This window comes from Staurois parvus, unplaced genomic scaffold (genome assembly GCF_062004578.1).
Source record: "Staurois parvus isolate SC_StPar_1 unplaced genomic scaffold, SC_StPar_1.0 ptg000118l, whole genome shotgun sequence".
Lineage (NCBI taxonomy): Eukaryota > Metazoa > Chordata > Amphibia > Anura > Ranidae > Staurois > Staurois parvus.
Window position 1 is genome coordinate 6,339,335 of NW_028317914.1, and position 119,833 is coordinate 6,459,167.

At 46.6% G+C, this 119,833-nt stretch overlaps 1 protein-coding gene and 1 long non-coding RNA gene across 2 annotated transcripts; both read right to left on the reverse strand.

Moving 5' to 3' along the window:
* Nucleotides 1-21,902: 21,902 nt before the first annotated feature.
* Nucleotides 21,903-29,301, reverse strand: LOC149467237 (uncharacterized). Its single transcript, XR_016311991.1, has 5 exons — nucleotides 28,387-29,301; nucleotides 26,744-26,840; nucleotides 26,576-26,647; nucleotides 23,016-23,090; nucleotides 21,903-22,089 (listed from the first exon to the last, which is right to left on the reverse strand). It is a non-coding gene; the product is annotated as an uncharacterized LOC149467237 (long non-coding RNA).
* A 19,445-nt stretch (nucleotides 29,302-48,746) lies between these two features.
* LOC149467238 (ornithine decarboxylase 1-like) lies at nucleotides 48,747-102,328 on the reverse strand. The gene is made up of 10 exons (XM_089672041.1): nucleotides 102,160-102,328; nucleotides 95,864-96,181; nucleotides 95,600-95,773; nucleotides 95,335-95,507; nucleotides 94,431-94,565; nucleotides 93,975-94,140; nucleotides 89,827-89,989; nucleotides 53,454-53,566; nucleotides 50,071-50,285; nucleotides 48,747-49,993 (listed from the first exon to the last, which is right to left on the reverse strand). The coding sequence occupies exons 2-10, from the start codon at nucleotides 95,963-95,965 to the stop codon at nucleotides 49,840-49,842; spliced, it is 1,395 nt and encodes a 464-aa protein (XP_089528167.1). The 5' UTR covers nucleotides 95,966-96,181; nucleotides 102,160-102,328; the 3' UTR covers nucleotides 48,747-49,839.
* Between the last annotated feature and the right edge of the window lie 17,505 nt (nucleotides 102,329-119,833).

Sequence of the window (119,833 nt, forward strand, 5' to 3'; positions counted from 1 at the left end):
GGCCCATGGCAGATTAGGGGCCTGGCAGCAGCTATGTGAGGCCCGTAATCTGCCTGCACCCTATGTCAAAAAATTTAACACACCAGCAGTGTGAAGAGACCTGAAAGTGGCACATGGCAGCAGAGTGTGGCGATGGAGACAGCAGCAATGGGAGGCCGTACAGGGACCATGACAGACTCTGGACTTGGCAGCAGCATGAGGAGGCGGTATATAGGGGCCCATGGCAGATTAGGGGCCTGGCAGCAGCTATGTGAGGCCCGTTATCTTGCAGCACCCTATGTCAAAAAATTTAACACACCAGCAGTGTGAAGAGACCTGAAAGTGGCACATGGCAGCAGAGTGTGGCGATGGAGACAGCAGCAATGGGAGGCCGTACAGGGACCCATGAGAGACTCTGGACCTGGCAGCAGCATGAGGAGGCGGTATATTGGGGCCCATGGCAGATTAGGGGCCTGGCAGCAGCTATGTGAGGCCCGTTATCTTGCAGCACCCTATGTCAAAAAATTTTACACACCAGCAGTGTGAAGAGACCTGAAAGTGGCACATGGCAGCAGAGTGTGGCGATGGAGACAGCAGCAATGGGAGGCCGTACAGGGACCCATGAGAGACTCTGGACCTGGCAGCAGCAGGAGGAGGTGGTATATAGGGGCCCATGGCAGATTAGGGGCCTGGCAGCAGCTATGTGAGGCCCGTTATCTTGCAGCACCCTATGTCAAAAAATTTAACACACCAGCAGTGTGAAGAGACCTGAAAGTGGCACATGGCAGCAGAGTGTGGCGATGGAGACAGCAGCAATGGGAGGCCGTACAGGGACCATGACAGACTCTGGACTTGGCAGCAGCATGAGGAGGCGGTATATAGGGGCCCATGGCAGATTAGGGGCCTGGCAGCAGCTATGTGAGGCCCGTTATCTTGCAGCACCCTATGTCAAAAAATTTAACACACCAGCAGTGTGAAGAGACCTGAAAGTGGCACATGGCAGCAGAGTGTGGCGATGGAGACAGCAGCAATGGGAGGCCGTACAGGGACCCATGAGAGACTCTGGACCTGGCAGCAGCAGGAGGAGGCGGTATATAGGGGCCCATGGCAGATTAGGGGCCTGGCAGCAGCTATGTGAGGCCCGTAATCTGCCTGCACCCTATGTCAAAAAATTTAACACACCAGCAGTGTGAAGAGACCTGAAAGTGGCACATGGCAGCAGAGTGTGGCGATGGAGACAGCAGCAATGGGAGGCCGTACAGGGACCATGACAGACTCTGGACTTGGCAGCAGCATGAGGAGGCGGTATATAGGGGCCCATGGCAGATTAGGGGCCTGGCAGCAGCTATGTGAGGCCCGTTATCTTGCAGCACCCTATGTCAAAAAATTTAACACACCAGCAGTGTGAAGAGACCTGAAAGTGGCACATGGCAGCAGAGTGTGGCGATGGAGACAGCAGCAATGGGAGGCCGTACAGGGACCCATGAGAGACTCTGGACCTGGCAGCAGCAGGAGGAGGCGGTATATAGGGGCCCATGGCAGATTAGGGGCCTGGCAGCAGCTATGTGAGGCCCGTAATCTGCCTGCACCCTATGTCAAAAAATTTAACACACCAGCAGTGTGAAGAGACCTGAAAGTGGCACATGGCAGCAGAGTGTGGCGATGGAGACAGCAGCAATGGGAGGCCGTACAGGGACCCATGACAGACTCTGAACTTGGCAGCAGCATGAGGAGGCGGTATATAGGGGCCCATGGCAGATTAGGGGCCTGGCAGCAGCTATAGGAGGCCCGTAATCTGCCAGCACCCTATGTCAAAAAATTTAACACACCAGCAGTGTGAAGAGACCTGAAAGTGGCACATGGCAGCAGAGTGTGGCGATGGAGACAGCAGCAATGGGAGGCCGTACAGGGACCATGACAGACTCTGGACTTGGCAGCAGCATGAGGAGGCGGTATATAGGGGCCCATGGCAGATTAGGGGCCTGGCAGCAGCTATGTGAGGCCCGTTATCTTGCAGCACCCTATGTCAAAAAATTTTACACACCAGCAGTGTGAAGAGACCTGAAAGTGGCACATGGCAGCAGAGTGTGGCGATGGAGACAGCAGCAATGGGAGGCCGTACAGGGACCCATGAGAGACTCTGGACCTGGCAGCAGCAGGAGGAGGTGGTATATAGGGGCCCATGGCAGATTAGGGGCCTGGCAGCAGCTATGTGAGGCCCGTAATCTGCCTGCACCCTATGTCAAAAAATTTAACACACCAGCAGTGTGAAGAGACCTGAAAGTGGCACATGGCAGCAGAGTGTGGCGATGGAGACAGCAGCAATGGGAGGCCGTACAGGGACCCATGAGAGACTCTGGACCTGGCAGCAGCAGGAGGAGGTGGTATATAGGGGCCCATGGCAGATTAGGGGCCTGGCAGCAGCTATGTGAGGCCCGTAATCTGCCTGCACCCTATGTCAAAAAATTTAACACACCAGCAGTGTGAAGAGACCTGAAAGTGGCACATGGCAGCAGAGTGTGGCGATGGAGACAGCAGCAATGGGAGGCCGTACAGGGACCATGACAGACTCTGGACTTGGCAGCAGCATGAGGAGGCGGTATATAGGGGCCCATGGCAGATTAGGGGCCTGGCAGCAGCTATGTGAGGCCCGTTATCTTGCAGCACCCTATGTCAAAAAATTTAACACACCAGCAGTGTGAAGAGACCTGAAAGTGGCACATGGCAGCAGAGTGTGGCGATGGAGACAGCAGCAATGGGAGGCCGTACAGGGACCCATGAGAGACTCTGGACCAGGCAGCAGCATGAGGAGGCGGTATATTGGGGCCCATGGCAGATTAGGGGCCTGGCAGCAGCTATGTGAGGCCCGTTATCTTGCAGCACCCTATGTCAAAAAATTTTACACACCAGCAGTGTGAAGAGACCTGAAAGTGGCACATGGCAGCAGAGTGTGGCGATGGAGACAGCAGCAATGGGAGGCCGTACAGGGACCCATGAGAGACTCTGGACCTGGCAGCAGCAGGAGGAGGTGGTATATAGGGGCCCATGGCAGATTAGGGGCCTGGCAGCAGCTATGTGAGGCCCGTTATCTTGCAGCACCCTATGTCAAAAAATTTAACACACCAGCAGTGTGAAGAGACCTGAAAGTGGCACATGGCAGCAGAGTGTGGCGATGGAGACAGCAGCAATGGGAGGCCGTACAGGGACCCATGAGAGACTCTGGACCTGGCAGCAGCATGAGGAGGCGGTATATTGGGGCCCATGGCAGATTAGGGGCCTGGCAGCAGCTATGTGAGGCCCGTTATCTTGCAGCACCCTATGTCAAAAAATTTTACACACCAGCAGTGTGAAGAGACCTGAAAGTGGCACATGGCAGCAGAGTGTGGCGATGGAGACAGCAGCAATGGGAGGCCGTACAGGGACCCATGAGAGACTCTGGACCTGGCAGCAGCAGGAGGAGGTGGTATATAGGGGCCCATGGCAGATTAGGGGCCTGGCAGCAGCTATGTGAGGCCCGTAATCTGCCTGCACCCTATGTCAAAAAATTTAACACACCAGCAGTGTGAAGAGACCTGAAAGTGGCACATGGCAGCAGAGTGTGGCGATGGAGACAGCAGCAATGGGAGGCCGTACAGGGACCCATGAGAGACTCTGGACCTGGCAGCAGCAGGAGGAGGCGGTATATAGGGGCCTATGGCAGATTAGGGGCCTGGCAGCAGCTATAGGAGGCCCGTAATCTGCCAGCACCCTATGTCAAAAAATTCAACACACCAGCAGTGTGAGGAGACCTGAAAGTGGCACATGTTTGAGGCATGATTCATGGCGGATTTAGTCAGTTGTGTCAGGAACTGGTGGTTTGAAATCCAGACTAATCCACGCCTGATTCATTTTCACAAACGTGAGTCTCTCCACACTTTGGGTGGACAGTCGTGTCCTCCGCGGAGTTACAATACCTCCTGCCGCACTAAACACGCGCTCCGATGCCACGCTACTGGCCGGGCATGACAGCCTTTCAAGGGCAAATTCAGCTAGTTGGGGCCAAAGGTCAAGTTTCGTTGCCCAGTAGTCAAGGGGATTGTCTACCTCGGTTGGCAGGGTGCTGTCCAAGTAGGCCCAAGCCTGTTGTTTGAGCTCCTGCTCCAGGTCCACCTGATGCTGCTGCTGCTGCTGCGGCTGGTTAGTAGTTTCCTCACTGCGCTGGTGAAGAAAGCTACTCATCATCGACTGCAGACTGAGGCAGCCGCTGCTGGTGGAGCTGCCACTGCTCCTACCACCCCACCCCTCCCCTGCTGCCATGCCAGCGGAACGCGAGCGCACAGGGCCCACAGTGTCTGAGGATGGACGTTGGCGCACAAAGGCAGAGACCAACTGACTACATAGGTGGTTTTTATAGTACGTAATTTTGGCCTCCCTCTCAGCAGGTGTGAAAAAGGCCACCATTTTGGACCGGTAGCGAGGGTCCAACAAGGTGGACAGCCAAAAGTCATCCCTCTGTCTGATGGTTATTATTCGGCTGTCGCTACGCAAGCAACCGAGCATGCTATGGGCCATTTGTGCCAAGGAATGCGAGGGACTCCCTGCCTCCATCTCCACAGCATACTGCCACGGTGCGTCTGGGTCCTCTGTCTCCTCCTCCTCCTCCTCTACCAGATGCTCCTGCTCCTCCACTCCTGTCCGCTGAGTGGAAAAACCACCCATTTCACTCAATAATTCCTGAGCACAAATGTCCTCCTCTACCTCCTCCTCTTCTTCCTGTCCTGCCCCCACAGGGGTCATGTGGCGTTGAGATCTGTGCGCCACGTCTACCGCACCCTGACCAGCCATTGTTAACAGCATTTGTTCCAGGACGTGCAACAGAGGAATGACGTCGTTCATCCCATAGTCCTGCCGACTCACGAATAGCGTGGCCTCCTCAAAGGGCCTGAGCAAGCGGCAGGTGTCACGCATGAGCTGCCAATGGCTGACATCTAAGTTACACAGGGGAGTACCTTTATCCGCTTGTAACATCAGGAAATCGGTGATGGCCTTTCGCTGCTCGTAAAGGCGGTCTAACATGTGTAGGGTTGAATTCCACCTTGTTGCAACGTCGCAGATCAGGCGATGCTGTGGAATTCCGTTCTGCCGCTGCAGCTCAATGAGGGTGTTCTTTGCGGTGTAGGAATGGCTGAAATGCATGCACAGTTTACGTGACATTTTAAGGATGTCTTGCAGTGGGATGGTGGATTTTAGGAACCGCTTGACAACCAGATTGAACACGTGAGCCATGCATGGCGCATGGCACAACCTTCCTTGACGCAGAGCAGACACCATGTTCTTTCCGTTGTCAGTCAACATGGTTCCGATTTTTAGTTTGCGCGGAGACAGCCATCTGTCGATTTCTCTGTTCATTACACTCAGCAGTTCCTCCCCTGTGTGACTACGTTCGCCAAGGCATACCAGGTGCAGCACAGCGTGACACCGTTGCGCCCTGCACATGTGATATGCCGGTCGGGTAATGGGACTTGGCACGGGGGTGGCGGCTGAGGACACGGCGGAAAAAGAGGTGGTAGAGGCGGACATGCTTGCTGGACCAAGGACGTGCAAACGTGGAGGCAAAAGCGTCGTGACCTGTCCAAGTTGCTGGTGCGGCTGTGCCGGCACCACGTTCACCCAGTGGGCCGTAAATGACATGTACTGTCCCTGACCGTAGTTACAGCTCCACACGTCGGCGCTGCCGTGCACTTTGGCAGAGACCGACATGCTCAAAGACTGGCCCACCATCTCTTCTACATGTGAATGCAGGGCTGGCACTGCCTTTTGGGCAAAGAAATGACGGCTTGGCACTCTCCACCGCGGCGCGGCACAAGCCATCATTTCTCGGAAAGGTGCTGAGTCCACCAGTTGGAAAGGGAGGGACTGCAGCACCAGCAACTTGGACAGGAGGACGTTCAGCTTTTGCACCGTCGGGTGCGTGCTCGCAAACTGTTGTCTCTTGGATACGGATTCCAAGAAAGACTGTTGACGGAATCCGAGAAGAGGAGTAGCAGGAGAAGGAGCATCTGAACGAGCGGAAGATGCCAATGAGCGACAACTCCCCTCAGCAGAGGTGTTGGAGCCTTGACTGGCTGATAGAGGGCGATTGACGACGTCGGGTGACGGAGCAAGTAACGGAGCGGGTGATGGAGCGGGGGCTGGGGCAGGCAGAACCGCCGTATGTTTATCACGGTTTTCCCAGGCCACCGAATGGTGACGCTGCATATGCTGACGCAACGCTGTAGTCCCAACATGGGCCCCCTGGCCACGCTTGCATTTCTGGCCACATAGTCGACATACGGCTACGTTTACTTCCTCGGGCGGCTTGAGGAAAAATTGCCACACCACCGAGTAGGAAACTTTGCCCCCGCTACTCTTCACTGGCTGACTGCTACTTCCTCCGTGCGCACCGGCACCACTACTGGCCGTGGTGGTAGGCTGCAGTGGAGCTGGTGCTCTACTCCGTGGACGTTTGGCTCCACTGACACTGATGCGACCCTGCTGCTGTCTCCTGGGCAACCCACCGACTGTTTTGCTCGCTGCCAAGCTGCCACCCTCTTCTCCTGATGATGCGGAAGAAATTGCCTGATGACGACGAGGCTGCCAAGTGCGATCAACCTCCTCATCATCAAGTAGGGTCTCCGCCTCACTACTAGCCCCCTCGGCTGCGTCTGGGTCAGGAGACAGACCTGTCTCTAGACCGGCTACCGAGCCACTCTCCTCGCCAGTACTTGTTCGCTTGGCTGCTGAAAAGGCCGATGTCTCCCCCCGTTCCTGACCGCCCTCTGTTAGCTCTTCCTCACTGTACAGTGGGGCTGAGCCCACAGCATGCGATACTTCGCTTGGTGAGGGAACAGCAAAGGACAGGGGCAGGTAGAGGACACGTGATTTCAGTGGGCTTGGTCCCGGGCCATGCCAACTAACGGTTGTGTCTGACGTACCCACCGACCGTTGGCTGTAGGTGTCAGAGGTGACCTGGGAAGAGGAAGACGACCGAGCCAACCAATCAATGACGGCAGGGTTGTCGGTGGAGACACGACCGCTGGATGACACCGGGAGCACTGGCCTCTGGCTGCGAATACTGCTGCCTCGACCCCTTCCTCTGCTGCCACGTCTGCTCGCTCCTAAAACATTGCCTCCTCTGCCACTCCTCTGCATGTTGTCTGACATACTATTTAATTCAACGATTAGGTGTCCCTGAGTAACAATTCTCTGGCACTCAGTAACAATTCTGTCTGTCCCTGAGTATGAATTCTGTGGCCCTGAGTAACAATTGTGTGTCTGTGCAAGTAACAATTCTGTGTCTGTGCAAGTAACAATTTTGTGTCTGTGAGAGTAACAATTCTCTGGCACTCAGTAACAATTCTGTCTGTCCCTGAGTAACAATTCTCTGGCACTCAGTAACAATTCTGTCTGTCCCTGAGTAACAATTCTGTCTGTCCCTGAGTATGAATTCTGTGGCCCTGAGTAAGAATTCTCTGGCACTCAGTAACAATTCTGTCTGTCCCTGAGTATGAATTCTGTGGCCCTGAGTAACAATTGTGTGTCTGTGCAAGTAACAATTCTGTGTCTGTGCAAGTAACAATTTTGTGTCTGTGAGAGTAACAATTCTCTGGCACTCAGTAACAATTCTGTCTGTCCCTGAGTAACAATTCTCTGGCACTCAGTAACAATTCTGTCTGTCCCTGAGTATGAATTCTGTGGCCCTGAGTAACAATTCTGTCTCTGTGCGAGTAACAATTCTGTGTCTGTGCAAGTAACAATTTTGTGTCTGTGAGAGTAACAATTCTCTGGCACTCAGTAACAATTCTGTCTGTCCCTGAGTAACAATTCTCTGGCACTCAGTAACAATTCTGTCTGTCCCTGAGTAACAATTCTCTGGCACTCAGTAACAATTCTGTCTGTCCCTGAGTAACAATTCTCTGGCACTCAGTAACAATTGTGTGTCTGTGCAAGTAACAATTCTGTGTCTGTGCAAGTAACAATTTTGTGTCTGTGAGAGTAACAATTCTCTGGCACTCAGTAACAATTCTGTCTGTCCCTGAGTAACAATTCTCTGGCACTCAGTAACAATTCTGTCTGTCCCTGAGTATGAATTCTGTGGCCCTGAGTAACAATTCTGTCTCTGTGCGAGTAACAATTCTGTGTCTGTGCAAGTAACAATTTTGTGTCTGTGAGAGTAACAATTCTCTGGCACTCAGTAACAATTCTGTCTGTCCCTGAGTAACAATTCTCTGGCACTCAGTAACAATTCTGTCTGTCCCTGAGTAACAATTCTCTGGCACTCAGTAACAATTCTGTCTGTCCCTGAGTAACAATTCTCTGGCACTCAGTAACAATTGTGTGTCTGTGCAAGTAACAATTCTGTGTCTGTGCAAGTAACAATTTTGTGTCTGTGAGAGTAACAATTCTCTGGCACTCAGTAACAATTCTGTCTGTCCCTGAGTAACAATTCTCTGGCACTCAGTAACAATTCTGTCTGTCCCTGAGTATGAATTCTGTGGCCCTGAGTAACAATTCTGTCTCTGTGCGAGTAACAATTCTGTGTCTGTGCAAGTAACAATTTTGTGTCTGTGAGAGTAACAATTCTCTGGCACTCAGTAACAATTCTGTCTGTCCCTGAGTAACAATTCTCTGGCACTCAGTAACAATTCTGTCTGTCCCTGAGTAACAATTCTCTGGCACTCAGTAACAATTCTGTCTGTCCCTGAGTAACAATTCTCTGGCACTCAGTAACAATTGTGTGTCTGTGCAAGTAACAATTCTGTGTCTGTGCAAGTAACAATTTTGTGTCTGTGAGAGTAACAATTCTCTGGCACTCAGTAACAATTCTGTCTGTCCCTGAGTAACAATTCTCTGGCACTCAGTAACAATTCTGTCTGTCCCTGAGTATGAATTCTGTGGCCCTGAGTAACAATTCTGTCTCTGTGCGAGTAACAATTCTGTGTCTGTGCAAGTAACAATTTTGTGTCTGTGAGAGTAACAATTCTCTGGCACTCAGTAACAATTCTGTCTGTCCCTGAGTAACAATTCTATGGCACTCAGTAACAATTCTGTCTTCCCTGAGTAACAATTCTCTGGCACTCAGTAACAATTCTGTCTGTCCCTGAGTATGAATTCTGTGGCCCTGAGTAACAATTCTGTCTCTGTGCGAGTAACAATTCTGTGTCTGTGCAAGTAACAATTTTGTGTCTGTGAGAGTAACAATTCTCTGGCACTCAGTAACAATTCTGTCTGTCCCTGAGTAACAATTCTCTGGCACTCAGTAACAATTCTGTCTGTCCCTGAGTAACAATTCTCTGGCACTCAGTAACAATTGTGTGTCTGTGCAAGTAACAATTCTGTGTCTGTGCAAGTAACAATTTTGTGTCTGTGAGAGTAACAATTCTCTGGCACTCAGTAACAATTCTGTCTGTCCCTGAGTAACAATTCTCTGGCACTCAGTAACAATTCTGTCTGTCCCTGAGTATGAATTCTGTGGCCCTGAGTAACAATTCTGTCTCTGTGCGAGTAACAATTCTGTGTCTGTGCAAGTAACAATTTTGTGTCTGTGAGAGTAACAATTCTCTGGCACTCAGTAACAATTCTGTCTGTCCCTGAGTAACAATTCTCTGGCACTCAGTAACAATTCTGTCTGTCCCTGAGTAACAATTCTCTGGCACTCAGTAACAATTCTGTCTGTCCCTGAGTAACAATTCTCTGGCACTCAGTAACAATTGTGTGTCTGTGCAAGTAACAATTCTGTGTCTGTGCAAGTAACAATTTTGTGTCTGTGAGAGTAACAATTCTCTGGCACTCAGTAACAATTCTGTCTGTCCCTGAGTAACAATTCTCTGGCACTCAGTAACAATTCTGTCTGTCCCTGAGTATGAATTCTGTGGCCCTGAGTAACAATTGTGTGTCTGTGCAAGTAACAATTCTGTGTCTGTGCAAGTAACAATTTTGTGTCTGTGAGAGTAACAATTCTCTGGCACTCAGTAACAATTCTGTCTGTCCCTGAGTAACAATTCTCTGGCACTCAGTAACAATTCTGTCTGTCCCTGAGTAACAATTCTGTCTGTCCCTGAGTATGAATTCTGTGGACCTGAGTAAGAATTCTCTGGCACTCAGTAACAATTCTGTCTGTCCCTGAGTATGAATTCTGTGGCCCTGAGTAACAATTGTGTGTCTGTGCAAGTAACAATTCTGTGTCTGTGCAAGTAACAATTTTGTGTCTGTGAGAGTAACAATTCTCTGGCACTCAGTAACAATTCTGTCTGTCCCTGAGTAACAATTCTCTGGCACTCAGTAACAATTCTGTCTGTCCCTGAGTAACAATTCTCTGGCACTCAGTAACAATTCTGTCTGTCCCTGAGTAACAATTCTGTCTGTCCCTGAGAATGAATTCTGTGGCCCTGAGTAAGAATTCTCTGGCACTCAGTAACAATTCTGTCTGTCCCTGAGTAACAATTCTCTGGCACTCAGTAACAATTCTGTCTGTCCCTGAGTAAAAATTCTGTGGCCCTAATAACGTTTCTGTGGCCCTAAGTAACAATTCTCTGGCACTGAGTAACAATTCTGTCTGTCCCTGAGTATGAATTCTGTGGCCCTAACTAGCGTTTCTTTGTCCCTAAAGAACGATTCTGTGGCCCTCATTAACAAGTCTGTGTCCCTGAGTAATGGTTCTCTGTCCCTAAGTAACTTCTCTCTGTCCCCAAGTATTGTTTCTGTGGCCCTAACTCTGTCCCTGTCCCTAGTACAGAGCGGTCTGCCTCTGTTCAATGACTGCAGGCAAATGAAGATTTCCAAAATGGCCGCTATATATACCTCGACCATTACACAGTGCTGGCTGGCTGGCTGCTGATTGGCTGATGCGATCACATGTCGTTGAGGAATGCATTATGGGGCAGCGCGCCTTGTCTGCGCGCCTTCCCCGACATCCCCGCTCCGTCGCCGCACATGTCAGCCGCCATTTTCGGAAAAATTTCGATTCGCGCGTCCGAATTAGGCTGTTTTTCGGATTCGGCACGAATCGAAATTTTTCCGAAATTCGACTCGAATTCCACTTCGGATACTTCGATTCGCTCATCTCTAGCTTTGATCATACCTGTATCGTTTTCATCATCTAGGCCCAAGACCATTTTGTATGCCTTTGTGAATTTAATGTTAAATTCATAAGGGTCCTCTCTAACTGAAGTTTGTAATGAGTCTAGTACTTCTAAAGAAGGTACTTCCTCACCTGTGGTACATAACAACAATTGTCGTAATCTGTCTGATGCGTCACTATGTATCTCCTGTCCGTCATCGTCAATAACAGGTGATTGCACAAGTTGTCTAGCAAAATGTGCAGGTATCCATAAATAATAGATACGGTTACGCTGTTCGTCAGTCAAGTGATAATGATCTGTATAAGACTCGAAGATGTCCGCATTATAAAAGGCATCGGTCTTTGAGTCATACGCTGGAATATCTTTTAAAATTTTAATTAATTGATCATGAATTTGTAATTTTAATTTAGCTGCACGGTCTAGTAGTTTTTTCTTTCTGACTTCGGTTTCGTCATCTGCGTCATCTTCCCCCATTTCAGGAATGCAGGAAGCTTGAGGCTTTGACTTTTTAGAATCAATCTTTTTACCACCTCTTGTTAATACAGCAACCTCTTTTCTGTCATTCTGTATTTTTAACAAAAGATTTGTTTTAGAATCAATTTGCTCCTCAAGATTTTCTATGTAGTTACAAAGAATGTCACAATTTGGACAATTAAGAGGATCTTGAGACAAATTTTCATGCATTTTTGTGTTCTGCACAGTGCTACATTCTGTCTGCTTTAGTGTAGAAACACTTTTAGCAGGTAAGTCAATATTCAAAATCATTTTGTTGAATATTCTTACCAACTTTAAGATATTAGATATCTTCTTATGCTGTTTGTTTACAGTAAATCTAGATTTATCTATCTGAACGTTGGCCTGTAAACATTCCTTGTACATGTACTGCCATAATTTACCATCATCAGGATATAAAGAAACATCCTTAAACTCTAATTTGCTTTCTATAGCTAGTTTATCAATAAATTCCATGACTTGTACTCACCGTAATCAGATGATTTTCTTTTTTGCAGTCGGTGGCTCAGTCACTGGACCTCTCGTCCACGTCTGACGAAACACAAACGCCTTCACTTCTAGGTTCTTTTCACCGTGTTTTTCCCAAGACTTGATCAGTCTGTGCTTTCTCCCCCTTGTCAAGGAATGGAAACCGGAGAAAACTGTGGCGGAGGCTGGCTTAGCCAAATGTTAAATATCGTGACACTTATATTATTTAAGTGTCTGTTTTAGGCGTTTGAGGTAAAGTGTTCTAGTGCCAGGCTGATTTAAAACAGTGTGACTTTTATTTAATTCACACTTGGCATCAACATAAAATGAATACAAAAGATAAAATAAAATACAGAGTAAAATATAACAAAAGTTGTAGATTATGGAAAAAGAAATAAGCTTTGGAGAAATGTCTAATCTCTTGCCTGTTCTATGACAAGTGTTTCGGTCTTGGCAAGGAAGACAACAGGTGTATCAAGGCTTTGTAGGCCTTAAGAAAACAAAAATGTCAGTGCGTGTCAGCTGTATAATGTATTCATGTGTGTCTGTATGTGTATGTAACCCTCTATCTCTAAGGCACCTCTTATATATATTTTACCAGACCAACCCACTAAACAGTTTTTTCCTAATTCAGTGTGAGCTAAATAAGTAAAAGCCTTTTTTGTACTTCTTCTATACTTATAACTCTTAGTGTCCATATTTGTAAACCTTCTAAACTTATACTCTTAGTGTGACGTTATCTTCAAACCTCTTAGACGACGGAAATACATGATACTGTTACATGATATAAAATGGCTTCACATATCTTTAGAAAGGGACAATTGATCACATAAATGCATATAACCAACAATAATTGATACTAAACTTATCACACACTATTCCTAACTAATAAATTAATTATATGAAATAATTATCCAACTAACTATATTATAGATTAGACATGATTTTCTTTATGAAAGACATATACTTTCTTTGCTCTACTGCATACCAATATCTTTTTACATTCCAATTTGCTATTCTTAAAAGAAGCTTATGACCTGCTGACCTCTTAGACATGAATATACCATGGTTCATCTTTAACACCTGTTTTCCAAAGCTTTCATACACACGCAAAGTTAAAAATTACTTTACTTGTCATTTTAGAGGAGACACTGATATGAAAAGATACAGACGTCTGTTTTATGCTGAATTAATTTCTTACACTCTGCCTACTCCTTTGTGTCTTGTCTGCCCGATGATTCCTGACCCGGCCCGCCTGACCACTCCACCTCACCAGCCCTGACTGCTCTTTACTGTGTACATTCCGTTATCAGTTGGAGGTTTGGTTTTGTTATATTGTGCATTATATTTGTGTATAACCCTTAATAAATTATATTGTTACACCATACTTGAGCCTGCGTTTCCCTGTGTCAGTTCAAGCATATCTGGTCTTACCAGGAGCCCTGACATTACACCAAGGCCATTCCTGACCAGAAGTGGCTGCACAGAGAAGCCATCTTGGCTTGTTGTCGGGAAGGATGCATCCTGGGGAGGTGGTATACTTGTATTTGCTTGTCTTAGATGACAGAGAATATGCCTATCAGACTCTGCAGGAGTATACCAGGGATCAGCTGCTAGAGTGCATACGGGTCGCTCATTCCCTAGTAGATCAGGGCACAGAGTTCTCTGAGGTGCAACCATTGATTCAGGCTTGTGTTGAGTTGGCTTCATCTAGTACCCCTGAAAGCTGGAAAGACTTTCTTCCACCATTCAGTGTGGATCAAATAGAATCACTGGTATGGTTGTTGGAGGATGATCCAGATTGCTTCTGGGAGAATTATTCAGCATGTTCACCACATGTGCTAGTGGAGTGTATAAACGCAGTGCAGTCTTTGGTCAGACAGGCTATGTGTAAGCTGAGTTTTGTTCAACCCATACTGCAGACATGGTCAGACTTGTTACACCCAGGCTCAGGCAGCTTGCAACAAACCCGTCCTGTTTCTAATTATTCCTCTGCTCAAAGCTCTATTCCTGCATTCCCGACAGCACCCCCAGTTACAGCCCAATATACCTTGCTATCTACCACATGTCAGTACCCTGTTCCCACTCGCTGCACCTATCCTGCCTTTAACCCTGTAAAAAAGGCCGCTGTAACAACTATTCCCTCCTCTGTTCCACCCTCCAGCTCTTCTCTGTCCCCAGCTACTCCATCCAATTACAGACCTGCATTTACTTGCAGTGCCCCAGTAACTAAACCCAAGAAGAAGCGAAAATTCTTTCCAACCAGTACCATCCTACCAGTATCCAAACCGGTCAGCCTGCCGCCTTCCGTTGTTCAGCCTGATGCCCTGATGCCTAATGACCCAGTGTACGCTATCCAGCCTGATGACCCGATCCAGCCTGATGACCCGGTGTTCGTGATCCAGCCTGATGACCCGATCCAGCCTGATGACCCAGTGTTCGTGATCCAACCTGATGACCCGATCCAGCCTGATGACCCGATCCAGCCTGATGACCCGGTGTTCGTGATCCAGCCTGATGGCCCGATCCAGCCTGGTGGCCCGATCCAGCCTGATGACCCAATCCAGCCTGATGACCCGGTGTTCGTGATCCAGCCTGATGACCCGATCCGGCCTGATGACCCAATCCAGCCTGATGACCCGGTGTTCGTGATCCAGCCTGATGACCCGATCCAGCCTGATGACCCGGTCCGGCCTGGTGCCTCGGTGCCCGTGATCCTGCCTGGTGCCTTGGTGCCCCTGGTCCGGCCTGGTGCCTCAGTGCCCATGGCCCAACCCCGTGCCTCAGTGCCCATGGCCCGGCCCCGTGCCTCGGTGCCTGTGGCCCTGCCCGGTGCCTCGGTGCCTGTGGCTCATGAATGAGTCTTCTTGGGCTCACACCAGAACAAGGTGCTTGTTCTGGGGGCAATGGACAAGAGAGAGGGGCCAAGGAATGCTGGCGTGGGAGCAACAAAATGATCTTGGCTGCTCTGTGGCAAACTACTGTTCAGAGCAGGTAAGTCTTACATGTTTATTATTGTATTTTGGAGCAATTGTTATGATGACTTTTCCAAACCCACCTGTGACGCCAGACAGCTAATCCCAACAAGCTTCCCAGGGTCTCCATCTGCCTTGTACTCAGGGGCAGACTGAAAATTCGAGCACTCAAGCAGTGCCCGAGGGCCCGGGGTCAGTAGGGGGCCCAATGAAATGACCCTGATACCTTTTTATAGGCTTTTTTGGGTGTGCTTTGAGTGTGGGCAAGGACACAGGGGCCCCATGATCCCCTAATGCCCAGGGGCCCCATGAGTTGTCAGTCCACCCCTGCTTGTACTCCAGCAGTTAATCAGCTGAAAGAAAAATAAAAACAATTAGATACATAGCATAGGTTTTTTTCTTCATAAATCTACAGGTGGCATAGACAATAGGCCAAACTGGCCAGCTGTTCTATTTCCTCTTCACTCTCTTGCCCAAAGCCACAGCATTTATTCATGTAATGTTTGAGTGGCCAGGACAACTTGGCACCCACCCTCTACCCAATTTCCTGATACAGGGTGGCATGGGTACGCCCACCTTGGCCGTGTTGCCTTTTTTGCCCCGGCTTTCAATCCCTGGGTCCTTGCTGCCGATTACTCGCCGGCACCCGTTGATTCACGAGCATCTCTGATGGGGAGAATAACTGCATGTAAACAAGACAGTTCTCCTTCCTGTCAGCTTATGCATACTGCTTTGGATGGATGTGCCCAGCAGAGCCATCCAAAGCAGTGTCCTTACAGTGAAGCACACAGACACAGCACAGAATAAAACAGCACACAGGTAACCCTTGCCTCGCCCCACATGTTAACCCCTTCCTGCCCAGTGCCATTTGTACAGTGCCAGTGCTTTTTTGGGAGCAGTGATCGCTGTATTGGTGTCACTGGGGATGTCAGGGACACCAAGGTAATTCCCCCCAGTGGCAAGAATGTCCGCCGCAGTCCCGCTATAAGTTGCTGTTCGCAACCATTACTAATAAAAATAAAACAATTAAAACAGGATATATTCTGCCATTTGTAGACTCTCGAACTTTCACATCAACAAATTAATTTACACATATTGGGTTTTTTGGGAGCAAAGACATGGAGCAGAATACATTTTGCACTACAGAAATGGACATGTTTAATAGCAAAAAGGGAGAAATATTGCTTGGGTCACAAAAGTGAATGACTTTGTGGATCTAGCGCAAGTAATTAAAAAACACACAGGCGATAAAATAACTCCAAAAGAAAGCTCAAATTCTGGGATACAAAGGATGTACATTTCATTTGGGGGCAGCGTTGCATGACTGTGCAATTGTCAGTTAAAGTAACGCATCGCTTTAATGCTATAAATGGCCTGGTCAGGAAGGGGTGAAATCCTCAGGAGGGCATGTGGTTAACATCTGTGTCCATGTGAGGGAGAGCCCGAAAACTTGCCATTTAGTGCTGTTGCAAGGCAACAAGCAAATCAGTTGATACAACAGGGTGTTTCCTACAAGGGGTCAGTATTGGTAAGTCATCTCACAAAGGATGTTCTCGCATAGGTCACCCCTGTGATTTATAGAGGTCAAAGAGCAGAAGCCCAGACCTCTGAGTGGTGTGAATGTGCAAAATGGCTGATTTCCTGACAGCAAAAGGGTGGCCCATGTGGGCTGTGATTCCTGCCAATAGAGTGGCCCCCCTGGTGGAGCCAATGACCTACTTCCTGGAGGGTTCAGGGTATCACAGTACTTCCTGGGGTTTGGAAGTGATGCCCCCTTCTAATTTCCAAATTGAAACTCCTTGGCCAGAGAACAATATGGGCCGATTCACGAGCATTGAATGGGTGTTGGTTTTAGAGTCGTATAAATCTCATTGGCAGCTTTGGCCCCTTTTACCATTTTCTAGCCATAGACCAAACAGATACTTCAAGCTGAGCTCCACCGAAAAGGGGAATTTCCACTTTAATGCATGTCCCCCACTCCCAGTTAAGGATTGTCACCTTTGTGGATCGAGTCTCTGAATGTGACAGGTACCTGCTGCCACTTGCGCTGTGATTAGTGTTGGCGATTGGAAATTGCCCTCCCCCCTGCCCTGTAGTCTTCTTGGACATGTGACAGGTCCCTGAAGACTACGGGACCATTCCCAAAGCGCAGCGCTACTCAAGAATGTGTAGTGGGCACCTTGCTGGGAAGGCACAAGCTTTCACAGCCAGGGGCACACACTGAAGATGCTGGCACCAGGGAGAGAAGATGGCTGCTAAAACCAGTCATGGTGAGGACCCTGCTGGATGGAGGGATCGGTGAGTGTCTGTATTTGACAAGTCAGCAGCTACAGTTTTTGTATCTGCTGAGTTTGATTGTTTAACAAATCAAATGGAAATCCTCTTTAACTTTGAGGATGAACTTACATTAGGTCTAATCTTTGCTCTCGGATTTCTATATACTCTGTCAAACTCTGTTACTTTCTTGTTCAATAACTAAGACCTGGATTTGGGGATCCTTGTGTGGATTATTCTTGGAAATATTGTAGTCTGTTACTAACATTAATATTGTCAGAGCTCAGATATATTAGCCAATTATATGGATCGACAAGATATAACTTTATTTAAGATAATGATTGGTCAAAACCAAAACAAGAATTGATTTCAACTGCAACAAATTTCATCTTTACCTATGGTAGAATACGTACATGTGAAGTAGCGGGCGATAAGGCCATCCCATCCGCGGTATTCCGCCTTCGGGAGACCCGCAGCTGACGGACTTCAGGCTCCCTCTCAGTCATCTCCCAGGAATCATTCCTCACCTGGCAGATGTGTAGAAGGCAACAGGCGAGGATGATCCTGGAAGACTTCTGAGGAGAGTATAGTAACTCACCCCCAGGCCTGGCCAAACACAAAAAGCGGGACTTAAGAAGTCCTATAGTCTGCTCCACAATAGCTCGGTTTTTTGAATGAGCCTTGTTATAGTTACTTTCGGCCATGCTCTGGGGGTACCTGACTGGAGCCATCAGCCACGTCAGCTACAGATAGCAGGCATCTCCTGTGAAAAAAAGAACAAATGTGGTCAAGTAATTGCATTAGTATGGTTATATACTATATAGAAGTTAAAACCATCCATTATTTATAAAGTTGGTTTCTACCTAGACACAATTGATAGCCTTTCTCCATTTTACACTGACCAGGTTTTGTACAATGTGAATGTCAAAGCACTTTAGGGCATTAAGTCAGTGTCGGAATACATGGACCTTACTTATCTAATTTCCACATTATCTGCTGATTGGTGCATAAATGCATCCTCTTGTTTTTGTTTTACAGCCTAGAGTCCACATCTATGTGGCATTAGGTGAACATTTTGCTGGGCTGAGAGGGTGTTCTCAGTGTGGCCAAAGAAATGGCTGGATGTATGCGTCTGCGATTGGCAGGCACAGTGGCCTCATAACTGCAGGGCCTGGCCCTATGTCAACTTTGGTAACATGTATGCAATATTATAGTTCATGTGGAGCCACAAACACATACTTTACCAAGAAGCCAGCCGTCTGGCATTTGGCCACTCTCGAACTTCCGATACACATCCGACTGATGGAGTATAAAGGCATCATGGCACGACCCTGGAAAACCTGTCCAGACACTCATGATACGCTGTCTGGTGTCACAGACAACTTGGATGTTGAGGGAGTGGTACTGCTTGCGGTTCTGATAGTCTACTTCATCTCTCCTGGGGGGCTCGGATTGCTACATGGGTGCAATCGATTGCCCCTAGGATTTGTGGCATTTGGGCACGCAGGTAAAAACCCACCTTCACGCCATTCCACTCATCTTCATTTTGTGGCCAGTGAATAAATTGGGGAACCAGGTCAAGAACGGCATCTATGATCTGCATAAAAACCCTGGACACAGTTGGTTGACTTATCCCAACAATAAGTCCAGAGGTGGTTTGGAAGCTACCGTGACCCAAAATTTAGAGGGTCGTCAGCAACTTGACCATCCCAGGTAGAGCATGACTGCGCCGTGTGGTGGGCACAATCTTTTCCTCTATGAGCTGATAGAGGTGCACAATTGCATCTAGTCCTAAATGAAATCGACACCAGATATCAGTCCCGGGCTCACTTTCCCCAGCCCAAGAAAAGCAGATAACCCCACCAAACCAAATGGGGGAACTACTGTAACTGATGAGAGCAATAAAGTTCCAAACATCACTAACATCCCATGAGTGTTCCAAATCAGACTCGCCCTCGCAACTTCAGAACTTCTTCCAGACACAAAAACATTTCACGCATGTAAACACATACACATAATCTGACCACCATCAAAATGCTCAACTCTGACAGTCCAAGAATATCCAATGTGTTTGGTGTTTAGTGACATGCATATGCATGTCACTAAACACCAACATATCATGCACCTATATATCATGCATGCTTGATATACAAGAAATGATGTGCTCCACTACAGTGACCCATCACCTCCCAATTGTGCCGCTCAGCTTCAGGTTGGAGCCACACAAAGGGAAGGTCAAACACACTTTGGTCAACACTATGGGTGGCAGAATTGGCAACATTCCTCCACTTCACTTGGCATCAGTATCAGTGCTGCAGGATATCCGGGCCTTATGTCAAGCAGGGGCTGAAAAAAATGCACCTTCACCCAGAGGCTCACAACCCCTGTGCAGTAGTTGTTTGGAGCCCATGCCAAGGGTGCCACACAGTTTCCCTGCTGAAAGTGCCAGGGAATCAGCAGGGGAACAAGTTTTGGAGGTGCCAATTCTGGAACGACCCACTCTGGAGCAGCCCCCTCAAGAAACCCCACCTCAAGTCCAGTATGCCTCCTTCCCCATGGATCCTACGTCTGCACCTTCCTCACACTCCACTTTGCCCCTTGATCACACCCCCACTTTCACACCCCCTCGCCTTCTTTCTATACACCCCTCCTCTCAATCCCATTTCCACCCTTACCTTCCACATCCTGCCCACTTACATCAGCCCTCAAATGCCCCTCCGAACATTCTCCCTCCCCACATACCTGTGTTATGTTACCGCCTTTCCTTCACCACATGTTCAACCCCTTCTCCAGCACTCCCTCCCTATCACTCTTTCCCAGCCCCGACCCACATCCACCCTGCCTTCTGTCTCCACCTTTCCTTCACCTCTTCACCAGCCCTCTATCCCCCACACTCTTCCCCAACCCTCACCCTGCCCCCCCCTGCAGCAGCTGCTGCCTCCTCATCCTCATCCCCCCCCCCCATTAATTATTTGCTTTTACAATGTTTGTTTTTTAAATTTTTTATGTTCATAAATATTATTTGTAGAGTGGCTGAACGTGTCTTGCAGATTGTCAAATGTGTTTGGGGTAATGATGGTGAGTTGGTCATGTAGGGAATCCAACACAGGTTTTCTTTTTTGAGTGTTGCTACCAGTAATTCAAAATAGTGAACACTAAAAAAGCAGTACTGCCTAAATAAAATGTAAAGTTGTCACTTCCCAAGGCATTGGTGGTTATAATCTTTGGCCTTTTGCTGTTTTCACCTGGTGGTCGGTTCTTCAAATAGTTCTAGCTGATCCACATCAAACAAGTTCTCTTAAACATATAGCAGTTGTCCATTATCTGCTATCATTTTGGCTGTCCCAATGGAGCTTAGAATTATCAGTGGACTCTGTGGGCAAGGGAAATATTTCCCAAATATGGGAAAACACAATATTGCAGCTTGTTTTCAAATTGTTGGCTAGCTTGGGTCTTTTTGGGATGCTGATTTTGAACAAGACATGTGCATTGAACACTTGCCTCCCCAGAGACTGACACTGCTGTCCAAATATATCCCTGTGCTACTTCATTGACACACACTCTAAAAGAAGTGTGTAAATAGCCAGGACACCAGGTGTGACACCAGGCCACAACTCACAAACAGTAAGCCAGCCAAGGAGTGCTAGAGACACATAAAAGTTGTGAGAATAAGAAAAAGGACTTCTGTTGTTTGGACTATTATGCTTCACTAACTGGACCCAGGCTAAGTTTGCTTTACACACCGTGTAACATCTTGCCCCAAGATTGGTTGGGGAGCATAGGATCTTTAGCTGCCTGATTCTAGACATGTGTGCCTATGGAATTTATGTGCCCAGTGGACATTTGTTCCTCACTTCATTCCTTCCCAACCTCCTGTTGACAAAACAATGATATGTGAATGAGCAACAAGTTGGATACAAGTGGTATGTGGGGAGCAGATAGTCAATTTGCCATTAGGGACCCTCCCTTTCTGTGGGACATTGCATGTAAGTGGTCTCTTCCATAACTGATAGTCCTTCCAAGAGCAGCTTTCAAGTCATGTGGCTTCTGTGTAATAATTAGAAATGAGGTGATAAGAAACATCTGGACAGAGTTGGGCTACAGGATCCACCCACACATTAGCTACTTGGTTGCACCCCCCCCCCTTTTTTGCCAGTCTGCACAACTACACTCCACCAAGCTATGTAGAAATCCCTGGATGGAATGAAGAGCTACTCCAAACAAACAATCTAATGTGAATGGAGTGTTCTGTGTAAGCTATTGTGGCATTTCAAAAGAGGAAGCAAACCAAGATTGGGAGTAGCTGCAGACAGCAAGCAGACAACTTCAATCTTTATGTATCCTAGTTTAGGATTGAAGTAGCTGGTTTACCTCTTGTAAACATGCAATCCTATCTGCAACAGTCCTAAAGCTGGACTTGTCAGAAAAGACTTTGTTTGGACATTACCAAAAATTCAAGGTAAGCAAGATTGGCCACTGCAGCTGGAGCTAGCAGAGTACTGCAATGCTTTAGGGACATGCAGATCAGCTCAAACTGCAATGAAGAAGATTGCCTACCTGCAAAGGCTAAAGAAGGCCACAACACAGTGCACTGTCAAATATAAATAACATTTATTTATAAAAGTATAAAACAAAATTAAAACACAACTAAAATTGCCTATTAAAATATAAGACTATGGCAGGCTGGTCATCTGCTGGCCCCACCCCCATTGCATCTTCGAAGGTTCGGATGCGCCTGCACACCCAGCTCATGAGGCCTCTAATGGCTGGGTGGTTGAACACTGTAGAAAAGGTAAAAAAAACATTATTAGCTGCAATTAAAAAAAGGAGACACACTTGTTTCCAAAACAAACAACAGCATGCAATACTTATCTAACTTCGTCCATTATCCTGAAAGCATTCTATGCTGTTGTCAACTCATAATTGGAACACAGAGCTTACATTTCTTGCCTGGGTGGATTTCATGGGCCAGGGAGTGAGCTTGGAATCCTTAGGCCTAGATTAAAATGTTTGCTTACTGACTACAAATATATCTGTGGGCAACAGTGAAAAGGGAAATTTCATCAGTAAAGACAACAGATGACTTTGGCACACCTATCTCATCCACAGAGTTCTCAAAGACATTATCCTAGCTTTCTATTAGCTGCAGGGGGGGATCCCTACACACATTATACACAGCCAGAGCACAGAGCTGAGCAAACTGAGCCTATTGGAGGCTAGTGGCCCAACTCCCTCCAAACAGGTACAGAGATTCCTATAGAGCTGGCAGTGTGATTAACCAGGTGTGTCCTTGAAGGGAGGTGGTCCATCTCCCAGGAAGCTGAGGTGTCAGCTGCATCTATTTGTAGTGATTCTTTAAGACGGTGGCGAGACCAGAGTGGAACAAACACTTGTTACTTGGGAAGCAGGTTATTGCTCACTCGAGTGTCAGGTTAGTGCTTGACTATTGTGTCATATTCTTTGTTTATTGTCCTTTCTTAATTAGAAAAACACTTTAATGTATGCCTATGTAGACAAACTCAGCTGTCAGGTCTAAGTGTAAAGATTAAGCCCCTATCTGACTGATGTCCTGTTTAGTGTGAATGTTTTATTTTTGGGGGGTGGGGCATCCTAAACACAGGATGAAGCCAATTAATTTAGACAAGGGGGAGCTGAAACCTTCTACATACCTTACATGTGCATATGTGTAAACAGTTTAGAAACTGACCTGGAGGGATTCTGGCCTCTGCATCCAGAGGGGGCTGGAGCTCCCCCATAGCAGCCCGGGCATCCTGAGGTACAACTACATGAAGAGTAAAAAAAAAAGGACAGTAAAGATGCGAGCCCTGACATTTGACAAACACATGGATGTTAAACAGTCACATAGTACAGGCCCCAGGTAGTTAGCCCTTGCCCTAGCCAACATAGCAAAGTCCTCTTTTGGGTTGGGTTACTAAACTAGATGACCAGAACCAGAAGAGCTTAAGGCCAAATTCATTTGGCCACTTGTTGGCATCCACTGTCAGGAATGGACTCACCACTGGTGGTGCTGTGGCTCACTTGCTCTGTGGGCTGCAGTACCAGCTCCTACCAGAGGGTGCTTTCAGCAGCCAGGGTCTCACTCCTGCAATCAAGCCATCACCTGAGGTTGATTGCAGGAGGTCTATTTAAGCAGGACCAGGCCTGCAATCAGTGCCTTGGTGTTTGTTCCCATGAGCTCCTGTACCTGCATCCTGTCTGATATTCCTGCCTGATCTGGACTCTGCTATAACTCTGTCTGCACCGACCTCGGCTACTCCTGACCATTCTCCTGCCTGCTCCTGTTGTGCCTTGTCTGCCCGATTGTTCCTAACCCGGCCTGCCTGACTACTCCACCTCTCCAGCCCTGATGACACTTGTTCTTATTTATATTAGTTTAAGGTTTGGTTTTGTTTGCACTGCGTTTGTTTATTTTGTTACGGCTCTTAATAAATTCTATTATTTCATTTCTGAAGCCTGCGTTTTCCTGTCAGTCCACACATTTCTGGTCATACCTGGATCCCTAACATCCACACTCCAGCAAGCTGCTCATATCCTACAATGCTAACATACTCTCTGGTTGTCCATTGACAATGTTTCAGATCACCTTAGGACATAACCCAAATGTCACAGCTGACAGCCATGATAAGGAACAGTCTCCCTTGCCAGTGGTGTGGTGCCAGCATTCCAGTGTTGGAGAGGCTTGCTCTTGACAAGAGGAATTGGCTCACACACATCAGCTTAGCTACGCTTACACTACAGTAAGAGTGGAAACACTAATTGGCCAGCCCTTGCAGCCATTCCCACTTTCCTTCCTGGGGTCTACAGTATAGTGACTTTAAGCATCCCAAAGCAGAGGCCACAGGTCGGCAGCAGATCTGAGGCTTCACAGGAAGATGTTTCAAGGTATAAGTCTTTGACAGTCTAGCAGCAAAAGGGCTCAGTCCATACAATATTCCCCTCCCCTACGCAAAAACACAAATGCCCCCTCGAGTGTTAACAAATGCACACTGCACTTCCCCCTCCTACAAGGAGTCCTTGTCCATTCAGTGTCTCCTGGGGGCTCTGGACAACATCCACTCAATTTTCAAGTGCCATGAAACTTGAAAAAAACACAAGCAAAAGAGCTCCAGATGTCAGTATAATTCTAGGCTTTGTAAATTTAAGAGTTTACTACTAACACACACAATGTTGAACCCAAGCCTTATATTCTCTCAGACTTGAAGCACAAGGTGCAGACTAACTCCAGATAAGTTTGGATAGTGTATGACACTAGGGAGCCATGGAATTCAAAGAAAGTCAAACATGTGAAATTCTGGCTCCTGAACATCCAAATAGAAGAGGTTGCGCTCAGGAAAATGAACAAAGTCCAATCTTTATGTTGGATATTGTAAGGGGTTGTGGTGCTAACAGCCAGTATACCCTTAGCTGTAACCTTTTCAAAGGTTCACACAAGAGAAAGGCCTTAACCAACTAAAAGACACACAACTCGGAACACTTGCCAAACACTATGAGCTGAGAAACTCCTCAGAGATAGGCTTTCCCACCCCTCTGCTAGTGTATTTTGGGGGCACATATCCTGTGTTGGTAGGTCATTGGAAATTTGGCCCAAAGGCAGAAGTTTCTTGAGTTCATGCATTCGCAGCACGAAGGCCCCACTGCTTGGCATCCTCCTCAGGCCCCAAAAATACTGACCTGCTGCCAATTATCAGCCCATGCTGTGTTAGAGAGCAGAACATGGTCTCAGAAAGTTATGGATGTGTACAGGCCTACACATATTGAGCTAATAACTGCCTAGCCACTACACTAGGATCCACATTGGAAGCTGTATTCCCAAAACTGCTTGAGCATGTGTGATGAGGAAGCAAGCAATAGTACTTAAACTACTACTAAACCCACAACAGTCAAAGCAGTATATGCAGTAAATCATCCTGGTTATACTAGCTGTGTAACCTAAGGGGTTAATACTCTGTCTTGTGTAAAAAGGCTGTTTGGTCCTCTCTTCTCTGCCCCTCCTCTTGTTGAAATGACCACCTGCTACAGACTGAATCCGTAGTCACATGCACATGCTCAGTTTGCTGTGCATTGCTATACTTTTTGGGTGTTGGTTTTGGGAGGGTGCATGTGATCAGCACAGGGCCAATCAGCACTGTTCAGACAGAGGGCCAGAATATTCACATCCTCCTAGAGCAGAAAGCAAAATACTCATAATTTAAGCACTGCTCTGCTGAAGTCACAAGACTGTTCTAACTGCTGATGATAAAAGGTATTTAGCTGTTTTTATGGCCTTAAATACTTGCATTGCCATGTTCTGTTTACTGTGGGAGACCAGATAGAGTGAGTTCTGGGTCCAGGGAGACCAGATAGAGTGAATGTGGGTTTAGTAACACTTTAAGCCTGACATACATAGATTAACAGGGAAGTCCAGCCAAAGATTTTTTGCCTGTACCTCTCCTGTGGATTACAGAAGTGTAGTTCATTTGGCACTCCTGCGACACATTTTCAGGGGACAGCTGCATGAAGTCCACTAAAGTCACACAGCATGGCAAGACTGGGTCAAGATCCCGACTTTACAGTCATGATATACTGCAGACTCTGGAGCAACAACTGGCTCAGCCTAGCCACGAATAACAGAGTCTGAGCCTGCAGCTTCCTCCCCCTCCGTAGCCCAGTGAGTGCTAGGGGGGGGGGGGGGTTGAGCTGACAGCAAACATGTGATTGCAGAGTTAGCACCCTTACAACCTAAGGGGGACAGATGAAGTATTGGACCAATGCTTCAACCACCTAGGTAAGTCACAGTAGTGGAAACAAAATCAAGGCCGACTTAGATAAGAAACTACGGTCCGGCCAATATTAATCAGCCAAATTATACTACAGCTATGGTCAGCATGATTGTACAGAAGGCAAATGAGGATTTGTCTGGTGTACAACCAGCATGTCTGCTTTTGCCAAATACAGTTACTTGCAGCTGAGATAGCCATGAGGACTAAAACAGGGTATTGCACCAGCCCTAAATGCTGCCCACACCACCAACTGACAGAATCTAGGAACACAAAGGCAATCACACAGCAGCAATGACTCTGTTGAAATGTAAAGAAAGTGACTTTTGACTCTTCCACATAAGGCGGAAGGAAAGAAAAGCATAGCAGCAATGGAAAGTCTAACATTGTCCATGATGGGAGCAGCTCTGCCTCAGTCCCCAAATCCTACACCTCAACCTTGATATCACCTACAGAGACCAATATCCCCAAACACATTGAAGGTACTTACAGTGGGCGTGAGCGGGAGAAACATCATCCCTCTCCTCTTCTTGCAGCTCACCCTCTTCCAATATGGCTGGAGCTACACAAACAACAAGAAAGAATGCAACAAACACATTGCAGACATCCAAGTTACATAATACACGCAGAGAACAGGCAACACATCCAAGGCACTTACAGTGAGCTGAAGGTGAGGGGGGCCTCCTGGTGGGGTGGAGAGTGGTGAGGATGTTGAGGCTCCTCCTACTTGTCCCCCTCAGACAACATGGCTGGTACTACACAAATAAGAAAGAACAACAACCCCTTTGAGAGAGCCAAGGACAACAAGGAACACAGAGAACAGACAAGCACATCCAATGTAGACTTCACCTCCGCAACATCTCTAAGATACGACCGTTCCTAACCCCGGAAACCACTAAGCAACTTATTCACTCCCTTGTCATATCACGCCTCGACTACTGTAACTCCATCCTCATTGGCCTACCTCATCGTAGACTATCCCCCCTCCAGTCTATCATGAACGCTGCTGCCAGACTCATCCACCTCACTAACCGCTCTGTATCTGCCACCCCTCTCTGCCAATCTCTCCACTGGCTCCCAGTTGCCCAACGGATAAAATTCAAAACTCTAACAATGACATATAAAGCCATCCACAACACTGCCCCAACTTACATAACCGATCTTATCTCTAAATATCACCCAAACCGTACACCCCGCTCCTCGCAAGACCTCTTACTCTCTAGCTCCCTCATCTCCTCCTCCCATGCTCGTCTCCAAGACTTCTCCATCCCCTGGAACTCCCTACCCCAATCTCAGATTATCACCTACTCTACTTGCCTTTTTCACAGTGACTACCTACTGTACCATTCACCCCACCCTCCTAGATTGTAAGCTCCAAGGAGCAGGGCCCTCAAATCCCTCTTGTATCGAACTGTATTGTTACTGTATTGTCTCCCACTACAGCAGATAGCAACTCATGGTAGTAGGATGATTTCTTAAGCTTGTTGATCATGTATTTGCAATGCAATGACATGATCACAATGTCAATTTAGATATTAGGAACTCTTGGAAGTCCTAATGGGATTGGACCACACTTATCACGTGGTATTTGGATCAATCACAGCACCCTAGTCAATATGATTGGCTGTAGACTATACCAGATCACCTAAAAGGCCACATGGCAGTAATGTAAGCAACTCAGGACAATGTTAAACATATCTGTTACAATGATTCTCAATGTAAGGACAAGCCAAAATTATGACATTTCCACCCCCCAAAAAACTAACCAAAAAACCTCCATATTTCCCCTCTCTTTAATACTGTATTCATGTGTTAATGTGTTAATACTAACATACTATGCATTGTAGAATGTTTCTAATGTTCTGTCATTTTATGGGGCCTCCCGAAATGTGATTGTCTGTCAGTACATCATGGAGTTGCATTTTAGTCAGAAATATCCCATAATTTGTATACTCTGCAACTTACAAACAGCATACATAATATACACTTATTGTAATTTAATGGGTCAAAATAAGTCCAACTCTGTCAATTGTTAAAACAAAATATGATGACTGAGATTTTGATGGGATAAGTTTGTGAACATCTATGCCATAATGTTTGTAAGCCAAAATTGCTTATCACAAACAAACAGCCATTGGGGATCAAATGACACCAAAGACAGCTCTATTAATGATTCAGAAATGGTTATGTCATTTACAAACAATGTGGCATTAATGTACAATTGACAATCACTGGAGATCAGTGGGGAGATGCCAACAATGGCAAGGTCATGAGGTCCAAGCTTCAAGAGCTTGTGCTTACCTTCCACAATCCTTAGCCTGCGCGGGGGATGCCCCCCCCTGTGGCAGGCAATATTCGATGGTGACTGTCCTCCAGTGTGCCTTCTTCACCAAGCAGACCATTGCCTGGCGCCCTGTGGTTAGAACAAGACAACAAAGACAACATTATTGCCTAACAAATTAAGAATAAATGTGGCAAACATTTTTCACAATACTAAAAACTGTACTTGGATTTTTTTAACAACTTGACTTACCAGGGATTCGGCGGGCCATTTTTAAAAAAAAAAGCGGGGTTGCGCCGCTTCACATAGCTCCAACTGTGCTGGATCTTTAACACAGTGGAGTGATGCTGGAATCTCTGCCACAGCCAATGCTTAATGTGGTGGAGGATGGTCTGCTTGGTGAAGTTGGACAAGCCACCATCGTACTTGCGGATGAGGAGGATTTGCAAGTTGCTGGCCATGCAAATCGCATGACATGTCGCATTCAGGGTGTGCAATTTCAGGTGTGATTTGTAAATTGACATCATACCTGATATCGGATCTAATGAATGTGAATGTGAGTGTATTAACATACGCGATTTGCTGCAGCACTATTTCAAAAATAGTTCTTGTCTAACTTTTTTGGCGTTTTGTAGTATTTCACATCTAGACTACAATAGAAATCGCAATGCAAAACACAATTGAAAACACAATAACTCATTGGAAAATCTACAGAAAACACGGTGAAATTGGCAACTGAAAGCACAATTTTCAATTGCATCTAGTGTGAACCAAGCAGGCAATTCAACAAAGGAACTAAATCTTTGAAGGCAAGCGGTATCTGCATGCTCGGATAAGGGTCTGCTATGGATTTGGGGGTAGAATCCACGGCAGTATTTGTAACAATTTTGGCGTGTGGGTTCCCCTCACAAGCCTTTTCTCTCTCACTCGCTCGCTCGCTCTTCTCTCTCTCTCAGCTCTTGGCTTGATAAACCCTTCGCAAAAGGGGGTGGATTGCAAACCAGCATTATCAAATCTATTATTAGTCCAGACCCTTATCTCACCCCATCGTTTGACATTCACATTAGGTGCAGCTTTGAAGGTGTTTCAACAGGCAAGGCCTCATTCTAATTCATATTCTCGGGATCATTTAGACAGAAAGCAAAGATGCTGCCAGAACATCTATTTGAAGACAGCCACCCAGGGAGAACATGCAACTTTATTGCTGTGGTTGGGATTCAAACTGACGACCCTAGCGCTTTGAGGCAGCAGTGCTAAACACTAATCCATGGAGCTGTGACACTAATCCAGCCAGTATTTCTGTGGTGTGAATCCACCCTAAGTCCCTGGGCAAAATCAGTGTAACTAGCCAGATATCTCAAATGTGACACAAATGTTGTGCTATATTGCCAATTCAGATGCATGTTGAATCTATATACCCCAATACAAAGGATTGCAGTACTAATACAGGCGTACCTCGAGTTACCAACGCCGGGTAACGTAATTTTCGGTGTACGAATGCAAATCCATTAAAATTAATGCCTCGGTTTACAAATGTTGGAGGAATTTTATTCACAATACGAAGTGTATTTCGGTGCTGCTTTTTAAATGCAATAGCGTCACTTTCCCCGGAGTTACAGAAAACTTTGTTCATTTTAATTAACTAAAAGTAAACCTTGTTACCTTTAAGGAAATAAACTCCAAGCAAACTTTCTCTTTTAGCTGGGGAAAATGACAGCTAAATTTCTGAGCTATAGTGAAGAAAAAAAAAGCCAGAATTACATTTAAAAACCAGCACCATAATAAATAAAAAAAATTTGGGGTCCCCCCTCCCATCCATACCAAGCTCTTTCGGTCTAGTATGGATCTTAAGGGGTAACTCCATGCCAAAATTAAAAGAAAAACAGCATGGGGTTCCCCCCAAAACCATACCAGAACCTTATCTGAGCATGCAGCCCTGCAGGTCAGGAAAGGGGGGGGACAAGCGAGCGTCCCCCCCCTCCTGAACCATACCAGTCCACATGCCCTCAACATGGGGAGAAGCTTTGGGGCAGGGGGGCCCCCCCCTAAAGCACCTTATCCCCATGTTGATGGGGACAAGGGCCTCTTCCCCTCTTATCAGAATCTGGAAGCCCCCTTTAACAAGGGGCCCCCAGATCCCAGCCCCCCCTAACGTGAATAAGTATGTGTCACGTACCTGATGGGAGACTGAAATGACGAGGTCGGCCTCACTTGTGTCACCAGCCCTGACCCCACTGGAGTTGGAACAGAGGGAGTCTAGGACCCAGGGGAACAAGAGCGCCAGTAGTTGTTGTTTGCAGTTCTTGCAGAGGATGACTCTGGAAGACCGATGATCTTCTGATTCAGGCACAGTAGTAACAAGCAGAGCAGGTCTTGTAGATTGCCAGGCGTACACCAGACCAAGGCAGTTAGTGAGAGGAAGAGACAGGAGCAGTGTAATGGAATAGCCAGGGTCATCAACAGGTGCTCAGCACAGTACAGAATCAGAAGGAAAAGCCAAGGTCAGAAGCAGAGCCGAAGTCAGGAACCAGTATCTATCAGGAGAGCAATCAGAGTCAGGTGAGGAACGAGCCGGGTCAGCAACAAAGGAATCACACAGGAACAAGCAGGACATGGGGAAGCTGAAGACCAGTCAGCACTGAACATGAGCAGAGACACTCCTTAAATAGGCCGCCTGGTGCCAATCTTTGCCGTGCATGTGCGTTTGCGTATTTCTGATCACGATTCATCTTGCCGGAAATCCCTTACAGTATGGGGTACATGGTACCTACTCATTCACCAAAAAAAAAAGTGTAGCGTGAAAAAAGACAGGACACGGTCTTTGACAGGTCTTTTATTAAAAGAAAAATCTAAAAGAATGTCTCCGGAAGCAGATCCAATGTCAATCACGATGCAAGCCTCCAGCTACCCGAAAAAAGAAAAAAAAAAAAAGGTTCCGTTCCCTACGATGGCATCCAGCCCTCTTCTGTTGGCTGGGTTGACAGTTCTTAAAAATGTAAGGGGCGGAGCCACCCACAGACATCATCTGAGTGACCCCTGCATGATGTCCACGGGTGGCCCCGGCCCTTACATATTTAAGAGCTGTCAACCAAGCTCAAAGCAGAGGGCTGGGCAGCCATCATCGGAAAGGGAACCTTCTTTTTTTTTTTTCGGGTCACCGGCGGCTTACACCATGATTGACATTGGATCTACTTCGGGGGATATTCTTTTAGATTTTTCTTTTATTAAAGGACTTGTCAAACACTGTGTCCTGTCTTTTTTCACACTACACTTTTTTTGGTGAATGAGTAGGTACCATGTACCCATACTTATTCACGCAGCCCCTTGCCCCAAAGCACCTCCCTCATGTTGAGGGCATGTGGCATGGTGTGGTTCAGGAGGGGGGTGCTCGCTCATCCCCCCCCCCTTTCCTGACCTGCCGGGCTGCATGCTCAGATAAGGGTCTGGTATGGATTTGGGGGGAACCCCACGCCGTTTCTTTTTAAATGTTGGCGTAGAGTTACCCCCTAAGATCCATAACAGACCCGAAGGGCTTGGTATGGATGGGAGGGGGGACCTTTTTTTTTAGATTCAGCTGTCAAAATATATATTATCTAGACCTTCGAAATATGTAAAATCATTACAGAAATAATTATAAAGGATAAGAAACAAAAACAGAATCAACAGAACTAAGGAAATCAAATTAGAATACATAAAAATATGCCTAGCTACAAATAGTGCTGTTTGTTAAACACAGTAGACGCGATCGATTACCTACTTGCAGAGGACTCCACACAGAGATTTACTATTAACCATTAGCCGCCCGGCCTATAGCCATTTGGCGTCCTCCCACACATGCGCAGTTCGCGCGGTTGCACCTGCGGTTTGTCACCTGCCGTGTACCTCGGACACGGCCGATGACAGATCTGAGTACTGGCCCCCGTTGCCGGTACCATGTGACCTGCTGTGACCAATCACAGCAGGTCACATGACAGCTGTATACAATGGATGACTTCATTCATGCCATCCATTGTATATTAGTGCCTAGCTGTGAATGGTCACAGCAGGTCACATGCACATGTCATGTGATTAGCTGTGGCCAAATCACAGCTAAGCACACAAAAAAAAACCTGAATGAATCGATGTCATTCAGGTAAATGCTTGCTTATAGCAAAGTAATTCTTTGCTATAAGCAAATTGTGTAAAAAAAAAAAATACTGATCACTTCCCCAAAGTAGTACAATGTTACTATGGTAACATTGTACTACTTTGGTCATAGTAAAATATGAAAAAAAATCTTAAAAATGTAATAAAAAAATTAAAAATAATAAAAAAAATTTAAAAAAATAAAAAATATATATTTTTTTTTTCATACTGTCACCGGTCAGTGCCCCTGATCACCGCCATGCCAGTTATATGATGACGCTGTACTGCACTGGTGACAGTATGTAAAAAACAAAATAGTTAAAATAATTTTTTTTTTTCATTTTCCGAAAAATTATGACAAAAAAAATACAACTTCAAAAAACTCGCCATGCCTCTTATGAAGTACGTCGGACTGTCTACTCTGCAAAAAGGGGTCATTTGGGGGATATCTGTACTATTCTGACATTCTTGGACCTCAAGAAATTAGATTGACTGTCAGTACTTCAGGATTGATCAATATTCAGATCTATACCATAGTTTGTGAACTCTATAACTTTCCTACAAACTAAATAATACATCGTAATTTGGGTTATTTTCACCAAAGACATGTAGCAGAATACATCTTGGCCTAAATTTATGAAGAACAATTATTTATTTGTAAACTTTTATAACAGAAACAAAGAAAAATGTGTTTTTTTTTCAAAATTTTTGGTCTTTTTTTGTTAATTTAGCAAAAAATAAAAACCCCAGCGGTGATTAAATACCACCAAAAGAAAGCTCTAGTTGTGTGAAGAAAATGATACAATTTTAGTTTGGGTACAATGTTGTATAACCGTGCAATTGTCATTCAAAGTGTGAGAGCGCTGAAACGTGAAAAATGGTCTGGGCAGGAAGGGGGTAAAAGTGCCCGGTATTGAAAGGGTTAAACAGCATCTAAAAATAAAGCAAATTTCAATGTGAATATGTCTTTGCAGTGATTTTTTGTGGCGTTAGATGTGCTTCTTAGCACATCTGCTTTCTTAGACTGATTCCTGGATTGTGCCTGGTTAGTAAATTTGCTTTCGCGTCTACTTGTTGACGCTTTCTTTAGTAAATGTCTTTGCCGTCTAAAAGCAGACGGTCGCTATTGAAAAGTAGACGTTAGCCCACGGAAATGCGCCTAGGCACATTAGTAAATTAGGGCCAGTGTTTCTGCCCTCTGTAGTCTACTGTGCGTTGAGAGGGGTGTGACTACGGGCGTTATTGGAGTACGTGGCAAATAGTTCCCTCTCCTTTCCCGTCACCTACTTGGGGGGCAGAGAATTGCACAGGAGTTCCTTGAATCCTCATTAATATGTTGTATACATTAGACTGTTTAATATATACTGTACGTTTATAGTTGGCAAGATCCCCATAGGTTTACTGGGTCTCTCCATGACTTTCACTGTACCCCCCCAAATAGGCCTTGCTCCCTCATCTATGGAACAGTGGGGTCGAGTAAATATAAGTTATAGTGTAAAAAATCCTCCTGCGCTCGATGGAATGATTAATATTATACAGCTGCTGTCACTTAACTAATACCAACAAGTCCAAACAAAACGAAAAAAAAGTGAAGCGCTTATATCACATGAATAAATAAATTCAGAAAAGGATTATAATAAATCTGATATTCTTTTGTGACAAATCTATAAAATAAACACTAATACCTCCCTCTAGTGGGAGAAAAAAATAGTGCAACCAAATGTAATTAGGCTTTAGTGATTCAACACACACTATAAAGAAACCTATTATACCGTGCATATAATTAAAAATTTCAATACATCACCAAATGTGAATAAATTAGTGAATATAAAATTAATTATCCACATAAAATAGTGCCTAATTCATACACATTTCATATGCATCATAAGTGAAAAAAAAGAAAAATGTCCATGCATGTGACTCTGTGCTTTTTGAAAAAAATCTCCACTTCTAGGTGCAAATAATCTCCTCCAAATGGCAGCAATGCCTGCTCACCTCCCCTCCTTGACCCACACAGGGCCCCAAAGCAGTTTCCACCTCAGTGGTGTATCTCCTCTGGCAGACTCCTTATTCCTCCTCCTCTCTTATTCAGACTCATAGAAAGACATAAAACTTTCCATAGTGTAGTATATTTATTAAGAAAGGGTAAAACCGTGGCGTTCGGACATGCGTCACCTGGAATGACGAACCGACGCGTTGCGTCACATGCGTCGTGACTGAACCCTGATGAATGATTACATTCGGTTGCACTATTTTTTTCTCCCACTAGAGGGAGGTATTAGTGTTTATTTTATAGATTTGTCACAAAAGAATATCAGATTTATTATAAATATAAGTTATGTTGTGGTAAATACTTTGACTTTTTGTTGGGACCCTCTGGTCTCACACCTCTTGCTCTCTGCTTGCGACCTTCTTGGCAGAGGGCACCCTCTAAATCTGTTTTGCTAGTCTTTTCTATCACTCATTTTTCTGGACTTCTTAAACCCCCCCCCCTTTTTTTTTCTCTTTCTCTCTCTCAGCTGGGACTCCTGGCATCGCAATGCTGACATAATGCGGAGGGTGACCCTATTATCTTTGAATACTCATGGTCTGAACCTATCGGAAAAGAGGACTCAGGTGATGGATGAGGTGTGGAGGAATTGTGCCCAAGTGGTGTTTCTTCAAGAGACGCACTTCAAACAATCCAAACTCCCACGGCTTGGAACTTCCTGGTACCCATCCATTTATTTCAGCTGTTCCCCTGAGTCTAAATCCAGAGGAGTTAGCATTCTGATATTGAAACATGTAGCATGGTACCTCTCTGACGTCCTAAGGGATGATATGGGTAGATTCCTGTTTGTAAAGGGTTCCATATTTGATCATCGCGTTACGCTAGCAAATGCATTGCTAAAAAAATTAAAGGAACACTTTTTAATCAGAGTATAGCATCAAGTCAATTACACTGCTGTCTTAGTAATCTGGTCAGTTAAGTATCAGAGGGGGTTGTTAATCAGTTTCAGCTGCTTTGGTGTTAATTAAATTAACAACAGGTGCACTAGATGGGCAACAATGAGATGACCCCCAAAACAGGAATGCTTTTACATGTGGAGGCCACTGACATTTTTTTCCCTACTCATCTTTTCTGACTGCTTTTTGCCAGTTTTGCATTTGGCTACTGGTAGTATGAGGCGATACCTGGACCCTACAGAGGTTGCACAGGCAGTCCAACTCCTCCAGGATGGTACATCAATATATGCCATTACCAGAAGGTTTGCTGTGTCTCTCAGCAGTCTCAAGAGCATGGAGGATAATCCAGGATACAGGCAATTACTCTAGGAGAGCTGATAGGGCCGTAGAAGGCCCATAACCCATCAGCAGGACCAGTATCTGCACCTTTGTGCAAGGAGGAACAGGATGAGCACTGCCAGAGCCCTACAAAATGACCTCCAGCAGACAACTGGTGTGAATGTCTCTGACCAAACAATCAGAAACAGACTTCATGAGGGTGGTCTGAGGGCCCGACGTCCTCTAGTGGGCCCTGTGCGCACTGCCCAGCATCATAGAACTTTATCGTCATTTGCCATTGAACACCAGGATTGGCAGGTCCGCCACTGGTGCCCTGTGCTTTTCACAGATGAGAGCAGGTTCACCCTAAACACATGTGTCAGACGTGAAAGGGTCTGGGGAAGCTGTGGAGAATGCTATGCTGCCTGTAACATCGTTCAGCATGACCGTTTTGGTGGTGGGTCAGTAATGGTCTGGGGAGGCATATCCATGGAGGGACGTGCTGACCTCTACCAGCTAGGCAATGGCACCCTGACTGCCATTAGGTATTGGGATGAAATCCTTGGACCCACTGTCAGACCCTACGCTGGTGCAATGGGTCCTGGGTTCCTCCTGGTGCATGACAATGCCCGGCCTCATGTGGCGAGAGTATGCAGTCAGTTCCTGGAGAATGAAGGAATTGATACCATTGAATGGCCCCCACACTCACCAGACCTAAATCCAGTAGAACACCTCTGGGTTATCATCTTTCGGTCTACCTGATGCTGCCAAGTTGCACCTCAGACTCTCCAGGAGCTAAGTGATGCCCTGGTCCAGATTTGGGAGGAAATACCCCAGGACACCATCCATCGTCTCATTAGGAGCTTGCCCAGACATTGTCAGGCATGCATACAAGCACGTGGGGGCCATAAAAACTACTGAGTACCATTTTGATTTGTTGCAATGAAATTTCAGCAAAATAGACTAGCCTGCTGCATCATTTTTTCTTTGAATTCAGTCTTTTATAGGATGATCATTTTAATTTCCATCAAACGATTGGACATCCTTACGTTCCTAACACATTACCCAGTCCATATCAGTATTGATATCCAGCATGATATTTTTCCCAATTGCAATCTGACGTGTTTTCAAAGTGTTCCTTTAACTTTTTTGAGCAATGTATATATGCTCCCAATACCGGTCAAATTGCTTTCATAGAACAAACTTTGGAGAAGCTCTCTGATTTTCAAGAAGGTACTTGCATTGTAAGGGGTGATCTCAATGTAGCACTGGATCCTATGCTGGATATCTCTTGTGGTGCCTCTCACCATTCATATGCTGTATTATGCAGACTTAAGAAAACTTTGGCGGGTGAATGATTGGAAGATGTGTGGAGAATTATGCACAGTGATGACAGAGATTATATGTTCTTTTCAGCCCTTCATAACTTCTACTCTACACTGGATTATTTCTTGGTAGAGCAATCCATTCTTCCACTGGTACTCTCTAGCAGTATAGGCACTCGTATAATCTCAGCCCATGCACCTATCTCGCTCTCCCTACTTTTAGGGGACACATCTCACCCAACTGGCAAATGGAGAATCAATGAAAGCCTATTCCAACAGCCTCAACACGCAACTGCCATTCCAAAGGCCATTAGGGAAAATGTTGATGCTAACACGACCAAAAATTCTTCCCCATGCATTATTTGGGAAGCTCATAAGTGTGTTACGGGGCCTGCTTATCCGTTTGGGAGCTTAGGTTAAAAAGGAAAAGCTGCAGGAAACATCATCCTTACTTGACCGTATTCGTGCCCTAGAAATAGCCCACAGTCCCTTGCAAGGGACGTTGCTATAGAACTAAAGAATCTTTGTGACTCCTTTAACTGCATTCTGCTTACTAAAGTGTAACATAAATGTGAGATTCGAGTAGCTGAGATGTGAGGTGATCAGTGGAAATATGTAATTGTAGATCTCGTCTCATGTTATTACAGATATTTGTATTATTATTATACAGGATTTATGTAGCGCCAAGTTTGCGCAGCATTTTACAATATAATAAAATAAGTGTTCAGTATTCAGTCAGAGACATATGTTCACCAATTAGCACCTAAAAGGACAGAACAGCTTCTAGGCTGGAGGTGACACCTAGATGCCAATAAAACGTTGTCACCTATGTAGCCAGAGTTTGCCACCTTCTTGAAATCTAAAAGAAGAGCTCTAGCCATTTTGGCTTTGGGAAGCAGCATGAGACCAGGAGAGGGCTCCAAAAGGTCTGCCAGCTATGGTTTATATCCAGATATCAGAGGAATCTATTTCATCTCTGATAAAAGCTAAAATTTTGGTTGCAGAGAGTTGAAAATACTTCCTTCTGATTGGACACACCTGTAGGCTCCATCTATATGTAAAAGTGTATTTGTAGCCTATGTAGAATCCTAGAGAAATGCACAAAAGGGTTATATGACGCCTGATTGCGACAGCTGAACAATGATTGGTACTGTCACGATCAGACTGATGCGCTGGTGTTGGAGATTCTATCCCTGACTTGGTGATTCAAACTGTTCCTGGTCCAAATGACGCGGGGTTGATTGGCCAAAGGCTAATGTCCAGCCCATGTCCATATTTCAATAAATTGAGGACCCTGAGATATAGACAGTGTGATTCGTATAGAGCCGGTTCTATTTGACTGGCGAATCGCGGACTTTCTCTAACTTACTCCAGTCGCAGGATAACTCTTGGTAAAAGTTTTATTTCTGTTTTTATTACCTTTTATTTTATAGTGAATAGCCAATTGTGTATTTTTGTATTTTTTGTATTTTCTGTAACTCTTTATACTTTGTACGTATTTTATGCACTGCCCACTTTCGGGATATTAAATCATAAAATTAATAAGTGATTTCTGGGTACCTGGGTACGTAAGCTCGGGCTCATATCTCCGGAGAGATTGTTGTATTGCATTGTCTATATATGCTCGATCAAGTTCATTGCCAATCTGAATGCAATTACATTGTGTGTTGGCAGATTGCATGCAGATTGTAAAATAGCAGATCTGCCAGATGGAGATCTGTGTGTGTGTGGTGGCCCAGCAGACCAGTCTGCAGACAAACTGTTGGGTGGTGACAAGCTACCGTTTGTTGTGTGTCTGGGATGGGGGTGTGTGGACAGTGGAAGAGTGACTAACACCGGGGTCCTAGCTTGTAGGATAGCTGGAGGAATCCTAGAAAGGTGTGCCAATTGGTAGACTGCTCCCCAACCCTTAGAGTGCACCAGATTGTATATAAGATTCATATCTGCGTGTGTGGACAGCCAGCTGGATTGGAGTTTAGTCTCCCTCTAGTGGTGGCCAGAGGTAGTGCGGGCTGTGAAAGTGTATCATGACCAGTCTTATATGTTCAAAGTAAGTCCCCCTCATTCCCTCTTTACCCCAAGTCACGTCCGGACGTGCACGCCTTGGCTAGCTAGTCGCTGTGGGCATGCATGTGCAGGGATCTGTGACATACAGCAAAGATGAAATTAATGTATTCTATATGACACTTCTATGAAGCCCATCCATAACTACCTCTCAGAGTAACAAACTTTTTAGGTCTCAGGAGATTCTAGCTTTACATCTAATATTAGTCATTCCAGTGTTGATTCATTGTGACCAAGTGGGCTTTACACCTAACAGAGAGGCCAGGGACGACACATGCCTTGCCCTAAACCTGATCCACAGAGCCCAGTCGGAAGCCATGCCCTTGATGCTGATTTTGGCAGACGTGGAAAAAGCTTTTGATCGGGTCAACTTGCTCTTTATGAGACAGACTCTCCGACATGTAGGTTTGTGCCCCAAAATATGTAAGTGGATTGACGCTATTTACTCTCAGCCGACTGCAGGAGTGAGGGCCAACTAAGTGATTTCCTCAACCTTTAACATGGATGTCCCCTCTTGCCCCTGAACTTTGTGTTGGTTTTGAAACCCCTTCTTTGTCATATCAGAGCCAACCTGGACAATTGGGGGCATGCAAAGTGGGAATACCCATCACAAAGTTGTGGCCTATGCTAATGATTTATTGTTTTTTTTGTAACCAACCCCAAAATTACTATCCCTAATCTGCTAAACTCCCTAAAGATGTATGCTGCTTTGTCCAACTACAAGATAAACATGCAAAAGTCAGAGGCAATGAATGTGAATTCATCCCCTGAAAGGTTAAATATTAGGCAAAACTTCTCATTTATATGGGCCAACCACAGACTAAAATATCTAGGTATCTATCTTACCCCATCTTACCCCATCATTATCCAATGTATTCAAAGAAAACTTTCTTCCATGGTTGACTAAGACCAAGGCTGACCTTCAACGATGGCACCAACTGTCATTTAGCTGGTTTGGGAGAAATAGTATCTTAAAGATGACTGTTATTCCGAGACTACTCTTCCTGCTTCAGACGCTCCCAGTACAGCTACCATGCACCTTTCTTAGAGCTTTAGGGAGGAATTTCTACACTTTCTTTGGGGCAATAAAAACAAAATGATCACTCATCATCTCTTAACCCTACCAAAGAAACATGGTGGCATTGGCTTCCCAGACCCCACTAAAATACAACTATGCAGTAAATATGGTGTGGATGCTTGATTGGATCAAACATTCCCGAGAGAAGGGGTGGGTAAGATTGGAACAGGACTCATCCCCAGTGCCATTACAGACCCAGGCAAAAGGTTCCGCTACATGGGTCAAATCTCACCCTTTGATCAGAACTATGCTCCTGATCCTCAATACAGCTGTATGTCTGTCTAGAATGCTCTCCTCCGTTTTTACATCTCTATGCCCAGTTGTTGGGGTGTTAGACTTTCCACTGGGTCTGGATGATCCTAATTTCAAAATTTTCCTTCAGTTTAACCAAATTAGGGCTTGCCATTTATCTGGGGAACACAATGGAGTTCCATAGGGAACATCAGGAATATGGTGTCACCCCCCCGTAGACCAATGGAAGGCTATGCAGATCCGACATTACTTGTTGTCCTCCTCGTGAGAGGGACCCCGAAGAAGCCTAACTATTGCCTTTGAGGAATATTGCCTGGACCCAACCCTCTATGCCATGCTCTCTCTAAAACCTATGCTATTTTGTCTACTCCACCTGAAAACTACACTATGTGCTTTCATACATAAGCAAAATGGGAACAGGACCTAGACCTGACATTTACGAAAAAGCAGTGAGAACATATCCTTTGCCTGCCACTCCTCTTTAGCCAGTAGACTACAGGAATCAGGGTATAAAGTATTGACACGTTGGTATAGGGCAGTGGTGGGCAACCTTTTTTTTCAACTGAGCCAAATCTCGCCAAAACCACGATTGAAATTTATTTTGAGAGCCACATTTTTAAAACTGAAAATACATAGGATGGTACACTGTTTTTAGTTTCAATAAGTTTTTATAGTAATTCATCCCCCATAGTAATTCATCCCCCATATAGTAATTCATCCCCCATATAGTAATTCATCCCCCATAGTAATTAATCCCCCATATAGTAATTAATCCCCCATAGTAATTCATCCCCCATATAGTAATTCATCCCCCATAGTAATTCATCCCCCATATAGTAATTCATCCCCCATATAGTAATTCATCCCCCATAGTAATTCATCCCCCATATAGTAATTCATCCCCCATAGTAATTCATCCCCCATATAGTAATTCATCCCCCATAGTAATTCATCCCCCATATAGTAATTCATCCCCCATATAGTAATTCATCCCCCATAGTAATTCATCCCCCATATAGTAATTCATCCCCCATATAGTAATTCATCCCATATAGTAATTCATCCCCCATATAGTAATTCATCCCCCATAGTAATTCATCCCCCATAGTAATTCATCCCCCATATAGTAATTCATCCCCCATATAGTAATTCATCCCCCATAGTAATTCATCCCCCATAGTAATTCATCCCCCATATAGTAATTCATCCCCCATAGTAATTCATCCCCCATATAGTAATTCATCCCCCCTATAGTAATTCATCCCCCATAGTAATTCATCCCCCCTATAGTAATTCATCCCCCATAGTAATTCATCCCCCCTATAGTAATTCATCCCCCATAGTAATTCATCCCCCCTATAGTAATTCATCCCCCATATAGTAATTCATCCCCCATATTAATTCATCCCGCATATAGTAGTAGTAAGTAAGTAGCAAGTAGTAAGCCAAGTCCCCCCGTGTCAATTCACTTACCTTTGCTCCACGCGTTCCTCTCGCCCTGTTCCCGCGCCGTTCCGGTCTTCAGGGCGGACTGTGAGAGGAGCCTAGCTCCTCTCACGTTCGTCATGCTGCCCCGCCTACACACATCCTGACAGCCAATCACTGGCTATCAGGATGTGAGTGGCAGCGAGACTGGCCAATCATTGCATTTGAGCGCGCTGCCCTGGCTGTTTTTTTTTTGGATCACGCTGCAGAGTCCCTGCCGCCCGAGAGGAGGGAGGGGAGCGGGCGCCCGGCACACAAGAGCTGCATTAAAGTGTGCAAAGAGCCACATGTGGCTCGCGAGCCGCGGCTTGCCGACCACTGGTATAGGGTACCTTCCGTTTTGTACAGGATCTACCCCACACTTATACTGCTTCTGTGTCCACATTTTCTGGACTTGTCCAAGTATTGGCTCTTTTTGGGACTTGATTCAAGAAGTGATCTATAAGTTGACTGATATATGCTTGGACTACAAGCCAGAAACATATCTACTCCATCTAACCCCTCTCTCTCTATGTAGATATAAGAAAATCGCTTTTGATACATTTACTGAACGCAGCAAAAATCTGCATCTCACAAAAAAGGAAATGCACAGACCTCCCCCCCCCCCCCCCCTTCCCCGATGGTGGGCCAGTGGATTGCTGTGGTGAACGAGATTGCTGATATGGAAGGTCTAAGGGCTACTGTGAGGAAGGAAGGAGGAACACCATCGCAAAACATGGTACTATTGTCACGACTTCCAATACTCAAGTGACTACAACACCTATATGTACTCTTCTGTCCCTTAGAGAAATCCAATAAAGATGGATTATAAGTAGCGTTACCAGAGAAATTATATTGATACGGCTCTCAGAGTCCCAGCTGAAATATTATGTTCATTTACTCCACTACCCCCAACCCCCATATGCTCTGGACAGGGGTACTCCCTGCAACCCCATTTCCACCCCCCTTCTTTTTTTTTTCTCCTCCTCCCTCTTTTTCTCATCCTAATCTCATCCATAGCGAACTCTGATCTAGTTACTACTACTCTTTTACATGCTATATACGTTATCTTTATTTACAGTTCTATACAAATGGTAATATCCTGGAATGTTGTTGTGTCTGACTAGTGAAATTGGTTGTTCTTTCTTGTTTGGATATATTGAAACTTTGTTTTCCCCTTTATCTGTTTCTGTGTGATCTCTTGTCTTGCTGAAGTAAAAATTACTACAAAAAAAAAGGGCCTAAATGTTTACAACAGATTGGAGTTAGCTAAATTAAAAGGTTACAAAAAGGTGTATAGCACTGTGATTGGAATTTAAGTCTGTTCTGACATCTTAAAAAAGCAGTAGTGAAGCATCTGATAAATCCCATATACAGTGTTCAGCATAATTGAGTACACCCCAACAGATTTGTCAAAAAAACTGTTTTTTTCCCTTTCAGAATCAACAATTTCTATGAGACACTATACTACAAAATACTCCCACAAATGAAGGTGATTGACTGAAAACAAGATTTGTTAATTTGCACTCACAAAGAAGTATTTTTCCCACAAAAAAGTGTTTTTCCTAACAAATTCATTCAAGACCATGCTCCAATGAAAGTCTTTAGGAGCAAAGCGAAATTTTAGACAACAAAATCCTAATTAACAAGAATTCAAGTATAGGTGAGTCTAATTATTTATTAAACAGGTGTCCAGCAGACAGTTGATTATAAAAGGGCGTTACTTAAAGAAAACCCCTTCCCGTTTCATACTGTCACCAATAGCACCAAATGGAAGAGAAATGTCACAAGGCCTGAGAAAAATTAAATTTCTTTACACAAGAAAGATGAAGGCTACAAGGAGATCAACAAAGCTTTACTTATTAATCAGAATACTGTAGCAAAAGTGATACAAAATTTAAGCTGGAACTGCAACCATCTCACAGAGACGTCCATGCCATCCAATGCAGTTAACACCTTGACAGGACAATCTTCTGATGAGAAGGGTTGAAGAAAAGCACCACTGGGGTGATTGTTTCCAGTGACACAATACGGCGTACACTGCAGAAGAATGGCATGCATGGATGTCATCCACAAAGGAAGCCTCTTCTAAAGCCCATGCTAACCCACCTAAAATTTGCCAGGGCCCATGCCGAAGAAGAAGACTACTTGGACTCTGTGCTCTGGAGTGATGGGACCAAGACAAATGTTTTTTTTAACTGATGGCTTCAAAAACTGTATGGCGGTGCAAAGGTGAGGAGTACAAACTAAAATGCATGGTGCCTACAGTGAAACTTGGTGGTTGCAGTGTCCTTCTGTGGAGCTGCGTGAGTGCTGCTGGTGTCGGGGAGCTGCATTTCATTGATGGTATCATAAATTCAGAGATGTACTGCTTTATATTGAAAGAGAAAATGCTACTATCATTCCGTGGCCTTGGTCCTCATGCACTTTTCCAACATGACAATGATCCAAACACACATCTAAGGCCACTATTGCATTTCTGAAGAACAGGATGAAAGCAATTCAGTGGCCAAATATGTCTCCTGATCTGAACCCAATTGCACACCTATGGGGAATGCTGAAGAGACAAGTTGAGCATCACTCTCCATCCAGCATGCAGCCTCTAAAAGAGGTAATTCTTGAAGAATGGAAAAAGAAAGATGTTGCGATATGTCACCAACTTGCTCATTCCACGCCTTGAAGACTTGGTGCTGTCCTTACACATCATGGAGGTCATACAAAATACTGGATGTAGTAGTTTTTGTTGTGGGGTGTATTCATTTTTGCATCAACTAATTTGAGTAAAACTGAAATCCAAGTTATATGATTAACCTTACATTTATGTAATGAGCTAAACAAATGTTTTATAAAACTCAGTTTTGTCAAAATTTTGTTAATTGTTTTCGAGTCACTGACCCAAGAAAAGCAGGTAAAAGTGCCTAAACCAGAGACCACCAGGCTGCTAGCATTTTCAGTATGATGTAAGCAAGTCCATTTACATACGTTAATGCTGCAAACATTTTAAAGTGGAACTAAACACTGCAATACTTACCTTTCTTTCAACAGTCCAACTTCCCTTGCTGGCATCTTCTACCTGGCTTCCTCCAGATGCCAGACTGTGGCCGTATTTGAACAGTGTGGGATGTCACTCCTTCACATGTGCAACAGTGCAGTCATCACAGCATACAGGTGTTTGCTCGCAGTTTTTAAAAGCGGGATTTTAGTGCCACCTTAAATTCCCACACATTTTAACAGTTTAATGTGACAGAAGCCAAGCACCAAGCAGAGGCATCCCTAGGGTTGGTGACACCCCCTCTGACAATCCCCGCAGAATGGATCGGATCTGCGGATTGAACATAATGGGTCGGACTCCTATCCATTATGCTCAATCTGCAGATCCGATCCATCCCTGCGGGGGATCGCCGGCTTTCTTTACAACTTACCTTTTTTTGGAGCAGGTCTGGTGTAGCGGCAAGATGTGTCTCCCATGTAGATATGTCCCCCCTGAAGCAACTGCACATGTCCCGGTTTCAGGCACAATCAATCAATGATAGAACTACTGTATCCAACCATGTACCTCTGGTGAAGTAATCCCTTCCAGGCCAATTTGCTTCAGGGGGGACATATCTACATGGGGGACATATCTTGCCGCTACAACGGCCCCCCCATGTCACTGTCCTCCCCATCTCACTCACCCCCCCCCCCCATGTCACTGTCTTCCCCACATGTGTCTGTACTCCCCATGTCACTCCCCCCATGTAACTGTCCTCTCTCCAATCCCTTATGCTCCCAATTAGCGGTGCAGCCTAAAAGGGGTTAACTGTGGCAGCTCTGTACTACAGTTGGTGATCGGCTTCTTATGCCTGAAACCAGGACATATGCAGTTGCTTCAAAGGGGGCATATCTACATGGGGGAGACATCTTGCAGCTACACCGGTGTCCCCCCGTATAGGTTGCATGCCGACGATCCCCGCAGGATTGCCAGCATGCAACCTATACGGGGGTGACACCGGACCCGCTCCAAGAAAAAGTAGGTTGTAAAGAAAGCAGACGATCCCCGCAGGATGGATTGGATCTATCCTGCTGGGATCGTCGGCTTGCTTTACAACTTACCTTTTTGTGGAGTGGGTCCAGTGTCACCCCGTGCGGTCGGTGTCACCCTGTGCAGACCGCACCCACCTCGGGACACCACTGCCACCAAGCATGATTTCAGTATCAGAAGAGTGAAGATGTAGCTTAATGCTCCAATCGTCTGTGCTGTTTGCTTGCAGTAAGTTACTACAGCAGTTTAGCCGAGGAGTCAGTAGGAAATGGCATATGTTGCACATTCACAAGTAAAATTGTAGCAAAAGTACATAACTGATTTTACCAAAATGAAACCCTGTGTGTATAATACCTTATTAACCACTTCCATACCGGGCACTTTTACCCCCTTCCTGCCCAGGCCATTTTTCAGCGCTCTCACACTTTGAATGACAATTGCGCAGTCATACAACATTGTACCCAAACTAAAATTTTATCATTTTCTTCACACAATTAGAGTTTTCTTTTGCTGGTATTTAAATCACCACTGGGGTTTTTATTTTTTGCTAAATTAACAAAAAAAAGACCGAAAATTTTGAAAGAAAAAAACATTTTCTTGGTTTCTGTTATAAAAGTTTGCAAATAAATAATTGTGCATGTGAACGCTGTGACCATTCACATGAATGAAGCCATCCATTGTATACAACTGTTATGTGACCTGCTGTGATTGGTCACAGTAGGTCACATGGTACCGGCAACGGGGTCGGTACTTAGATCTGTCATCAGCCGCGTTCGAGATACACGGCCGGTGACAGGGTGCGTGGCTCTGCAGGCGCACAAACCCGAAAGGATGCAATATGGTGTCCACCCAAAAAGGTGGGGGTTTTTGCCGGCCACCATTCGGCCATATGCCAGGCAGCAAGTAGTTAAACACATTAAAGAAGTAGGGCCAAAGCTCTTTTGGCCCTACTTCTCCCGTGGGCCACAGGAGTGCACTTCGTTCTGCACTCCTGTCACCGGTTCTCACCTTCTCACCTGACAGCGGGTTAAATCCTGCTGGCTGACATCACTGAGCTGGTCCAGACTCTGGAAAGATCACAACTTTTTTTTTTTTTTAAATAACTTTGTGTACAAAATTTAAGAATACAAATAAAAAGGCAAACATTACTCACATACAGATAAGGTATAATACAGATGTAACTCCCTTTAGTGCAGTGTTTCTCAGTTCCAGTCCTCATGGACCCCCAACAGGTCATGTTTTCAGGATTTCCATTATTTTGCACAGGTGATTTGATCAGTTTCACTGCCTTAGTAATTACCACAGCTGTTTCATCTGAGGGAAATCCTGAAAACATGACCTGTTGGGGGTCCATGAGGACTGGAGTTGAGAAACACTGCTTTAGTGCATGTTTTTGTTTTTATCTGGGTGCATAGTTAGCAGCTTGCTAGAAGCCTGGGTATGAGTCGGCCTGGGAGTGAGTCAGAGAGGCTACTTTAGGTTAAGGCTGAAGGGCTCTGCAGGTCAGTTCTGATCCCACCCCCTTCTCTAGAAACTTGGAGAACAAGTTTCTAGAAGCAGTGGGTGAGGAGGAGCTGATCTGCATACTTAATTTAGCCAATCCCTAGGCAGAAGGCCTGGCATGGTGGCTAGGTCAGCCCTTAACTTGGAGACAGCATGGTCAGCAAGGGAGTCAGGTGGAAGATCAAATGTGGAGGTGCTGCTGGTGTGGAGCCTGGGGAGGGGGGCCCAGCCTACAGGCTGGAAGCTGGAAAGAATTACCTTCACTGTCCCACAGTCTACTAGGGAAAGACAGCCTGTCAGCAGGGAAGGTGCCAGCCCAGCATAAGGCCTGAAAGCAGCTTCAACCTTTAAAGCTACAGGACCAGGAAAGTGCGAGTACTTCTACACCCCCACGGCCAAAGAAGGGAGAGGGTTGTCAGGTGCAATACCCAACTAGCTCTCCCTGGGACTACATTCTTTGTGTGTGTCGAATTCTCTGCCCTGGTATACTCTCAAAACATCAAGGCGGATGAGGAGATTTTCATCTGGGGTCTGAGGAGGTTCATTTAAGGGCATCAAGTGCTCCTTGCAAAGACTGTGTGCCAATCTGTCAGAAAGGAAGTACCACTTCTGAAGGAGTAGAGAGCCTAAGATCCATTTTGTGCCGTTTTCTGGATTCTTGCCACTTTGCCTAAGAAGTTGGTCCTCCAAGTTGTTCAGTTACATTGGGCATCCCATATACCCCTAGACCCCATTCAAGTTGTTAACCCCTAATAAAACAACAAAAACCAGGCTCATGAACTGTTTAGTAACTTTCAAAGAAAGTGTGCAAAATGTGTCTTGCCTGGCTGCACAGAGCATAGAGGCACCCAAAACTCAGAGGCCCTCTAGATGGTAGTGCTACACAGAAAAAAAAAACAATGTCCATTCAGTACTGTATATAGGATTCCAACACTAATGAGCACAAAATATGCAGAATACCAGGAATCCTTAATGAAAAAGAAAAAAAAAAAAAAAGAAAAAAAAAGAAATGCAGGATGATTTTTGGGCTGTAATCTTACATTGTAACAAAGATAAGTGGGTCCTGGTCCTAAACAATGCTCAAAGTATCAGGTGGTACAGTACACTCAGAGCTCACCCATGAGTCCCAAATCCTATAAGAAGCAAGGAGTTTTAGTTTGTATAGTGGGATTGCTTGGTTGACTAAATTGAGACAAGAGGTCACAGTAGGGGGAGCTTGTGATTACCAGTGAACAGCTATGGATTTATTGGCATAAAATCAAACTAAAATCAAGAACAGCTTGGTACAGTTAGGGAGAGTATCAACTTTAATATAGCTGAATAGGCAACATAATGGATTACAATATGTTGGGCAAACTAATAAAAGCAGCGACCTTGGACCAAAATGTTCTAATAGGTAGGCATTCCATACCTGACCATAATGGTAGAACGTGCCATCCAAAGAGGAGCATGTAGAACAAACTGCAAACGAAAAAAGGAGCAGGGAGTAGAATATGACAAATAAAAGAAATTTGGTTTGGACAACCTTATTCCTAAAAGATAGCTATGGGAACTTGTAGGGGAAGGATTTCCTGTCAGGCCTCCTCCATAAGTTCTGGGATATGATATCCTGACTAATCTTGGGATCCACCCAGGTGCCTGGACTGGCAGCTTGCTTAGCCTCTCAGTGAGCTGCTGAGAGCCTGAGTCCAACCGCTCCTGCTTCCTCCACAGCCAGGCATTCCAGTGAGCACTGGAGGTGCAGAGCACTGAGCCCCTGACCAACAGTCACTGGCTCCCTGCTCATGGAAGACCTAGAACTGAGCTAACAGCAGTCTTTGATTGTTCAGTTCTCGGTCTTAGAAGCTGTTGGGGACAGATGCAGCTTTGGACCAATACTGCATCCACCTAGGCAAGTATAGATTTTTTTTTTTTATTTCTGAACTTCTCAGAGCACTTTTAACCAAGGCCAATAATGGTAACTCATTTGTGTACTTGTTGCAGACCAAAACCCTGTAACCCATCATGTTTTTTGGAAGGCATGTAACCCACAGCCTTGAGCCAGCACTTGTTTTAACATACAGTACTTTACTATGTAAAAACAGGTCCAATTACTGTCTCCTAGTGCATAGGTTAAAAATGCTTGAGAAACAGCTGCACATCTTATACCATCAATATTGCAATTAAAAAAGGGAATAAAAACTATATAATACAGTTTCCAGAGGAATACATATAAATGTGACCCCCATCTCTTAATCATACATATTGTTGCAATAATCCTTAACTCTAAAAGTGAAAAACAGTCCCAAAATGTAATCCAAATACAGGAACTGCTAATAACTGCTTTTAAAATATACCTAACATTAGTTACTACCACAAATACACTACACAATGGCAACTACAGAGTACAAGCAATGGAAATCAGCTCCATTTGATTCTTCCAGGCACAGGAAACATGGACACCATTCAGCTCTGGCAACTCGGGAACAATACCGTTCAGCTCTGGCAACTCAGGAACAATACCATGTTCTCGGATAGTATGTATTAATTGCCTTTGAGGAAAGAAAATACATTTTCAGATATACACTCCCCACATCTAATAACTTCTTTAGATCATGACTTTTCTTACCAGTGTGCTCTTGACATGACATAATAGAGAGTAGGTCTTTGAAATCCATTGAATGTAGAAGATGCAGACACAGTGTAGGCACCCATGTTCTCAAACAGTATCCAGTCCCCCACCTGCAGCTCTGGTAAGTCACATTGTTCAACAATGCGATCCAGTCCATCACAAGTTGGTCCCCAAATGCTGCTAGAGTAGAGTCTCTTATCTGATTTGGATCTCTGCAATGAAAAAAAAAAAAATGGGAGAGGTCCCTGGGCTTATGCAGTAATCTTATTTCCTCTCCCATGTTTAGCTTTACATGTAACTGGACTTCAGGTTAAGTCATGGGTCAGAGGTTGCCAGAAGACCACAAACATTCATACCATACAGTGGGGAAAATTATTTGATCCCCTGCATATTTTGCCCACTTACAAAGAAATGATGGGTCTATAATTTTTATCATAGGTGTGTTTTAAATGATAGAGACAGAATATGAACCAAAAATCCAGAAAAAAAAAAAAGCCACACACACACGTTATTTTACTCACCGAACTGCAACTCAATTTATAAGTATTTGATCCCCAAGCAAAACATGACTTAGTACTTCATAGAGAAACCTTATTGACAAGCACAGAGGTATGACATTTCCTGTAGATGGTTACCAGGTTTGCACACATCTCGGGGGCGGATGTTGGTCAATTCTTCTTTACAGATCTTCTCTACTGTAAATCCTTAAGGTTTCTTGGCTGTTGCGTGGAAACTCGAAGTTTCAGCTCTCTCCAGAAATTTGCTATAGGATGAAGTTCTGGAGACTGGCTAGACCATTCCATGACCTTAATGTGCTTCTTCTTGAGCCACTTGATTGTTGCCTTGGTGGTATGTTTTGGGTCATTGTCATGCTGGAAGACCCATCCACAACCCATCTTCAGTATTCTGGCTGAGGGAAGAAGGTTCTCATCCAAGATTTTACAATACATGGCCCTGTCCATTGGCCCCTCAATGCGGGAAAGTCGGCCTGTACTTTTAGCAGAGGAATAGTCCCAAAGCATAAGGTTTCCACCTCTGTTCTTGACTGTAGGGATGGCGTTCTTAGAATCAAAGTCAGCATTATTCTTCCTCCAAACACAGCGTGTCGAGTTAATGCCAAAGAGCTCAATTTTGGTCTCATTTAACCACAACACTTTCTCCCAGACCTTCTCTGAATCATTTAGATGTTAAAATGGCAAACTTCAGACAGGCCTGTACAGGTGCCTTCTTGACCAGGAGGACCTTGTGGGGCACTGCAAGATTTCAATCCATGGCGGTGTATTGTGTTACCAATGGTTTGTTTGATAACTGTGGTCCAAACTGCCTTGCAATCATTCACAAGTTCCTCCCGTGTTGTTCTTGGCTAATCCCTCACTTTTCTCATGATCATCCTTACCCCATAAGGCAAAATCTTGCATAAAGCTCCAGACCGAGGGTGATTGATGGTTATTTTGTATTTCTTCCATTTGCGAATAACCATTCCAACAGTTGTCTCCTTCTCACCCAGCTTCTTGCTGGTGGTCTTGTAGCCCATTCCAGCCTTGTGCAGGTCTACAATTTTGTTACCGATGCCCTTTGACAGCGCTTTGGTCTTGCCCATGATGGTGAATGGAAGAAAGATACTTTGGACAGGTGTCTTTTATACACATAACGAGGAGTTGTTAGGAGCACCTTCTTAACTTGACAGGACATACCACATAGCCAATCTGTGGGAGCCAGAATTGTTGGTTGGTAGGGGATCAAATATTTATTTTACATTTGTATCAGGTTTTTTTTTTCTGGATTTTTTGGTTGATATTCTGTCTCCATCATATAAAAATACACCTATGATAAAAGTTATAGACCCTTCATTTCTTTGTAAGTGGGCAAACAAAATCCGCAGGGGATCAAATAAATATTTTTCCCCACTGTAGGAGACCATGAGGTAAGACAACTGCTGCCAAGTAAAGGTGAGCTCAGACCCCATATTTATAGTCTGACAGGTTGCTTTTAAGGAGTCATGCACACAGGACAATTTAAAAATGCTCCTCCTGTTGGCAGCAGCATTTTGGCAGAAAAACGCATGACGCATGTCAAAGTGTCTACCGCTTTTACAAGCATTTGGGTGTGTGTACAAGGGTCAAGCGCTTGGGCATTATTTAATTTCATTGGCCAGAATAAGAATTTATTTTGGCCATTGAAATGAACGAACGCTCAAGCACTAAACGCCCCTAGCATTAAATACAGTTACAGTTAGTCTGGCTGAAAAAAAAGACAAAGTCCATCCAGTTCAACAAAAAAACAAACACACAAACGTTATAATCCTACACCCTGCAAAGCATGATCCAATTTGCTCCTATAGGGGAAAAAAAAAATCCTTCCGGATTCTCCCGTGGGTATATGCAATCCAGTCCGGGTACTTTATTCACCTTTATTCTGTCTAAATATTTTTGGATCATATCAGTTGTGAGCCAATGTGGAACATCTGGGGCTGTGTCAATACCATGCCCATTATGGACAAGAGCTCCCCCATGCTCCTTTGTATACACATAGCTGAAGGAAGGTATTTGGGTACATGGGAATATATTTTGCAGTATGTTCACATACAGTCTTTTTAAAGAACTCCCATTTCTGTGTTTTGTTCATTGATGCCAATTTTCCCTCCTAGTCTAAGTCTTGGAGAGTAGCTCTCAGCCTTGAAAAATTAGCTGTCATTTTTTGAGCATTTTTATTTTTCCTATATGTGCTTGCGGTTTACAGCTAACAAATGAAATTATGTTATGGTCACTGCTACCCAGATGTTCTTTTATATGGACATTTGTAATAAGCTCGCATGGTTTGAGATTACCAGGTCCAGCAGAGCATCATTCCCAGTTGGGGCCTCTATGAACTGTACCATAAAATGGTCCTGTAGTAGGTTTAAAATTTTTGTCCTTTAAACTGTTCCTGCGGTAACATTACTCCAGGCAATTTCCCGGTAGTTAAAATCCCCCATTATCATTGTCCCAGCCCTTTCGATCTGTGCAAGGAGCAGAGTCTGCCTCCTCATTAACACTGGAACACGTGTCAAGCTTTTTTTCTGCAAAAACGCTGCTGGTCCTGGACGCCCTGGCCCTTTTTCATGCTGTAAACACTGCTGCTACTAGAAGCTTTTAAAGTCTGTATGTGAATGGACACATAGTATAAAATGGAGGGTCATTTGGAAACAGTAAAGAACCCCCCCAAAAAAAACACCTGATGCCCCTAAAAGTGGCTGCAATAACACCCTGTGTGCTTGAGGTCTAAAGAGAATGTTTCGTGGTTCTGCACATAACATGACCAGGAAAAAATATTTTAAAACCGTAGAATAAAATGTCTAGATCTCCCTTTTGAACAATGGGTCTTCCTTCTATAAACCGTACCTTTTTTTTTCTGACGCCCATGTCAAACTTATACCTCGAGATCAAGCTGAAGGAGCCATGGATTCCATCATTTACATAGTACATTAATATTTTTTTTGAAGCATGATTTTCATCTAAGAAGAAAAATAATCTGTTAACAAGTTCTTGGGAGACAGCAAGTAAGACTTAAATCAACAAAAGAAAAAAAAAAAAAAAAAAATTGTGGGGTTTTGGCCACAGTTTTTTTTTTTTTATATATATATACTCAGTGAATTCAGAATGTATTTACCACCTTCACAAAAAGTTGTGCAAACAATGTTGCTGCCTCCCTGTTGTATTAAATTAACCTATTCTAAATAAATTCTCAAGGGTAGCTCTGCACATACAATTGCAGTAAAATTAATTCATCTAATAAAATCCCATGAACTGACTTATTTTTTCTGTGAAAAATAAATACCATTATATAAAAGTCAAATCAATTTTTCACAAAGTGCAGTGAACAAAAATGTTTCGACATTAAAAAAAAAAAAAAAAAAAAAGGGACACTCTAGTAAACTTGAAAATTATTATTATGCCAAATAATCTTTTCAATAGCTAGGGACTCCCTTTTAGGATGGGATAAGAAGAAAGGGTACTAAAAAAGCTGAGAGATATCGTGTGGATTTAATCACAGATTATATGCTCAAAATGCTCAATAAAAAAAACAAAAAAACCAAAAAACCCTGAAAAAGTTACTGAAAAATATTGGCCAATTTTTTTTTTTTTTTTTTAAAGATGAGGCATTAAATAAGATCCTTCCAAAGAAGCCACAAACAAACATACATATATACACACACATATATATATATATTATATATATATATACAGTGGAACCTCAACCTACGAGCGAACTAACCTGCGAGTTTTCCGAGATACGAGCAGTCGCTCGGACGATTTTTTGCTTCGGCACGCGAGCAGAATTTTAAGATACGAGTTCGAGGCGCGCGCAGCTCTAAGTGTATATTTTCAAGGCGCGCACAGCTCAGAGGGTATGAGTCACAGCATCCCATCTCCGATCCTTTCTCTCTCTCTCGCTGTCTACACGTGATTGAAATCCCAATTTCTAACTTTGTTGTAACCATGGCACCAAAGAAAGCAAGTGGTAGTGCGAGTACCGAGAAGCGGAGGATGATGTCCCTCGAAATAAAGCTTGAAATCGTCGAGAAGCATGAGCAAGGCATGCGAGTAAAGGAACTGGCCAAGCACTACGACCGTACAACGTCAACGATCTGCACCATCTTAAAACAGAAGGAGTCCCTAAAGAAAATTAAGCCAGCCAAAGGTGTCAAGATTATTTCAAAGCGCCGTACAGATGTGCATGAGAAGATGGAGAATCTGCTGTTGGTGTGGCTGACGGAAAAACAACTTGCCGGAGATACCGTCACCGAGGGAATAATCTGCGAGAAGGCGCGCAGTATTTTTTCAGATTTACAACAGCAAACCCCAGGCACTTCAACGGAGGAGGAATCCTTTAAAGCCAGTCGGGGCTGGTTTGATCATTTTAAGAAAAGGACGGGGATTCACTCCGTTGTTAGGCATGGTGAGGCAGCAAGTGCTGATGTAAAGGCAGCAGAGGAGTTTGTGAAAACTTTCGCAGAATTCGTCGAGGAAGAAGGATACATCCCCCAGCAAATCTTCAACTGTGACGAGACAGGGCTGTTCTGGAAGAAGATGCCGAGGAGAACATACATCACCGAAGAGGAGAAGAGGATGCCAGGACACAAACCTATGAAGGATAGGTTGACCCTCGCCCTGTGTGCCAATGCGAGTGGCGACTGCAAAATAAAGCCGCTACTCGTATACCATTCGGAGAACCCCAGAGCCTTTAAAGCACACAAGATAATAAAGGAGAAACTCCATGTTATGTGGAGGGCAAACCCTAAGGCGTGGGTCACCAGGCAGTTCTTTATCGACTGGGTAAACCTTGTGTTTGGTCCTTCGGTGAAGAAATATTTGAAGAACAACAACCTGCCCCTGCGAGCCCTTCTCGTCCTCGACAATGCTCCTGCACATCCACCACAGATCGAGGAAGAAATACTTGATGAGTATAATTTTGTGAAGGTTCTCTACCTTCCTCCAAACACCACCCCTATCCTCCAGCCAATGGACCAACAGGTAATATCAAATTTCAAGAAACTCTACACCAAGCACCTGTTTCGCCGTTGCTTTGAGGTGACGGAGAACACAAACTTCACCCTTCGAGAGTTTTGGAAGGAGCATTTTAACATAGCAATAGGCCTCAAAATCATCGATATTGCCTGGCAGGGGGTTACGAAAAGGACCTTGACCTCTGCTTGGAAGAAGCTGTGGCCTGAAAATGTGGCTGAAAGAGATTTTGAAGGGTTTGAGATTGAGGAAGAAGAGGAGCCAGTGGAGGAAGAGATCGTGTCCATTGGCAAGACTATAGGTCTGGAGGTGGATGAAAGAGACATCGAGGAACTCGTTGAGGAGCACTCCGAGGAACTTACGACTGACGAGTTAAAGGAGTTACAAGAGCAACGGCACACAGAAGCATTAACTGAAGCTACTTCGGAGGGAGAGGAGACAGAGCCAGAGATAATCAGTACAAAAGACCTCAAGGATATTTTGGCAATGTGGGAGAGGGTGGCAGGTTTTGTTGAAAAGAACCATCCTGAAAAAATTGCAACGAGTCGTGCGACAGAGCTTTTCAACGACACGTGCCTACGTCGTTTCAGAAACATTCTCAAAGGGAGAATGAAACAGACTTCCTTAGACATGTTTCTTAAGAAAAGGCCTTCAGCTCGAAGTGAGCAAAGTGTGGCAAAAAGGCCAAGAACTAGTGAAAGTGAAGAGAGTGATGAGAATTAAGCGAAAACAAAAATCATCTCCAAGGTAAGTAAATTGTATACAACCTTATTATGTATATTCATATTTTCTTTCTATTTTGTTTTTATATAATATTAGTTATGTAAAAAGCTTTTTTCCTTATGAAATAACAAGAAAAATGAAAAATATGAGGTGCCATTTTGAGGGTTGGAACGGATTACGGCCGTTTCCATTATTTCTTATGGGGAAAATTGATTTAACGAGCGAGCATTTTGAGTTACGAGCTCGGCCACGGAACAAATTAAACTCGTAAGTTGAGGTTTCACTGTATACACACATACACACACACATACATACATACACACACATAAAAGATCTTTGCATAATAAAAAATAGTACATAATGTGGTAGAACCTCCAAAACACAAAATAAAAAATGTTTTCTGAAATAGGGGGGATTTCATAACTGCAATAGATGTAAAGCTTGTCAAGCAAGCAAACAAAATAATGAGAAAATAGACCAAATTTACTGCACTACAAAACAGGAAGAGGAGGATGATATCAAACTTGTGATTCTTCTCATGTCATTTATCTCTTGGAGTGCCCCGGTCGGCTCCAATGCATGGCCAGAAGCACAAGGGAATGAACAAGAATAGGGGAGCATATAAACAACATAAAGGGAGTGGACAATCAGTGTTTCAAAACACTTTAAGCTGAAGCACAATAAAAGGTTGGTAGGGGATCAAATACTTATTTTACTCACTGAACTGCAACTCCATTTATAACATTTGCATCATGTGTTTTTTCTGGATTTTTGGTTGATATGCGGCTATCATTTAAAATACACCTATGATAAAACAATTATACCCTTCATTTTTTTGTAAGTGGGCAAACTTACAAAATCTGCAGGGGATCAAATAATTTTCTCCACTGTATATAATTTCAGAGAGAATTCTTAAAGGTTCCTATGTGTTTGGATAAAGAAGTACTAAAAACAATGGATGTTTTGCGGATTATGTAGAGGACAAAATACCTGCGGAACATAGTGTTGGAGATGTTAGTAAGAAAAACATTTTTAACTGATTAGGATATTATTGGAGAACGAGAAAATTTTGAAGGAGAAAAATTTTTTATAGATTCAGAAAGTGCAATGCCCATATACATACATGAAAATATTTCTAATGTTTTAGGTGGATACAAAGAAAATTGTTAATTTTATGAGACAGTGTCCCCTTAAGTTTAATAACATAGCATCCTTGGAATTTGGTCGGTTGAGGAAGGAATTGGGATACCCCTATACAAGCTTTTTAGGCCAATAAAAATATTTATATTTCACCCAGAATATTTTGTATTTCAATGGTTTTTATTAACTTTTGTAAACAATTTAACAAGAAGGAAGGATTAAAGCAAAAAGACACGCCCACGCAGGGACTATCAATGGTACATAAAAAATAAAGAGAACAGTACTGTAACTCCAACAATGCAAGGGGTGAGCCCACGTAGGGGCCATCAATTGCACATAAAATACAGAAACAGTGATATAACACCAACAAAAATTTCCAGCCAAAAGGCTATCACCTCACATAATCAAAACAGAAAAGGAGGGGAGAAAAAAAAAAAAAAAAGGGAGGAAGAAAACCAAAAAGGGCAGAAGTAGGGATCTGGGAATTCTAATACCATACAGCATCATAAACCCAGACTAGCCGGGGGGGAACACTGGAAAAGCATGTGTCAACCACGGCTCCCGTATTTTCAAAAATTTTTGTTGGGAGTCATTAGGGATACTCGACATCTGTTCTTCGAGCATCAGAGTGGTTATACGGTCCCGCACACCCTGAAGAGGGACAAACGGGCTCTTCCATGCCCTGGCAATTGTTCTATTGGCTGACAAACATATGGGAAGCCAACTTCTGCTGATGAGCCAACAGTTCCCAGTATGGGACAATGAAGCAAAGCACACCGAGCCTCTCGGCATATGGAGAGAAGGAACAAGGTGTAAAGAAAGCCAAAGACACGAGACCAAAAACGAATCAGTCTCGGGCATGACCACCATACAGTGAGGAACAGAAGTACTTGAACACCCTGCGATTTTGCAAGTTCTCCCACTTAGAAATCATGGAGGGGTCTAAAATTCACATTGTAGGTGCATTCCCACTCTGAGACGGAATTTAAAAAAAATAAATAAAAATCATACAATGATTTCCTGAATTTTTTTTAAGAATTTATTTGTCTTGCACTGTGGAACATAACTATTTGAACACCGAAGAAACAGCAAGAATTCTGGCTCTCAAAGACCTGTTACTGTGCCTTTAAAAAGTCCACCTCTACTCCACTCATTAATCTAACTTAGTAGCACCTGTCTGAGCTCTTTAAAGACACCTGTCCACCCCACAGTCAGTCAGACATCAACTACTACCATGGACAAGACCAAAGAGCTGTCAAAAGACACCAGAGACAAAATTGTGGACCCCCCCCAAGGCTGGAAAGGGCTACGGGGCAATTGCCAAGCAGCTTGGTGAAAACAGATCAACTGTTGGAGCAATTGTTAGAAAATGGAAGAGGCTAAAGACGACTGTCAGTCTCCCTTGGACTGGGGCTCCATGCAAGATCTCACCTCGTGGGGTATCACTGATAAGAAAAAAGGTGAGAAATCAGCCCAGAACTACAAGGGAGGAGCTGGTCAATGACACAAAGAGAGCTGGGACCACAGTTTCAAAGGTCACTGTCGGTAGAACACTACGCCGTTATGGTTTCAAATCATGCATTGCACGGAAGGTTCTCCTGCTCAAGTCATCACATGTCGAGGCCCGTCTGAAGTTTGCCAATGACCATCTGGATGATCCAGAGGAGGCATGGGAGAAAGTCATGTGGTCAGATGAGACCAAAGTAGAACTTTTTGGTCTAAACTTCACTCGTCGTGTTTGGAGAAAAAAGGATGAGTTGCATCCCAAGAACACTATCCCTATTGTGAAGCATGGGGGTGGTAACATCATGCTTTGGGGGTGCTTTTCTGTGAAGGGGACAGGACAACTGCACTGTATTAAGGAGAGGATGAATGGGGCCATTTATTGTGAGATTTTGAGCAACAACCTCCTTCCCTGAGTCAGAGCATTGAAGATGGGTCGTGGCTGGGTCTTCCAACATGACAACGACCCGAAGCACACAGCCAGGATAACCAAGGAGTGGCTCCGTAAGAAGTATATCAAGGTTCTGGAGTGGCCTAGCCAGTCTCCAGACCTAAATCCAATAGAACATCTTTGGAGGGAGTTGAAACTCTGTGTTGCTCAGCGACAGCCCCGAAGCCCGACAGATCTAGAGGAGATCTGTGTGGAGGAGTGGGCCAAAATCCCTGTTGCAGTGTGTGCAAACCTGGTCAAGGACTACAGGAAACGTTTGACCTCTGTAATTGCAAACAAAGGCTTCTGTAGCAAATATTAACACTGATTTTCTCAGGTTCAAATACTTATGTTCAGCAGTGCAAGACAAATAAATTCTTTAAAAAATCATACCATGTGATTAGAGATGAGCGAATCGAAGTATCCGAAGTGGAATTCGAGTCGAATATCGGAAAAATTTCGATTCGTGCCGAATCCGAAAAACAGCCTAATTCGGACGCGCGAATCGAAATTTTTCCGAAAATGGCGGCTGACATGTGCGGCGACGGAGCGGGGATGTCGGGGAAGGCGCGCAGACAAGGCGCGCTGCCCCATAATGCATTCCTCAACGACATGTGATCGCATCAGCCAATCAGCAGCCAGCCAGCCAGCACTGTGTAATGGTCGAGGTATATATAGCGGCCATTTTGGAAATCTTCATTTGCCTGCAGTCATTGAACAGAGGCAGACCGCTCTGTACTAGGGACAGGGACAGAGTTAGGGCCACAGAAACGAGAATTGGGGACAGAGAGAAGTTACTTAGGGACAGAGAACCATTACTCAGGGACACAGACTTGTTAATGAGGGCCACAGAATCGTTATTTAGGGACAAAGAAACGCTAGTTAGGGCCACAGAATTCATACTCAGGGACAGACAGAATTGTTACTCAGTGCCAGAGAATTGTTACTTAGGGCCACAGAAACGTTATTAGGGCCACAGAATTTTTACTCAGGGACAGACAGAATTGTTACTGAGTGCCAGAGAATTGTTACTCAGGGACAGACAGAATTGTTACTGAGTGCCAGAGAATTCTTACTCAGGGCCACAGAATTCATTCTCAGGGACAGACAGAATTGTTACTCAGGGACAGACAGAATTGTTACTGAGTGCCAGAGAATTGTTACTCAGGGACAGACAGAATTGTTACTGAGTGCCAGAGAATTGTTACTCAGGGACAGACAGAATTGTTACTGAGTGCCAGAGAATTGTTACTCAGGGACAGACAGAATTGTTACTGAGTGCCAGAGAATTGTTACTCTCACAGACACAAAATTGTTACTTGCACAGACACAGAATTGTTACTTGCACAGACACACAATTGTTACTCAGGGCCACTGAATTCATACTCAGGGACAGACAGAATTGTTACTGAGTGCCAGAGAATTCTTACTCAGGGCCACAGAATTCATACTCAGGGACAGACAGAATTGTTACTCAGGGACAGACAGAATTGTTACTGAGTGCCAGAGAATTGTTACTCAGGGACAGACAGAATTGTTACTGAGTGCCAGAGAATTCTTACTCAGGGACAGACAGAATTGTTACTGAGTGCCAGAGAATTGTTACTCTCACAGACACAAAATTGTTACTTGCACAGACACAGAATTGTTACTCGCACAGAGACAGAATTGTTACTCAGGGCCACAGAATTCATACTCAGGGACAGACAGAATTGTTACTGAGTGCCAGAGAATTGTTACTCAGGGACAGACAGAATTGTTACTGAGTGCCAGAGAATTGTTACTCTCACAGACACAAAATTGTTACTTGCACAGACACAGAATTGTTACTTGCACAGACACACAATTGTTACTCAGGGCCACAGAATTCATACTCAGGGACAGACAGAATTGTTACTGAGTGCCAGAGAATTCTTACTCAGGGCCACAGAATTCATACTCAGGGACAGACAGAATTGTTACTCAGGGACAGACAGAATTGTTACTGAGTGCCAGAGAATTGTTACTCAGGGACAGACAGAATTGTTACTGAGTGCCAGAGAATTGTTACTCTCACAGACACAAAATTGTTACTTGCACAGACACAGAATTGTTACTTGCACAGACACACAATTGTTACTCAGGGCCACAGAATTCATACTCAGGGACAGACAGAATTGTTACTGAGTGCCAGAGAATTGTTACTCAGGGACAGACAGAATTGTTACTGAGTGCCAGAGAATTCTTACTCAGGGCCACAGAATTCATTCTCAGGGACAGACAGAATTGTTACTCAGGGACAGACAGAATTGTTACTGAGTGCCAGAGAATTGTTACTCAGGGACAGACAGAATTGTTACTGAGTGCCAGAGAATTGTTACTCAGGGACAGACAGAATTGTTACTGAGTGCCAGAGAATTGTTACTCAGGGACAGACAGAATTGTTACTGAGTGCCAGAGAATTGTTACTCTCACAGACACAAAATTGTTACTTGCACAGACACAGAATTGTTACTTGCACAGACACACAATTGTTACTCAGGGCCACAGAATTCATACTCAGGGACAGACAGAATTGTTACTGAGTGCCAGAGAATTCTTACTCAGGGCCACAGAATTCATACTCAGGGACAGACAGAATTGTTACTCAGGGACAGACAGAATTGTTACTGAGTGCCAGAGAATTGTTACTCAGGGACAGACAGAATTGTTACTGAGTGCCAGAGAATTCTTACTCAGGGACAGACAGAATTGTTACTGAGTGCCAGAGAATTGTTACTCTCACAGACACAAAATTGTTACTTGCACAGACACAGAATTGTTACTCGCACAGAGACAGAATTGTTACTCAGGGCCACAGAATTCATACTCAGGGACAGACAGAATTGTTACTGAGTGCCAGAGAATTGTTACTCAGGGACAGACAGAATTGTTACTGAGTGCCAGAGAATTGTTACTCTCACAGACACAAAATTGTTACTTGCACAGACACAGAATTGTTACTTGCACAGACACACAATTGTTACTCAGGGCCACAGAATTCATACTCAGGGACAGACAGAATTGTTACTGAGTGCCAGAGAATTCTTACTCAGGGCCACAGAATTCATACTCAGGGACAGACAGAATTGTTACTCAGGGACAGACAGAATTGTTACTGAGTGCCAGAGAATTGTTACTCAGGGACAGACAGAATTGTTACTGAGTGCCAGAGAATTGTTACTCTCACAGACACAAAATTGTTACTTGCACAGACACAGAATTGTTACTTGCACAGACACACAATTGTTACTCAGGGCCACAGAATTCATACTCAGGGACAGACAGAATTGTTACTGAGTGCCAGAGAATTGTTACTCAGGGACAGACAGAATTGTTACTGAGTGCCAGAGAATTGTTACTCTCACAGACACAAAATTGTTACTTGCACAGACACAGAATTGTTACTCGCACAGAGACAGAATTGTTACTCAGGGCCACAGAATTCATACTCAGGGACAGACAGAATTGTTACTGAGTGCCAGAGAATTGTTACTCAGGGAAGACAGAATTGTTACTGAGTGCCAGAGAATTGTTACTCAGGGACAGACAGAATTGTTACTGAGTGCCAGAGAATTGTTACTCTCACAGACACAAAATTGTTACTTGCACAGACACAGAATTGTTACTCGCACAGAGACAGAATTGTTACTCAGGGCCACAGAATTCATACTCAGGGACAGACAGAATTGTTACTGAGTGCCAGAGAATTGTTACTCAGGGACAGACAGAATTGTTACTGAGTGCCAGAGAATTGTTACTCTCACAGACACAAAATTGTTACTTGCACAGACACAGAATTGTTACTTGCACAGACACACAATTGTTACTGAGTGCCAGAGAATTGTTACTCAGGGACAGACAGAATTGTTACTGAGTGCCAGAGAATTGTTACTCAGGGACAGACAGAATTGTTACTGAGTGCCAGAGAATTGTTACTCAGGGACAGACAGAATTGTTACTGAGTGCCAGAGAATTGTTACTCGCACAGACACAAAATTGTTACTTGCACAGACACAAAATTGTTACTTGCACAGACACAGAATTGTTACTCGCGCAGACACAGAATTGTTACTCAGGGCCACAGAATTCATACTCAGGGACAGACAGAATTGTTACTGAGTGCCAGAGAATTGTTACTCAGGGACAGACAGAATTGTTACTGAGTGCCAGAGAATTGTTACTCAGGGACAGACAGAATTGTTACTGAGTGCCAGAGAATTGTTACTCAGGGACAGACAGAATTGTTACTGAGTGCCAGAGAATTGTTACTCGCACAGACACAAAATTGTTACTTGCACAGACACAGAATTGTTACTCGCACAGACACAGAATTGTTACTCGCACAGACACAGAATTGTTACTCAGGGCCACAGAATTCATACTCAGGGACAGACAGAATTGTTACTGAGTGCCAGAGAATTGTTACTCAGGGACACCTAATCGTTGAATTAAATAGTATGTCAGACAACATGCAGAGGAGTGGCAGAGGAGGCAATGTTTTAGGAGCGAGCAGACGTGGCAGCAGAGGAAGGGGTCGAGGCAGCAGTATTCGCAGCCAGAGGCCAGTGCTCCCGGTGTCATCCAGCGGTCGTGTCTCCACCGACAACCCTGCCGTCATTGATTGGTTGGCTCGGTCGTCTTCCTCTTCCCAGGTCACCTCTGACACCTACAGCCAACGGTCGGTGGGTACGTCAGACACAACCGTTAGTTGGCATGGCCCGGGACCAAGCCCACTGAAATCACGTGTCCTCTACCTGCCCCTGTCCTTTGCTGTTCCCTCACCAAGCGAAGTATCGCATGCTGTGGGCTCAGCCCCACTGTACAGTGAGGAAGAGCTAACAGAGGGCGGTCAGGAACGGGGGGAGACATCGGCCTTTTCAGCAGCCAAGCGAACAAGTACTGGCGAGGAGAGTGGCTCGGTAGCCGGTCTAGAGACAGGTCTGTCTCCTGACCCAGACGCAGCCGAGGGGGCTAGTAGTGAGGCGGAGACCCTACTTGATGATGAGGAGGTTGATCGCACTTGGCAGCCTCGTCGTCATCAGGCAATTTCTTCCGCATCATCAGGAGAAGAGGGTGGCAGCTTGGCAGCGAGCAAAACAGTCGGTGGGTTGCCCAGGAGACAGCAGCAGGGTCGCATCAGTGTCAGTGGAGCCAAACGTCCACGGAGTAGAGCACCAGCTCCACTGCAGCCTACCACCACGGCCAGTAGTGGTGCCGGTGCGCACGGAGGAAGTAGCAGTCAGCCAGTGAAGAGTAGCGGGGGCAAAGTTTCCTACTCGGTGGTGTGGCAATTTTTCCTCAAGCCGCCCGAGGAAGTAAATGTAGCCGTATGTCGACTATGTGGCCAGAAATGCAAGCGTGGCCAGGGGGCCCATGTTGGGACTACAGCGTTGCGTCAGCATATGCAGCGTCACCATTCGGTGGCCTGGGAAAACCGTGATAAACATACGGCGGTTCTGCCTGCCCCAGCCCCCGCTCCATCACCCGCTCCGTTACTTGCTCCGTCACCCGACGTCGTCAATCGCCCTCTATCAGCCAGTCAAGGCTCCAACACCTCTGCTGAGGGGAGTTGTCGCTCATTGGCATCTTCCGCTCGTTCAGATGCTCCTTCTCCTGCTACTCCTCTTCTCGGATTCCGTCAACAGTCTTTCTTGGAATCCGTATCCAAGAGACAACAGTTTGCGAGCACGCACCCGACGGTGCAAAAGCTGAACGTCCTCCTGTCCAAGTTGCTGGTGCTGCAGTCCCTCCCTTTCCAACTGGTGGACTCAGCACCTTTCCGAGAAATGATGGCTTGTGCCGCGCCGCGGTGGAGAGTGCCAAGCCGTCATTTCTTTGCCCAAAAGGCAGTGCCAGCCCTGCATTCACATGTAGAAGAGATGGTGGGCCAGTCTTTGAGCATGTCGGTCTCTGCCAAAGTGCACGGCAGCGCCGACGTGTGGAGCTGTAACTACGGTCAGGGACAGTACATGTCATTTACGGCCCACTGGGTGAACGTGGTGCCGGCACAGCCGCACCAGCAACTTGGACAGGTCACGACGCTTTTGCCTCCACGTTTGCACGTCCTTGGTCCAGCAAGCATGTCCGCCTCTACCACCTCTTTTTCCGCCGTGTCCTCAGCCGCCACCCCCGTGCCAAGTCCCATTACCCGACCGGCATATCACATGTGCAGGGCGCAACGGTGTCACGCTGTGCTGCACCTGGTATGCCTTGGCGAACGTAGTCACACAGGGGAGGAACTGCTGAGTGTAATGAACAGAGAAATCGACAGATGGCTGTCTCCGCGCAAACTAAAAATCGGAACCATGTTGACTGACAACGGAAAGAACATGGTGTCTGCTCTGCGTCAAGGAAGGTTGTGCCATGCGCCATGCATGGCTCACGTGTTCAATCTGGTTGTCAAGCGGTTCCTAAAATCCACCATCCCACTGCAAGACATCCTTAAAATGTCACGTAAACTGTGCATGCATTTCAGCCATTCCTACACCGCAAAGAACACCCTCATTGAGCTGCAGCGGCAGAACGGAATTCCACAGCATCGCCTGATCTGCGACGTTGCAACAAGGTGGAATTCAACCCTACACATGTTAGACCGCCTTTACGAGCAGCGAAAGGCCATCACCGATTTCCTGATGTTACAAGCGGATAAAGGTACTCCCCTGTGTAACTTAGATGTCAGCCATTGGCAGCTCATGCGTGACACCTGCCGCTTGCTCAGGCCCTTTGAGGAGGCCACGCTATTCGTGAGTCGGCAGGACTATGGGATGAACGACGTCATTCCTCTGTTGCACGTCCTGGAACAAATGCTGTTAACAATGGCTGGTCAGGGTGCGGTAGACGTGGCGCACAGATCTCAACGCCACATGACCCCTGTGGGGGCAGGACAGGAAGAAGAGGAGGAGGTAGAGGAGGACATTTGTGCTCAGGAATTATTGAGTGAAATGGGTGGTTTTTCCACTCAGCGGACAGGAGTGGAGGAGCAGGAGCATCTGGTAGAGGAGGAGGAGGAGGAGACAGAGGACCCAGACGCACCGTGGCAGTATGCTGTGGAGATGGAGGCAGGGAGTCCCTCGCATTCCTTGGCACAAATGGCCCATAGCATGCTCGGTTGCTTGCGTAGCGACAGCCGAATAATAACCATCAGACAGAGGGATGACTTTTGGCTGTCCACCTTGTTGGACCCTCGCTACCGGTCCAAAATGGTGGCCTTTTTCACACCTGCTGAGAGGGAGGCCAAAATTACGTACTATAAAAACCACCTATGTAGTCAGTTGGTCTCTGCCTTTGTGCGCCATCGTCCATCCTCAGACACTGTGGGCCCTGTGCGCTCGCGTTCCGCTGGCATGGCAGCAGGGGAGGGGTGGGGTGGTAGGAGCAGTGGCAGCTCCACCAGCAGCGGCTGCCTCAGTCTGCAGTCGATGATGAGTAGCTTTCTTCACCAGCGCAGTGAGGAAACTACTAACCAGCCGCAGCAGCAGCAGCAGCATCAGGTGGACCTGGAGCAGGAGCTCAAACAACAGGCTTGGGCCTACTTGGACAGCACCCTGCCAACCGAGGTAGACAATCCCCTTGACTACTGGGCAACGAAACTTGACCTTTGGCCCCAACTAGCTGAATTTGCCCTTGAAAGGCTGTCATGCCCGGCCAGTAGCGTGGCATCGGAGCGCGTGTTTAGTGCGGCAGGAGGTATTGTAACTCCGCGGAGGACACGACTGTCCACCCAAAGTGTGGAGAGACTCACGTTTGTGAAAATGAATCAGGCGTGGATTAGTCTGGATTTCAAACCACCAGTTCCTGACACAACTGACTAAATCCGCCATGAATCATGCCTCAAACATGTGCCACTTTCAGGTCTCCTCACACTGCTGGTGTGTTGAATTTTTTGACATAGGGTGCTGGCAGATTACGGGCCTCCTATAGCTGCTGCCAGGCCCCTAATCTGCCATAGGCCCCTATATACCACCTCCTCCTGCTGCTGCCAGGTCCAGAGTCTCTCATGGGTCCCTGTACGGCCTCCCATTGCTGCTGTCTCCATCGCCACACTCTGCTGCCATGTGCCACTTTCAGGTCTCTTCACACTGCTGGTGTGTTAAATTTTTTGACATAGGGTGCAGGCAGATTACGGGCCTCACATAGCTGCTGCCAGGCCCCTAATCTGCCATGGGCCCCTATATACCACCTCCTCCTGCTGCTGCCAGGTCCAGAGTCTCTCATGGGTCCCTGTACGGCCTCCCATTGCTGCTGTCTCCATCGCCACACTCTGCTGCCATGTGCCACTTTCAGGTCTCTTCACACTGCTGGTGTGTTAAATTTTTTGACATAGGGTGCTGCAAGATAACGGGCCTCACATAGCTGCTGCCAGGCCCCTAATCAGCCATGGGCCCCTATACCGCCTCCTCCTGCTGCTGCCAGGTCCAGAGTCTCTCATGCCATGTGCCACTTTCAGGTCTCTTCACACTGCTGGTGTGTTAAATTTTTTGACATAGGGTGCAGGCAGATTACGGGCCTCACATAGCTGCTGCCAGGCCCCTAATCTGCCATAGGCCCCTATATACCGCCTCCTCATGCTGCTGCCAGGTCCAGAGTCTCTCATGGGTCCCTGTACGGCCTCCCATTGCTGCTTTCTCCATCGCCACACTCTGCTGCCATGTGCCACTTTCAGGTCTCTTCACACTGCTGGTGTGTTAAATTTTTTGACATAGGGTGCAGGCAGATTACGGGCCTCACATAGCTGCTGCCAGGCCCCTAATCTGCCATGGGCCCCTATATACCGCCTCCTCATGCTGCTGCCAAGTCCAGAGTCTGTCATGGTCCCTGTACGGCCTCCCATTGCTGCTGTCTCCATCGCCACACTCTGCTGCCATGTGCCACTTTCAGGTCTCTTCACACTGCTGGTGTGTTAAATTTTTTGACATAGGGTGCAGGCAGATTACGGGCCTCACATAGCTGCTGCCAGGCCCCTAATCTGCCATGGGCCCCTATATACCGCCTCCTCATGCTGCTGCCAAGTCCAGAGTCTGTCATGGTCCCTGTACGGCCTCCCATTGCTGCTGTCTCCATCGCCACACTCTGCTGCCATGTGCCACTTTCAGGTCTCTTCACACTGCTGGTGTGTTTAATTTTTTGACATAGGGTGCAGGCAGATTACGGGCCTCACATAGCTGCTGCCAGGCCCCTAATCTGCCATGGGCCCCTATATACCGCCTCCTCATGCTGCTGCCAAGTCCAGAGTCTGTCATGGTCCCTGTACGGCCTCCCATTGCTGCTGTCTCCATCGCCACACTCTGCTGCCATGTGCCACTTTCAGGTCTCTTCACACTGCTGGTGTGTTAAATTTTTTGACATAGGGTGCAGGCAGATTACGGGCCTCACATAGCTGCTGCCAGGCCCCTAATCTGCCATGGGCCCCTATATACCGCCTCCTCATGCTGCTGCCAAGTCCAGAGTCTGTCATGGTCCCTGTACGGCCTCCCATTGCTGCTGTCTCCATCGCCACACTCTGCTGCCATGTGCCACTTTCAGGTCTCTTCACACTGCTGGTGTGTTAAATTTTTTGACATAGGGTGCAGGCAGATTACGGGCCTCACATAGCTGCTGCCAGGCCCCTAATCTGCCATGGGCCCCTATATACCGCCTCCTCATGCTGCTGCCAAGTCCAGAGTCTGTCATGGTCCCTGTACGGCCTCCCATTGCTGCTGTCTCCATCGCCACACTCTGCTGCCATGTGCCACTTTCAGGTCTCTTCACACTGCTGGTGTGTTTAATTTTTTGACATAGGGTGCAGGCAGATTACGGGCCTCACATAGCTGCTGCCAGGCCCCTAATCTGCCATGGGCCCCTATATACCGCCTCCTCATGCTGCTGCCAAGTCCAGAGTCTGTCATGGTCCCTGTACGGCCTCCCATTGCTGCTGTCTCCATCGCCACACTCTGCTGCCATGTGCCACTTTCAGGTCTCTTCACACTGCTGGTGTGTTAAATTTTTTGACATAGGGTGCAGGCAGATTACGGGCCTCACATAGCTGCTGCCAGGCCCCTAATCTGCCATGGGCCCCTATATACCGCCTCCTCATGCTGCTGCCAAGTCCAGAGTCTGTCATGGTCCCTGTACGGCCTCCCATTGCTGCTGTCTCCATCGCCACACTCTGCTGCCATGTGCCACTTTCAGGTCTCTTCACACTGCTGGTGTGTTAAATTTTTTGACATAGGGTGCAGGCAGATTACGGGCCTCACATAGCTGCTGCCAGGCCCCTAATCTGCCATGGGCCCCTATATACCGCCTCCTCATGCTGCTGCCAAGTCCAGAGTCTGTCATGGTCCCTGTACGGCCTCCCATTGCTGCTGTCTCCATCGCCACACTCTGCTGCCATGTGCCACTTTCAGGTCTCTTCACACTGCTGGTGTGTTTAATTTTTTGACATAGGGTGCAGGCAGATTACGGGCCTCACATAGCTGCTGCCAGGCCCCTAATCTGCCATGGGCCCCTATATACCGCCTCCTCATGCTGCTGCCAAGTCCAGAGTCTGTCATGGTCCCTGTACGGCCTCCCATTGCTGCTGTCTCCATCGCCACACTCTGCTGCCATGTGCCACTTTCAGGTCTCTTCACACTGCTGGTGTGTTAAATTTTTTGACATAGGGTGCAGGCAGATTACGGGCCTCACATAGCTGCTGCCAGGCCCCTAATCTGCCATGGGCCCCTATATACCGCCTCCTCATGCTGCTGCCAAGTCCAGAGTCTGTCATGGTCCCTGTACGGCCTCCCATTGCTGCTGTCTCCATCGCCACACTCTGCTGCCATGTGCCACTTTCAGGTCTCTTCACACTGCTGGTGTGTTAAATTTTTTGACATAGGGTGCAGGCAGATTACGGGCCTCACATAGCTGCTGCCAGGCCCCTAATCTGCCATGGGCCCCTATATACCGCCTCCTCATGCTGCTGCCAAGTCCAGAGTCTGTCATGGTCCCTGTACGGCCTCCCATTGCTGCTGTCTCCATCGCCACACTCTGCTGCCATGTGCCACTTTCAGGTCTCTTCACACTGCTGGTGTGTTAAATTTTTTGACATAGGGTGCAGGCAGATTACGGGCCTCACATAGCTGCTGCCAGGCCCCTAATCTGCCATGGGCCCCTATATACCGCCTCCTCATGCTGCTGCCAAGTCCAGAGTCTGTCATGGTCCCTGTACGGCCTCCCATTGCTGCTGTCTCCATCGCCACACTCTGCCATGTGCCACTTTCAGGTCTCTTCACACTGCTGGTGTGTTTAATTTTTTGACATAGGGTGCAGGCAGATTACGGGCCTCACATAGCTGCTGCCAGGCCCCTAATCTGCCATGGGCCCCTATATACCGCCTCCTCATGCTGCTGCCAAGTCCAGAGTCTGTCATGGTCCCTGTACGGCCTCCCATTGCTGCTGTCTCCATCGCCACACTCTGCTGCCATGTGCCACTTTCAGGTCTCTTCACACTGCTGGTGTGTTAAATTTTTTGACATAGGGTGCAGGCAGATTACGGGCCTCACATAGCTGCTGCCAGGCCCCTAATCTGCCATGGGCCCCTATATACCGCCTCCTCATGCTGCTGCCAAGTCCAGAGTCTGTCATGGTCCCTGTACGGCCTCCCATTGCTGCTGTCTCCATCGCCACACTCTGCTGCCATGTGCCACTTTCAGGTCTCTTCACACTGCTGGTGTGTTAAATTTTTTGACATAGGGTGCAGGCAGATTACGGGCCTCACATAGCTGCTGCCAGGCCCCTAATCTGCCATAGGCCCCTATATACCGCCTCCTCATGCTGCTGCCAAGTCCAGAGTCTGTCATGGTCCCTGTACGGCCTCCCATTGCTGCTGTCTCCATCGCCACACTCTGCTGCCATGTGCCACTTTCAGGTCTCTTCACACTGCTGGTGTGTTAAATTTTTTGACATAGGGTGCAGGCAGATTACGGGCCTCACATAGCTGCTGCCAGGCCCCTAATCTGCCATGGGCCCCTATATACCACCTCCTCCTGCTGCTGCCAGGTCCAGAGTCTCTCATGGGTCCCTGTACGGCCTCCCATTGCTGCTGTCTCCATCGCCACACTCTGCTGCCATGTGCCACTTTCAGGTCTCTTCACACTGCTGGTGTGTTAAATTTTTTGACATAGGGTGCTGCAAGATAACGGGCCTCACATAGCTGCTGCCAGGCCCCTAATCAGCCATGGGCCCCTATACCGCCTCCTCCTGCTGCTGCCAGGTCCAGAGTCTCTCATGCCATGTGCCACTTTCAGGTCTCTTCACACTGCTGGTGTGTTTAATTTTTTGACATAGGGTGCAGGCAGATTACGGGCCTCACATAGCTGCTGCCAGGCCCCTAATCTGCCATGGGCCCCTATATACCGCCTCCTCATGCTGCTGCCAAGTCCAGAGTCTGTCATGGTCCCTGTACGGCCTCCCATTGCTGCTGTCTCCATCGCCACACTCTGCTGCCATGTGCCACTTTCAGGTCTCTTCACACTGCTGGTGTGTTAAATTTTTTGACATAGGGTGCAGGCAGATTACGGGCCTCACATAGCTGCTGCCAGGCCCCTAATCTGCCATGGGCCCCTATATACCGCCTCCTCATGCTGCTGCCAAGTCCAGAGTCTGTCATGGTCCCTGTACGGCCTCCCATTGCTGCTGTCTCCATCGCCACACTCTGCTGCCATGTGCCACTTTCAGGTCTCTTCACACTGCTGGTGTGTTAAATTTTTTGACATAGGGTGCAGGCAGATTACGGGCCTCACATAGCTGCTGCCAGGCCCCTAATCTGCCATAGGCCCCTATATACCGCCTCCTCATGCTGCTGCCAAGTCCAGAGTCTGTCATGGTCCCTGTACGGCCTCCCATTGCTGCTGTCTCCATCGCCACACTCTGCTGCCATGTGCCACTTTCAGGTCTCTTCACACTGCTGGTGTGTTAAATTTTTTGACATAGGGTGCAGGCAGATTACGGGCCTCACATAGCTGCTGCCAGGCCCCTAATCTGCCATGGGCCCCTATATACCACCTCCTCCTGCTGCTGCCAGGTCCAGAGTCTCTCATGGGTCCCTGTACGGCCTCCCATTGCTGCTGTCTCCATCGCCACACTCTGCTGCCATGTGCCACTTTCAGGTCTCTTCACACTGCTGGTGTGTTAAATTTTTTGACATAGGGTGCTGCAAGATAACGGGCCTCACATAGCTGCTGCCAGGCCCCTAATCAGCCATGGGCCCCTATACCGCCTCCTCCTGCTGCTGCCAGGTCCAGAGTCTCTCATGCCATGTGCCACTTTCAGGTCTCTTCACACTGCTGGTGTGTTTAATTTTTTGACATAGGGTGCAGGCAGATTACGGGCCTCACATAGCTGCTGCCAGGCCCCTAATCTGCCATGGGCCCCTATATACCGCCTCCTCATGCTGCTGCCAAGTCCAGAGTCTGTCATGGTCCCTGTACGGCCTCCCATTGCTGCTGTCTCCATCGCCACACTCTGCTGCCATGTGCCACTTTCAGGTCTCTTCACACTGCTGGTGTGTTAAATTTTTTGACATAGGGTGCAGGCAGATTACGGGCCTCACATAGCTGCTGCCAGGCCCCTAATCTGCCATGGGCCCCTATATACCGCCTCCTCATGCTGCTGCCAAGTCCAGAGTCTGTCATGGTCCCTGTACGGCCTCCCATTGCTGCTGTCTCCATCGCCACACTCTGCTGCCATGTGCCACTTTCAGGTCTCTTCACACTGCTGGTGTGTTAAATTTTTTGACATAGGGTGCAGGCAGATTACGGGCCTCACATAGCTGCTGCCAGGCCCCTAATCTGCCATAGGCCCCTATATACCGCCTCCTCATGCTGCTGCCAAGTCCAGAGTCTGTCATGGTCCCTGTACGGCCTCCCATTGCTGCTGTCTCCATCGCCACACTCTGCTGCCATGTGCCACTTTCAGGTCTCTTCACACTGCTGGTGTGTTAAATTTTTTGACATAGGGTGCAGGCAGATTACGGGCCTCACATAGCTGCTGCCAGGCCCCTAATCTGCCATGGGCCCCTATATACCACCTCCTCCTGCTGCTGCCAGGTCCAGAGTCTCTCATGGGTCCCTGTACGGCCTCCCATTGCTGCTGTCTCCATCGCCACACTCTGCTGCCATGTGCCACTTTCAGGTCTCTTCACACTGCTGGTGTGTTAAATTTTTTGACATAGGGTGCTGCAAGATAACGGGCCTCACATAGCTGCTGCCAGGCCCCTAATCAGCCATGGGCCCCTATACCGCCTCCTCCTGCTGCTGCCAGGTCCAGAGTCTCTCATGCCATGTGCCACTTTCAGGTCTCTTCACACTGCTGGTGTGTTTAATTTTTTGACATAGGGTGCAGGCAGATTACGGGCCTCACATAGCTGCTGCCAGGCCCCTAATCTGCCATGGGCCCCTATATACCGCCTCCTCATGCTGCTGCCAAGTCCAGAGTCTGTCATGGTCCCTGTACGGCCTCCCATTGCTGCTGTCTCCATCGCCACACTCTGCTGCCATGTGCCACTTTCAGGTCTCTTCACACTGCTGGTGTGTTAAATTTTTTGACATAGGGTGCAGGCAGATTACGGGCCTCACATAGCTGCTGCCAGGCCCCTAATCTGCCATGGGCCCCTATATACCGCCTCCTCATGCTGCTGCCAAGTCCAGAGTCTGTCATGGTCCCTGTACGGCCTCCCATTGCTGCTGTCTCCATCGCCACACTCTGCCATGTGCCACTTTCAGGTCTCTTCACACTGCTGGTGTGTTTAATTTTTTGACATAGGGTGCAGGCAGATTACGGGCCTCACATAGCTGCTGCCAGGCCCCTAATCTGCCATAGGCCCCTATATACCGCCTCCTCATGCTGCTGCCAGGTCCAGAGTCTCTCATGGGTCCCTGTACGGCCTCCCATTGCTGCTTTCTCCATCGCCACACTCTGCCATGTGCCACTTTCAGGTCTCCTCACACACTGCTGGTGTGTTGAATTTTTTGACATAGGGTGCTGGCAGATTACGGGCCTCCCATAGCTGCTGCCAGGCCCCTAATCTGCCATGGGCCCCTATATACCGCCTCCTCATGCTGCTGCCAAGTCCAGAGTCTGTCATGGGTCCCTGTACGGCCTCCCATTGCTGCTGTCTCCATCGCCACACTCTGCCATGTGCCACTTTCAGGTCTCCTCACACACTGCTGGTGTGTAGAATTTTTTGACATAGGGTGCTGGCAGATTACGGGCCTCCCATAGCTGCTGCCAGGCCCCTAATCTGCCATGGGCCCCTATATACCGCCTCCTCATGCTGCTGCCAAGTCCAGAGTCTGTCATGGGTCCCTGTACGGCCTCCCATTGCTGCTGTCTCCATCGCCACACTCTGCCATGTGCCACTTTCAGGTCTCCTCACACTGCTGGTGTGTTGAATTTTTTGACATAGGGTGCTGGCAGATTACGGGCCTCCTATAGCTGCTGCCAGGCCCCTAATCTGCCATGGGCCCCTATATACCGCCTCCTCATGCTGCTGCCAAGTTCAGAGTCTGTCATGGGTCCCTGTACGGCCTCCCATTGCTGCTGTCTCCATCGCCACACTCTGCCATGTGCCACTTTCAGGTCTCCTCACACTGCTGGTGTGTTGAATTTTTTGACATAGGGTGCTGGCAGATTACGGGCCTCCTATAGCTGCTGCCAGGCCCCTAATCTGCCATAAGCCCCTATATACCGCCTCCTCATGCTGCTGCCAAGTCCAGAGTCTGTCATGGGTCCCTGTACGGCCTCCCATTGCTGCTGTCTCCATCGCCACACTCTGCCATGTGCCACTTTCAGGTCTCCTCACACACTGCTGGTGTGTTGAATTTTTTGACATAGGGTGCTGGCAGATTACGGGCCTCCTATAGCTGCTGCCAGGCCCCTAATCTGCCGTAGGCCCCTATATACCGCCTCCTCATGCTGCTGCCAGGTCCAGAGTCTCTCATGGGTCCCTGTACGGCCTCCCATTGCTGCTGTCTCCATCGCCACACTCTGCCATGTGCCACTTTCAGGTCTCCTCACACTGCTGGTGTGTTCCATTTTTTGTCATAGGGTGCTGGCAGATTATGGGCCTCCCATAACTGCTGCCAGGCCCCTAATCTGCCATGGGCCCCTATACCGACTCCTCATGCTGTGACGTTGCAACAAGGTGGAATTCAACCCTACATATGTTAGACCGCCTTTACGAACAGCAAAAGGCCATCACAGATTTCCTGATGTTAAAAGCAGATAAAGGTACTCCCTGTGTAACTTAGATGTCAGCCATTGGCAGCTCATGCGTGACACCTGCGCTTGCTCAGGCCCTTTGAGGAGGCCACGCTATTCGTGAGTCGGCAGGACTATGGGATGAACGACGTCATTCCTCTGTTGCACGTCCTGGAACAAATGCTGTTAACAATGGCTGGTCAGGGTGCGGTAGACGTGGCGCACAGATCTCAACGCCACATGGCCCCTGTGGGGGCAGGACTGGAAGAAGAGGAGGAGGTAGAGGAGGACATTGGTGCTCAGGAATTATTGAGTGAAATGGGTGGTTTTTCCACTCAGCGGACAGGAGTGGAGGAGCAGGAGCATCTGGTAGAGGAGGAGGAAGAGGAGACAGAGGACCTAGACGCACCGTGGCAGTATGCTGTGGAGATGGAGGCAGGGAGTCCCTCGCATTCCTTGGCACAAATGGCCCATAGCATGCTCGGTTGCTTGCGTAGCGACAGCCGAATAATAACCATCAGACAGAGGGATGACTTTTGGCTGTCCACCTTGTTGGACCCTCGCTACCGTTCAAAAATGGTGGCCTTTTTCACACCTGCTGAGAGGGAGGCCAAAATAACGTACTATAAAAAACACCTATGTAGTCAGCTGGTCTCTGCCTGTCTGCGCCAACGTCCATCCTCAGACACTGTGGGCCCTGTGCGCTCGTGTTCCGCTGCCATGGCAGCAGGGGAGGGGTGGGGTGGTAGGAGCAGTGGCAGCTCCACCAGCAGCGGCTGCCTCAGTCTGCAGTCGATGATGAGTAGCTTTCTTCACCAGCGCAGTGAGGAAACTACTAACCAGCCGCAGCAGCAGCAGCAGCATCAGGTGGACCTGGAGCAGGACCTCAAACAACAGGCTTAGGCCTACTTGGACAGCACCCTGCCAACCGAGGTAGACAATCCCCTTGACTACTGGGCAACGAAACTTGACCTTTGGCCCCAACTAGCTGAATTTGCCCTTGAAAGGCTGTCATGCCCGGCCAGTAGCGTGGCATCGGAGCGCGTGTTTAGTGCGGCAGGAGGTATTGCAACTCCGCGGAGGACACGACTGTCCACCCAAAGTGTGGAGAGACTCACGTTTGTGAAAATGAATCAGGCGTGGATTAGTCTGGATTTCAAACCACCAGTTCCTGACACAACTGACTAAATCCGCCATGAATCATGCCCCAAACATGTGCCACTTTCAGGTCTCCTCACACTGCTGGTGTGTTCCATTTTTTGTCATAGGGTGCTGGCAGATTACGGGCCTCCCATAGCTGCTGCCAGGCCCCTAATCTGCCATGGGCCCCTATACCGCCTCCTCATGCTGCTGCCAAGTCCAGAGTCTCTCATGGGTCCCTGTACGGCCTCCCATTGCTGCTGCCTCCATCGCCACACTCTGCCATGTGCCACTTTCAGGTCTCCTCACACTGCTGGTGTGTTCCATTTTTTGTCATAGGGTGCTGGCAGATTACGGGCCTCCCATAGCTGCTGCCAGGCCCCTAATCTGCCATGGGCCCCTATACCGCCTCCTCATGCTGCTGCCAGGTCCAGAGTCTCTCATGGGTCCCTGTACGGCCTCCCATTGCTGCTGTCTCCATCGCCACACTCTGCCATGTGCCACTTTCAGGTCTCCTCACACTGCTGGTGGGTTCCATTTTTTGTCATAGGGTGCTGGCAGATTACGGGCCTCCCATAGCTGCTGCCAGGCCCGTAATCTGCCATGGGCCCCCGTACCGACTCCTCATGCTGCTGCCAGGCCCGTAATCTGTCATGGGCCACTGTTGTCGCTTGTTGGCATATTCCGCTCGTTCAGATGCTCCTTCTCCTGCTACTCCTCTTCACGGATTCCGTCAGCAGTCTTTCTTGGAATCCGTTTCCAAGAGACAACAGTTTGCGAGCACGCACCCGACGGTGCAGAAGCTGAACGTCCTCCTGTCCAAGTTGCTGCTGCCAGGCTCGTAATCTGTCATGCGCCCCTGTACCGCCTCCTCATGCTGCTGCCAGGTCCAGAGTGTGTCATGGGCCCCCGTACCGACTCCTCATGCTGCTGCCAGGCCCGTAATCTGTCATGGGCCCCTGTACCGCCTCCCCATGCTGCTGCCAGGTCCAGAGTGTGTCATGGGTCCCTGTACGGCCTCCCATTGCTGCTGCCAGGCCCGTAATCTGCCATGGGCCCCTGTACCGACTCCTCATGCTGCTGCCAGGCCCGTAATCTGTCATGGGCCCCTGTACCGCCTCCTCATGCTGCTGCCAGGTCCAGAGTGTGTCATGGGTCCCTGTACGGCCTCCCATTGCTGCTGTCTCCATCGCCACACTCTGCCATGTGCCACTTTCAGGTCTCCTCACACTGCTGGTGGTTTCCATTTTTGTCATAGGGTGCTGTATGGCCTCCCATTGCTGCTGCCTCCACCGCCACACTGTGGCTCCACACTCTGGTTTTGGCCCCGTGACTGCCCAAATGAGTGAAGTGTGCGGTGATTCTAAGATCGACGGCACTCATCTGCATGTCATACTGACTGACAGTATTATTTCTCTTCCCCAGCAGACTCCAAGGGCATTTAAATTAAAGGTACAGTGTTCTGCACTAATATTAAGTCTCTCTGAAGCCTAGAAACACCCTTTTTTAAGTTAAATTCACAGCGAATTTATTCGACTCGAATCGAATATTGTCCACGAATTCGCCGAATCAGTCGAATCGAATTTTTCATTTCTTCGCTCATCTCTACATGTGATTCCCTGAATTTTTTTTTTTAATTCTTCTCAGAGTGGGAATGCACCTACAATGTGAATTTCAGACCCCTCCATGATTTCTAAGTGGGAGAACTTGCAAAATCGCAGGGTGTTCAAATACTTCTGTTCCTCACTGTATATGCAACACATCTCCACAATGGCCGCAACCCGGAAAGCAGCGATCACTATATGCAGGGTTCGACTCAGCTATATGAGCCGGGACCCAATACCAACGAAACAGGACTTTGCATACTGCCTCCAGCATGGCTGTATTAAATGAACATTTAGCTAAAAAAAGGACCAGACCTTATTCCAGTCCTCCAGATCCACGACCGTCCCCAAGTCACACTCCCACTGGACAACATGATAGAAAATTACACATTGAGTGCCTATTCAGGGATGCATTACACATTGAGTGCCTATTCAAGGATGCATAGAGTAGGGAAACAAGACCCGGGGCACCCGGACGATGTTCAAAGGCTGATTTCTGATATGGAAAGGCGGAAGTGCCACACAGTGAGGTCAACTGGTGCTGCTATTGAAGGTAAAATGGAGAAATTCTGCCTGAGGGATATCCTGTGATTCCTAAAGAGAGTTCCAGATGGGGAAGGATTGAGAGATCAGAAAGTGTCGCACCTGCGAAAAACCATTGGCCACCCACCAAGGGAACGCCCCTGGCTGACCTAAACCTAGGGGAAAAAGAGAATTATTGATAATTGGAAGCAAGGGCAGAAAGGGTGATATCATGTTACTAGAGTAGCGTACCGAGTCCCGCACTCGTAGGCCATGAAGCAAAATGGGACTCCATGTCCTCAGGCGTTGGGCCGGGGGGAGCCAAAAAGCATCAATGTTGCAATGGGGGCACAGTTAGGTAGTTCCAAAAAAGGACCCAGAGAGGGACATCAGAAGAAGCCTGCAACATAAACAGGGGGGCAATCTGGCTCGCCTGGTAATACTTAGCTACATTAGGCACCCCAAGACCTCCCTGCAGTCTATTGGTGAAAAGCGTGTTTCTGGAGACTCTGGGGCATCTGTCAGCCAAGATAAATTGCATAAGCCTCGCCTGAAGTAACCGGACAAAATGAGGAGAAACCCGCACTGGGGAGGGTAAGAAAATACAATAATTTAGGCAGGATAATCATTTTCACCAAATTAACCCATCCAATCCAGGACAGGTGCAGGAATTGCCAAGACTGCATAAGGGAGGACAGAGCGAAGCAATGGATAATAATTTGCAGTAAACAAAGAGCCATAGGTGGGGGTCAGGTGAATGCCCAAGTATTCCAGGGAAGAGGAAGCCCATTTGTAAGGGAAGTGGGATTGCAGGCATGAAACCAAATCTAAGGCCAAAGTGATATTGAGAGCGACAGTCTTATCCAAATACAGAGACCCGAAATCAACCCATTGTAAGTTGAGAGCATCAAAGGATTAGTGAGAGAGTCAAGAGGGCATCGTCCACAAAAAAGGTTCAACTTAAATTCCTGTTCCGCGTAAGGAACACAATATATTACCATCCGCCCGGAATGCCAAAGCCAGCAGCTCAAGTGCCAGGACAAAGAGCGCCGGAGATAAGGGGCATCCCTGTCTCGTACCTCGCCAAATGGGAAAGTGATCTGAGAAATATCCTGCATGCTTAACCAAAGCTGAAAGGGGAAGAATACAAGGCCTGGATCCAAAAAAAAAAAAGAAAAAGAAGAAGGACAGAATTCCCAAAGGGACAGCACAAACCGCAGATATTCAAAGGGTAGGGAATCAAAAGCTTTGTATATATCTAAAGACAATAGAAATCCCGGAATTTTGTACTGTTGTAGAAGGTGTATAAGGTGAACAACTTTAAAGAACATTAATCACCCGCCTGCCACCCTGGGACGAATCCCACTTGGTCCCTGTGAACCAGACTCCGCAAATATTATAATATATTATTGATACGAAGACTGAGAATCTTGCCCACTATCTTCAGATCCTCATTAACCTCCTTAGCGGTTATCCCGAGTGTAGCTCGGGGTAGAATTTCTATACCACAAGCGGTAACCCCGAGCTACACTCGGGCTTACCATGCGGCGTTCTCTGGGGGTCCCTGCAGCACTTACCTTGTCCTTCGTTCCCACGATGTGTCCCCTGCAGCGTCCCCGTCCATCTCCTCCGGCGGATGCCGGCATCCGGCTTCCGTGTTCCGGTCCCCGTGACGTCGGGACGTACGGGCGCCGGCGGGAAATTTAAAAAATGTCATTTTTTTTTTTTCAATTTTAAATAGTAAAACATTGCTGTTTCATCCCATTTCACATACATATTGTCCCTAGTGCTTTGCCCTGTGCCCTGCCTGCATTTTGTCTGTTCTTTCTGCCTGGAAACTTAGAAAAGTCCATGGCGTCCAAAAAGCGTCCCTTTACGTCAAAAGCGGTTTTAGACCGGCTAGAGAACAGCGATAGTAAATCAGAACCACTTGCAGAATTGAGTGATAATGATTTGTGGGGAAATTTTCCTAAAAATTACAGCCTACAATAAAAAACTATTTCCATGCAAAAAATGGTACCGCTTTCAGCACAAAAAACCAGAAGGAATCATACCGCCAAGAAGGTTAAGAAGAGAAATGGGCCAAAAGGCTTGCAGTTCCTGGATGTCTTCCGTTGTCTTAAGAATTATTGAGATATGAGCTCTAAGCACGTCTGGAGAAGGCAAAGAACCCTGTCAAAATTCATTAAAATAACTAAAAAGGGCGCCAAGAGGGTTGCAAATTTTTTGTAATAGAGACCTGAAAAGCCGCCAGGACCCAGGGCCGCAGTAGACCGTAAAGATTTGATAGCTTGAAACATTTCTGATACAGTTACACCTGTATTGAGGGCCACCCCCGCTGCTTCGGACAATCCAGGGAGTCGTAGATCTTGAAAGAACGATTCCACCTGAGCTACAGGAAAGGGATCTGGTTTGGTGTATAAGTGTGAAAGGAAGTCCGCAAAACGACCTGCTGGGGATTGGAGGTGTACCCCCCCCCACCGCAAATAGCCGCAACTGGTCCATTTTATGGGGTTTCCCCATGGATTTGAGTTTCCTAGCCAGCATCGGACATTAGCTCAGGTATAAAATTTATGTTTGATCCAACGCAGGGCCCGTTCAGCCTCCGAAGAAGCAAGTCCATTTCTGGCGCCAGGGCGTCCCATGTTTGCCTATGGGCCACGGACGGGTGTGACGTCCAACGAGCGCAAAGGCTAGCAGAGAGTGAAGGTCCGAAAGATGACGTTCCCGAACCACAGCCAGCTGTATAATGTGACCCCACACCGTAGCTTTTTGCGCCTCCCACAGGGGCACTGCCGAAGAAACTGAGCCCGAGTTCTCCATAAAGTATGTTTGTATGGAAGATTCAATTTGCTAGCAAGTGGCCTGGGTGGTCAATAAGGACTTGTTGATGATTAGGAATCCTCCTGCACTTCTATGGACTCTCCCCCTCCTAGTTTATAAGCAGCTGACACTCAAACCAATACCCTAATTAGTGTGAATAATCTATATAAATTAGTGTAGCGCTTAATCATAAATGAAACCATACCATAATATAATAAGACTATAAGAATAATAATAATAAATGTGATCCGTGCTGTGATCTTCTCAGTGCTCTTATAACAATACTAGCACTTAAGCATAAACAAAACCATCAATAATAAGATATATAATAATAACAAATGTGACAAGTGCTGTGATCTTCTCAGTGCTCTAGTACCACTGAGTTGAAAATGAGACCATAAATCAGAAATAAATATTATTTAGTGGTAGTGACACTTCAAACAATAAATAAATCAATAAATAACAAGTGACGGTGCCACTTCAACTTCATTCAATGTCCAATATTCCTATTGACATCCATCTATTTAAAGTGTTCTTTATAGCCATGCATAGTGTGTGTAGATAGTGACTTCTTCTGGGTCCCAGAAGAAGTCACGAGGTACGTGACGTAACGCGTAGGCAATACGTAGACGCTACTTCCGGTATCCGGAGTGTCGCACTTCCGGTGTGGGACGCCATTTTCCTGGTTATCAGGAAGTTACTACCAGAGGGTGCAGTTTACCCATAGAGGGACGCACTGAGACTGTACAACCGAATGTAAGTCACCTGTTGTTGTTATTGATGAATAAACCCTATTTGTTTGGAAATACTACACAATGGAGGATCTGTTTTTTCACTCACTATTTTTGTGAGAGAGAGCTTGCAGACAACCGTTGGTGAGGAACCTGGGAGGCATAGCAGTGAAGGAGTGGAGGAGGCCTGATAGGAGGAATATCAGGAAGGTGCCATAACCAGGAATCTTTAGGATCCAGGGTGATCCTAAAGGCTTGTGGGCCCCTTGGGGTCGCAGGAAGGAGGTGAGCAGGCATTGCAGCCGAAGTGGATAAGGAGTGTGTTGGTTCACGAGTGGCACTATCTACACACACTATGCATGGCTATAAAGAACACTTTAAATAGATGGATGTCAATAGGAATATTGGACATTGAATGAAGTTGAAGTGGCACCGTCACTTGTTATTTATTGATTTATTTATTGTTTGAAGTGTCACTACCACTAAATAATATTTATTTCTGATTTATGGTCTCATTTTCAACTCAGTGGTACTAGAGCACTGAGAAGATCACAGCACTTGTCACATTTGTTATTATTATATATCTTATTATTGATGGTTTTGTTTATGCTTAAGTGCTAGTATTGTTATAAGAGCACTGAGAAGATCACAGCACGGATCACATTTATTATTATTATTCTTATAGTCTTATTATATTATGGTATGGTTTCATTTATGATTAAGCGCTACACTAATTTATATAGAATAAGGACTTGTTAATGCGCCAGTGAAAAGGGCGCCGTGTCAACCCCAAAAATGTAAGAAGTAGAACCAGGGGATCATGGTCTGACCAGGGAGAGGAAGGGATAGATATCCACCTGACTAAAAGGGAGCTGTTGGATATGCATAAATATGTAGTCAATTCTGCAAAAATTATTAGGAGGATTCAAGCAGAATGTGAAGTCGCACTCAGTCAGGTGAACTTCCCTCCAAAAGTCTGCCATCCCCACAGACTGCAGGAGAGCGCAAATGCATTCCTCCTGCACCAAGTTGTGAACCCCTCGAGCATAGCACCTATCGAGAGCAAAATCTAAGGTAACATTCAAATCCTCCCAAAAGAAGAAGGCGGCCCTTGGAGTGTTTGGGAAATGATAGTACAAATATGTGAGAAGAATTTGTGCTGAAAGCAATTGGGAGTGTAATAAGAAACAAAAAAAAAAAAAGGTGACCTCCTCATCCCAGTGGGTGCCTTGCAGGAGCAAGTACCTGCCCGTGGGGTCTGCTACATTCCGAGCACAGGTAAAAGGGAGATTGCGTTTGAAGGCTATTAGAACACCCAGTAATTTCTCAGGAGCCGAGGCCGTGTAGAAAGTGGGATAATGAGGTGAAAGATACCGTATATATAACAATTTATTTTGCACTTATACTGTATATATTGTGTTACAGTTGAGGACCATGAGTCATTTTTACTCAGCTAGTTTGTCATCATAACCATCATCCATTCACTGTTTTTCTTGTCATTCCACTTTACATGCACTATTGTGGTTTTTGCAAGTTTCTATTATTGATTTACGCTTTCGTCATAATTTTTACCATCATCTTATACTATGAGCGCTGCATATTCGCTTTATTATACTCCTTGATTAGGAGGTTTTATCCTTTATGCCAGCAGCTTTTCCCATTTTAATGTGCTCACTCTAACCTGGTGTTGTTGATATTCTGAGGCAAATTAAAGCCTTGGATATTCTGAGGCAAATTAAAGCCTTGGATATTTTGTGAATATACTTTCAAAGGGGGTGAAGCCATGGTGAGATCGGCGTAATCCGCTCAGCAGAAAAGGCATAGGTCGGCCAACAATTTCAACTCCCAAGGATGGTCAGGCCATGGCGCCTCGAAATCTTGCAGAATCCAAGAACAGAAAAACTAGAGAAAATGAGAAGGCAGGAAAAAAAGAGAAAGGAAACAGAGTATGTACAATGGCATACCCATATCACACCTATGATGAAATGCATCCTACACTCAAATAGATACCAGTTGGGGGTGGCTTTACCACCGAACACATGGCTGCAACTGAATGCATCAAAAACATAGGCCCCCAGGGGGCAAGGAGGCAACATTCATAAGGTACCTGCATTAGAACATGAGTCCCCAGGAACTGAGTCCTACCGATGGAAACCCCCTCCTGGAAGCTCAGTCAAGCTAGGGGGCCCAGCCCCCTCCAGGGAGATGACTACAGGCCACTATGGAACCCAACACCACAGCCCAGATGGTCTCCCACCCCAGCATGGCCATCACCCTAGCACCAAACAAGGGCCCACTCGAGCCAACTGCCTCCCCCAGAGCCCGAGGGAGTCATCAGCCTGTTTCACCAACATGAACCCAGCCACTCGCCGAGCCCCATGGCATTTGACAGTGGCAAAAAGTCACAGACTGCAAGTTCAGGCAGGACCCCCCACCCACAGACAGAACCCCAAGGGGGCCGGGCGGGCAGGGCTCAATCACATATCAGTATTGGCCAAACTCACGGTTCCGTCAAAAGGATGCAGCGGTGAAGCACAAACTGAGGATGTCCTGGATACAATTTCATCCCGATGAAGAACAGATTGGACTCGATCGTAGAGGGGTCCGAGGAAGGGCCCTCTTCCGGTTGGGTGCCTTCTCCCAGAGGCGGCCCAGATGAGGCGGCCTCGCTTCAGATCTAGATGAATGTACTGGACTCTGTGCAGCACCTCCCAACGGGATAAGATGCAAGGATTCTAGGAGAGAGTGGGCTTCCTCCGGCATGGCAATGGAGTGGCTACAACCTTGGTAGTTGAAGGTGAGGCAGAATGGAAAGCCCCATGCGTACTTCAGTCTGCGATTTACCAGGACCGATATGAAGGGATTCAACTGGCAGTGCTTCTGCAGCGTGATCTGGGAGAAGTCCAAAAAGAGCTGATAATGATGTCCCTGGAAACTGAAGTCTGGATTGTTCCTGGCCACCAAGAGAATGGTTTCCTTAGTGCGGTAATAGGTGAATTTGATGAGGTCTCTTGGAGGCCCCTCCGGCTGTTTGGGACCCAATGCACGGTGTATGCGGTCAAATTCGAGACAGTCAATGGGAATGGCGGGGGGTCAGCTCCTGAAAGAGCAGCAGTGGTTGAGGTGAGATCGGTGACAGATTCTGGAATATACCGTAAGTGCAAGTTGCTGCGGCGGGAGTGGTTCTCAAAATATTTAAGCCGTAGCAGCATTCTTTAAGGTTGCATAGATCCTGCTCATGGCTTTCAATAACCACGGCAGCAGCGTCCATTTTATCCTCGAGATCGTTTGTCCGGTTGCCCAGGTCCCTAATTTCTCGTGAGAGGCGCTCTGCCAGTTTGGAAGTAGAGGACGACAACTCTGCAGCATCAACTTGAAGCGATCCAGGAGCTCAGAACCCATCTCATATGTGGGATCCGGAGTAGCCGCAGGCAAGCCTGAAATTGACGCCGAGGATCCAACGATCCGGGGAGGGTCAGTGGGCAGCTGGTTGACCCCCCCCGGAGAGCTGACAAATTGGCCAATGTGCTCGGTGGGTAAGGAGCGTGCCTACCGAGCGGCCATCATGGTTGCTGCTCACAAGCAACCCCCCCCCCCAGAATATTTTGAATTAGAATGCCTCCGAGAATTTTTACCAACCTAATATTTATTCTATTTTACTTTTGATAATGTTTGTTGGTAAAATGAGATGGATTGAAGATAAATATGTATAGAAATATGGATAATGCCAGCTCCATGAGTAGACAAATAAGGTTTTTGCAATTTATGTGCATAAATACAGCATGGTTGGTGATGTGCGCCCTTCCACCCTTGGGGGACGTCGCATGACGCAAATGTGCGTAGGGTGGGGCTTCAGGCATCTGAGCTCTTAACACATGCTGGACTGAGCTAGCAGCTAGGAATTGCGGCCAGCTCTGTATAACAATATAGCTATTAGACTTGTGTCAGCAGACACGCCATCATGTTTCAAAAAAGCAATTGATTTTAAGTATTTTTATGCTGTGCAAGTTCCTTCTCTTTCCTCCCCGCTATTGACGATGGGGATCATATGGGTATGCAAGATTGGAGGAGAGACATTTGAGTCTGCAGATTATTGCTCCCTGAGGTGAATGCGCTGTTAGCTGGTTAAAGTAGTGGCGTTACCCATTAATTGGACTTTTGAGCACAGAGCAGACTTTGTCAGTTTGATCTAATCAGCGTGTTGTTTGCACTATATTTGCACGTTTCGTCACATATGTTTTATTTTTGATGTATTTATATTGCACTCATGTGATGTTCATATATTAGATATCCATTTTTGACATATATTTATTGTTTTTTGGTATATTATTGTGGCACTAGTGTATGGTTTGTTTCTTATTTCAATACACTAGTCCTATGCACTTTTATTTTATATCCTATTTATAGTGGCAACACAGTGGCTAAATGGTTAGCACTTCCGCCTGGCAGTACTAGGGTCGCTGGTTCGAATCCCAACCACAGCACCACCTGCCTGGAGTTTGTATGTACTCCCTGTGCTTGCATGGGTTTCCTCCCACACTCCAAAGACATGCTAGTAGGTGAATTAACTCCTGTCTAAAATTGGCCCTAGTATGTGTATGTATGACTGTGAGTTAGGGACCTTAGATTGTGCGCCCCTTGAGGGTTAGGGACCGATGTGAATGTACAATATATATGTAAAGCGCTGCGTAAATTGACAGCGCTATAAAAGTACCTGAAATAAATATAGTGGTATTGAAGTATCCCTTTTGTCACTTGATTATTATTCACTTTTACAGCAGACTTATTTTATGTACTATATCCACGTGTCACACTGCATGGTTATATGTATATTTATTATCTTATAGAGATATTTTGTGGCACTTTAGTTTTTTATTAATATTTCACATAACATGTTTATTGATTATTTATTTTATGAGTAGCGCCACATTTATTGATTTTGTCACAGATCACGGGTATATGATTTAATGTTGGCAGCTTCTCCTATCCAGTTTTTTTACATTAGACTAGTAGCGCAGGAGGTTCACACCACTATTTTTAAAATACCAGGTAACAATCCGTGCCCATTCCTGGTGCATTTCCTAAATTATCATGATAGAGATATCCTTTTTGGGGCCAGGAAACGCCCTGCTTTACAATTTGAAAATGCTTCCATTATGTTATTCCCGGATTTCTCTGCTGAATTACAGAAGCAAAGAAAAATGTTTACGGATATTCACAGACGCCTTCGTGACAAAATTATTAACTACAGCATGTTATATCCCAGTCGCCTTCGAGTGCAGTAGGAAAGGATCCTCCCGTTTTTTTTTTACTCCCCTGTGGATGCAGATGGATGGCTTTCTACTCTGCGATAACTACTAGTTTTCTGAAGAAGTCATGCTTGTTGGTTTGCACTACTTTATATTGGCCTTGGATTTCCTCCATGGGGCCCCACTTCCTGTTCTTGGGCTTTTTTTCTTTTTGGTCTATTACATTGGTTTCTACTATTGTTTATGAGTAGTATGTTTAAGTTTGTATATGACAACCGTACGCTTCTTAGACTTCTGTTGTGGCGGGATTTGGAGTATTTGTGGTCGGTGGGGGGTTATGGAGGCCCGCTTTTTGGGTTGATGGCCTTCTCCCCCCACTGGCCCTCTCCTTCACTTCTCTTTTTTCCCCACTGGCATGGTATATGGCCCTCCTTCCATTATTTCATATCTTGGGTAATGGAACTTAGAGTGATCTCATGGAATTTCTGAGGTTTGAACCATAAATTTAAGAGGTCCCCAATGTTTAAATTTCTGCAATCTCACAAGCCACATATTCTTTTTTTGCAAAAAACTCATCTCCTGAGTAGTAAAATTTTAGCCCTCCGAAAGGCCTGGGTGCAACAGGCTTTTCATGCTACATATTCTAGTTATGCGAGAGGCGTTGCCATACTCTTGAACAAATCCTTACAGTGTACTGTAGTGAAGGTATGTTTAGAACCTGGGGGCAGACTATTTTAATCCTAGAAATTGGTACTGTGAAATATGCTTTTTTCAATGTTTATTTGCCACCGTCTTTCTCTGCTGAGATATTATATAAGATACAGGAATGGCTGGCGTGACGTCACGACGCATTCAGGAGTAAACGGCAAGTACAGGAAGTTTGCAGAGCACACACAGAGGATCAATTTTTTTTTTTAAAGCGATTTTATTACTATTAAAATGTGTGAGTGGAATGTATTGGATGCAATAATAAAGTGGTAAAAAAGGATAAGGCACTATGTTCTGTTCTCTTTTATTGCACCATTAAATATGAGAATTAAAGAGTGGAGGAAAAGGAAGTATTAGACCCCTGGAGGACAGAGGGAGAAATCCATCCATCCTGATCTAATACAGGGATCAGCAAGCCTAAGAGACCCCAGGTGGGAAAATTGAATCACTACAACTTGCAACTCATCGGTCTTGGAAGGAAAACTACTACTGGAAACCACCTCATCTGTCCACTTAAGGACAAAAAGCTGTTTTAGCCTAATCTTTAGTTAGGCTACAATTAAGGTGAGCGCATAAGAAAATCATATCCTTTTTTTTTTTTTTAATTATTTTTACGGAGTGGACACATTATTGGATTTTTTTTATGTAAAAGTTTTTGGACATTTCTTAGATTATATTTCAATTACCTATAATATATTTATTTATTTATTATAGATTTATCACATTCACTGGATATATATTTAATATAGATTATTGTATATTCCATCATATATAATTTTTTTTGTTTGTGGAGTGTGGATCATATGGTATATGGATATATAGAGCACATATTGCACTTTATATATGTAATTAATTTATATGGGATTTTATGCTGAATTCTTGACACATTAAATTCACTTATTTATTAAGAGCCCAGTCATATCGGGTGCAACTTTCCATGCGAGTTTCAAATCGCATGTCAAGTCGTACCCTATTGTCCGCAAATAAAGCGGTCATATCAGTGTGATTCCAACTTAGTCAGAGCCACACCAATTTCTTAAGTATTCTCATCCGACTTTGAAATCGTGTGACTTCACTGGATCAGTGTGATTGGGGACGAGCGCGAGAGAGAGCGAGAGCGCGCGAGGGAGCACGAGCGAGCGAGAGAGCGATTCATTTTGGATCTTGTTTCATATTTATGCAGATGACATATGGGATTTTATGACATTAATTTGTGTTATAGTGATTTAGAGAATTTGTTTACTGCACTTTGAGAGAAATTTGATTTTTTATTTGATTTTTATTAAATTTTCACAGGAAAAATAAGTAAATTCAGGGGATTATATATTAGATTAATTTATTGCAATTGCATGTGCAGCGCTACCCTTGAGAATTTATTAAGTAAGGCTTAAAGCATGCTCAGGATGACCCCAGAAAGTCGTATCCATGCTCAGTACATACCATCAGAGCCCATCTGTTCAGGCAGCATGACTTTCTTAGTGGTAATATTGACAGCCAGTGTGAATGCTGATGCCACATAGTATCTCCCAGGCTCTGCAATAATTTGCACACCCGAGTTAGCAGGGAAATGTTTATCCAATGCTAGATTTATCACCGATGTTGCCTAAAAGAGAATTAAAAGAAAAGGAGTACTAGCTTTTACACATTTAAGCAAAATGTAGTTAAAAGTGGTTCTAAACAAAAAAAGGTATTATAAAAATGTCCCAGTAGTTGCCACCCCCCATATACATACCTATCTTGATCCAACATTGTGCCTGTTTTCAGTGGTGCTGGTCTCTGTTCCTCTCTTCACAGGACACAGAGGTAGCAGCAGGAGCCATTGGCTGCTGCTGCTGTCAACCAAATCCTGTGAGGAGTGAGCAGGGGGTGGGGCCAAGCCTTGCTATGGGTGTCTAGGGATGCACACAGTCAAACTCTGGAGCAGTTCCACAGAGGAAGAAAAGGAGGGTTCAAGATCGCTGGTCGGGAACCCCATAAGGGGAGGTTTGTGGAGCTCTGTTGTGCAATACCATTGGCAAGTATAACATGTTTATTATTTTAATAAAATTAATGTGTCCTTTACAACCGCTTTAAGTTGCTTAGGAGGCAATGTAAAGTGTTACTAAACCCACAACAGTAAAATCAGTCTGTATATATGTGAAGCATGCTTGTTATACTCACTGTGGAACCTAAGGGGTTAATGCTCTGCATTGTGTAAAAAGGCCGTTTGATCCAGTCTTCGCTGCCTTTCCTCTTGTTCAAAATGTCCACGTCTTATCTACTGAGAAGACAGACTGAACCCATAGCCCTTCTGCACATGCTCAGTTTAGTGTGTATTGCTTTTTTTTTTTTCTTGGGCGAGTGCATGGAATCAGCACAGGGCCAATCAGCACTGTCCAGACAGAGGTCAGTGGTTTTGCATCCTCCTAGAGCAGAAAGAAAGCTCCTACAAGCTTTAACCAGTGCTCTGCTAAAGTCACAAGACTGCTCATGAGAAAAGATATTTAGCAGTTTATATTTACTAAATTAATTGCACTTCCATGTTGTGTGTACTGTGGGAGACCAGATATCGTGAATGCAGGGTCCTGGGTTTTGTAGCACTTTAAAGTGAGTATAATACTAACTGATATGGAAGCATTTTCTTCAACATAATAAAAACGACTCCAGACGAAATACAAAAGACCCCTTTTATACACGCTCTCCAAAAAAACATTTATTTTAAAATTTACACAAGGATTTGCTACATGCAAATTAGACACACTGGGAAAGTTTATATCCTAATCCTATTGGCAGGAGGAAGAGCACTCTAGGAAGGCTAATGGAATACAGTAGGTATAGGATGGTGCCATCCACATCAAAAGAGCAACCATTGTGCCTACCCAAATGGCTTTATCATGATATTCCATCTTTTACCAGGTTGCAAATTTAAGGTCCATCAAGACAAAATATCCCATGCTCATTACCTACCTAAGTTAACCAGGAAGGTAGGAAGCAGTCAACCTGATGGCAAAATAGGCTGCTCACTCCCGCTCACTTGCTTTCCTAATACTGGAGAGAATGTGCATTTTATCTCCAATTATTATGAATTCATGGCCTTAATCCCAAATCACAACCATAAAAGATGGAATCCTGTGGTTTATCGGATTGTGTGTCCAGCTTTTGCACTTGAGGTGTTCCCTATGTGTTTCATATTTGAGTTTAAAATATAGGCACTAAAATCAGTCCTCATGGTTTCAGGCTGAATGAGTGTATAGTTTTCCTTCTTGCACTACGAGGTTAGGTAGTAGTGTGGACCACAGAATTACAACATATATGGAACAAAAGGAACAGATGGTTTATATATATGTAAAACTTTAATGTGATATTAAAGGGTTAGTAAACCCACAACAGTAAAATCAGTCTGTATATGCAGTAAAGCATGCTTGTTATACTCACTGTGGGACCTAAGGTGTAAATCCTCTGCATTGTGTAAAAAGGCTGCTTAAACCTTTCTTCTCTGTTCCTCCCCTTTATGAAGCGATCACCTCTGTCTCCAGACTGAACCATAGACATGCACATGATCAGTTTGGTGTGTATTGCTAGAGGTTTTTTTTCTTGGTAGAGTGCATGTGATTAGCACAGGGCCAATCAGCACTGGTCAGACAGAGGTCAGGAGATATGCATCCTCCTAGAGCAGAAAGAAAAACTCCTGCTCCAAGATTTAGCTAGTACTGGGCTGTACACAGATAGAGGTCACAAGACTGCTCTAACTGCTGATGAGAAAAAGGGATTTTGCAGTTTATATTTACTAAAATAATTGCATTCCCATGCTCTGTGCACTGTGGGAGACCAGATAAAAGTAAATGCAGGGTCCTGGGTTTAGTAACACTTTAACCACTTGCCCTCCAGTGGTTTTAACCCCCCTTCCTGGCCAGGCCATTTTTTGTGATCCGGGCCAGGCCATTTTTTGCGATATTGTGCTGCATTACTTTAACAATTGCGCGGTCATGCAACGCTGCAATCAAAATTAAACATGTCTGTGTTCCCCACGAACAGAGCTTTCTTTTGGTGGTATTTGATTGCCTATGTGTTTATTTTGAGAAAAAAAAATTTTTTTTACTTTTTGCTGCTATTAAACATGTACAGTAAAAAAAAAAAAAAAAATCAAAAATCTAAATTTAGTCACAAATTTTAAGCCAAAATGTATTTTGAAACACGTCTTTTATAAAAAAAAAAATAAAAAATAAAAATCCCAATACGTATAAACTAATTGGTTTACATCAAAGTTATAGCTTTTACAAATGGCAGTATATATAAACTTTTTTTTTTTTTTTTTTTTTTCTTTTACTAGTAATGGTGGCGATCAGTGACTTATAGCGGGACTGTGGCGGGTTTCTGACACTGGGGGGAAACTGACTTTGTGTCACTGACATCCCCAGTGACACCAATACAGTGATCAGTGCGAATAAAAAGCACTGACACTACTAATGGCAGTGGGCAGGAAGGGGTTAACATATGGGGTGATCAAAGGGTTAACTGTGTGCTGTTTTACTATGTGGGCTGGGTGTGATTTACACTGTAGGCACACTGCTTTCGATGGCTCTGCTATACAAAGCAGTGTGCTGGAGCTGACAGGGGAGAGAACTGTATTGCTTACATACAGTTCTCTCCCCCCCGTTGATATTACTCGGTGATCACTAGATGGGATCCGGTGATTGACAGCCAAGGACGCGAATGACAGCGTGGGTAGGGAGTGCTCATTTTTGGCGCATGCCCCCTACCCGGAACTGCACAATTACGTATATATACACACACGAACTAGTGCCTCCCTGTAGCAGTATTTCTTCTATAGGGCGGACAGCAAGCGGTTAAAGGCACATTTGTGTTTGTTTAAAAATAACAAACATGTTATACTTACCTGCTCTGTGCAGTGGTTCTGCACAGAGCAGCCCAAATCCTCCTCTTCTTGGGTCCCCTACTGGCACTCCTGCCCTCCGCCCTCCCCATACCTAGTGACCCCATAGCAAACAGCTTGCCATGTGGGCACCAAAGCAGGCTCACTCCAAGACTCTGCTCTGTGTGTCCATTCACAGATGGAGTATGGTTTGTCCTCGCCCCTGCGGTCTCCTCACTGGCTGAGACTGACAGTAGTGGGAGCCAATAGCTACCGCTGCTGTCTCAGCCAATGAGGAGGGAGAGACCCAAGACTCTCGTGCCCATCGCTGGACCGAGATGATGCTCAGGAAAGTTCTAGGGGAGCTGCTGCATACAGAAGGTATTTTTTAACCTTCATACATAGAATGCATGAATGTGAAAAACCTTCAGCCTTTACAACCACTTTAATTACTTTAGCAAACCATGTAATCCATGGGTGTCCAAACTATGGCCCTCCAGGTGTTGAGGAACTGCAAGTCCCATGAGGCCTTGCAAGGCTCTGACATCCACAGGCAAGACACCCAGAGGCAGAGGTATGATGGGACTTGTAGTACTTCAACAGCTGGAGGGCCATAGTTTGGACACCCCTGATCTGTTTCTAAGTTCTATACATATACTTTACTTAGCCATTTAGCTGTCAATAATATCAATTCCTTTTACCCTTAGCTAAGAATCACAATGCAGAGAATTTTTACCTCTTCAAACTTCACCCAGGCATTCTCGGATCCAGGGAAGCCGCCACCAATGTCAAGTAAGTGCATGTTGAAGCCAAGTTCAGCTCCCATATTAAAGACATAGCGAGCGTCAGATACAGCCTGCACGAAGGTTTGTGGGTCTTTGCATCCACTGCCAACATGGAAGCTAAATAAAGAAAAACGATATCATAAGACTTTGACCTATACCCATCTGTACAATGATTCGTTAAAACTGTCCTATGTATTGGAACAGATTGATTCAGACTGCATGTAAATAATTAGGGACCATCACTTTAGAGAGCTTTTAACCACTACACCATGGGCAAATACATATCTATTTGTTCTCCATAGCCAAAAAAATGTATTATTCCAACTTTACAGTTTTATATTTAAAGCTTTTTATTTAAGTTTTTGTGTTTGGTTAATTTTAAGAGGCACTTTCTACAATATCCATACCTGACGCCAATGATATCAACATTCAATTCTTTAGCACGCTCCAGAAGCAACCTGCTTGTTTTAAGAGGGGCACCAAACTTCATACTTAGCTGAATTACCGCCCTGGAATCATCTGTGGCTATACGCAGAACAAGTCTGAAATACAGAGGCAGAGAACTTGAGTCCTTCCATTATACCCACATAAACTGTTAGACATCCTACTTTTAGGCTTTTGATCTGCATAAAATAAAATTGACTGATTTTGGTACAACATCAATTCTTTAGGCATTTATTTGTATTTCTCTAAACAAAACAGCTCTAGCATACCACAGGAAATCCCAGCTGTGCCAAATAAGTTTATACATCCCTAAAGCAACTGCTGCCATTTTATTTTAGGTAAAATATAAAAGATGATGTTACGCTGAGTAGATGGATACCCAACATGTCATGCTTTAAAATTGCACACACTCGTGGAAGGTTACCAAAATTACAGTACTTAAGAAAATCTCCATAGGCGACGCGTTCAAATTTTTACAGGTTACCAGTTTAGAATTTCAGGGAGGTCTGGCACTCCCCAGACAATAAGTAGTGGCAGCAGGGGCGGACTGACCATTTGGAAATTCGGGTACTGCCCGAGGGCCCGGGGTCAGTAGGGGGCCCCATGAGATGCCCCTGGTACCTTTCGCATAGGTACCAGGGGCATCTCATGGGTTTTTGAGCAAGAACACAGGGGCCCCATGATCCCCTATTGCCCAGGGGCCCCATGAGTTGTCAGTCCACCCCTGAGTGGCAGGGATTTTATATATTTCATACACTAAAGCCAAAACTTTACATTTTGGATATATTAAGACATTTTATTTTTATTACATCATACAGGTATATTCAGGTTTTTTTTTAAAGCGTTGTATATGGTTTAGTTTCTTACTTGGCATTGGGGTGATTCTTGACCACTTTCATTAGTTCCCCCTCGCTATCAAATGTCATCATCTCAACACCACAGCTAGCTGCATATTTTATCTGTGAAATTTGTTTACATGGATTCGCATAAATGATTTTTTCTGACTTGACACCAATGCTCTGGACAAGCTGTATTTCAGCCTGAGGAAAAATGGAAATATTAGAAAACATATTGCATTATTAAAAGAAAACTGTAGATAGAACACAAGTCAACAGAAACATCTATTACACACCTTGCTGGCACAATCAAATCCTACCCCCAAAAAGGCTATTGTCTTCACAACGGCTGTGCTGTCATTACATTTAACAGCATAAAATGGAGTTACGCGTGGAAGCGCTTTAAGCCACCGGATATGTTTTACTACAATGTCACCAAGATCAGCTACATAAAAGGCATCTTTGTCATCCTGGAAAAATCAGATTTACTAAGTTTAGACATTTCAACAGTCATTACATCTGCAACCAGACTTCTGTATGACATTACTTGAGATACTTACAGACAAGGAAGCTTCATTAATTTTCTGCTCCAGGATATCCCGGGCAATGAATCCTTCCTCAAGGAAGCTAAAGTCAAAGACTTTGTCAATAAAGTTGTTCATTCTTTCGATGTTACAAGCCCAATTAATGAAGAATGCAACAAACTGTATGAGTAAAAAGACAACCAAGAAATGATGTTTATTGCAAAGAGGTCTTCAGCTCTACTCCCAGGGAGGTTCTCCGGTGAAATAGAAGCCCTGCTGATGGCACAAGTTGTAGTTCCAACAAAGGATCTGATTGCTGATATGCTATTGGTTTTCTGCAAGCTAAACTGGATCCTGTAAAAAACAAGAGTGACCAGATATACAGTTCGTTCCATATATATTTGGACACAGGCACAATTTTAGTTTTTTTTCCAGGCATTTACCAAAACATATTCAAGCTATATTTATATAATGGATATGGGCTGAAAGTGTACACTCAGGTTTAATTTGAGGGTATGTACATCCAAATTGGAGGAAGGGTTTAGGAATTACAGCTCTTAACAGTAGCCATCCCCCTTTTTCAAAGTAATTGGACAATTAAATATAATCATAAATAAAATGTTCATTTGTAATATTTTGTTGAGAATCCTTTACTGGCAATGACTGCCTGAAGTCTGGAACCCATGAACATGTCCATATACTGGGTTTCCTTCTGATGCTTTGCCAGGCTCTAACTGCAGCTGTCTTCAGTTCTTTGTTTGTGGGTCATTCTGCCTTTAGTTTTGCATTCAGCAAGATATTCAATTGGGTGATTGACACAGCCATTGGAGAATATTCCACTTATTTTCCTTCAAAAGCTCCTGGGTTACTTTTGCAGTGTGTTTTAGATCATTGTCCATCTGTACTGTAAAGCTCTGTCCAATCAACTTTGCTGCATTTGGCTGAATCTGGGCTGACAGTACATCTCTAAACACTGCAGAATTCATCCGGCTGCTTCTGTCACATCAATAAACACCAATGACCCAGTGCCACTGGAAGCCATGCATGCCACTGCCATCACACTGCCTTCACCATGTTTTACAGATGACGTTGTGCGCTTTGGATCATGAGCTGTTCCAAGCTTTCTCCACATTTTTTTTCTTCCTGTCATTCTGGTACAGATTAATCTTACTTTTATCCGTCCAAAAAAAATGCTTTTCCCAGGACTGGTCTGGCTTTTTTAGATTTTTTTTTGCAAAGTCTAAAGAGAGTTGTACTTACGTGAGGATACGCAAGGAAAGTTACGGTAAGTATGAGACAACAATCTTCTGTATTCTTGGCTCACCTCACATCAACACACCATGGGAATTAACTAGCAATAAGGAAAAATGGTTGAGAAAACAAAAAAAAAAAAAAGCCAGTCAAGGTGTGCTGCATAATAAGGAAAACAAAAAAATTTTATCTTTATTGTAAGGCTGCCTAGACCACCGCTGTCTTGAATTCTGAGGATGCTTTAGTCTGAATATCAAGGCTATAGTGGCACGCAATGGTAGTGCAGGAACTCCAACAGATGTAATCTAGCAGAACTTTAGTGTATGCTGCCCAGGAGACTGCCATGCCTCTTGTCGATATAGCAAGTATAACTTTGGGAGGAGCCTGACCTTGGTTCTTGTAGGCTAGGGTGAGGACCCTTGATACCCAGGAAGAGATCATTCTTTAAGTCACAGCCTCACCCCTTTCGGCACCCACTGGAAGGATAAAAAGGTTATCCACCTTCCTGATAGGAGCAGATCTCTTCAAAATGTATGGATAGTAAGCTCACCAGAGATTCCAGGAAGGTATAAAGCATCTCGTTGGTGGTTTAATGCAAAATTGCCACCTGCAGAAAACCCAGCGAATCGAAAAGGCATTCTGTGCTAGGGCCCGTGCGCATCTGTATCTGGCCACAGAGGAAGCTGAGCATTTGAGAAGTTGCCATTAAGTCAACTTATTAGAGGAAAAAGAGAACAGGAGATGGAGACCCACAATAAAAGGTCTGCCCCCCCTTGCTAGTAGGATTTATTGGTGCCACGCGCCTTAATAAGACACTGAAAAATACATAATCCGAACTAGAAAAACTAATGGGGATTTATAGGCACCATACCACAAAATTAAATACTCAAAAGGATATAACAACTACAGCTTTCATAAAAATCAAACCACAGTTGTGGTAATGAAAAGTTGAGCAGATAGCACATTCATCTTAAAAAGCATGTATTGCTTAACAGACAAAGTCAATGTTTAACATTGCAGAATATGGCCTTTGATAGCATGAATATCATAGTTGGCATAATCGTTCCAAGTTGATACTTTGTTTCACCGACGCGTTTCACAGGACGCAGCCCACTTCTTCAGGGAGACAAAGTATATATTCTAAAATTGTACAAAAATAGTCCAAAAGAAATAGAGATAAATGAGAGAGAGACCACAGGAAGAACATTTTTTTTTTTTTAAATGTGTCCCCTTTAAGCAGCTTACAGAGAGGGAAGGCAGCAGAAAACAAAAGGGCAGCTTGCCAAATTTTCAGGCAGATCTCCAACCAGTCAGGACTAAAAGAAAAGAAGTATTATGTATTATTCAAGCTACAGGCTCTGCTGATAAGAAGGAAGGCAGAGAGAGAGACTGGCGTACCTGGACCTGACATGGCGAGGCAGGAAGCATGGCCATCCCAGCTCTCTGCCTTTGTTTACTTGGTTGCCAGGTGGGATCCCCATCCTCAGAAGAGGATAAGGAAGGGAGAGAAAGCACAGCATGCTCCTAAGGAGACAGCATGGGAGAAACCAAGGAGTGCAGCCACAGCATCCAGGAGAAGCACCGCATAGGCCAGTAAAATATGTGCTATTTAAGCAACAGATGCCTGCAACCAAGGCACAAGGGTAACCCTGGCTTTAGGGGGGATTTACCACCCACACACATGGTCTTCCAAACCAAGAGTGGCAAAGAACCTGGGGGGAGGTGTGGTAGGGGGGGATACTGCTCACCAACATCCATCCGATCTGGAAACCGTTGGCAGGTGGCCTGGAGTGACCAAAAAAATAACACCAGGGATCAGGAGGGCGTGTCTTTTATTCTAGATATTGGAGGTGGTCCTGTGGATTACCTATGGAGGATTAACCCATGGTGTGCTGACCTGAGGTGAGCCAAGAAAAATGGATAGGAGTAGGATCAGGCTGAGAAGCAAGGAAAAAGTCAAAATAGGGAGCAGGTACAAGCAGGTGGGGGTGGGAGCAAGATCAGGAACAGAATTATGTCTCATAAGGAGCAGAGTACATTAGGTGTACAGGTAATATGGAATACTAGAGACGGGACTAAATACCCTTCCAGAAGCCAGAACCAGGTGAAGACCAATTGCTGGCATATACTGGCTGCTGAATGACACTCACCCTTTAGATCCATGGACACAATGCCACCAGCATATAATTCAATTCCTGACAGCCCGCCTTCCCTAAGGAGTGGCCTCCGGATGCTTCAACCACCATAGTCATACAAGTCCATATGAGAGACCCTCATGCCAAAATACGTACAAAGGGAAGACCTCCCACCATCACAGTTTGAAGACATGCCAGATGCTCTACCTCCAAAAAGTTGGTAACCGGTACGATTCCCCAATGCTGAGGTCAAGTAACAGGTTAATTTCTCTACCACCAGGATCTGACAAATGGCTGGGTGCCCTGTTGACTGGATTCTCAGAGATATATTAAACTTGACATCTCAAGTCCCTTAAAACAGCAGGCATCTCAATGCTAGTATAATACGGATCATCCGAAGACTTAACACTGGGGTCATTTGACAGTATCAGTACCCGGACACCAGGGTGTTTCATTATAACCAAACAGCTCACCCGATTCCCAGGAAATGGGCTGCACATCTTCCCAGCCACTGATTGGTTTATTAGGAAAACACTCCAAATGACATGTACCAAAATACAAGCATACAATACAACAAGGAATACCAACCCAATGAACTTACAATATGTACAAGTAAATCTATCAGTGGAAGTGAACATGACTAAGCAAACCTACCTAAACTAACTAACCATGTACAGATGGTGGGATAAATAGGGCAAGGCAGGATTAGGCTGAGGAGAAAGGAAAGAGCCAAAATAGGCAGGTACAAGTAGACAGGAGCAGGATCAAGGAGGCATTATAGAATAATATGGAAGGGACTAAAAACCCTCTAAGAAGCCAGCATCAGGTGAACACTAAATACTGAGATCTGCTGGGAGACACCCACTGGTGAACTCTGGTACGACACCTTTCAGATCTGGGAACCACAGTACCACCAGTAGGTGATCTAATTCCTGAAACATTATCTGTCAACTATATATTGTTTGAGATAATTTATTCTGGTATATTCTCAAGCTCCTTAAAATTGTTATTCCATGAGATGACAACTATATGTTTATTCCAAAATGCCACAAGTGATATTGCAATCCTAAAAACTTTTGAACAGTCTGTTGGTTACCCTGCACATTGTATTTCAGCAAGACAGAACTAGCAAAAATAAACAGTTTCTTAACTGCTGCAAATTCAGATGGTCTTTTTAAAAAGGACCTCCAGAGGAACATTTGAAAGGTTCAGGGGGATACAGTTTGGAGTTTAACCGAAACAGCTAATCCAGGTTCTTGACTTTCAAAATGGTATAGCAAGTTTAATTTCTGTTATTTGCAAAATCCTATAGGTATTGCTTGGATGGCAGTAGTATCTAATAACATAGTGTAGTGGATTGTGATAAACAGTCCACGTTTTATTAGATGATCAGTAAAATGACAATTTTATAGTCTTGCTTCTGTCTGTTTCTTGCTCTTTAAATTCCTTACTCTCTTAAGTAAACAATCAGATATAGGTTGACAGAACAATGATGATAATTAAGATGGCGCCTTCATCCGGAGTCTCACCCTTGGTGACTCATTAGGAGAAAAGTATTTTTTTAATGTAAACAACCCCCATAAAAGGGAATGAGTCTCTTTGGGGACAATGATTGAAAGATATCAACACGGATGGAAGAACACGCAGAAACCCAGTGGACTTTTCATCCAATCAATGTATATGCTTTGCCTGCATCATAAGCCCTATAAATGATACTGTTAGTTCCTCAATAAAACAGAATTTTAGGAAGTTGGCAAACTGCGAAGTGTCTTACTTCCACGTGCACGTATTCTCATATTAATTTGGCTCACTGGTAGATCACGGTAAATGGTCTGTAAGTGACCTAGTCCAAGACATTTGTCACCCAGCGTGGAGCCCGGGTTCTGAACACGGGATCAGCCAACCCAGAGTGGATGAGGGAGACCGTGGAGCATTCCAGACGCGGAGACTGATCACCTCCGAAAGCGGTAAGTGAATTTTTAGGTCTAATAATTCCTTACCTGCGTAGTCTGGAATTGCCCAGCGGGACTACTCACCCGTCTGGCTGTCCGTTGATCAGCAAAGTGACAGGTATACTTGCCCGGGGCTCCTTTGAACCCACCTGTCAGTGTAACGTCATCTACCAGTGTGATATGTCTTGTCTTTTGTGTTGTCTGTGTGTACCAGTGTGATTGGTTGGGTTGTTGTTGATGCGCCTGTGAGGGAGGGGAGAATTACGGCAAAATATTCCTCGTCAGGAGTGCACAGGATACACCCTGATTTGAGAGAGGGTGCCGGGAACTCGCAGTCGCAGTGATGGTGACTGACGAGGGGATCTCGTAGTCGCAGTAATGGCGACACGGGGGAAAAAAACCACAGCCAGGGATTGGCTTGTGGGGGGAAAAAGAAAACTAAAAAAAAAAAAAAAAAAAACACATTTTACTCCCGACAGGCGTGTCTGAAATACTATGTCATGATCACACTGTGTATGTGGATTAATGTTTGGTGTACACCACGAAAGAGTGAGGATTGGTGAAAGTAGTACAGTGACAATCGTAGCTCCTGATATATTGGTTTACAGGGTTAATGTACATTATTCTCAGTGTAGCAGGAAAATAGGGAAGTTACTGGAGGAGAAGCAGGGGGGGCAAAGTGCTGCGCGGGTTCCGCTTACACTGTCTCACGGCACCTTAGGGTCCCCGGGAGGGAAGTAAAACAAAATGGGACAGAAACTTATAAAGCCAGAGAACAGTTCGTTTGCTTGTGAACTGGTGGAGGAGAGAGAGGGACCAGAGTATGTAAAAAAGTTGAGAAAGCTGTGTAAAGAGAAGAGAAAGAGGGCTTCTAATGAAGCATGACATGTTAAAGACAGCAGAAACTTGGTTTAATGTGGCCCGCGCCCTACATCAGGAGGGGTGGGTGGAGCAAAAACTGAATCAGGACGGGGGAGTTGTATATGTATATTACAGGAAAGGAGATGCGCCTGGTAAGGTGCCGCCCCCCATGATGATGGCCCGTCCTGGAGGTGCGAGGCATGTGGAAATACAGGAAGGCCCCACCCCGAGAGTCCAGATTTTTGCAGACCGTGTAGTCAGAACCTCCAGATATGTAAGGGGTGTTCAGTTAAGAATCCGGGGTGGGAGGAGATTTGCAAGGGATGTGACCGGAAGCTGACTATGCAACATCCGATGCTTCCAACTCAGTCACCTCCATTTCCGCCTCCGGCCCCGCCCCATCCGCTTCCGCCCTCATCAAAGATGGCGGCGCCCAGTGAAGCCACCGGAAGCCATGTTGACTCTGGGCTTAGTACACCGATACACCATACACACCTCATGCCAGCTGCCCCCCTTTGCCCAGTGCTTACTGTCTCTGGCTCCCAACCACCTTCGGCCCTCCATACACCCCTAATGCCTGTAGTACCACCACCACCAAAACAAACAGAGGCTTCAGACCAAGTTGAACTGAAGACACCCACAGAATGGCCGGGCTGGAATTTTACAGATGTGGTAACCCCTACCTCTCTGCCAGACAGAAGAGGATGGGCTCAAGAAAAGACAGTGGCTGCGGCAGTCCGCCAGGGTACCCAAGAGGATGATGTTGTTTCCATTTGTTCCCAACAGAATGATCCGTTCTCAGAAGGCCATGGTCCAGAAAGCAAACCACTTGTTCAACTTCCCCCAACCACACAACCCCATCGTCAAAAATTATCTATGTATGAGTCTGGAATGGGAGCAGACTCAGCACCTCATCCCTTTTCTTCCACTTACCACAATCCTGTCTATCGCCCCCAAGGATCTGAAGAAGACCATCCCCGCCCGGTGCCCAACCTACCTGATGCTCCTATCATGTATGTGGCTTTCACTCCATCCCAAGCCTCCGCACTAGTCACAACTCTCCCGGACCCGGAGAAACACCCGATGCCTTTTTACCGGCGCATAGCTCAGATCCACAAGACCTATTCCACAGCCTGGAGGGATTTGGTCAGTCTGTGTGAGATCAAGGCTGGGGATGCATATTGGCCTATAACGGAAAAGGATCTCACCAGAGTAAAGCCAAATGAGGACACCACTTATGCCTCGGGAATTTCTTTCTGTGACCAGTTGCAGCAGTGGGCCAGAGAGAGACTGGCGGACCAGGCCACCACATTGCAGGACATTACCCAAGACATTTGGCGCCCAGACAAGACTGAGTGGAAAAGTTCCATACCAGACTAACACAGGTGTTTACAGAGCTGGGATTCAGTGTCCATAACAAGGTACATACTCAAATGCTGGCCTTTGCATTTGTATCAGGACTAAAGGAGTCTGTTCGCAAGGGCTTGATCACTGCCCGTCCAGAGTACCATACCCTCCACCTGGATATACTGCTATTAGTGGCAAAAGGTCTGGAGACCGCCCAGGTGGCCCGGAAGCCGACACCATTCATGTTGTCAGCTAGAGAGCAGGTCCCCAGAAGAAACCCACTTGTTTGTTTCAACTGTGAAAAACCAGGACATTTCAGAAGGGTGGGAAGAGTCTGCAATGCCACCACCTGGCTGAACAGGGCTGCAAGGTTTCTAAGGACAAGTTACAGTGGTGCCAAACTTCTGTCATTTTCTTGGGACATTGCATTTCCCAAGCCACTCGTCACCTCACGCCGGATAGAGTACGGGCTATCCAGAATGTCCCAATACCTCAGGGACCAAAAACCCTGCATGCTTTTCTAGGGTTGGTTTCCTATTGTCGTTCCTTGATCCCAGAAGCCTCCATCTTGATGCAATCCTTTTATGATGCCCTGAAATCTGAACCCTTTTCCCTGACAGAAGAAGCTGTACTTGATTTCCATCGCCTGAAAAAAGCCATCTCCACTGCACCTGCATTAGGTCTACCAGATTATGATGAGCCCTTCAAACTTTTTGTGGCTGAGAGACAGGGTCATGCAACAGGAGTTCTGGCACAACGCCATGGGGGTCGCCTCTGGGTTATTACTCCTACAGGCTAGACCCGGTTGCACAAGGTGGTCCCTCCTGTCTGAGGGCTGTTTTTGCTGCTCATCTTCTTCTGGATAAAACGGCAGATTTGGTCTTACGACATCCACTCACACTTCTGGCCCCCCATGACATTACCGCAATACTGAACCAAACCCAACCAAAACATCTATCTGCTGCCAGACATCTGCGACTACAAGGCTCCCTCCTCCTGCCTGATCATGTTACCCTGGAAAGATGCACCCAGATAAACCCTGCAACTCTACTCCCTCTTCCGGGGGGGGGGGGGTAGACGAAGCAGAAGAAGACAACAAAGACATGGCACCAGAGGATGTGGTACATGACTGTTTGGAACTTATGCAGGCAGAAACTACACACCTACCAACAGTCCATGATACGCCCCTATCAAATCCTGACCTAATACTCTTTGTGGATGGATCCCGCTTTGCAGATAATGCTGGCACCACACTGGATATGCTGTGACTACCGACACAATGGTACTGCAAGCTAGACCTCTTCCACCTTTTATGTCTGCACAAGAGGCTGAACTAAGGGCCCTCACCAAAGCCTGTGAATTAACAAAAGGACAGACAGCTAACATTTACACGGACTCCAGATATGCACTGGGGGTTGCACTTGATTTTGGCCTAATCTGGAAAATGAGGGTCTTTCTCACGGCAACTGGGACTCCTGTAAAGCATGGAAAGGCGATCAACTGCCTTATAGAAGCACTCTCACTACCAGCCCAAGTGGCCATATTGAAGGTGAAGGCCCACGGTAAATTGACCACTATGGAAGCAAAAGGAAATCATCTGGCAGACATGGCTGCTAAGCAAGCTGCGGTCAGGGAGCAGGAAGAGGATGAAGAGATGTGCAGTGAGGTGATGCCTGTGTTAATTCATCAGCCCAAGGACAACCAACTCCAAGAAGCCCAGGATAACGCTTCAGAAGAAGAAAGGAAGGAATGGATACAGAAAGGAGCAGTTGAGCACAAAGGAATGTGGGTGGTGGGGAAGAAGGTTTTGCTTCCCAGATCCTTATATCCGGCAACAGTGCAGTAGGCACATGGAGCGTCATATCTGTCCAAGATGCTAATGAACTCTTTGATCAGTAAATACTATGTGGCACCCGGAATTACGGCTTACACAGACAGATTCTGTAAGTCTTGTGTTGTATGTGCCAAGTGCAATCCTGGAAGACCTAAGAAACCTCCAAGCAAACATCTGGCCAGGGCACTATATCCATTTCAGAGGATCCAGATAGATCATATCCAGATGCCAAAAAGTGGACGATTTGAATATGCCCTAGTGGTGGTGGATATGTTCTCAGGATGGCCAGAGGCGTTCGCAGTAACCAACCAGACGGCAAGAACCACTGCCAAGAAGCTGCTCACGGAGATAGTCTGCAGATATGGAGTGCCCGAGGTGGTTGAAAGCGATCAGGGACCGGCTTTTACTGCCAATGTCACAAAAGAGATCTGGGGGGCTCTGGGGGTCACACTTGCGTTTCACACACCCTATCATCCCCAGAGTAGTGGGAAGGTAGAGCGCCTAAATGGGTCCTGAAGTCAAGAATGTTAAAAATGGCCCAAGAGGTAGGCATGGGATGGCCGGACAGCTTGCCTATTGCTCTTTTCAGCGTTAGATACACACCAAGGGGAAGTCATGGGTTGTCTCCCTATGAGATTTTGTTTGGGGTGCCCCTAGACTGGGTACCTACTATCCTCAACAATTACAATTGCAGTCTGACTCATTGACAAAGTATGTGATATCTTTGACACGTGTGTTGACTAATATCCATGTGCAAGTATTCTCCTCCATTCCAGATCCTGAGGCGGACATAGGAACACACACTTTACAACCTGGAGACTGGGTCTTGGTCAAAATGTTTCTGCGAAAACATACATTGGAACCCAGATATGACGGTCCTTTCCAGGTGCTCCTGGTGACTGCCACTTCAGTGAAGTTGGAGGGAAAGTCCACCTGGATACACGCATCACATTGCAAGAAGGTTCCAGCTCCAGAGGACGAGGCCCTGTCCGTGTCACCCACACCACAATGATTGTGTTGCATATCCTTTTTTGGTGGAAATGGGAGGGGGCCAACAGGTGGCCATCACTCACAAGGGTGACTCCACCCAGTTTTGGTATAATTCATCCAACACACAAGTAGCAACATTTTTCTTCAATCATAGCCTGTGCAAGAACACACCTGTCCCCATTGCCTCCACAATATATATATGTGTTACAGATAATTATTGGGGAGCAGATTGTGGCTACTGGGGATCAGTGGGATGGAACAAGAGACCGGTTTGGGGGTATAAGCCACAAAGTGCAGTAGAGCAGAAAGAAAGGTATGGAAAATCTCTAATTTCCCAAATGACACTCACTTACCACCCCTAAGGTAGATAGGTGATCCACAAAAATGAACAAGCAATTCACTGTAGCCATCCCCCTTACTCTGACCATAGAGAGTCCGGGAGATCAGGGAACTTACCTTCTAGGGGTGTTATACCCCAGAGGTGGCACAATCCACCATTGTGAGTTCCAACTGAAAGATATATACCTTTCAAAAGAGTGGTTGGCCCCCCTTAATCATTCTCTCCCTTTTCCCAATCCCCACGCCTCCATGCCATAATGCCATTGCACATCCTCTCAGATCCATTACTTAAGGTGCCTCCCAAACCCCCCCGTGCAACCAAGCAGAAACGAAGTGCCCCACAAGGGAGTTTTGACCCCCATGTCTATATATATGCGATAGTAGTCCCAAGGGGGGTACCCGATGAATTCAAGGCCAGAGACCAGGTGGCCGCAGGATTTGAATCCCTATTCCTCTTCATCACTGAGAACAAGAATGTAGATTGGATAAACTACATCTACTATAATCAACAACGGTTTGCAAACTACACACGAGATGCCTTAAAGGGGATAGCAGAGCAGTTGGAGGCTACTTCTAACATGGTCTTTCAAAATCGTATGACACTCGATATGTTATTAGCTGAAAAAGGGGGGGTTTGTAAAATGATACCAAAGACCATGACCTGCTGTACGTATATCCCAGATAACACAGGCCCAAATGGGAAGGTGACACTGGCCATCAAGAGGTTGGAGGACCTGTCAAATGAACTTGAGGAAAACTCTGGTGTTACACATCCCTGGGATCAGTGGTTTGGATGGCTGAGTGGCTGGCAGAAAGCCCTCGCCCAAGCAGGGGTGGTTATCCTGGGTATTATCATTCTAATGGCAGTAGTCGCCTGCTGTGTGATCCCTTGCATTAAGAGGCTAATAGGGAAAGCTGTGAATGAGATCTCCCCTACTTTCCTGAACTATAACAATGTTGAACTCCCCCGTGAAGAAAGGGAATCCTATACTCCCTTACAGACCATGGCCCCTGATCATCATATTTCAGACTTATAAAAAAAAAGAAAATGCTACAAATTTCCCCCCCCCCTCCCAACAGACAACTATAAGCAGGGAAAGACAGTGCCTGACTGTGGCCTTCTCAGGACGTATCGAGACTCTAGGGATGGATTAGCCACTCAGGGGCTCTATATGCGTCTTAAAAGAGTTCCAGAGGGAGGGCCACCAGGCAGTTAGACATAGGGACAGTCAGGAATAAAATAGCCATTTTAAGGGGGGATTGTAGTGGATTGTGATAAACAGTCCACGTTTTATTAGATGATCAGTAAAATGACAATTTTACAGTCTTGCTACTGTCTGTTTCTTGCTCTTTAAATTCCTTACTCTCTTAAGTAAACAATCAGATATAGGTTGACAGAACAATGATGATAATTAAGATGGCGCCTTCATCCGGAGTCTCATCCTTGGTGACTCATTAGGAGAAAAGTATTTTTTTAATGTAAACAACCCCCATAAAAGGGAATGAGTCTCTTTGGGGACAATGATTGGAAGATATCAACACGGATGGAAGAACACGCAGAAACCCAGTGGACTTTTCATCCAATCAATGTATAGCTTTGCCTGCATCATAAGCCGTATAAATGATACTGTTAGTTCCTCAATAAAACAGAATTTTAGGAAGTTGGCAAACTGCGAAGTGTCAGTGTCTTACTTCCACGTGCACGTATTCTCATATTAATTTGGCTCACTGGTAGATCACGGTAAATGGTCTGTAAGTGACCTAGTCCAAGACAATAGTATGGGTAATAATTGTTATAATCTGTTGTGGGTGCTTGAGATAAAAATGACAAAAACTAAATTTTCTACACAATATGAACTAAAATATTGTCTAACAAATATTCTAAGACATGTTAAACACTTGTGGTGTTCATCCCCTAAGGGGCTGCTGGACATCCTAAGTTATGTATTTTTGTAGCACTACTCGAGGGCTGCTATGTTTCTGGATCCCTCTAAGCATTGCACAGCCAGTCAACAAGCATTTTCTGCACTTGCACACAAGATATACTTGTGTTCAAATAGTCTGTACATGCATTTATCAGGTGCTAATAGAGGTGTAACCACATAACACTGGAAATTCTGAAGGAACCTTCTGCACACTAGTATATACCCTTTCCAGCAAACTTTGCAATAAAAAAAAAATACAGATATTTAGTTCACACACATTGCAATACAGGTTTAAGCTGGCCAACTTTGTCAAAGTAATCCCTCTACGGCCAGTCCTACTCTATAGAGATGAGCGAATTATTCAAAAATTCGATTCGGCTGATTCGGCGAATTCGTGGAAAAAAATCGATTCGAGTCGAATATATTCGCTGCGAATTTAACTTATAAAAGGGTGTTTCTAGGCTTCAGAGAGCCTTTATATTAGTGCAGAACACTGTACCTTTAATTTAAATGCCCTTGGAGTCTGCTGGGGAAGAGAAATAATACTGTCAGTCAGTATGACATGCAGATGAGTGCCGTCGATCTTAGAATCACCGCACACTTCACTCATTTGGGCAGTCACGGGGCCAAAACCAGAGTGTGGAGCCACAGTGTGGCGGCGGAGGCAGCAGCAATGGGAGGCCATACAGCACCCTATGACAAAATGGAACCCACCAGCAGTGTGAGGAGACCTGAAAGTGGCACATGGCAGAGTGTGGCGATGGAGACAGCAGCAATGGGAGGCCATACAGGGACCCATGACACACTCTGGACCTGGCAGCAGCATGAGGAGGCGGTACAGGGGCCCATGACAGATTACGGGCCTGGCAGCAGCATGAGGAGTCGGTAAGGGGGCCCATGGCAGATTACGGGCCTGGCAGCAGCAATGGGAGGCCATACAGCACCCTATGACAAAATGGAACCCACCAGCAGTGTGAGGAGACCTGAAAGTGGCACATGGCAGAGTGTGGCGGGGGAGACAGCAGCAATGGGAGGCTGTACAGGGACCCATGACACACTCTGGACCTGGCAGCAGCATGAGGAGGCGGTACAGGGGCCCATGACAGATTACGGGCCTGGCAGCAGCATGAGGAGTCGGTACGGGGGCCCATTGCAGATTACGGGCCTGGCAGCAGCAATGGGAGGCCATACAGCACCCTATGACAAAATGGGACCCACCAGCAGTGTGAGGAGACCTGAAAGTGGCACATGGCAGAGTGTGGCGATGGGGACAGCAGCAATGGGAGGCCGTACAGGGACCCATGACACACTCTGGACCTGGCAGCAGCATGAGGAGGCGGTACAGGGGCCCATGACAGATTACGGGCCTGGCAGCAGCATGAGGAGTCGGTACGGGGGCCCATGGCAGATTACGGGCCTGGCAGCAGCAATGGGAGGCCATACAGCACCCTATGACAAAATGGAACCCACCAGCAGTGTGAGGAGACCTGAAAGTGGCACATGGCAGAGTGTGGCGATGGAGACAGCAGCAATGGGAGGCCGTACAGGGACCCATGACACACTCTGGACCTGGCAGCAGCATGAGGAGGCGGTACAGGGGCCCATGACAGATTACGGGCCTGGCAGCAGCATGAGGAGTCGGTACGGGGGCCCATGGCAGATTACGGGCCTGGCAGCAGCAATGGGAGGCCATACAGCACCCCATGACAAAATGGAACCCACCAGCAGTGTGAGGAGACCTGAAAGTGGCACATGGCAGAGTGTGGCGATGGAGACAGCAGCAATGGGAGGCCGTACAGGGACCCATGAGACACTCTGGACCTGGCAGCAGCATGAGGAGGCGGTACAGGGGCCCATGACAGATTACGGGCCTGGCAGCAGCAATGGGAGGCCCGTAATCTGCCAGCACCCTATGACAAAATGGAACCCACCAGCAGTGTGAGGAGACCTGAAAGTGGCACATGGCAGAGTGTGGCGATGGAGACAGCAGCAATGGGAGGCCATACAGGGACCCATGAGACACTGTGGACCTGGCAGCAGCATGAGGAGGCGGTACAGGGGCCCATGACAGATTACGGGCCTGGCAGCAGCAATGGGAGGCCATACAGCACCCTATGACAAAATGGAACCCACCAGCAGTGTGAGGAGACCTGAAAGTGGCACATGGCAGAGTGTGGCGATGGAGACAGCAGCAATAGGAGGCGGTACAGGGACCCATGACACACTCTGGACCTGGCAGCAGCATGAGGAGGCGGTACAGGGGCCCATGGCAGATTACGGGCCTGGCAGCAGCAATGGGAGGCCATACAGCACCCTATGACAAAATGGAACCCACCAGCAGTGTGAGGAGACCTGAAAGTGGCACATGGCAGAGTGTGGCGATGGAGACAGCAGCAATGGGAGGCCGTACAGGGACCCATGACACACTCTGGACCTGGCAGCAGCATGAGGAGGCGGTACAGGGGCCCATGACAGATTACGGGCCTGGCAGCAGCATGAGGAGTCGGTACGGGGGCCCATGGCAGATTACGGGCCTGGCAGCAGCAATGGGAGGCCATACATCACCCCATGACAAAATGGAACCCACCAGCAGTGTGAGGAGACCTGAAAGTGGCACATGGCAGAGTGTGGCGATGGAGACAGCAGCAATGGGAGGCCGTACAGGGACCCATGAGACACTCTGGACCTGGCAGCAGCATGAGGAGGCGGTACAGGGGCCCATGACAGATTACGGGCCTGGCAGCAGCAATGGGAGGCCCGTAATCTGCCAGCACCCTATGACAAAATGGAACCCACCAGCAGTGTGAGGAGACCTGAAAGTGGCACATGGCAGAGTGTGGCGATGGAGACAGCAGCAATGGGAGGCCATACAGGGACCCATGAGACACTGTGGACCTGGCAGCAGCATGAGGAGGCGGTACAGGGGCCCATGACAGATTACGGGCCTGGCAGCAGCAATGGGAGGCCATACAGCACCCTATGACAAAATGGAACCCACCAGCAGTGTGAGGAGACCTGAAAGTGGCACATGGCAGAGTGTGGCGATGGAGACAGCAGCAATAGGAGGCGGTACAGGGACCCATGACACACTCTGGACCTGGCAGCAGCATGAGGAGGCGGTACAGGGGCCCATGGCAGATTACGGGCCTGGCAGCAGCAATGGGAGGCCATACAGCACCCTATGACAAAATGGAACCCACCAGCAGTGTGAGGAGACCTGAAAGTGGCACATGGCAGAGTGTGGCGATGGAGACAGCAGCAATGGGAGGCCGTACAGGGACCCATGAGACACTCTGGACCTGGCAGCAGCATGAGGAGGCGGTACAGGGCCCCATGACAGATTACGGGCCTGGCAGCAGCATGAGGAGTCGGTGTGGGGGCCCATGGCAGATTACGGGGCTGGCAGCAGCAATGGGAGGCCATACAGCACCCTATGACAAAATGGAACCCACCAGCAGTGTGAGGAGACCTGAAAGTGGCACATGGCAGAGTGTGGCGATGGAGACAGCAGCAATGGGAGGCCGTACAGGGACCCATGACACACTGTGGACCTGGCAGCAGCATGAGGAGGCGGTACAGGGGCCCATGGCAGATTACGGGCCTGGCAGCAGCAATGGGAGGCCCGTAATCTGCCAGCACCCTATGACAAAATGGAACCCACCAGCAGTGTGAGGAGACCTGAAAGTGGCACATGGCAGAGTGTGGCGATGGAGACAGCAGCAATGGGAGGCCGTACAGGGACCCATGAGACACTGTGGACCTGGCAGCAGCATGAGGAGGCGGTACAGGGGCCCATGGCAGATTACGGGCCTGGCAGCAGCAATGGGAGGCCTGTAATCTGCCAGCACCCTATGACAAAATGGAACCCACCAGCAGTGTGAGGAGACCTGAAAGTGGCACATGGCAGAGTGTGGCGATGGAGACAGCAGCAATGGGAGGCCGTACAGGGACCCATGACACACTGTGGACCTGGCAGCAGCATGAGGAGGCGGTACAGGGGCCCATGGCAGATTACGGGCCTGGCAGCAGCAATGGGAGGCCCGTAATCTGCCAGCACCCTATGACAAAATGGAACCCACCAGCAGTGTGAGGAGACCTGAAAGTGGCACATGGCAGAGTGTGGCGATGGAGACAGCAGCAATGGGAGGCCGTACAGGGACCCATGAGACACTGTGGACCTGGCAGCAGCATGAGGAGGCGGTACAGGGGCCCATGGCAGATTACGGGCCTGGCAGCAGCAATGGGAGGCCCGTAATCTGCCAGCACCCTATGACAAAATGGAACCCACCAGCAGTGTGAGGAGACCTGAAAGTGGCACATGGCAGAGTGTGGCGATGGAGACAGCAGCAATGGGAGGCCGTACAGGGACCCATGAGACACTGTGGACCTGGCAGCAGCATGAGGAGGCGGTACAGGGGCCCATGGCAGATTACGGGCCTGGCAGCAGCAATGGGAGGCCCGTAATCTGCCAGCACCCTATGACAAAATGGAACCCACCAGCAGTGTAAGGAGACCTGAAAGTGGCACATGGCAGAGTGTGGCGATGGAGACAGCAGCAATGGGAGGCCGTACAGGGACCCATGACACACTGTGGACCTGGCAGCAGCATGAGGAGGCGGTACAGGGGCCCATGGCAGATTACGGGCCTGGCAGCAGCAATGGGAGGCCCGTAATCTGCCAGCACCCTATGACAAAATGGAACCCACCAGCAGTGTGAGGAGACCTGAAAGTGGCACATGGCAGAGTGTGGCGATGGAGACAGCAGCAATGGGAGGCCGTACAGGGACCCATGACACACTCTGGACCTGGCAGCAGCATGAGGAGGCGGTACAGGGGCCCATGGCAGATTAGGGGCCTGGCAGCAGCAATGGGAGGCCCGTAATCTGCCAGCATCCTATGACAAAATGGAACCCACCAGCAGTGTGAGGAGACCTGAAAGTGGCACATGGCAGAGTGTGGCGATGGAGACAGCAGCAATGGGAGGCCGTACAGGGACCCATGACACACTCTGGACCTGGCAGCAGCATGAGGAGGCGGTACAGGGGCCCATGGCAGATTACGGGCCTGGCAGCAGCAATGGGAGGCCCGTAATCTGCCAGCATCCTATGACAAAATGGAACCCACCAGCAGTGTGAGGAGACCTGAAAGTGGCACATGGCAGAGTGTGGCGATGGAGACAGCAGCAATGGGAGGCCGTACAGGGACCCATGACACACTCTGGACCTGGCAGCAGCATGAGGAGGCGGTACAGGGGCCCATGGCAGATTACGGGCCTGGCAGCAGCAATGGGAGGTCCGTAATCTGCCAGCACCCTATGACAAAATGGAACCCACCAGCAGTGTGAGGAGACCTGAAAGTGGCACGTTTGGGGCATGATTCATGGCGGATTTAGTCAGTTGTGTCAGGAACTGGTGGTTTGAAATCCAGACTAATCCACGCCTGATTCATTTTCACAAACGTGAGTCTCTCCACACTTTGGGTGGACAGTCGTGTCCTCCGCGGAGTTACAATACCTCCTGCCGCACTAAACACGCGCTCCGATGCCACGCTACTGGCCGGGCATGACAGCCTTTCAAGGGCAAATTCAGCTAGTTGGGGCCAAAGGTCAAGTTTCGTTGCCCAGTAGTCAAGGGGATTGTCTACCTCGGTTGGCAAGGTGCTGTCCAAGTAGGCCCAAGCCTGTTGTTTGAGGTCCTGCTCCAGGTCCACCTGATGCTGCTGCTGCTGCGGCTGGTTAGTAGTTTCCTCACTGCGCTGGTGAAGAAAGCTACTCATCACCGCTGCTGGTGGAGCTGCCACTGCTCCTACCACCCCACCCCTCCCCTGCTGCCATGGCAGCGGAACGCGAGCGCACAGGGCCCACAGTGTCTGAGGATGGACGTTGGCGCAGAAAGGCAGAGACCAACTGACTACATAGGTGGTTTTTATAGTACGTTATTTTGGCCTCCCTCTCAGCAGGTGTGAAAAAGGCCACCATTTTTGAACGGTAGCGAGGGTCCAACAAGGTGGACAGCCAAAAGTCATCCCTCTGTCTGATGGTTATTATTCGGCTGTCGCTACGCAAGCAACCGAGCATGCTATGGGCAATTTGTGCCAAGGAATGCGAGGGACTCCCTGACTCCATCTCCACAGCATACTGCCACGGTGCGTCTGGGTCCTCTGTCTCCTCCTCCTCCTCCTCTACCAGATGCTCCTGCTCCTCCACTCCTGTCCGCTGAGTGGAAAAACCACCCATTTCACTCAATAATTCCTGAGCACCAATGTCCTCCTCTACCTCCTCCTCTTCTTCCTGTCCTGCCCCCACAGGGGTCATGTGGCGTTGAGATCTGTGCGCCACGTCTACCGCACTCTGACCAGCCATTGTTAACAGCATTTGTTCCAGGACGTGCAACAGAGGAATGATGTCGTTCATCCCATAGTCCTGCCGACTCACGAATAGCGTGGCCTCCTCAAAGGGCCTGAGCAAGCGGCAGGTGTCACGCATGAGCTGCCAATGGCTGACATCTAAGTTACACAGGGGAGTACCTTTATCTGCTTGTAACATCAGGAAATCGGTGATGGCCTTTCGCTGTTCGTAAAGGCGGTCTAACATGTGTAGGGTTGAATTCCACCTTGTTGCAACGTCGCAGATCAGGCGATGCTGTGGAATTCCGTTCTGCCGCTGCAGCTCAAGGAGGGTGTGCTTTGCGGTGTAGGAATGGCTGAAATGCATGCAAAGTTTACGTGACATTTTAAGGATGTCTTGCAGTGGGATGGTGGATTTTAGGAACCGCTTGACAACCAGATTGAACACGTGAGCCATGCATGGCGCATGGCACAACCTTCCTTGACGCAGAGCAGACACCATGTTCTTTCCGTTGTCGGTCAACATGGTTCCGATTTTCAGTTTGCACGGAGACAGCCATCTGTCGATTTCTCTGTTCATTACACTCAGAAGTTGCTCCCCTGTGTGACTACGTTCACCAAGGCATACCAGGTGCAGCACAGCGTGACACCGTTGCGCCCTGCACATGTGATATGCCGGTCGGGTAATGGGACTTGGCACGGGGGTGGCGGCTGAGGACACGGCAGAAGAAGAGGTGGTAGAGGCGGACATCTTTTCTGGACCAAGGACGTGCAAACGTGGAGGCAAAAGCGGCGTGACCTGTCCAAGTTGCTGGTGCGGCTGTGCCGGCACCACGTTCACCCAGTGGGCCGTAAATGACATGTACTGTCCCTGACCGTAGTTACAGCTCCACACGTCGGCGCTGCCGTGCACTTTGGCAGAGACCGACATGCTCAAAGACTGGCCCACCATCTCTTCTACATGTGAATGCAGGGCTGGCACTGCCTTTTTGGCGAAGAAATGCCGGCTTGGCACTCTCCACCGTGGCGCGGCACAAGCCATCATTTCTCGGAAAGGTGCTGAGTCCACCACTTGGAAAGGGAGGGACTGCAGCACCAGCAACTTGGACAGGAGGACGTTCAGCTTCTGCACCGTCGGGTGCGTGCTCGCAAACTGTTGTCTCTTGGAAACGGATTCCAAGAAAGACTGCTGACGGAATCCGTGAAGAGGAGTAGCAGGAGAAGGAGCATCTCCCCTCAGCAGAGGTGTTGGAGCCTTGACTGGCTGATAGAGGGCGATTGACGTCAGGTGACGGAGCAAGTAACGGAGCGGGTGATGGAGCGGGGGCTGGGGCAGGCAGAACCGCCGTATCTTTATCACGGTTTTCCCAGGCCACCGAATGGCGACGCTGCATATGCTGACGCAACACTGTAGTCCCAACATGGGCCCCCTGGCCACGCTTGACTTTCTGGCCACATAGTCGACATACGGCTACGTTTACTTCCTCGGGCAGCTTGAGGAAAAATTGCCACACCGCCGAGTAGGAAACTTTGCCCCCGCTACTCCTCACTGGCTGACTGCTACTTCCTCCGTGCACACCGGCACCACTACTGGCCGTGGTGGTAGGCTGCAGTGGAGCTGGTGCTCTACTCCGTGGCCGTTTGCCTCCACTGACACTGCTGCGACCCTGCTGCCTCCTGGGCAACCCACCGACTGTTTTGCTCGCTGCCAAGCTGGCACCCTCTTCTCCTGATGATGCGGAAGCAATAGCCTGATGACGACGAGGCTGCCAAGTGCGATCAGCCTCATCATCATCAATTAGGGTCTCCGCATCACTACTAGCCCCCTCGGCTGCGTGTGGGTCAGGAGACAGACCTGTCTCTAGACCGGCTACCGAGCCACTCTTCTCGCCACTACTTCTTCGCCTGGCTGCTGAAGAGGCGGATGTCTCCCCCCGTTCCTGACCGCCCTCTGTTAGCTCTTCCTCACTGTACAGTGGGGCTGAGCCCACAGCATGCGATACTTCGCTTGGTGAGGGAACACCAAAGGACAGGGGCAGGTAGAGGACACGTGATTTCAGTGGGCTTGCTCCCGGGCCATGCCAACTAACGGTTGTGTCTGACGTACCCACCGACCGTTGGCTGTAGGTGTCAGAGGTGACCTGGGAAGAGGAAGACGACCGAGCCAACCAATCAATGACGGCAGGGTTGTCGGTGGAGACACGACCGCTGGATGACACCGGGAGCACTGGCCTCTGGCTGCGACTAGTGCTGCCTCGACCCCTTCCTCTGCTGCCACGTCTGCTCGCTCCTAAAACATTGCCTCCTCTGCCACTCTTCTGCGTGTTGTCTGACATACTCTTTAATTCTATAAGCACCCCAAAAATAACGTAACGATTCTGTGTCCCTGAGTAACAATTCTGTGTCCCTGAGTAACAATTCTGTGTCCCTGAGTAACAATTCTGTGTCTGTCCCTGAGTAACAATTCTGTGTCCCTCAGTAACAATTCTGTGTCCCTGAGTAACAATTCTGTGTCCCTGAGTAACAATTCTGTGTCCCTGAGTAACAATGAGTAACAATTCTGTGTCCCTCAGTAACAATTCTGTGTCCCTGAGTAACAATTATGTGTCCCTGAGTAACAATGAGTAACAATTCTGTGTCCCTCAGTAACGATTCTGTGTCCCTCAGTAACAATTCTGTGTCCCTGAGTAACAATTCTGTGTCTGTCCCTGAGTAACGATTCTGTGTCCCTCAGTAACGATTCTGTGTCCCTCAGTAACAATTCTGTGTCCCTGAGTAACAATTCTGTGTCTGTCTCTCAGTAACAATTCTGTGTCCCTGAGTAACAATGAGTAACAATTCTGTGTCCCTCAGTAACAATTCTGTGTCCTTGAGTAACAATTCTGTGTCCCTGAGTAACAATTCTGTGTCTGTCCCTGAGTAACAATTCTGTGTCCCTCAGTAACGATTCTGTGTCCCTGAGTAACAATTCTGTGTCCCTGAGTAACAATGAGTAACAATTCCTTGTCCCTCAGTAACAATTATGTGTCCCTGAGTAACAATGAGTAACAAATCTGTGTCCCTCAGTAACAATTCTGTGTCCCTGAGTAACAATTCTGTGTCTGTCCCTGAGTAACAATTCTGTGTCCCTCAGTAACGATTCTGTGTCCCTCAGTAACAATTGTGTCCCTGAGTAACAATTCTGTGTCCCTGAGTAACAATTCTGTGTCTGTCCCTGAGTAACAATTCTGTGTCCCTGAGTAACAATTCTGTGTCCCTGAGTAACAATTCTGTGTCCCTCAGTAACGATTCTGTGTCCCTCAGTAACAATTCTGTGTCCCTGAGTAACAATTCTGTGTCTGTCCCTGAGTAACAATTCTGTGTCCCTGAGTAACAATTCTGTGTCCCTGAGTAACAATTCTGTGTCTGTCCCTGAGTAACAATTCTGTGTCCCTGAGTAACAATTCTGTGTCCCTGAGTAACAATTCTGTGTCCCTGAGTAACAATGAGTAACACTTCTGTGTCCCTCAGTAACAATTCTGTGTCCCTGAGTAACAATGAGTAACAATTCTGTGTCCCTCAGTAACAATTCTGTGTCCCTGAGTAACAATTCTGTGTCCCTGAGTAACAATTCTGTGTCTGTCCCTGAGTAACAATTCTGTGTCCCTCAGTAACGATTCTGTGTCCCTCAGTAACAATTCTGTGTCCCTGAGTAACAATTCTGTATACCTGAGTAACAATTCTGTGTCTGTCCCTGAGTAACAATTCTGTGTCCCTGAGTAACAATTCTGTGTCTGTCCCTGAGTAACAATTCTGTGTCCCTGAGTAACAATTCTGTGTCCCTCAGTAACGATTCTGTGTCCCTCAGTAACAATTCTGTGTCCCTGAGTAACAATTCTGTGTCCCTGAGTAACAATTCTGTGTCTGTCCCTGAGTAACAATTCTGTGTCCCTCAGTAACGATTCTGTGTCCCTCAGTAACAATTCTGTGTCCCTGAGTAACAATTCTGTGTCTGTCCCTGAGTAACAATTCTGTGTCCCTCAGTAACGATTCTGTGTCCCTCAGTAACAATTCTGTGTCCCTGAGTAACAATTCTGTGTCCCTGAGTAACAATTCTGTGTCTGTCCCTGAGTAACAATTCTGTGTCCCTGAGTAACAATTCTGTGTCCCTGAGTAACAATTCTGTGTCTGTCCCTGAGTAACGATTGTGTGTCCCTGAGTAACGATTGTGTGTCCCTGAGTAACGATTGTGTGTCCCTGAGTAACGATTGTGTGTCCCTAAGTAACGGTTCTGTGTCCCTAAGTAACGGTTCTGTGTCCCTAAGTAACGGTTCTGTGTCCCTGAGTAACGATTCTGTGGCCCTAAAGTCTCTGTGGCTCTAACTCTGTCCCTCAATACAGACAGGTCTGCCTCTCTTGAATGACCGGAGGCTAATGGAGAATTCTAAAATGGCCGCGATTTATAGCTTCACCATTACACAGTGCTGGCTGGCTGGCTGGCTGCTGATTGGCTAATGCGATCACATGTCATGAATGAATGCATTATGGGTCAGCGCGTCTTGTCTGTGCGCCTTCCCAGAGATCCCCGCTCCGTCGCCACACATGTCGCCGCCATTTTTGGGAAATTTCAATTCGCGCGTCCGAAGTTGACTAATCTTCGGATTCGTCGCGAATCGAATATTTCCCAATCTTCCAAACGAATTCCACTTCGCCATGTTTGATTCGCTCATCTCTACTACTCTACCTATGCAAATGCTACTTTGGACACATAGGGGAAACCAGACAAAGTAGGGGAGAGCTACAAGGTTTAGGTCTGGCTACTGACCCACAATACAAACAAGAGACATACCTGTTTTCAAATCCCATTCACTTGTACGTGCATTTATCTATCAGGTGTTAAAGGGGTGTAACCACATATTAACACTAGAAATTCTGAAGGACCCTCTGCACACTGGTATATACCCTTTCCAGCAGACTTTGCAATAAAACATAGGGATATTTAGTTCACACATATTGCAATACAGGTTTAAGCTGGCCAACTGCATCAA

What these genes read in the sequence shown, in the direction of transcription:
- LOC149467238 (XM_089672041.1), bottom strand. Translation starts at nt 95,965, where the DNA reads ATGAACAACTTTATTGACAAAGTCTTTGACTTTAGCTTCCTTGAGGAA. An exon ending in CCTGGGTGAAGTTTGAAGAG is followed by an intron (nt 89,990 to 93,974) that starts GTAAAAATTCTC and finishes ATTCTCTTTTAG; the next exon opens with GCAACATCGGTGATAAATCT. An exon ending in TGGGCGTCAGAAAAAAAAAG is followed by an intron (nt 50,286 to 53,453) that starts GTACGGTTTATA and finishes TTTTCATTGCAG; the next exon opens with AGATCCAAATCAGATAAGAG.